The sequence below is a fragment of the Phyllostomus hastatus genome, unplaced genomic scaffold, assembly GCF_019186645.2.
Source record: "Phyllostomus hastatus isolate PE091 unplaced genomic scaffold, TTU_PhHast_1.1 phas_scaffold_78, whole genome shotgun sequence".
Taxonomy (NCBI): domain Eukaryota; kingdom Metazoa; phylum Chordata; class Mammalia; order Chiroptera; family Phyllostomidae; genus Phyllostomus; species Phyllostomus hastatus.
In genome coordinates, this window is record NW_025334041.1 from 83,647,597 (window position 1) to 83,791,775 (window position 144,179).

Genomic DNA, 144,179 nt, shown 5'->3' on the forward strand with positions numbered 1-144,179 from the left:
CTCTAGGAAGCCTTCCCCTCATCCCCCAAGTCCCAATAAGGCCCCTCTGATATAAACTTCCATAGGTCCCTACACTTCCCCCAACATAACCCTTCTCATGCTGTATTTAATTGTCTTCCCTCTCAACAGAGACTGTAAGTTGAATGGGAGCAGAAACCAGATTGTTTTTTCATGAACATTCCTCCCATGTCCAGCAAATTCAATGGTCAGCATTTGATAAACAAATAGATGAATGAATTTTTGCTTTTGCTACTGTAGGTGCTGATTCAGACTTTGAGATCAGACAAGACATCTAGTTCTTCATTTTTTGAAGGTTAGGAAGAGGGGAGCAGCACTGCAGTGGAGAACCACACTCTATCCCTAACCAGGCAGCTGGCTGACCCACAGTGGGCTTGGAGGGAAGGCTGCTGGGTTGGGCCTTTTCAGAGGTGCTTTTCCTCTGATTGCCTTTCCAAGTATTCACAACCAACTTCCCCATCAGTCATGAGTTTTTCCAAGCCTTATAGGAACCAACCCCAGAGAGTAAAGGAAGTTCTCTGTATTTTTTAAAATGCTATCTTCAAAATATTTTCAGAGTTCCTGAGTGAAAGGTCCCAGGACTGAAACTTTGGATGGTGAAGATGCTGTTGGAGTGGGGCTCAGAATAGCTATCTACTGCCACCAACCCAGGTTCGAACAGAAGAAAGAACAGTGGTGTTTGTGCCTGGCATGCATTAATGTGGAATCAGGGCCTCAAAGTCTCCACTTCCGAGTAACCCAGCACCCCCAGGAAGGCTGGAGGATAGCTCAGTAACCTGGGTTGGTGTGATGCATTGGAGTCTTGATATTGTGAGTCTTGGAGTCAGCAAATATTCACTGCCTTCTCCTTTCTTCCTCCCCCTCAGAGCTGTGTGTACTTCCTGACTCACTCATTTTGGACTTGACCATATGGTGTGTGTTAGCTACTGGAATGTGAGCAGACATGTTGTGACCAGAGACTTCAAATATACTTGTGTGGTGCTTCTCTCTTACGCTCCTTTCATTCACAATGAGAAGAATATATCTCAGGTCACCACTGTTTCTTCAGCTTGGTCCCCTGAATACAAGTTGTGGGTATGTTTAGTTTGAGATGGCTATTAGATATCTAAGCAGAGATGTGTGTGCTTTGGGGTCCAGGGGGTTCTGGGCTAGAAATCTGCATTGGAGACATCAGCTATGTGACATTTAAAGCTTTGAGACAGATAGACTTACCATGGTGTGGGTGTGGATGGAACAGAAGTCCACTGAGGGAGTCTTGGTTTCCTTCAATATTTAGAGGTCAGAGAGATGAGAGGGAAACAGCAAAGAATTAGAGATGGAGCAGCCAGAAAAGCAGGCAGACCACCAGGCCAGGGAGGGGTCCTGGGAGCCAAGAGGAGGGAGGGCTTAGAGTTGGAGACAGTGATCAAATGTGTCCAAAGCTGATAAACAGTGAGATAACATGGAGAATTGACCAGTGAGGCTTAGTGACAGGGATGTCATTGATGTCCTTGATAAAAACATATTCTGTGGAGTCATGGGGGCAAAAACACCAACAGAGGGGATTCAGGAGAAAATAATAGCAGAGACATTTGCAAGTGTAGACAATTCTTACAAAAGCTTTGCTCAAAAATGAAGGTGAGATATGGTGGTGTCACCCAAGAAGAGTGTCCTCAAGAGAGGTTTTTTGTTTTTTGCTTGTTTTGCTTTTAAATAACGGGGAAAGAATAACAAGTTTGAGTGCTGACTGGAATGATCCAGGAGAAAGAAGACATTGATGATGCGGGGGTGCCGACAGCTGGTGCATCCACTGTCATAAGGAGAGAGGAGAGTGTGTAGGCTTACATGCAAGAAGGTGTATGGAACAGAAATCCACTGAGGGAGTCTTGGTTTCCTTCAATATTTAGAAGTTAGAGAGATGAGAGGGAAACAGCAAAGAATTAGAGATGGAGCAGCCAGAAAAGCACCCCCAGGAAGGTACAGCGGGTACAGCGGTGTGAGCCTGCAGACATTCTCTTCCAGTTGCAACAACTTTCTCAATGAAACCTGAAGCCAGGTCATCAACAAAGGGTGAGCACTTTGGAAGCGAAGAAGGTATGACAGAGTCATCCAGGAGGGTCCAAGAATGAATGGACTAAGGATGTGTAGCTTACGTGCTAGCCAGCAGTGACTCTTTTACCTATCATCTAATAAAGCTTTAGGCCCACCCTATGAAATAAGCCCTATTATTTGCCTCATTTACAGATGAGGAAATTAAAGCATAGAGTGGTGAAGAAACTTGTCCAAAATCACACAGTAAGAAAGTGGTACAGTCAAGATTTGAACACAGACAGTCTGGCTCTGGGCCCAAATACTTAGTCACTAGGTAGGGAGACTCAGTTAAACATATGAAAGCCTGTCATGGAACTGAACTAAATAGAATAAAGGCTGACTTAACATTTGTGGTGCAACCACCATCCGTTGAGCTCTGTACCAGATGCCTGCACAACTCTGCGCAGTCCTGGTTCTTGTCAACCCCTTTTTACCGCTGAGGACAGTGAAGCCCAGAGAGGTAGGGTTGCTGGTTAAAAGCTGGAGAGCTAGGAAGTGGAAGAACTGAGTTTTGACCCCATATGGTCTGATTCTCAAGCCCACACCCTGTACACAATGCCAAAGAATTATTATAACGTGTGAGAGGGGCTCCCCACATAAAGCGAACTTATCAGCTAAATTCATCAGAACCCTCCCTGCATCAGGCTGAGGTCACATGGAACCTTCATCCCGAACAGGTGGAGAATTTACCATGTGATCCTTAGAGCAGGAAACATTTGAAGAAAGGTAACTTTGGGAGAAAGCTGATTGTCTGACTGACCCTTTTTGGAGGCCTGATCCATTCCGTGAGGAAGAGGGCTTAGAGGTACATGGAAAGAGTCTCAGAATTTTCTTTTTCTGTTAATCAAAGCTATAGCCTTATATTATAAGAGCACTTGTTCTACTTGTGCAAGCATTTCCGAAAAACATTTTCTTAAGAAAGAGTGCTCATAATGTATCATCTACCCTGAACAGCCACCACTTCCTCAAATGCAAGGAAGCAGACAGTTAAAAAAAAAAAAAGCCGAGAGGCAGCCGTTGTTTATCACGACCTCTCCTCAGTGAGGCCTGAGATTCTTTCAAACGGGAGCTTTGCTTCCCATGACGCAGAGCGAAGTGTCAACTGGGATATTTCTGGTTAAACTGAAAGCAAGAGGAGCAGGGTGCACACTTCAGGGGGGACCAGCCCCTAGGGACGGTGGGTGGGGTTTTGTGGGGGTTTGAGTGCGATCCCCGAGTCACAGATGATTGGGGCTTTCATCTGAGAGAAAGGAGGACACACGCTGGCAAATCAATCTCAAAGCCAAGATTGCCTGTGAAGCTATCATACACGGAAACCTCACATACACAAGCCAGAGGAAAAGCTCGAAAAGGCAAGAAGGGCACGAACTGAGGCAGACTCATCACTTCGGCAGCTACTCACCAGAACCAGAAGCAAAATGTCGCTCAAGTTGCCAAGAAACTGGGACTTCAACCTGAAAGGAGAGGCTGGGAAAATAGGTATGGTCGATGTCTCTTTGCTGACTTTGTGGTTCTTCTACTTGAGCACCCACCATTTGCATGCTGGCCTGTAGGGCACATAGTTTACCTAAAAATGGATTTTGGCAAACCTGGGTTTGGGGAAAAATTTGCATTCAAGTTGATAGGTAGGCTCAAAGTTCCCACATGCTGGGAGGGTTTCTGTTTTGTTTGGAGGTGGTGATGGAATGGTTCTCCTTGGAGTGTGGGATCTGAGTTATTTTGGATGTGTTAATGCTACGGTTATTACACACAAAACTGTGAGTTTTTCTCTATCATGGAAGGATCATTTCCCTCCTGTTTGGACACTCGTTTACATTGTGAGTGGGTTTTGATAGGAGCAAAGAGAGTAGTCCTTCCCAGTGCTTGACCTGTGATTAAACTCAAGGTAGCCTGGTTTGTGAGCCCCTTGGGTCTCCAGGTCCTCTCTACAGACTTGGGGCTGAGGTGGGGTTGGTATTTGCAGCAAAAGTAAGCAATGCAGACAAGACAGGAATATGGAGACATTTGAAGGCATAATAAAGACAATTTTAGTTAAAGAGACAGGATGGAAGGGAATTCTTAGAGGATTTGAGAAAAAGTAATGCATTTTAGATAATTATCTTAAGGGATGCCAGCATGTTTTCTGAATTCTCTGGCCTTTAATCCATACCTCTTCTCATTAATGATGTTAGCGACACATTGATTTTAATCTCTTCTATAACTGTTATGGGTTTCTTTATATAGGTTTCTTCTACTATTGAACTGTTCACAGTAATTTAGGGTAGAGCAACTGGGCTAAAAGTGATTCCCTGTGTTTTATACTTCTGCCCATATGGTAAGACAACTTCCCTGATATTAGACAAGTGTAAGGTGTTTCTAATGGCTTGGAAAAGGTTTGCTTCCAACAAGGTTTAGACTTGGGCTTCTATGGTGGTTAACGTGATGGTAGAATAAATGATCCATTGTAAAGTCACATATTGGAATATCAATATGTAGGTGTGAGGAAGGATTTGAAAGAAAATTGAGAGTAGTCAGAGAAACCATTTATCTCAGTAACCATGAAGGATTAGCAGTCCTATCCAAGCTAGGAATCATGGCACGCTGGGGTCGGTTCAGAGAGCAGACAGTGTGAATTTCTTTTACATAAGTAAGAGATTCTTCTTCCAACTACTGTTGACACCAATGTATTTGGCTAATTTACATTCTATTATAGGTCATAAAAATTAGTTTTTAGAAGTAAAACTTCTATGGTTCTGTTCCTTTGAAAGTGTCCTGCTTCTGTTTACATGGCATCATTTACCTCCTCACCATCTGTGTTGGATAGGTCTTACTCACCTTCTGTTTAAACATGGGAAATGTAGGAACATTAATGATTAAATGATTTATTGATTAAAGGGTTAAAAGATTTTTTTCAGGGATATAGGAAATTACCACATTAGTGCTCAAGTCTGCATAGTCACAGATCTGGGATTAGGTTGGGCAGATTTAATGCTTTCTACCAATGATTCTTAAGTCATGGTCCCATGGACAGTCTGTATCACAGTCACCTAAAACGCTTGCTCAACATGCAGACTCCTGGGCACAATTCCGACTTGTGAAAGTGGAATCTCTGGAGGGAATCCCAAGCCTCCGAGGTGTAAGGAGTGCTCGCCCCTCCATCCCACCAGGTGAAGATGTCTCGCTGCAGGGTCTGTGGTCCACGTTGGTGGACTCAGAGTGACCACTCTTCTAGAACAGAGCACGGTGCCCGGTGTTCGTGGGCCCACAATAAGTATTTGGTGACTGATTACCAGCAGATGATATCATTTAATACTATTTAGTAAAAAATAATTACAGCCCTGACCTGTGTGGCTCAGTTGGTTGGATATAGGTGAAAGATTGCTGGTTTGATTCCTGGTCGGGCATGGGTTTGGGTTGTGAGTTTGGTTCTTGTTGGGGTGTGTAAGAGAGGTGACCAATGGATGTTTCTCTCTCACATCCATGTTCCTCTCCCTCCCTTTTTCCCTCCCTTCCCCTCTTTTTTAAAAAATAAATAAATATAATCTTTAAAAAATAATTACATTGTGAAATACAGAGGAGGCCTTGTCATTGTCCTTGCCATTTATAAGTTTGTCATCCAATGAGATTGGACTTTAGTCAGAGTACCTTTTGTGAGCATCACATTGATGAGAATTCAAATTTTAGACTGAGTCCTCCAAGGCAAGAGTGTCCCTGACTCAACCATAAGACATCCAGTCCCCTCTCCAGAACCCTGTGTCCAGATGTGAACTGGCTTCTTATGTCAGAGAAGCTCACCTCTATTAAGACGACGTGTGGAACTGGGAGTCATGTCAGGGAAGCCAGGGACCTATGGTTTTTCCAGCCTGGGCTAGTGAGGAGTAGATAAGGGTTTCTCAACCTGGGTGCTATGGATATCTTGGGCTGTGTAGTTCTTAGTGATGGGGGCTAACTGTGCATCATAGTGTGTTAGCAGCATCATCTGCCTCTACACGCTGGATGATAATACTACCCCTCTACTGCCACCAGTTGTGACAACCAAAAATGTCTCCAGACATTGCCAGCCATCTGGGGAGAGACATTTTCCCTAGCTGAGAACCACTGGAGTAGATGTTCACTAAAAGGGTGTGGCTTTAATGTCACTTGAGACTAGAACCCAAATATTACCTCGTGATTCACTGTCCAGGTTAATTATCAGGAGGCTCTTAGTAAGTGAAAACTTCAGGGGTATGGGTAGTAGCATACAGAATAAGCAGGTTCAGCACATACTTAGGAAAATAGCAAGAAACTGACCCATTACGTGGCCCAGAAAGGGCCCCAGCAGGTTTTTTTTGTGGCGGTCTGAACTTCCAGTTTCCCCTAAATCTTGTGAGTGCCGAACCAGGGCTGACGTGAAAGTGAAAGTTTCTGAGAGTGGTGGAGGGACTCTCCACTGCACTTCCAGCTCGGAGAGCTGGAGAGGGCCCTGCGGGATGGCAGGGCTCCCGGGAGACCACCACCATGGGACTGTGGGGGTAGGGTTGGGGATGGGGAGAAGCTGACCCTGGCCACTTTGCGTGTGGCCTATTGATGCTGGTGGGGCTGGAAGAAAGGGAAATGCAGAGCCAACAGACTTGACTTGAGGTGGCACCAAGAATACAGCCTTCTTCCTTCGATCTTTTATCATCCATTTTAACCCAACAGTTAAAATCGTGACAGCCTTCCACTGCTTTCCCACATTGTTGCTCAAATCTTTGATGCTTTTACATATTTGTCTTTCCAACTCCATTGTGAGGCCTGGAGGGCGGGTTGCAGGACAGAGGAACCTTTCTCACAGTGTCCGGAAATCAGACACCCAGTGCTTTGCATGTAAGCGTTCTATTGAGAGGATATTGACCGTGCAGGGAAAGCCTTCTTCTGCCCTGTGGTTTGGGAGTGTTTAGTTGGAAGATTGCTGGGTGAATTTCAGGACCACCCACATTGTATCTAATCACAGGCTTATCTTTATTTTTCTCAGTTCCCCCAGGCCAGAGTAGGGGAGAACAGGCCCTAGAGAGCATGTGACTCTGAGATACACAATGGAAGTGATTATGGAGAGGTGGTTGTTTCAACTCTTTTCTCTCTGAAGTTTAATATTGAAAAAAATTATTCAGAAACAAAAAAATCATTATTCTAGTCTCTCAAATAGTAAAGTGAGTGATAACAATAGTGGAGGGGTTTTTCCACTATTTTTTTTCATCTGATAAATCATGATTTGTCTGATATAGGGTCTAGTTCTGTCCCTTAGAAAATCAGAGTAAAGGGAATGAAAACATTTGTACCTTTGTAAGACCTTTGTAACTAGACCAATTTATAAAGCCATACAGCTTTATGCAATGTAGTTTATTATTCTTATTTAAAAAGTCATATTTGAAAGTGTGATTTTAGGTAGATAGATGTATCGATAGATACTTACACACAGAGATAGAATTAAGTATATAAAGAAACTACATAAGTCAATAAAAATAATAATAAAATTAACAGATGACATGAATGGACATTTTGCAGCATAGGAATAATGTTGCCGATAAATGTGGAAATATTTTTAATCACAATAGTCAGGAAATGTAAATTAAAAGTTCAATATACTGGTTTTTGCCCACAAATTGGCTAAAATGAAAAAGTCTGACAATACTGGTGTTCCGAATGTGGAGCAAAAGGAACTCTCCAACAACTGAGGATACAACCACTTTGGAAACAACTTGGCCTTGCTTAGTGGCACTGATGCACGAACCTGCGGAGCTGGCACCTCACTCCAGAGCCATGCCCTGGAGAAGCTGCTGTGCATGTGAGACAGAACAGGTGGGTGAAGGTCCACAGCAGTGTGACTATAATAACAGAGGACAGAAAACGACCTAGATGCCCATCAATAATAAAATGGAAAAATAAGTTCTAGTATTTTTATAACATGAAATGCTACATGAGAGCCAAAATTAGTTACTTACACATTCCAGTGCAATTGAATTGCACAAACAATATTGGAGAGAAAAGAGAAGTCACATAAGAGCAGAACAAGATTCAGTTATATTTAGATTAAAAGTTACATATGTGTATGTGAAAACTGTAAAGAAAAATGAGCTGACTAATATAAAATTTCCTTCTGGAGGAGAAAGGAAGCAAAATGCACTTGGGAAGCATCAAGGGTACCTAACCTCAGTAATAGGTACATGAGAATTTATTTCATTATTGCATGTGAAGTGAAATAAGACGTGAACATGTAAAGAAACCCTAAAAAATCTGGAGGGATGTTCAGTGTGTTATCAGTACTTAACTGTGGGTGAAGGATTTATGGGTGAGATATATCTACACACATGCTTATTATAATTTTATAAGTATTTTGCAGGGTTTTTAAAAATAATGAACAGGTATTAACTGTGTTTTTAAAAATACTCAGAGCTAAAACAAATTCCAAAGTGCTTGGCCAGGCATGTTGGCACAGGTCTTAGAGGCAACAGGACCTTTGCTCAGCAGCCAGCTGCAAAGCCCTCGTCTGCCTGCGGAGGTTGAAATAAGCCAGGACCCACACCTGGTCATCTGTAGACTTTCTGGGCTGCTAGACCCAGGATACTGTGTTTTGTTTTGTTTTTTTTTTAAAAGAGTGACATAGCCCCCCCAGTGACCAGGCCAGCCTACTTGAGCATACGTCTAGCTTTATCTGAACACCAAAAGGCTGGTTCTCCAGCTTGGCAATCCCAAGACCACGCACCCCCTGCTGAGCATGCCTGCATTTTGTGTCCAGCTTTGTGAAACTTACAATGAGCTAATTTTGACTGGCCTGCAATCTGGACCAAATGTAGTCTATTTCTGTGGCTCAAGCCTTTGCACTCACTGAGCAGCTCCTGGTCCCTGATGGATAAAGGTCCCCACACATGCAAGCAAGAGTCAGGGACAAGAACATGCCTTCCTCAGACAGTGGACATGGACACAAGGGATTCTCCTCTCAAGGTCCCTTCCTGTCTTTATTCCTTGTTCAAGTAAAAATGTCGGTCCCTATGTTGTCCTTGACTTACCTTTAGGCAAAAATTAAATTCTTTCCAAAAGGCACATGCCTCTTACTGCCCAGCCTGAGAACCTCCTGCCCACTTGAGGAACAGGGACTGATGTTATCCTAAACATTAGGAGAGCGAGGGCCAACTTGAGTAGTGACAGGAAGTCAAAATCCTGGTTTTCGGTCCCTTAGGGATACTTTGTGTTAGGTTGGGAGCCAATCTGCACTTGGATGGACAGCGGTGAGCTGAATGGCTCTTGGTGCATGTGTCTCTGATAATGCGTCTACGGTGAGATGCTGCATGATCCTGGCCAGATGTATGTAGTCATAAGTATCTTCCAGATTTGCTAGTCTGCTGTCTCTCATTTACAGTATATAAAGTATGAGCACAGAGTGTCCAATGGGAGAACTAGAGAGATACCACCTGTCCCCTTTAGTACTGGGTCACGGACCTTTGAGTAATGAATGCCTTCTGTGGGGGTGTGAGATCCTAGTACTAACTGAGGAGAGTAAGTTGGTGATGATGATTCCTTCGCACACAAGACTACTTGAAGGAGAAGAAGCATAAGTCTCATGAAGCAGCATTGTGGTTGGCTAATTGGAGACAAGAGAAGGGAGTGTGTGAAGAGCTGAAGTGAAGCCCCAACTTTGGCCACAGCAACTAAGACCAAAGGGCACTGTGGGGAGCCAAGAAAATACCCTGGGAGATCCATGGGGAGCCCAAGCCATTCAGAGTGATTACGTCTAGGGGATGGTGCATAAATTGTGTAGACTTCCCAGATGGGAGCTGACATATAGAAGTTACAAAGAGAGGAAATAATTTACATTATTTTGTCTTATGCTTTACTCATCATCATTTTTCTCCTTGTGTAAGCTTCTTCACCTCCAACACTTTGAATACTTTTTAAAAAACAAAAATCACCTTACAAAAAAAAGTTATACCCATAGGTCTGGGAGCTAAATGTAAAGGCATTCCTGCTCTCTGTTTCTACAGGGCTTATGGGCTAGTAGGGGCATAGGCAAGGGAAATACTTCTATGACATCTAGACAAGCACTGGGCTGAGCACCGCTGTGGGAGCCACTGCAGGAAGAGCTGCAGCTCTTTTGCATAAGAGCTGGTCCTGCCCCGTTCTTCCATCGCTGCCACATTGTTTTCTTTAAGACATAGACATGTGTGTTCTTCCTTGAGTCTGGGACTTGTCATTTTTCTCACACTGCTTTCCCCATACACAGTCTCTATTCCCTGGAGAAGAAAAAACTTTCTAATTTTGTATAGCTCCTCCTTGTGAAGGTGTTAACACTGAAAGTCCCTATGACCTGGCCTGATCCCCTGCCCACTTGTCTCTTCCCACAGCTGCTTTCCCAGGCACACCCACACTCACACACCAGACCTCAGTCGCATCTTATCTTTTTCAGTTCCCTGTTCTTTCTCTTTGGCCTGGAGCCCTCTCTACTTGGGGCTCCCTTACTACCATTCAATTCCTATCCATGCTTTTAGTCACAAGTGTAGACATCTTGTCCTCTGGGAGTCCCTAAGTCTACAAATCACTGGAAGGAGAGTATAATAATCCTTTCTTAGGCCACTTAAATAAAGGCTCATAGCTCTAGGGACTGTGGGCTTCCTTTGAGGTGAGCTCAGTGAATGCTCCTGAACTTTCATGATATCAGCCAACTCTACCAACAGATGGCTTGGTTTGGAACAAAGAAATTTGTCCTTAATCAGTAATTCCCAACACCAGTGCTCTAGGGCCTCCCTGGAGAGAATAAACCCAAATGCCTGTAAAGAGCAGTATTGACAAAATATTGTCTGAGGGACGAGTTGCCCACTGACTTTTCTTGCTTGGAGTGTGGGTGGCAGGGAGAGGGTGTGTGGCACAGAAAAGAGTGCATGGGCTTGGGACCCTTCTGCTAATTTGCAATGAATCCCAGGACAAGTTGCTTAACTTAATTATTAAATAGGATTAATAATACATATGTTGAAAGGAAGAAAATATTTCATGCCTATAACATATGTTAGGTGTTCAGCAAACGTGTTTCTTTGCTTATAGATAATCTCATTTCCAACCTCAGATCAACAGCCTCTCAGTATGGGTTCACTGAGTTATGCTTTAATGTTACACCTTCATTTTTTATCATTACTGCAAGTAATGATTTCATGACATTTGTTCCTGAGTATGTTGTAAAAATGAGAACAGGGAATGGACAATCCTGGCGACTTTCCTACGTGTGGCTCTATGTGAAAAATTTGTTAAAAATTCAGTGCTCAGAACTGCTGTCTCCTTTGAGGGGCAGCATGCTTCCTCCTTTCTGGTAAGACAGTTGTGCAACTTACTGTGTTCCTCAGTTTGTCTTGGCTGTCAGGAAGCTCAGAGTTGAACTGATGCTCAATCACAACATTATTTTCCTCTGTCTTTGATATAAATTCATGTCTTGATTACAAATATATTTTTTATTTAAGAAAACCCCATTAAATCTTTTCTTTTAAAAAGAGGGTGTAAGTACACACATTATATCAGTATACACAGGAACCCTGTGAATAGATTTCATACTTATTAGTAGCAACTGGACATTACAATTTTTAGTTCCTAAATGAAAACGCAGTTCCACTAGCACACATGTTCTTTCTCTAGAGTTACATGAAATGATGATATCTGTAGTACACTGATGCTGATAATTTCATCCCATTTATTTCATACATTTATTCATAAAACATCTACTTACTCATCTCTCTATAGTAGGCCCATTTCAAGGAGCATTCTCGATATCATACTTCTCATACTGAGAGCATTCCCTCACCCACACCTCCATCTTTAAAAACCAAGTGTTTTTCAACTTTGGTGCCACCACATATTCTCCATAAGTTGTGAGGTGCCCGTCACAGGACTGCTACTGGTGGCAGTGTCACTCACATGACAACTGCTTCACTTCCTTGCTTCCTCCTTGTGCTACCCACACAGATGTGCACACACACGGATCTTCATTCCAGATGGGGCAGGCGATCCTCTACTGCTGGACCTCTGGCCTGTGGCTTCTAAACCATTTGTATGCCTCTTCGTTGGTTTGGGAGTTTCAAAGTGGAAGAAGTGTTAACAGTATAACCATTTTGAGACTGATGTAGAATATTTTTTAAATATTTCAAAAGATGTTTTTAAAGATTTTATTTATTTATTTTTAGAGAGGGAAGGGAGGGAGAGAGAGAAAGAGAGAGAGAAACATCAATGTGTGGTTGCTAGGGGCCATGGTCTGCAACCCAGGCATGTGCCTTGGCTGGGAATCGAACCTGTGATGCTTGGTTTGCAGCCCGTGCTCAGTCCACTGGGCTATGCCAGCCAAAGCTTTAAAAGATTTTAAAACTTAACAAAAAGTAATTTCAGACAAAATCTGAACTAGCTACAATAAAATAAGCCAGCTATATATAGTAAGGTAGATAGAAAGCTAGCTTTGGAGTCAGAGTACTTAAACTTGAATTCTACCATCACTAACTACTGGCTATGTGACCTTCACCTTCAGTTTCTTCATCTGTAAAATGGGCACATAGTGCTGACCCATGTGGTGATTGTGAGGATTAAAAGAGATGGTTTTTATCAAAGTCTTCACATAATGGCACCCTCGGTATGTGCTTCATAAACATTGGTTGCCACTATATCACCACTCTGGGCATTGCCACCATGTAGATATGATATCAACTCCTATTAACCAAGTCATTGCTAAATGCCACCTCCAGCAGTGCTAGGGTTTGGCCTGTCTTAGTCCAGTTTAGTTCTTTCTTTTCTTTAGAGAAATAATCTTTACCACATCTGTGTATCCACCCTCCTGGCCCACAACCACCTGCTGGTCTGCAGTGGGCTGGCCATGTCTTGTTCCTACTGATCTTACCCCCACTGTTTGAATGTGCTGTCCTTAATGCATACAAATTTTATCAATCATGCTTATGTAGCTATATCAGTTTTCTTTTTCTTTCGTATTGCTTTTCTTTCTTCCCTCCCTCCCTCCTTCTCTCCCTCTTTTCTCCTTCCTTCCTTTCTTCCTTGAGTTGTGACTCCCCAGTAAGAATAACGAGGAGCTCTGGTAAGTTTCTTGCAGAAAGCTGCGGTCAAGATGTCGCCGTCTCTATGCTATTGTGGTGAGAACAGTTCCTCAAACTTCCCTTACTCTGGGTAGGAAAACAGTGACTCTGGGTTGTGCTCTGCCCGGAAGACCCTCCCTCATTACTGACTAGCCACTTCCTCCGGAGCTGCTAATGTCTCCCAATGTCACAGGTACCTCTGGCCTCTGGAGTGAAGTTGAGTGTTCGTTTGGGCCTCACTGGGGCCCGTGCTTAATGTCTGTGATCACTTACATGTGGGTTAGAGCAGCAGCTGACTAGCTTTTCTTATTTACTGTCAGAATTTTGCATGTGACCTACTGTTCATTTTCAGATCCTTATTTTTAGATATAATTGTGAGGAAACAGCAGGACCTTCTCGAAATGTTCCTAGGCCTCAGTTTCTGTTGCTGCTACAGCAGGGTTTGTGTGAGTGTATACTCTCTCTCTCATTATCCTTCTGTAGTTTATTCTGTGTCCCTCTTCATTTAGAGCCCAGACACCCACAGCTGGTGGGGGAGAACTCTTAACCATGCACACAACCCAAGTTATGATAATAACAGGTACAGGGTACAGTTGTCACCCCAGGTCCATACTCAGCCTTTGTGCTGTGTTCTAAGACCATCTTGCCCTCTCTTTGTTGGGCACCAATCGCTTTCTGAGCCTTTCCAGTTCTCTGGCTCAGCTGGGGTGACGTGCCATCCCAACCAGTCTCAGATTCAGGGGGTTGCTGAGATATGAGATAGGCAGTATGAAAACCAGGAAAGTCCCTGTCCCCTGTGTTCTATATCTAAAAACAAAACAAAACAAACAAAAAACAGAAAAAAACCCCCAGATATTTTGAAAAAATAATGCCATCATTGCAGTAGGTGCTCTGTACATTTACTGAATTGAATTTCTGGTGGGGTCACACAATGTAATGTACAAAAAAAAAAGCAGTTATGGGAAAACTTTTTAAAACCTTAAATTTTTGTGTTTTTTCAATACTCAAATCAGAATTCCTTTCAAATTCTTCTTTAGCCTACCTGAATCTTGTCAGTTTCCTCCATCTGTGCTTATGACCTTTCTTATTCTCGCTCATACTTTCGTTGGGAGCAGTGGGAGCCATGCCTGTCAGTCACAGGGCGTGCTACTTCTCAGAATCACACAGAAGTCCCTGCCCTGTGGAATCTGTACCTGGCCCCTAGTCTGACATTCTACTTTGTGGACTTTTTTTTGACTCTACTGTTCCTTCCCCATCACCATGGCCACCACCACCTGTCTCCTCCTGGAAGCCTTTCTGAATTGCCCAAGTAGGAGGAATCCCTCTTCCATCTGTGGGATTATACCATTTTGTTTATTTTCCTTCTATTCTGGTGGACATATATTTATCAAACACCTACTGTGTATACACTGGGTACTTCACAAGGCTCAGGATATATGAAGATAAAAAAAGATTAAGTTCTGGACCTCAAGTAGCTCCTAGTCTTCTTGGAGAGACACTCAGAGGGGAGCAGAGCTCTCCCACTAAAGATAATCAGTTCATAAGTGACAGCATTGCAATTATGACATTAAAAAGCTGGCACAGGGTTTGTTCTATAGCTAAAGTTTCCTTGCCTGACCTCAGCTATACATAGCCCCTAAATATCTACAAGGGGCAAGTTTTAAATTGTTTATTCAAGTCTATGCTCTCCAAAACAACCACGTTTCGGGTCCCAGATTGCTATTCTGATTAACAGCCAATAGAGGGCGCTGGCAGACAATGTACAGTAGTTACCATTACTGATCAACTTGGTCTGTTTCCATTGTTTCTCTCTCTAGAAAGCCCTAGATTTAACCAGTCTGGGGCCAAAACAAAGTCATCCTCGTAGCCCATCTTTCTGCGGCTTGAAACCCCCAGCATTATAATAAAAGTGAGTGATGATTTAGTCATCTTTGTGTCTTTACACCTAAAAAGTGAGATTCCAGATAAAAAGCATTCCATGAATGAAGTTGTTCCCCCTTAGGCCCCCAAGTCAACTAAGAAGCCAGACCTAAGTGTGTGTGTGTGTGGTGCAGGGGGCAAGGTGGGGGTATTGTAAAGAACACCATCCTAGAAGTCAGTTAAGCCTGAATTTGGTTTCCAGCTCACTTTAATCATCTCTTTGAATTTGGGCAAGTAGCTTTAGTCCCTCTGTGCCTCAGTTTTCCCATCTGAAAAATAGGGGCAGTAGTTCTGCCCACTTTATAGCATTGTTGTAAGATAAAATGTGTGTACAAGTCACATAGCATAGTGCCTGGTCACAAATTGTTGTTTTACTATTGGCCATATTTCTCCTTTGTTGGCCTTATTTCCAATAATACTTCCTCCAACCAGCTCTGCCACTCATACTCATAAGTAAACCATGTCATCTCTATAATTGTAGCATCACTGAAATCTTGTTTTCTTCCCACACTGTGACCGCCACACCCTACATGCCCAGCTCACCTGCTCCAGCAATTCTTTGATCTCACTGGTTCTGAGTTTTTCACTATCAATCATCCATTATGTATTCTTTAGCGTAGATTCCTACTTCTCTCATTGTAGAACTGCAAAACAAACACCCTTAAATCCTCTGTCTTTCTCTGCCACTGTCATAACCACCTGGAAGAAGCCCTAACCCTGTTTAAACCATTGGTCCACCTTGTTGGTGTCTGTACCTGGGCAGCTGAGTGTGGCTGGGAAAATCAGATCACTGAGCTGCCTGCACTTACTTAAAATTTGTGACCAATCATGTTAGACAGACATTCAACAGAGCCAGATAAGCCTACTACGCCTACCTAGTACATTTATTTTTCCTTTCCCCTCAAACTTATTTTTTCAGCTCTCAAGGCCTTACCACCTACTCCCACCATCACTCTCTTTTATATGTCATAAAGAAAAATATGTTCAACTAAATGACAACCCCCTCATTTTTCAGCCTCCAGATACTTCCATTAACTCACACCTTCACCTCCAATACTACCCTTAGCCCTGGGCAATGAGGGCCACCACCCAGAGGCCTGGATCTTAGAGGGTCAAGCTCTATTCCTCCTCACAGGGTGAGGCATCTGGCCAGGGGGACACGCCCACTTGTAGCCTGTGCCCTGCTTGCCTTCTAGACCACTTGGGACTGTGAAATTCTATACAGGCCAGAGCTGTTTCCAGGGCCCACACACATGTGTGCCTGGGTCCCTCCAATCATTTTTCTGCAGATGGTTGATTATAGAGAGACCCAGAACAGAGCTTGGCTGTCTGGGCTGATGTGTCCATGGATGTGTGTGTGAGATCCCTCACTATGAGACATGGAGCTGGAGGTGGGAAGAGAAAGGGGTACAGGCTGCAGGATGGGGCTTCCATTTCTATTCTTGCTACAGGGTCTCAAATGTTAGTGGTGGACCTGGTTTGTTCCACCTAAGTCAACCTAACTAAACATTGGTGCACACCACCCCACCAAGAAGGTTCTCACCATAGTCACTAATAATCTGTACCTTGGCAAGCCAAGGGCGAATCCTCCATCTTTTCCTCACTCTACTACTCTGCAGCATTTGATGCACTCAGCCATTTACTCCTTGAAATAATTTCTAGGCTTCCTCAATGCCATACTTCCTGGCTTCGCCTTGCCTCACTGGCCACTCTTTCTGAGTCCTCTTTGCAGGAGTCTCCTACTCCACCAGACCTCTTAACTTTGAAGTGTCCTGGGCAAAACTGGCTACATCATTTGTGGGGCCTGGTGCAACATGAAAATATGGAGCTCCTTGTTCCAGATCACTAAGCATTTTGAGATGGGGACAGCAGAGCACTAAGCCAAGCACAGAAATCATCTGGGTGTGGGGCCAGGATGTCTGCACAGGCTGCATGTCTGTGAAGCCAGTTCTGGTCTCAGGGATTGGGTCCCTTGTCCTCTTCTCTTCATCCAACCTTGCTCACTGGGTGATCTTCCTTCACGCGGTTTTAAATTCCATGTGCACTTTCATACACTAACCTCCCTGGTGGCTTCTAGGCTGCTCAGCATCTCTATGAGGACGTCTCATGGATTTCTCTCACCCAGCGTGTCCAACACAAAATTTGAAATGATCTTTCTTCCCAGCCCTCCCTACCCAGTTTACTTGACCTTAATAAAAGGCACTAACATTTGGCAAGTTGCCCAAGCTAAAAGCCTACAGTCATCTTCCATTCCTTTTATTTTCTCTCCCACTCTGCATTGAATCCACCAGAAAAACTATTATATCAATTGCTGATTAATACATTCAATTTCATGATTTCTATTATCTCCGATACTGTAAATCCATCACTTCTTGCCTAGTCTACTACAATTATTTGCTAACTAGTCTTCCTGCCTCCACTCTTGTTCTGTACCATATAATCTCTCTGCCATGGTCAGACTTGATGTCTTCTAAAAATAGAAATCAAATTATGTCATATCTTCTTTAAAACCTTTGTAATACACAGAATGAAATTCAAACCAGTGGTCCCTGCCTGTGGGATCTGACCCCTGCCCCTCTCTTCCAACCCATCCCCCACTCTTCGGTTCCTCTCCCTCTGCCCTTCAGCTTCAGTCAGCCTCTAGTTCCTTAACCACTTGGTGCTCAAGGCTACCTCAAGACCTGTCTGCTGCTCGTTCTGAAATGCTCTCCCACAGCTCCTGCTGTGGCCTTTCCTCCACTCCATTCAGTTTCAGTTCATATATTATCTCTTCAAAGAGGTCTTTCCTGAGCACAGTATCTAGTATAGCCTCCTCTACTCTAATCCCTTTGTCACTTTTTTATTTTATTTTATTTTATTTTATTTATGCTTTTGTACCTGAATTAATATTCATTTGTTTGCATGTCTATGGTTTCCAGCCCCCACTAGCCTTGAAGGCAGTGTTTTGTCTGTTTCCTTCACTTCTAGGTCATCGTACCAAGAAGTATCTGGCATATAGTAGGTGATCAAAAAGGTCTGCTCACTTTCTTCCACCCCAGAGAATTGAAGTAAAGATAAGACAGATGCATGGTTTGTTTGTTTGGTTTTTTTACTGCCTTTATTAGTATTGAGCAATGGTTTGACCCAAAGAGTCAATTCTGACTTTCTTGTGGAGAGGGAAGTAGGGCTTTTGATTTCTGAAACTAATTTGGAACAGTACGTGGGTGACTGAGCATTCTGCTGTTCTGGAGAGAGGTCAGGGACTAAGTTGCAAGGCTTAGATTTCTGGATAAAATCACAAGGGATACTTCTTGCTCCTATAATCAAAGTCTTGATGACAGAGACTCAGGGGTGGTCAAAGAACTTCCACCCTCAGACTGAGGGACTTGTGGGAGCCGTGCTCACTAGCCTTGCTCACTAGCCCTGCTCTCCCTGCAAATTCTTCTCTTTAACATCTTTAGCATCCAGAGAGCTCCTAACTCAGGCACAAGGCAGTGTTACTCAGGAAATACAAACACTGAAGTCCTTTATCAGTGTTGTCATATGGTCATTTAGTATAAATGGGTAGCTGAGATAAGATGTGAAGAGCAGCAAAAGAGGGGAGGAAAGGAAAAAAGATAAAGGGAGTAAGACAGGCACCCAGATGGAGGGGTCTGGAAAAAGGAGGAGGGAAAAGAGGAGAATGTGAGGTGAGCGGAAAAGAGAAGCCTCCATATGGTGTGCAGTTTGGGAGGATACTATTCAAAACCCCACAAGTTGACTCACCAGCCACCCACCAGCAGCCAAACTGAGCTTATCAACCACATGTTCAGAAAGTAATTACAATTTTAGGCAATTATTGATGACAAAACAGGCTAAGATTGTTACTCTGGACTATGTCACATAAATGTCATCCTTTCTTTTCCCTCTTTGGAGAGATTAAAGAGCTAAAACCAAGATTCTTCAGACTCCCTTGCAGCTAGGATTCTAGAAATAGATTACATGCTTCCATTTAAATTCACTCACATGAGATGTGGAAGGTGGAAGAAAGTGCAGGCATCTTCCTGTGACTCCTTCCTGGGTGTTTCTGCTGGCATGCAAGATCAGAACATGCAAGGCTTCCAGGAAGCAGAGCTCCAGTGTTCATACTCCAGCATCTTGGCCACAAGGGGCAGTAGCAGCAGCCACTGTACTGAGGCCTTAACTGTGAAATTTCTCCAGTGGTGGCCTCCAAGGTAGTAACTCCTTGAGGATGTTGGGTCTGTATTTCCCTGGGAGGTGTTCCAGGCACCTAGTGCCTACTCTTTCAGCTTCTCCAAATATTTCATAAGCTTATCATATAGCAAAAATAACCCTTGTAATAATAATCTTAATAAGATCATATCCTTCTAAAGCATGTCCAACTTCCTATACTAAACTCCAGTTGATATATTGGGTTATGTCACCACTGCAAAGTTTGCCCACAACTCTATCATCTTCTCCACTTGGAATTGCACATTCCATAAACTCCTTCACCAAGCACATCTCCAGAGCCTGTGGCGCAATGGACACCCCAGCAGCCAGTTAGTGCCTGGAGACACTTCTGCAGTTCAAATATTCTACAAGAAACTTACCCACCAGGAGGAAAATCTCTACAATAATTCTAGCAAGCACTTTTGTGTTTTCTTCAAATAGACAGAGTCATCAGTTCAGTGGCCTTCCATTTCTAGTTGTTTCTCTCCACACAACACCCCTATTGTCCACTCCTCTCAGCTCCATCAAGTGGCCAAGGCCCCCTTCTCAAAACTGCCTGCATGGATGTGCTGCCTGTATAGCCAGTCACACAGAGCCCCAAGCTCAAAAGTGACTAAGTTTGGTTTAATATTTTGCTGTCACCATCTTGAAAGTCAGTAATTTTTGAATAGTGGGACTCACATTATCATTTTGCAGTGGGCCCTACAACTTATGTAGCTGAACCTTACATTCTTCTACCTTCTATCCCAACGAACTGGGTCATCATTGAGCCAGTCTCTGACCTCAGGACCTCTTTCTACTTCAAGTCCTATTAATTCTATCTCCTACCTGTATCTCAAATCCGCCCACTTGTCTTATCTCCATTTCAGGTCAAGATTACACTGCAAGCCTCCTAACCATGGTCCAGACTCCAGTTTTCACGGACTCCAGTTTTCTTTAACTTATTCTCTGCAAGCTCCCCAGTGCCGCCATGTGTGGATAGTTTCACTGATCGGAACAATCTTTCCAGGACTCAAGGGAGTCATGGGAAGGTGGCATCAGACTTTTGGGTTGAATCTTCCCCACCCCTCCTCTAAATCCCTGGTTCTCCAAGTTGACTGCCCATGGGAATTGCCTAGGGAAGACTGAAAAAGTTCTGCTGCCTCGGCCCCACTGCAGGGGTACTGATTTTAAGTGGCAAGGGGTGTAGTCTAGGTATCCGGATTTTGTTAAGATCCCAAGTGATATGCAGCAGCATCAGAGACCTGCTTCTCTGAGTGCTGCAGCCAAGGCACACGGGCCATGCCCTGACAAGCTGGAGAGGGGACCAGGGAGGTGATCCCTGAAATGTTTGGTGTTGTGTAACTTTATTTTTTTAGTTTCAGTTTTGAAATTTTTTTCTTCTCTAGTAATGAACTTAAAACATTATATTTCAGAGTATAGCTTTCAATAAGGTACAACAGTGCATGAGGTAAAAGGGTGTTTTAGGATGTTACTGAAACGAAAGGTGAAAGTATTTGGCTTATGATGTATGCATGTGCAGGGGGACGGGAGGCTAATAATATTTATTTTATTTTATTTTATTTTATTTTATTATTTTATTAATTGTTGTTCAAGTATAGTTTTCTGTCTTTTACTCCCATCCCTGCCCACCCCCCTAGCCCTCCCCACCTCCCTCCCATTTCCACCCCCTTAGTTTTTGTCCATGTGTCCTTTATACTTGTTCCTGTAAAGCTAATAATATTGTTGGTGCTGTTTGTCAACAGACCCATGGAAAAAAGGAAGTTACATTCTTTCTGTGCCAGAAAGTCCAGCTGACGCTTATTTTACTTGTTCTAAGCATGAATTATCTGTGGAGTATTATTCAAGGACTTGTTTTAGGAATAATATTGCAGACCTCCCAAATTGTACACCACTTCTTTTTTTAAAAAGAATATTTTTCTATTGTATTTTCCCCATTACCATTTAGTCCCCTTATAGCTGGTCCCCCACCACACTGATCACCACACAGCAGGCCACTTCTGACTCTCACTGGTTTTCACCCATACACACTGTCTCATTCCATCCCCAGAGGGACTAGGATGCTCATCTTCATTCAGAGCCCAGAGAAGGTGCAGGTTTTGCTCATGCCCACTCAGTGAGTCAGGGGTACTGGTCTAATCCTCAATGGGGTCTGCCAGGGATTCTGGAAGGGAACGAGATGGGAGTGGGAGTGGGAAGGCGCAGGAGAAACCCAGGTGTGGAAAACAGAGACTCAACATTTAAGGGTAAGAGAGAAGGTGGAGGATGCATGGCATGAATAAATATGGCATTTGGAACATTCTACAGGACAGTAAGGGCCTTATTATTCTCCAATGAGCATAGCTTTCCTCTTTCTTTTATGTCTACTCCTGCTGCTTTTCCTTTCTGTTCCAAATAACTTCAGAGTGTCTTATGATTATACATATTATACCCAACTACCACCTGCATCAGGCCTATATTCAATGTCCTTCTCTTTGTGCCCTGAATCAGCTTCAGTAAGCCCATAATCCATTTTGAAACTGTATGAAAAATTATATGTATTCAGAGGGGTCTGTAATCTTACAAAGGTGAAAATCACTGCTGTATGTGTGCTAGCAGAGAAAACCCCTCAGTAAAGAGCCCTGTAATAATTAACCCAGATGTAAGGGGCAAATGGCTCCCATTCTCTGTCCTGTCCCCACTTTCAAAGGGTTTTTCTGGGTCTTGACTGTAGAGAGATGTGGAGGAAAAGGTAAGGCTGAGTGCGAAAATATCACATGAGATCCCCAGCCCATAGCCTTTTTCTGGCCCAGTCTTCCTGGCTGGGGCCCAAAGCAGTGCTGACAATTTACTGGGAAATTCCTAGAATTGCTTCTTGTTGCTAAACTGCAGGTCCTAACCAGCCACAGGAACGCATCTTGCTCCTGGGTGTGGAACCAGAAGCTGACCATGGCCACCAGGTGGCAGCACATCCGCCAGGGCTGGGATGGTCTGGCGGGCGCAGCCAAACCTCTGGAGCTGACGCTGGCAAGCTGAGTAGGTTCAAGGCTGCCATTTCATTAGCTTCAAAATAACATGACCACGTGTGAATAGTATATGATTGAGTTTTGGATTCTGCTTATTGTGTTGGGGGAGGGTTACACTGTGGTTTGTATGATCTCACTTGGTCCTTGTATCGTAATGGGCAGGCAGAAAAATTACCTTCCACATACCAACAGCTATAAGGGGATAAAACTTGGGACTTCCAGAAAGAAGCAAAACTCATTAACGTTCATTAATCAACCATGCAAATCGTGGAGCATAAGTTATGATTTCGTTTGTTCTGTAGCAGTGCAAAGAATGCAAACTGTTCTTCAAGATAGAAAGGGGAAAAAGACTAAGAATCCCATTTCAAAGAGAGACCTGAGAGGCCAGAGGCCCACCGCCATTTGCCTAATGATAGGCTTCTAGAAAACAGGCGGCATTGGTATCACTTTACAGATGAATGTAATAGGCCTTTTGGGGGCTGTTGCAGCCGCTCTTGCTCTCAGAGGGCTCCCAGTTTCCATGGGTGGCTACAGGCCTGGCCTTTGTAACTTTGCAACTTTGGACAGTGTTGACTGGAGCAGGGTAGACAGCTGGCTCAAGCAGAATCTGTCTTATTTTCTCTGCATCTGAGGTTCACAGAGAATGGGCATTTGGAATTAAGCCCTGCAAATCGTAGGGCCCCTGGACTCTGTTAAGAGCACAACACTGGTGAAATCGGCCTTGATTTTTACTCATCTGAAGCCATGATATTTTTTTCAACATTATCTTAGATTTTTTGGAAATAATGTTATCCTTAAAAATTATACACATATGCACACACATGATCTATGTATGTATGTGTGTGTGTCTATATTTATTTAAAGGTTTATCCACCTCAGCACTATTGCCATTTAGGGCCAGAGAATGCTTTGCCATCGGGGTCTTCCTTGTGCACTGTGGGGTGTTCAGCAGCATCCCTGGACTTCACCTGCCAGATGTCAGCAGCAGGTCTCCCACTTGTGACAACCGAAAATACATTGCCAGCTGTCGCCTGGGGGGCAAAACCATTCCCAGCTGAGAACCACTTATCCATCTATCTGTCTATCTATCTAAAACTAGCTTGATTCAGAATCTGCTTCTTTTTTCTTTTTTTTTTAAGATTTTATTTATTTATTTTTAGAGAGGGAAGGGAGGGAGAAAGAGAGAGAGAGAGAGAAACATCAATGTGCAGTTGCTGGGGGCCGTAGCCTGCAACCCAGGCATGTGCCCTGGCTGGGAATCAAACCTGCGACACTTTGGTTCACAGCCCGCGCTCAATCCACTGAGCTATGCCAGCCAGGGCTAGAATCTGTTTCTTGTAGCCAAAAAATTGTTGAGTAAGGCACTGAGAAAATATGGAGAAATTGTTCGAGCTGCTCAAATATGAACACAGCAAGTTGGCAGCAGAACCAAGAGCGGATACTAGGTCTCCTGAACACTACCCAGTGGGTTTTCTTCTACTTTTCATAAGAGAGTTCCTTTGCAGGGTCTCTAACCCCACTAACTTGGCAACATTGTGCTATCCTTTGTGCTAAGACCTAGTGCACTGGAATTAAGAGATGGTATTTATAGAATGAAACACCCCCACCTATATTCTCTAATTTGTATGGGACATCAAAATGAACAATGTGGGTGAGGAGCACAGCTGGACTTCTCTCACAAGAGCATGGGCTTGTTGCTGGGGATGGCCTTAGCCTCATTTAATATCCATGAAAGGGAAAAACTAGACAAGGAGGCACCAGCCATCAACTCTGGGGTCCTGCTGTCTTACCATCTGGGGAGATTTAGTTTGATGTGTTAATCTTCTCCACATTTCCATGTTTTGTTTTGTTTTTTTGAGGCTACACAGCTTACACAGGTCACTGTGAAATGGTAGACGTCACTTTTTTTTTTTCCATTTAGAACTTGTATTAGCTATGGAAACTTTTGAAGGTCAGAACAAAGTGAGAATGTCACATGATTCTGTGTAAGAAATGTGAACAGATGAAAAAATATTTTGAAATTGACGTCTAAGAAAATGTATTCATTTTTATCTGTAGTTATAGGAGTTTGGCAAATGCATAAAGTCATGTGATCACCACCGCAATCAAGATACAGAGCAGTTCATCACTGTAAGGAATTTCCTCCTACTGTCTCTTTTTATCAGCCTCTCTTCACCAACCGTAACCCTGGGTAATGATTCACCTGCTCTCCATCTCCATGGTTTTGCCTTTTCCAAAATGTCATATAAATGGGACCATACAGTACATAGCCTTTAGAGTCTGATTTCTTTTACTCAGCAGAATGCATTTGGGATTCATTCATGTTATTGCTTGTATACATATTCTGTTCTTCTTATTGCTAAGTAGTATTCCATTGCATGGACATAGCCACTCATCAGTTGAAAGACATTGGAGTGATTCTAGTTTTTGGAGATTATGAATAAGGTTCTATAAATAGGTACCCACAGGTGAGAACATAATGTTTCATTTCTCATGGGTAGTGGGACTGCTGGGTCTTATGTTTAACTTTGTGAGAAACTTCCAAATTGTTTTCCAAAGTAGCTGTACTATTTTGTGTACCCATCAACCATGGATGAAAGTTCCAGCAGTTTCTCATCCTCACCAGTCCTTGATGTTGTTTGTTTTTAAATTTTATTTTAGTTGTTCTAAAATGTTTGCCGTGATATCTCATTGTGGTTTTACTTATTGTTTTCCTGATGACTGATGATGTTTAGCATCTTTTCATTTGTTGAAGCATCTGTTTAAACATTTTGCCTGTCCTTAAAATCAGTCTGTTTTCTTCTTATTGAGTTTTGAGAACTTTTATATATTCTGGATACAATTCTCTTGTCCCATATGTGATTTAAAAATATTTTCTCCCAATCTGTGGCTTGCTTTTCATTCTCTTGTGCCTTTTATAGAGCAAAACCTTTTTATTTTGATGAAGTCCAATATCAGATTTTTCTTTTATTGAGTGTACTTTTGATGTCAAGAGTTGTTTTTGATCATCCCAACCCAGGATAGTCTGTAGATGTCAAATTTGTTTCATAAATGTTATAGGCTCTTTGATGCTGTCATTCAGCTTCTGCCTGCAATGGTTTGCAAACATTTTCGTTCATTTCCCCCTACACACTGCCCATGTGAACACACCCACACACTTCAGCATCACAAACACAGATTTCCTGTGTCACTGTGAACCCTCAGCCCTCCCCTTCCAGGCCTCCTCCCAAAGATCACAAAAGTTGCATTTTCCAAGGTGTTTTTCATTATGTGGGGGAAAGTGCTGGAAGACTGGAATAGTCAGTGCTACTTTTATAGCCGAACACTCTAGAATGTCATTCTGAGTCTTCTTTTGCAAAATTATGCAAGTAGAAAAGGCATTTTGGATGCCTATCTCCTAAAAAATCCGCTCTTATAGCAAAAGTCATGCTATATGTCAGTGGAACTTAATGTTCAAGTAATTAATTAGTTATGTTTTTCTGCTTGTATTTTGAAATACCTTCCCATATATTCACAGAAACATGATTTCAGGGGCTGCTTTTTTAAAAGAAAGAGATGGTTTCAGGGACTCCTCCCACTTTTCTTAGGTCTGATCTGAAGTCAGCTATATCACAGTTAGCACAGTAAAAAATGCTAGGAAAGAGGAGAGAGGGGAAGGGTGGAGTTGAAGGAGGAAAAACACGATTCATTCTGAGCATATGAAGTCAATCCTTTTTCCCATTTTTAAAAATTTCACATTAAAAAACAGGGTCGGGCACATATAATGCCCCCTTTTTTTTACAAAATCTTTTCTTACAAAATCATAAGCATGCAATTCTGTAACATAACAGTATCATACTCAAACACACCATAGGACATTTTAGGTGACATGTTCAAATTAAAATGATAAATTATTACACCCATATTATTGACCTGCCAACCACACTCAAGCAGGCATTGCATTTGCTGGACCCTGTATCACTATTCTTTTCTGTGAATAATTCTTTTCTGCCCCACCACAGTTTCTTTTAATGCATATCCGTTATTTGTTCAATGAATCTCTATCTGGTACATCTCTGAGGTTAATGTTAACAAAACCCAACCCAACACTGCAATTACTTTTCACCTTGAAAAGGTCTCTTATGCTATAGAATGTGTCAGGTCAGAGATACTTGAAACAAGGAGTGAATCCTGTGTGTCACAGCGTCAGTCACAAAATTACCCATTCGTGGTTCCCCTTCTTCCATTTCCTGTTTGTCCGTCTAGCTTCCTGCTTCTTCAGCCTCTGCACCCAAGACTTCCATGTTAAGTTTGTCCTTCAGTGACCATTGGCTGAAAGCAAACACATGGAGAAAAAAGAATGATGCTCTTCTAGTTCTTCCTTGGGCAACAAGAAGTTGGTGTAGAGGCTGTGAGAACTGTCAGGGAGTGGTCAACCACAAAAAAGCATGTTAGGGCCAGGTCAGCGTCTGATCACCAAGAAACTCAGGTCAGACAGAGGCACTCAGGCTGCTCACAGATGCATGCAAACTAAATCCCAACATTTTTGTGAGAACTGTGGATGATAAAAGGGAAACCCCCAAACCATTTTTTTCAGACAGCTGATAAAGTTTGACAGTTTAGGAGAGGTTGCAGGATGTCAGTGGCAATATCATAGGAGAAATTCTGCCTTCTGCAAAGCCTCTCTCAAGCACTGTGAGATACAGCCTGAAGTGAACAGCAACGCTGGTAAACAACAGGATTTGATGACAAAGTATATTCTCAATAATTTCTCACAAGGCAGTAGTTCTAAGCAAGATGCTGACATTTATTTTTTTCAATTTATTTTTCATAAATTTTAGAATGATTTCTTTTGTCAAACCATAGACATTTTTAACAGCATTGCCAAATGTCACAGTGATGGAAATTTTTATGCATTCCACAACCCTTAATTATGTGACATAGAGAAATGTCAGAAATGTTTTTTTGCTTTGTCACCTTTTTTCTTTGTAGCGTTTCACCTTTACATAATTTTTCCTTGCACTATTAAAATACCAAACACTTGGCCTGATTCTTAAAAACTTATGATCCTTCTAATTTTTAGTAGTTGAATCTTCAGCAACATAGAATATTCTCTCAATTCCTTCCTACTAGTTAGGGATAGATATCCCTTACTACCTAAGAAAGTGTTCTTCTATTCTTGATAATGAATTTTCTAATAGAAATCAATATTGAACTTTATCAAATGTAAGTTCACCTGGCTGGCATAGCTCAGTGGATTGAGTGCGGGCTGTGAACCAAAGTGTCGCAGGTTCGATTCCCAGTCAGGGCACATGCCTGGGCTGCAGGCCATGACGCCCAGCAACTGCACATTGATGTTTCTCTCTCTCTTTCTCCCTCCCTTACCTCTCTAAAAATAAATAAATAAAATCTTTAAAAAAATGTATATGTTTTCACAATCTTTTGAAAACATGTACCTGTATCTTTTTAGTTCTTTCAACTATTGATGCAATAAATCACATAGTAGTTTTCTTAATATTAAAACATCCTTGCATTCCTGGAGTATTTTAGACACCTAGGGTACATGAGTGACAAGATGGGGTTAAGTCCCAAATTTTGTGTAGTGTGAGGTCTGTTTAAGGTGGTTTTTATAAATGACTAAAGAATTATTTTTTATTTTTCTCTGCCAACTGTTGAGCTCCTCACTACTTCCATGTGGGTTTCTTTTGTGTGTGTGGCAACTAAACATATATAGTTCTTAATTTTTCTTATTATAGCTTTAGTGGAGTACAATTTATATACCACAAATTATTCTATTGTATGTGTACAATTCAATGATTTTTAGTAAATTCATAACATTGTGTAGCAATCAGTACAATGCAGTTTTAAAACACTGTTATCATCCCAGAAAGTTCCCTTCTGCCCTTTTCCAGCCAACCCCTGCTCTCGCCCTCAGCCCCAGACAACCACTGATCTGTTTTCTGTCTCCAGAGGACTGTATTTCTGGGTATTTTTTACATATGGAGTCCTAATATTCTGTCTTTTGCCTTCAGCTTTCACTGGGCATACACTCTCGAGGTTCATCGTGTTGCAGCCTATGTCAGTGCTTCATTCCTTTTCATTTCTGGTGGTGTCGCATGGCATGGAGATCCAGCATCACACTCACCCATCAGCGATTGATGGAGTCTGGATTGTTTCTGGTTTGACCATTAAGAATAATACTGCTGGGAACATTTGCAAAGAAGTTTTGTGGACGTACATTTCACTTCTCATGAATAGATTCCTAAAAGAGGAATTGCTGGGTGGCATGGTAAGCTTACGTGTAACATTTTAAGAAGCATTCACTTTAGGGAGAGTAGATTTCGCTCTGTTCAGGGAGCTTTTTTTCTTTTTCTTCTTGGGGTAGCCCCAGGTTAATTGGAAAAGTACCCCCTACCCTCACTGTATAGTGGCTTGACTAGGAGCCAGCAAGACAGGACCACCATTCATTTTTCTGGCTGGACCCTCTGTACTTGGGTTAAGCTGACAGTCATGTGCCCTAGCCAGGCCTCTGTTCTGTGAGCACTTCCAGAATTGGCTCTGGGGCTCTCCGTCTGTCTCCCAGCCCCAGCATTGCTGCTCCTTTCTAGGAGTTGGTACAGAATCTTTCTGGAACACCCTTCCCCTCTCTGGGGCAGCTGTTGCCCATATAGACCGAATGTGGGCTGGTCAGCTCTTCTCTCGGGTCAGTCCCACCATCTGACATTGGACAGAAATCCTCCCAACAAATAACATACAGATAACATTTCTCATTTTATTTCATTACCACTGAAGTAATTCTTTGGTCATTTCAATGGAAATTTGGAAATAGAATTGTTACACCATGAGGTCAAACCACATGGAATTCCAGGTGGCTCTTCCTTCCTGTGCACCCTCAGAGCAACCCCCTCACGCCCCTCCGACATTCCCATTGTCCCTTCGCTCTCCCCTAAGTACGGGGTCAGGTTCTTCGGTTTCTGTGAGGTCTTGCCTGACAGCCCCAAGCTATGCTGGTCTTTTCCTTCCCTGAGTAAGTGCTTTCTCTTCGATTTTCTTTCCCAAATAATGAAACTCTCATTTCGGCTGCCTTTCTCTACTTGTATACTCTGCATACATTATGGCAGTAGTAGAAACTTTTAGCTTACAGAAAATAGAAGAAATTGGGAGCTGGGAAGGACCTTAGCAAGCATCTTTTTTAAAAACCTCATTTTCTTTATGTAGAAACTAAGCTCTTACAGGAACAAACTTAAAGGACACATGGACAAAAACTAGGGGGAGGGTGGTAATGGGAGGGAAGTGGGGAGGGATGGGTGGGTGGGCTGGAATGGGAGTAAAAAGGAGAAAATTGTACTTGAACAAAGATTAAAATAAAAAAGAGAAATACATTAAAAAAAGAAACTAAGCTCTGCTCACTCATTCTTATTAATGACAACAATAATAATAAGCAAATCTATACCTATTTTACATTTCATAAAGGACACCTGTATATTGTACCCTGCTGGTGCAATATCCCATCAGACACAGAAGGATGATTTGCCTAAGATGACAGAGGTAGCTCTTGAAATGCAGTATTTCAAAACTTTGGGAATTCACTTTGGTTTAGATTCTGTAAATTCTTTTTAACATTGAGACATATTCCTCTCAGTGTTTTCTTCTTTCTTGATTCACTTTAAGTCTTAAAATGTTTAGATTGGGAGACTCAGCCTTCAGGTCATTGAAGAGAAAACTGGCATAAAGTTTTAACAAATAACTTATTTTTAAAAAAGATGTTGTTTACTTATTTTAGATGGGGGGGTGAGAAAGAGAGGGAGAGAAACATCAATGTGTGGTTGCCTCTCACATGCCCCCCACAAGGGTCCTGACCTGGCCTGCAACCCAGGCATGTGCCCTGACTGGGAATCTAACTGGCAACCCTTTGATTTGCAGACTGGAGCCCAATCCACTGAGCCACACCAGCCAGGGCTACAAATAACTTATTTTTTAAAATATTTTATTTATTTATTTTTAGAGAGGGAAGGGAGGGAGATAGAGAGAGAGAGAGAGAGAGAGAGAAACATCAATGTGCAGTTGCTGGGGGTTATGGCCTGCAACCCAGGAATGTACCCTGGCTGGGAATTGAACCTGGGACACTTTGGTTCCCAGCCCGCGCTCAATCCACTGAGCTATGCCAGCCAGGGCCAAATGACTTATTTTTTAAAATAAAAAAATGATGGCAAAAAGATAGATATAAAAATTAGCCATAACCCCACATCTCTGGAAATAACCAACCTGATGTGAATCTTGCCATTACATTCTTCTGTGCTACACTGCATATGTATTTGCACTTTTCCTATGCTACAATATGTGCATATATGTGAGTTTTTAAAAGCAAAATATAGTCACCCTGTATATGCTATTTTGGAAGAAGCAGTTTTTAACCTTACTACATGAATTCAATGTATTCCCATGACACTGTAAGTCAACAAAGCATCATCTTTAAGGCTATAAAGTATTTCACTTTATGGCTATTGTACTTCATTCAACTGATTCCATGTTATTGGACATTTAGTTTTTCACATTTGTTACACAATAGTACTGAAGTGAATACCTTTGTAAATAAAATATATATATAATTGCATTAACTAAATGACTAGAAGACTTTCTTGGTTAAAAGGGCATGGATGTGCTTGCAGTTTTGATATATAAAGTCTGGTTTAGAGTTGGAGAGATGCATCCAGAAGATGGAGGGTCTGTAATACTTGGGAGCTAAGGTATTACCTCAGAATAAATTGGCCGCACACTTGTTGAACTGTCGATCCTTGAGTAATAGTTGCAACAGCTTTTGCCTTTCTACCTTTCACCCTGTGTTATTACTGGGACTGCTCGGGGCATCTTCTTTAGCCTAACATTAAAATTTACACTCTAACCAGGAACTTATGAGATTATTTGAGTAAAATCACCCAGAGTATGCCTTTTGCCAAGTCTATTTTTCTTAATTAAATGAAAGCATCTGTAGAGGAATATGTTCTGGGTACAGAACTGGAGCCCTGTGTGAGTTGGCAAATTAAGTTCGACGTGAGACATCTAAAATAGGAGGACGGTTACCAAACAAAAGTGGGGTTTGGCTGCCCACTGCCGAACACTGGCATAAGAGAAAGGTCTGTAGGGAAGGAAAAAGGTCTTTATTAAAATGTTGCACAATTTGGGGGAGTCAGTGACTCCCTGGCTCCAGGCCAGTCTCACACAGATCAAACCCAGCACCCTTGAACCCGAAACAGTGTCTAGAAATCCTGCTCTATCCTTATCTGTAGCCTGAAGCTGCTAAGCGGACAGCTCTCTGGCTTCACTCTCCCTCCCTGGAGTCTGTGTGTGGTGGGCCAGTGCTGCCATTGCCACACCACAGCTTCCCACTCCAGGGTCAGGGCTCCTGTCAGACCAGGCGGTTTCTAAGGCCTACTGGTCCATGTACCCTCTGGCACCAGATAGGGTGGGCAAAGGGACGGAGAAGGGCTGAGTCTCTGTCCTCCTTCTGTTTAAATCTCTGGGCCCAAAATTCTGTGTGCTCCAAAAGGGTCCAGGTTCCCTAGCCAATCCTGACTTTTTCCCAGGCTATGCTGGCAGGCCTGCACCTCCTTCTGCTGCCATATTAACCCTTAGGTGCATGTCCCTTTGTGACCTCTGGTTTCCCCTTTGATCAGGAACCGGAAGGGGCTAGGAAGGTTTTCTCTTTATCCATCATGGCCTAGCCTTGCGCAGACTCTGTGCAAGGCTTCCCCCTACCGCATCTGCACCCCTGGCAGGGAATCTGTCCTCAGGTACCTTACTAGCTCGGTTGAGGGGGGCACGGGCAATGTCACCTGTTGGGGGCATTTCCTGCAACCCCTCCCTCACTCCAGGGAAGGCAGCCTCTCCTGAGCTGCCTCAGGGCCTCTCCCTCACTTGGACATTCCTCTGCCCGGCCATCTGGCCAAGTCTCCCTGTATCAATACTACACATAGTTGACTGAAAGATGTTTTATAGGTCAATCAAAAACTGTAGAGTTGAAAGTTCATTTAAGACATTTTATTTCCATTCTTTTATTTTATAGATGAGGAAATGAAGGCTCACAAGGGCCAAGAGAATTCCACAGCTGACTTGTGTCTGAGGCAGCACTTGAACGTGGGTCTTTTGATGCCCAGTCAGATCCGCCTTTCAGTGAACCATACTGCCTGCCTCTCTACCACTGGGCCAGGGGAGCTGTCATTAAGTGTCGACAGCCCATCCTGTTGCAGTGGTAGACTGTGGACTATCGCTTCCTCTAACTTTTGTCATTGCAAATATTGATAGTCCTCCCCTCCCTTCTCTCCAGTGAACCTGTGGTAGGCCTCAGAGGACACAGGCTGCACTCCCATTCACAAGGAATTGCTCTGCAAGGCAAAGCCCCTTTGCCTTCCTGCAGCTGCTGTTTTCAAGGTGGGACTGTCCACTCCTCCTTTTCCTACCCTGAGTAATTACGCACACACATGCACACAATCAACACTACTGACTGTTTGAATAAAAGTTGACTTTACAGGAAATACTACCCATAACTGGAAACATCAGGAGTCCCTCGGTTCTTCCCCTTCATTAACTGATAAAATGACAGTGCAGGGGAAATGGAGGGGCAGGATCTGTCCCGGAGGGAATGTGTACGTGTGTGGTACAGCATCTGCACAGTGTCACTGCTGTGCTCAGAGGAATAGCTAACAGGTCTGGAAATGCAGGCCTGGGAAAACAAGCAAGTTGAAATTCAGGGTGATAGCTTATGTGTGAAAAAAAAACCCTAATAGAATCTATTTTGTGAAGCCTAACAGAATCTTGAAAAAGAGCATTTTTATTCTATACATATTTCAAACCTCAACATGGAGAATAGATAAAATGAACCGTCACATATATCTATAACTGAAATTCAACAGTTGTCAAGGTTTTGTCACATTTGCTTTACCCATTTCTTTTCCCTTCTTTCCTTTTCTTTGCTGGGATATTTTAAAGCAAATCTCAGATACTATGTAATTTTATTGTTCATGATTAAGTATATACCTTTAAAGATATGAACATTTTATTTTTTAAACACCTTGCCTGATCACACTTAACAAAACTAATTAATAATTTATTGGTATCATCTATTCTTTATCTAACTGCCTCGATATTTAATAGAGTCTTTTTATCAGGTTGTAGAATAAGAGAAACTTATTATGACTTGCATGCCAGGCCCATCCCACTGCAAGAATTATTCACAGTTCACACTCTTTGTAGAATTCAAGGTTAAGGATCACTATTTCTGAAAACCAGTGAAGGCCCTAGGAGTGACATCTGCAAGGTGGGTGATAGCCAGTAGCCTCATCAAGACCTAGAACTTGATCATTGGTGCCAGTCTTTGGACATTGCCCTGGCTGGATTGCTGCTGTGAAATACTGAGGCCTCAGAATTCATTTGAAGGGCCTATAAAATACAATATACTTTAAGTATTCTAAAGTGCTATTTATTTAGGAATGTTAGTGACAAAGCAAAACCTCTGGCCTAGAACAAATGACTAGCTTTGACAATGGAAAGGTCAATACTTCTAATGACCTCTTGGTCCAACACACCACATTGCTGTGGAGCATGTCCCACAGTCCTGCGTGATGCCAAGTCCTTCCTTACATGGATGTCTGGGAAGGCAGTTAGCTTGATACACAGTTAAACAGCCACAGTGTCTACCCCAGTTGCCAAATCTCCATTTCACCTTGTGCTGAGGAATGGGCAGCCCTGGGCAGTGTTGAGGAGGAAGCATTCACAATTCTGTACGCTTCTTGTTATTATGTTTGGCTTCCTGTTATGCAAAGATAGGCAGAGGGGGCCCAGTGAAGTGTTGCAACGGAGAAAGACACACACCCACAAGAAGCAACTGTGCTGGAAATGCAAACACACAAGCTCCAAACCAACTGTGCACCCAGAGGGGTGGCCCTGGAAGGCAGCCTAGGTGGAGGGAATTTGCCCGAGTGCAGAAGATCTTGCAAGTCTAAGAAGAAAGAAAAAGCCATTTCTCTCGCTCCCTTCCTTCCTGTCTCCACCCCCACCTCCTTTCTCTCTTTCTCTCTTCTCCCCTTCATATAGCTACCAAGACCACATTTTTACCTCTTCCTGCAAAAGACATAGCTATGTGTGCTAAGTCCCTTTCCAAAGCAGAATTTGCTCTTTTAGGTTGAAATGCTCACTTATAACAATGAAGGCCATTTCTATAAGCTATAGAACATGGGAAAATTAAACCTGCCCAATTCCTGCAAATGGAAGCAAGCAGCCAGGGAACAACATTTAGATATTTCTTTACTGAGGTTATGTAAATTTTTTCACACATGAGAGCTGGTGTGGTTAAATTTCAGGTGCACAGAAGAAGCCTCTTTGCTGTCTTCAGTCATAGCTTGCTGCCTTTTGCAGAGGGAAAGGTTTTTCATATCTGAGTTAAAAATGCAACTTAGAATTAAAAAAATCCAGGAGAGTAATCACTGGATAAATTTATCCTAAAGTCTCAATGCCAGGTTTTGAAAATGGAAAGACATTAAAAGATCCCCATCCTCGTGATCGGTGGGTGATTTTAAATGAAGGGCAGTTGCCTTGGAAAGGGGAAAAAGAGATAAAGAAAGCAAGCCTGGAGGTTCTGAACTTAAAAACCCAATTTTCTCTTATGTGGGCCATCTTCCCACAGTGTGATCACTGGACAGACTGAGCATCTGCTTGTGCATGGCGTGTGGAGGACAGTGCGTGCAGGGGCTGTGTGTGTGCGTGTGTGCAGGGTGTGGGCAAGGGTGTACGAATCCCTGTTTATCAGGTGGGCAGTGATGACGGACCTGCTGTTTCACACGTTCCCCAGCAGCTACCTTCTCAGCTGGGGTGGGGTGCAGGCTGGGCCCACTTAGGGTTAGTTCTGTGTTCCTCCCTCCCACACCTCAGCCACATTGGGCTTTGGTCAGCATCCTTAGGTCTCTTCAAATGAGCTTGGGCAGAGAGCTGGTAAGACATAGCAGGATCACTTAATATGTCCATTTTCCTGTTGGGGTATCAGCACAGCCTGGGCGATGTTGGGCTTGAGGTTTCAGGACCATTGTGTGGTCATTGCTTTTTCAAGGTCTGCTGAGCCTTACTGAGCATACGTTAGATGGAAAAAAAAATAACACAAAGTCGTTTACACATAATATTAAGGCAAAATGGGTGGAAGCTGAGGCAAGTGTCTCACAGGATGGGTTAGGAGTAATGGCTTTGTTCCTTTCCCAGAGGAAGAGAGGTGCCGTTTCTCCTTTGCTTGACTCTTACTAACTCTGTGAATTACTACACATTGATTCTCAATTTAGGTGCCTCTTTCATCAGCAGAATACACACATGCTTCTCTGGGGACTGCATGGCCTGGGTATGGATACTGGGCTTTGAAATCAGATTTCTAGCTGTGTAACTGGGGCAGACCAACTCACTTCTCTGAACTTCAGTTCCTCATCGATAAGATGAGGATGACAATATGGTTCTTCCCATAAAGCATTAGTGTGAACACTGAATGGAACTGGACATATAAAGTGTTAGCATTGTGGCTGACACATGGTAAATGCCCAATAAATATATCATTTTTGATGTGGATTATTATTACATCAGTAATGACATCTATGGGCTACTCCACTCAAGTGGACAGTAGGGAACATATCTAGAAACCCCACATGTAGGTAAATTGGCCAGTGTTTGTTGCACATATAAAATGCCGGATAGTGGTTCACATTTCATTCTAAAATGTTTATCTTATTCACTAGCAAATATTTATTGGTAACTTTAATTGGCCAGGTATTCTCCTAGGAGGTGTGGTTAGAGCGATGAAGAAAATCTGTTAAAACCCCTGCCCTTGAGAACCTACTTCTGATAGTTGAGCCTCCATTCTACATTCTTTTTGTTTTCAGGTTTATTGATTTGAGAGAGGGAGAGAGAGAGAGAAAGAGAGAGAGAGAGAGAGATATTGAAAGAGAGAGATATTGATCAGTTGCCTCCCATATGTGCCCTGTACTTGACCAGGCATTAAACCCCCAACCTAGGTATACACCATGACAGGGAATCAAATCCCCAACCTTTTGGTGTTTGGGGATGATACTGAGTCTCCCTGTCAGGGCCCATTCTACATTCTTCATCAGTGGTACTCTTCCCATTCTGATTGTATCAGAAATAGAGGTCTCAACAAGATGCTTATCTCTCCTGAACACTTTGTGATTCATGACTGATCGCTAATCCCCCCTTTTTTATGCAAGGAGAGTATGTCATGAAATAGGCTGCAATGGAAGCAGCCATTGGGCACATTTTTGTTTGTTAGGGTACACAGTAAATATTCAAAACCCCACAAGTCTCGAGTTCACTAATATATAGGGTTTCCTCTATTTTTAAAACCACACTCTGTGCATAAGAAATGTCTAAAAATTTTTTGATTGATTAATTAAAGGGATAAGAAAGACAAATTTCTTTGTTAAGGAGATCTCATCCTCTGAATCTTTTATTTGGACATTATTTTCTCTACACACACACACACACACACACACACACACACACGTGCCCTCCCCCCGCCCCCCCCCCCCCAGGCATTTGCTTCCTTTCTTCATACTTCCCATTAAACTTTCTGAGACAGACACTGGAGGGTCCTCAGGATACTAAAGTGACCAGTGCATGGTCATTGTCCTCAAGAACCTCTTTATATCTCCAGCGCCTTATAACCTGCAGACATGCAGTAAAAGAACAATGATGTTTATTCCTGAGGCCATGGAGTGAGCCTTCAATTTACCTTTGTAGTCAAATACAGCTTTCTGAGAGAGAAAGCAAAGATCAGAAACTCAAATACTTCTTTAAAAAGGACCTCTTGCTTTTGAATGATGCTTTATATCCCTAAATAGCATCTTGCAGAACACGTAAGGTTGTGTAAGTGTGCACTGTCCAAGGATCTTGGCAGAAAGTCTGAGTAGGGATGAAACCCAGCTGGTGCTTCTCTCATCAAGCTGTTACCCTAGTGTGTGGCTAGTGTGTGGCATCCATCCACTCAAAGACAAAGGGAGCTATTTCTTCACCCCAAAGCATCATCTGTTCCCCAACAGTGTGAAATGCGGGGAGATCTGGCCCTAGATCTTTGTTTGGCACAGGATGATAGCCTCTCTCCTGTCATTTCCCTTCCAGGTAACAGACCCCTGTTCCATCACCAAACTCTTGAGAATAATGGATTTTCTTGATGCATTTTCTTTCTTCCATACTTAGACTTAGTGCAAACCTCTCTTTAAAGTCTGAAAGGAACTAGTAACCTTTTTTTGTCTTGTATCTAAATTCATCTCTATAGCCTCAAGTTAAACATGTTTCCCTCAATGCTAGTGTCTGTGCTCACCCTTTTCTTTGGCTTCTGAGCATCTATTGTGTTCCTTTTCAGATTTGAGGTTTTCATGTCACTCAAAGCTCCTGGCTTTCCCTTGTACTTCTTTTTTCTCCTTTCTTAATCTACAGGCTTTACCTGTTAAAACGAGAACTCTAGGGAATCTGAAGCTGTCAGTCCACTTTCATATTTCATCAAGCCCAGAGCTGGTTGCCCTACCCATTCACACCCACCTTATTCTCTGACTTCCTTCCCTGCTTCCATGTAGAGGTCTCCCAGCTCTATGAGCTACTTGAGCCCAGAGTTGTGTCTGGTTGATCTTATATCCCAGAACCCAACAAGTTTCCTGGTCTGTGACAAGTGCTTAGCCATTGTGTGCCAAATAAGTGGGCAGAGAAGGCTACTTTACCTGAGCCACTCAAACTCAAAATCTCCCCAAAGTCTTTGCCTCCCAGTTCTCCTTGTTCAGGCAGTTGCTGAGGTCTTGTGGTTTACTTCACAGCTGTGTCTCTCATACTCTCCTTTTCCACTGCCACGATCCTAATTCATGCCCTGGATTTGCACCTGGAATATTGTATAATGTTCAGCTAGCCTTCCCCTTTTCCTTTCTCCCTCCCTCTCCCATTTCTCTCCTTCAATATATAATCAAGTACACACTAATACTAATAGTGCTAATAATAATAGCCTCCATTGATAATGACTATGTTTTAAGTAGCAGATATTGGCTGGAGCCTGTCCACTTATCATTATTGATCCTTGCAGATTAGCCACCCCACAAGGTACATATTATTATCACAATTTCACAGAAGAGGAAACGAACCCTCAGAGATAGAACACGACTCACCCAAGGCTGCATATGTAAAAGGCTGTGCCCTATTTCACTTTGCCTGCTGGGGATACAAGAATCAGCAAGTCCAAAGCATCAAAGCAGAGCCCCTGTCTTTTTAGAGGGTAGTGGGGAGGGAAGACAGTAAGAAAAAGGACAAGGCAGGAAGAGAATTGCTTTGATGGACATATGAACCCAGTTAAACAGGAACAGAGCCCAGGGAGTAATTGAGTCTGGCTGAGCTGAGAAAGCTTCTCATGGGAGGTGGGGCCTGAAGTAAATCTTGAGGGATAAACAAGAGCTTTCCAAGAGGTCAAATTAGGGGCAGATGGGCATGAATGGGAGAATATTCCAGCAAAGAGAATAGCTTATTGTAATGGATGATGTGCATGATGGGTATGGAGGAAGTGTAGTGAATGCAGTAGAAAACACAAAGGACTCTGAACCCCGTGGTAGGGAGGTAAGCCTTCATATTTTAGGACAAAGATGGTGGAGGGTCAGTAGAGGCTTTTAGGCCAGAGAGTAACATGATCAGATTTGTGTTTTAGAAGGACCATGTCACAAATGATGTCATCAATGGATCTGAGGTGGGTCTGGTAGGAAGGAGACAGACAGGTCAGAGAACTATTGTAGAAATCCAGGAAAAGGATAGAAGGAAACCCCCCAAAAGCCAGATTATGGTAGTGAGGAAGGCTGGATCAGAAAAAAAGTTTTTGATTTTGATGACTGTAGGAATGGGGAAGCTTTCTGGTTTGGCTGGTTGGCTGGAAGAGGTCACTCACAGCACATCACAGAGACCGGTGGAGGTAAAGCAGGTTTGAGTGTACTGATTGGTGTAACATGGGAACAGTGGGAAGTGAGGAGGGGAAGGTGGTAAGTTCAAGTAGCATCATGATGACCCTGAGATTCCCATGGAGGCTACTACAGACAATTGGATAGATGGGTCTGCAGCTCAGGACAGGGTTCCCAGGTGACAGTATATAAATTCTACTCTCTTTTCAAACAAGGTTCCTAGGCTAATGTACTTCTCATGTCAGCATATTGAGAAAATACCTTTAGTAGTTCCTCCAGCTTTCGATGAACTATTTCTATCTCACCCACAAACTTGGAGCCATCATTAAAATAGAATCTAAACTGAGGCACAGTTGAAAACAGAAAGAAGAACTCTCTCAAAGGTAGACTCTAGAAGATTTTGTGATTGATTATTTTGTGTGTGGGGGTGGTGGTGTTCAAGGTCAGAGTATGGGAAGACAGAAAAAGGAAGTGATAACACTTCCCAAGCTGACCTCTCTGTCTATACTTCCTTAATTTTTTTTGTTTCAACTTGAGGCAAAAAACAGCTAGCTTCTGCAGAAACAGCATTCCTGGGAATGTATACTTCTTCCATTTCTCTTCTTTCCTTCCTGGTGCCCTCACTCACTTGTACACTAAAAATCAGTATATGCAGTACAATTATAGAACTTGTCTGTATTTTATCATGGGCCTCCCTGTTATCTCTTAGATCAAGGTGGAACTTCTCACTCTGCCACCTGAAGCCACTCTTTTCTGGGGCCCTCCAGCTTGATTTCTCTATGTGATGAAATGCTGTCCAATGTTTATGGCCTATTTTGTCCCATGTTTAGTAATGATAACACTCAAATTTTGGCCCATAGAACTTTCTGAGTTGATGGCTATGTTCTTTATCTGTGTTGTCCACCACTTTAGCCATGAGCCACATGGGGCTATGAGTACTTGAAATGTGGCTGCTGTGACTGATTAACCAAATTTAATTCATTTTCCTGTAGATAGTCACTCATGGCAAGTGTCTGTTGTACTGGACAGCCCAATGCTACGGGCTGTTCTTTCTCTTTCTACTAGAGTAAGGGTGGGTTTCTGAATTAACACCCTTCCCCAGAGTGTTCAATATCTGTCTTCCCACTTTGCCTCCTTGGTCTGCCTACAGCCCCCTCTCCAGCCCACAACCTGGTTCAGAAACCCTTCCTGCAGGGCTGGGAGCGTGCACTCAGTGTGCAACCTCTGGATCACAAGTGAAGCTTATCATAGTTATTATTTTCATTATGAGAAATAGTTCCATTAATAGTAACAGATTTCTTTGTTTACTTTATCCGGGAACAAGTCACACCCATAAAGAGAGACTGTTCAAAGGAGCTAATGAGGAAAGTTAGTCAAAACCAAGCCAAACTTAAGGCCCAGCAGGGTTCCTTCCTTGATCTTTCAGTCATCTCATGGTATGCCTGGCTGATGAGCAACGCTGAGGGCTGGGATGAAAGATGGCCCTGAATAGGACAAAAAGTTCCCCTGCTTAGTCACTGGCTCATTGGAGCCCCAGATGTCATATCCCAAGTGTTTGGGCCTAATTTCAGCAGTGTGGAGAGGTTTGTACTGAGCTATCCACATTCTAAATCTTAACACATGACCCAGTGACCACAGGCATACCACCTACACTGGGGATGATGCCAGGCACTCAAGAAATGCTGGGTAGATGTATGGTGAATAGCATCATGTCTGGAATTTAAAAGATGGTTAGTCAAGGCCTTGACAATATGCGGGCAGACAAGGTGGCAACTAAATTCCTCTTGGCCAAATCTAAGAACATTAGATCCTCATGCATACCTTGGCTAGGACATTCTGCAATGCACAGATGCTTCTAGAGGGAGGTTTTGTTTTTATGTGTGTTTGTTTTTTGTCACTGTTGTTTTTTGCCACAACAAAGCATAAAAAATTTCTCAAAGTTAATGATTGAAGAATATCCCAGCAATGAGTTCTTCTGTGCTGTTAGTTCTCTTCAATCTACAGTGTTTTTTTTTGCTCCTGCTCCCCACATCCCACTTCTTCAATGCCGTTAGAGACCTAGAACCTATCTTCTATAGAGGTTCTAATGATTTCTCTGGGTTTTTGGGTGTAGCCCATGAAGCCCAAGTCCTTGTAATCACCAGGTGGCATCTGTCTGTTTTCTTCTTCTCCTGTGCTAGTTCTATATGGTGATGTGATCACCCAGAAGCCAAGTGAAGACTCTGCATTAGGCTGCTGCTAGAAGGGGTCCCTCCCTCCTGAGTCTAATGTTGCTTCAACTTCATGGTTACAGAAGTCACACTGGGCTGGACCACCCAGAGGCTATACTAAGGTGGGAAGAATCCCCCAGCATTTGGCACAACGCCTCACTCTTCCACCTTTTTTTATGTGTGTGTGAATCATTCTTTTCATCTCTCCCTACTATTTTTCCTCTTTCTAGGGCAGATATGAGTCTTTGCAAGTTGTAGTCTTAGACCTAGGGAGACACAGAGCTGTACATCATTTTTTGGATTCCCTCCTCTCCATTGCATTCCTGCCAAAACCCTTCTGTGGTTCCATCAGATCATTTGCACAGTTTAGAGTAAGTGATTAGCCCATGTCTGTTCTATAGGTTACAGATGGAAGATCTGGGAGATACCAGTTAACTAAGGAGCAAGATCTGAGAAAACTTTAATTGGAATTCTAGGACACATAGATGTAAAGCAAACCCTTTGTAATTATGCTGACAAATTGTCATCAAAATGGATTACTTTTTACTACCATTGATATGCACTTTTATGATGATGCCTGTCCAACAGGAGGTTGTTGAATCAAGCATATCTTATCCCTTGTGTACAATGTAGTATGACCTCTGCAGTCCCTGGTGGGAGGAAAGAGGTGACTGCAAGCTAGCACCTGAGAATGAATATATGTGAGGATCAAGGAAACCCAGCTAGGGCAGAGTCCTCATCAGATGGCAGTACAGGATTGAAAGGTGACACATATAAATAGGGTGGTAACTCTGTATATGACTAGAGCTGATGGAAGAATGATTCTGTAATGCCATATAAAATTTTGGTATTTGAAAGTATGTCATGAGCATAAATAAAGGTTGAAAACCACAGGCCTGGAATGAAATAGAAAGAAAAGAATCCAAAACAATGAGGAAAGTTGACAATTCAATGTATTAGGGACAGGGATGAAGGAGGACAGAAAGCTTGATGATGGAAGGGCATTTTGAAATGGAGAGAGAAGTTTAAGGAGCTCCCAAAGCTGATCTCCATCCTGGCAGTAGGAAGTAAAGTCAGCTGTTGATAAAAACAAGTAACACTTGCTGGCTTGGACCAGGGGTTGTGCTAAGTGGTTTATATATGTAAGCTTCTTTAATCTTCACAACAATTCTATAGAGTAGGGACTATTATTGCCCTAGTCTAACCAGTAAGGAAACCGAGACACAGAGAAGTTGCGCAATGGACTCAGGGTAAAAGTGCCAGGGAGGGAAAAACTGGTCTCTAACCAGGTGAGATGCGATGTGGGGAAGTGGAGCTGGCTTAGTTCAGTTGTGAATGTTCTGGGAACTGGCATAAGCTGAATAAACGCATTGGAAGATGGAGACTTCCTCCAGCAGAGAGGAATGTAGACACTGGGGACTAGCAAGTGTGGAGCACCATGAAGGTCGAGGAGACAAGGAGTTCCAGCATGGTTTCAAGGGCACTGTTGAATGTCTGGGAAAGAAGGAAGGTGAGGCTCAGAGGGCGTGTTGAAATGGGACCACAGGCAAGGTGATCCATCACTGTGGAGGAAGGAAAAGGAGAGAGTTGTACTGGATGGGAAGGACTGTGGAGACAAACTGTGGACATCTGCCCCTGATCCAATGACAGGCAGAGTTCTTGTGTAAAAACAAAAGCCAACGACACAGTGCAGTGGGTTGAGGGGTCTGGATTCAAATTTGGAATCTGTGTTCTGCTGGCTGATTCATTTTCCTTTCGGATGCTTATGTGCTGCAGCCACACAGGAGGGACAACCTGACTGAAAAGGGAGCAGGAGAGCAGCTACAGGGAGGCCGTTGGTCTAGCAGAAAGGGCTGTAAACACTCTCGGTGGACAGGGGAAAGAATGGCCCTCACTGACACTCATCAGGAAAATTCAGGAGGTGCCAGCTTCCTGTACGTGGACTGGGTGGACCACTGGCATTTTGTGGGTCAGTCAGGGAAGAACTCTGTTTGACAGGGAGGCCAGAGCGACGCACACCCGCTCCTCCTTGATAAAGAATGCCCGGCAGCTTCCGGTGCCTGTGCAGCTGCATGGGACTCACCCTGAACCCTCAGAGCGAGGCATTATTTTCTCCTCTCTCTTGTCAGATACTGACTCCCACACAGGAAAAAGGAAGCACCTTTTGTCAGATGCTGCGGCCACTTCCTCTTCAGAAGTCTCCAGCCAATGTTTCGTTTTGCAGAATGAGGGGGCCAACCCCAGCTGCTGGACTGCGTGTGCACTGGGCTGCTGGCTCTCACCTCCTTCTAGGTCTCAGTTCGGCCTCATCTGGAGCTGTCGGCTGTGGGTCACCAGGGATTTTCTCTGATACAGATCTGGACTTTTGAGGTGGACCTGGCTGGGACTCCACCCACCTCTCGGCCCCCTTGGGGGTTCCTCTCTCACCTCTCCACCCACTCTTTGCACACTGCCTCATGTCCCTCAGTCAGACTGCCTGTCTATCCCTCTCCACAGCTCGGTCACGGAGTGTGATGACCGGTGAGCCGATGGCGGCCTTCCACCTGTCCTCCACCCCCAACCCACTGGAAAGGCCTATCAAGATGGGCTGGCTGAAGAAGCAGAGGTCCATTGTAAAAAACTGGCAGCAGCGGTACTTCGTGCTGAGGGCACAGCAGCTCTTCTACTACAAGGACGAAGAGGACATGAAGCCACAGGTACCAGTCAGGCTGTCTGTCCCTTTTCCCAGAGCTCTCTGTCCAGGCATGCAGGAGGGGGGTGTGGAGCCCACCTAAATCACTGTAAACTCACTGGGGCCTTCTTACTAGGACTAGACACACATTTATCTGAGAGGAGATTACTCTCTCCTTTTCAGCATTTTGTAGATACATATCCTGAGTGGCAAAGATGGCAGGGTGACCCTCCTCCAGGAAGCCCTGAGATGAACACTGTGGAACTTCCTAAATGCAGCTCTAAGTCAGGGCTCTCAGCATGGTCTTGATGGTAATGCTGAGTACAAGGGCTCAGAGAGAGTAGATTAGGGTTTAGGAAAATTGATTTGGGGACTTTCATTTATTTGTTTGTTCAATCAATATTTATTGGGCATCTATTATGTGCCAGACCCTGTTCTGGGTACTTGAAATAAACCAGTGAGTAACATAGATAAAAATCTGCCATGTCAAACTTAGAAGATGAGGGGAAAGGCAGAGAATAGACATAATAAATAACAAAATTTATCTAGTTTGTTAGAAAATCACTAGTTCTATGAGGAAAAACTAGAATGGGTTAATAGTGGGTCAAGCATTTGGGAGAGTTTATAATTTTAAAAAGGGTGGTCAAGATGATCTTATGAAGAGGGTGACATTTGAAGAGGGAGACTTCTGAGGAGGGGAGACAAGTAGTCAGGCAGATCTTGGGGAAAGAACACTTTAGGCAGAGGGAATAGCCAGAGAGCAAAGGCCCTGAGTTGGAGCATGTCTGTCATGTGTGGGGGAAGAGCAAGGAGGTCAGTGTGTGGTCAGCAGAGCTAAGTACCAAGAGAATCGGAGGTGCTGAGGTCAGAGAGGTGGGGGTGGGGTGGGAGATGAAGGATTGGGACACAGATTGCAAATGACATTGTATGTCATGGTAAGGATTGGAGTGTTTACACTGAGGGTGATGGGCAGAAAGGGGGAATTCTTTGACTTACGTTGTAAAAAAATGGCTCTAGATATAGTGTTCAAACATAGATTCAGGGCCGGAGGGAGGAGGCACAAGGTGAGAGGTTATGATGTTTAGAATCTCAGTGCGAGTTGTGGGCTGGAGGAAAATGATCAGATTCCTGATATACTTTGAAAGTATAGCTAACAGGATTTCCTGATTTACTAAATGGAGCTAGAGATGGCTTTGATCCTAAACCTTGGGCCTAGATCTTTTATTTTTTAATCCTCGCTGAGGATATGTTTATCGATTTTAGAGAGAGAGAGAAAGAGAGAGAGAAACATTGATACGAGAGAGAAACAGAGATCATTTGCCTCTTATATGCTCCCCAGCCTGGGGTTGAACCCATGACCTACCTAGACATGTGCCCTGACCAGGAATTCAATCTACAGTGTTTTGTATAGGAGATGATGCTTCAGTCAACTGAGCCACTCAGCCAGGGCTTGGACTTAGATCTTTTGTCACAGCATCACTGATTCTTTGTGTCCATCATGGTGCAAGAGAGGGAAAGGGGGTGCTATTAACAGTTATCCTGAGACCCCAGGTATAAACTTTATGTCTTGGTGCAATCAGGATAACGGGTCACCCTATCTAGAGCTCATGTCTCTGGAGGTGGAAGAGTGGGCTTGTCCAGAAAGAACCTATTAAGGAAGACAGACCTTCTGGTCCGAGACCTTCTGGACCCGTCCCCCACCCCTCAAAGCCCCAAGAAGGGTGAAGATATTGGGGGTACATGGCAGCGTATGTAAAGAAAGGAGACAGTGATTTTGGTAGAGGAAAGTTCTCTTTAAGGAGAGACTTAAGGATCCCTGAGGCATCAGCAGCACCTGGTTTAACAAGACACTCCACTGAGGGCTGTGAGTGTCCAACACTGCAGAGGCTACAGAAGGGCCACAGACCCCATCACAGACTGGGTTCTTGCTCAGTGTCCTGTGCATTGTGACCAGACTTCCTTCCCTTTATGAACAACCCAGTTCTATCAGAGCTGGGTAATTACAGGCTCAGATGGTGGTGACGGGTACATTGGTAGGTGACGCGGGAAGCCTTCCATCAGCAGAGAGTGAGGGAGATGACGACAATGTGTGGGCCTTCCAGAATCAGCGGAAAGGACAGCTCAGTGGGGTTTACTTCCATGGAGTATAGAAGGTGAAATGTATGTTCTCTACAAGTTCGTGTTGCTTTTGTGGCTTGACTATCATCTGACCATGTAATTATCTAATTTTTCTAGACCCCTCTTTTTTTTTTTTTTTGTAAAGTGAAGCAATCATATCTGGCCTGCATTTGTCACAGCATCAAATGATATAAAGCATGTGTAAGAAAATGCAGTTTTATAAAAGCATAAACTGATGCCAAAGGGTAAAATAATTTATTGAAGGTCCTGGTTTCTCTCCCTTACTTCTGGAGAAGGAAACCCAAAGTCCTCTCAGGATTACATTATCTTGAGCTAATTAGAGAAAGCTGCTTCTAGGGTGGCAAGTATGGTTTATTTTATAGGAAATCTCTTAATATCATGCATCGGCTCAAGAGGTGAAGATCAATAAGTCATATAAGTATGACCACACAACCCCTAAATTGATGTCTGTAAAAAGCTTTGGGTAAAATCCAGTACTCATTTCAGATGTAAAAAGTTTTTAAAAAAGGTTTTTAGAAATAAAATGAATTTCTTAGAAAGAACATTTTACTTTATGTAAATATGTGTATTTTTATTACAAAAGCTATATGTGTGCCAGGCAGGAAATTTGTAAGATGTGGAAAAACACAAAGTAGGAAATAAAAATTATCCCATCAGCAAAAATAATCACCCAAATCCTTACTTTTCCAGTTTCTTCTATGTATATACACTCTAAAACTTGTTTATTCTAAATGTAAAATTACAATAACATTCTTTAATTAAAAATTAATATTCTAAATGCAAAAGTATAATAATATTCTTTAATTAAAATTAACAATATCTTATGAATATTGTTCATTCTAATGAAATATTCTACAATGTAATTCTTAATGGTACTAAAACAATCTGTTGTGTGGACATTTTATAATTCATGGTAATATAAGAACATCATTGGGTTGGTGTTGCTATATTATCATTACACACAAGAATTATAAGGATATCCTTGTAGACTAATATATCTATAATTATTTTATTAAGATAAAGAAAAATCTATTCAAAATATTGTGCTTTTATTGTTATCATTTAACATTGTTTTGGGATCCATAGACACTGCAAATATCGAAAGTGACATGGAAGTAACAGACATGAGCTAAATTCTTAAGAAAAAGTCAAGGCATAATTGCACACTGTGTTTCACACCATTCATGATTCTGGATGAATTAAAGACCTAAATGTAAAAAACAAGTTGATAAAAACCCTAAAAGAAAATGTAGTTATTCTCATAATCTTTGGGAAGCAGGAGTTTCATAAGCATAGCAACAAAAACAGTACAAAGGAAAGCGAATTTAAATTAAAATGTATGTACCTTAAAAACCAACATAATAAAGTGAAAAAGCAAATAACAAATAGGAAAATTATTTGTATACCTATAGTAAGTAAATATTCTTAGTATTCAAAGTATTCTTTCAAGTCTCTCAGAAACAGCTCAATAGAAAAATGAGCAAATGACACAAATGATCAATTTCTCCAAAACTGCAATGCCCAAAAAGCACATAAAAATTTCAATCTCAGTAATAATTGAAAACATACAGTGTAAGCCAATAAGATACCACTGTCCCTTTATCAAATTGGCAAAGATTTTTTAATCAAATTGGCAAAGGTTTTCTAAACATTTTAGTGAGGTAGGAAACAGGACTTTTCATGCACTGCTGGTGGAAATGGAAATTCATACAACATTCCTGGAGGACAATATGCCTTTTAAAAGTGCAAACCCTTTGACCCTCCATTCTAGTTTTAGGAATTTAACCTAAGTGGGTGATTAACATTGATGTAGATAATTAAATTTAGCCTTATAGGTTTTCACCACTGTGTTGTTTATAGTAGTGATATGAAAACAGTGCCCAGTGGAAGAGGCTAAATTATGTAATTATATCAGGGTGCTCTCTCTCTCTCTCTCTCTCTCTCTCTCTCTATACACACACACACACACACACACACACACACACACACACGCATGCACAATAGAATACAATTCAGCCATTGATACCCTAAATTAATACTTGTTGAAATTGGAAGATATCCATAATATTACTGTTTTGGAAAAAAAAGTAGTTTAGAACAAAGGATGAAGTGTATACTAATCCCATTCTTGAGGAAAAAAATCATGAAACTGTATTTATTGAAAAATGCTTGGAAAGAAATCCACAGAAGTGTTAACTGTGGTTATCTCTAGGTGCTAGAGTTACATGTAATTTTTAATTTCTTTCTTTTTTGTTTAGTTTCTAATTTTTCTATAACAAAAATACAAACTTATTGTAAATTTAAAAAGAACACACACACTGATCCCAGAAAACCTCAAAAAAGAAGACACCCTAAAAGTCTAAGGGCAGTCAGACAGATGGAAAGGCCCTAAATGCAATGATGGTGTGTGTGAAAGTTGGTGCAACCTTTCTAGAAAGCAATTTGACCAGATTTCCAAGAGCCGAAAAAAAAAATCATACCCAATCATTCTGGTTTTAAGAACCTATCCAAAAGTAATGATATATGGAGGGCTACTTATAGTGAGAAATAGTGTACCTAAAGTCCCAGCAAGGAGAATGACTACATAAGCTATGGAATGCTAATGATGTACTCCTGTGTATACACGTTTGAGAAACTCTAGGCTTGATGGAAGGCAGTCTGTGCATTTTTTTCTTTGAGTTTTCAGAAAGGTCTGTCTAGCTGTCACAGCTTAATGCTCTGTAACTCTACGACCTAGTTTTATATAACTCATCCCAAAAGTTTCCCTGTCAGGGAAATTGTTTAAAACAGAATCTCAGCAATTTGCCCTCAAGTCTCTGCTACAATGATGGTTTACATAATCCTGGCTGAATTTCCCCATGGTCTTGTCTCCTGCTTTCTGTGAAATTACCCAGGTGTTTGTCTACAGTGGTGTGCTGGGGATACTGTGGTGGCGGAGCTGATTTGGGTGCAGTATTCGCCAATTTCTGTGGTGTAAGTGCTTCGCCATGGTTGACTCAAGCTACTAACATGACGTCACTGAACACAGAGTTGAGAAGAAATGTGCAGTAGCAGCACAATGTTATATGGAATTTGTACAACACAGATTAGATGTAAATAAACACTGGAACAAAAATCATAGATAAAATTAGCAAATAATTAGGAAGTGATGAATTCTTAGTATTATTACCTTTATTTTTAATATAAAATATTTCATTGTAAGTGTATATAATTTAACTTTTAATAATGGCTGTATTTAACATTTGGTTCACAGAGTTTCTGAAAATGTAACAGTTTTAAGCCAACATAAGTGATTTCTGGCATTACCACCAACACACCTCTCTCCCCAGCACCATTGCTGTAGGATTCATGGCCTCCAGTGAAAACCTCACCCTCCTTCCGTCTTTGTACAGAGTCTACTCCAATCAACTTGCTAAGTAGGCAAAAGTGGCCATGGGAAACTTAGGTCCTTCCTTTTTTCAGACAATACTTCTTTCCAATCACTGTCCCCACCCCACTTCCCCCCCCACTAATGCTTTTTACTATTTCCTGCTCTTCCTCTCTCCTATTCAAGGCCGTGGTGCTCAATCTGGGGAAATGTCTTACAATTTGTCATGTCTTGGTATACTTTCGTTGAACTCTGATCATTACTTCTTTCAGCAAGAAAGTGGGACCTGTAAATAAAGTCTTGTAATTCTGGAGTCCCACTGACCAACGTTTAAATTACAGCTTTCCTATTAACTAGCTTTGTGATGTTGGACTGGGTAACTAACCTCTCAGAGCCTTACTTTTTCATCTCTCCAATGAGGAAAATATCAGTCATCACTCATAGAGTTCTGGAGATTAGATGTGATAATATATTCAAAGCATTTAACACAGAGCGTGTCATCTAGTAATCACTTAATAAATAGTATTTATATATTTGATATTGTATTTTTACTATTTTCGGGTGAAATGATTTGGGATATCAAGTAATAATTTAGGAGGCACTTGAGAGAGGCAGGTACCGCTTTTTTCCCCCTCCCTATCAGGCAGTGCTCCCTTCTATCTAAAAATAACAGAGCTTTTTATTTTAGTGTCATAACTCATGCAAAGTAGCCCAGCAGCACAACCTCAGGGTAATTTTTTTCTGAGGTCATTGATATTTAAAGATGGTGAGGACCATGGAAGTGGAGGTTATTTTTAAGTGGTAAAATTAGAGAAGTATAAAAATCATGAAGAATTCCCTTTTGCAGACTATTTTTTTTCCTTTTTCTTCTTCTTCCCCCCCCTCCTCCTCTTCCTCCTCCTTTATGCTTCCTCACTTTTCTTCTCCTCTTCCCTTTCCCCCTTCTCCATTTTTTTCTTCCACTCAGTCTTAAACATTTTTATTTCTAGACACTCAAGAAACATTTATTCTTTCTAGCTCCTGAGCTGATCTGAGAGTTCCTTAAGACTCTCATCTTCATAGCTTCTTTGTTGCCAGTCCTCTTCACCTGCACTTTGTTCTAGAATAGAGACATGCATGTCTACTTAGCTCAGAATCAGATGTGCTACCTCCAATAGCCAGTGAGACATAAATTATGAGTCACTAACTCTAGTACATGTGAACTATGTCTGTTTATGCAGTCACTTAGACTTTCAAAGTGTTGGCTTCCTTGTGTGCAAAGTAGAAGTGGCAAGTCTTGCTGATCTGAGCTGTTGTGGGGTTCTGATGAGATGGGCATGTGACGGTACACTGTAAAGGGTGAGGCGTTGAACACACACACGGTGGAAGTGACTAGTTTTTCTAATAACACATTCATGTGTAAGAGGCTTTGAACACACTTCTGAGATGATTTCCTATCCTGCCACTTACTGGCTCTATGACATTGGGCAAATTATAGAATCTTTCTGATCCTTAGTTTTCTGACTTGTCAGTAGGCATAATGATACCTCACTTAGAGGACTGCTAGAAGGACTGAATGACTAGCATATTCAAGGTGCTTATCAAGGGGGAAGACTCCACACCTTTGAATGGCTAACTGTGGTTCAGTTCTCCAGGGGGTATGTATGGTCCATTCAGTCTCAGCATTGCCTTCTCACAGATCTGGTGTCTGGTTTAGCCAGCATGGCGGATCTGGGAAAAGTGGGAAGAGACAATTATGGGTCATGATGCTTCTTCAGCTCATTCTCCTGTCGGGACCTTGTTCTTTTCTCTCTAGACACCCAGTTTGCTCTCAGATAGCAATCATTTAATTAGACCAAGGTCTGAATAGCAGAAGGGCCCCATTCAAAGCTAGTTTTCCATATTCTTCTCTATCCCTTCCTTATCCTATCTGTCTTTCAACTTACTGTTAGCTAATAGGTGATAAAATTGCTGCTCATCTTAAAGGCCTGACTTTTTATCTTTCAGGGTTGTATGTATCTACCAGGAAGTACAATCAAGGAGATTGCCACAAACCCAGAAGAAGCAGGGAAGTTTGTCTTTGAAATCTTTCCAGGTAAGCAAGGAAAGGTGGGACAGAGGTATATTACATTCCCATTTTCTTTTGGATCCTGGAAGTCAGATATATTCAGTGAGTCTGTCAATAACTTGCCCACCAACCTAATAAGGATGCATAGTAGTTCTGTATATAGTCAGTGAACCTATACTAGTTCATTAACTAGCAAGTGGACTAAGTGGGTGTGCATTCAGTTCAACTCTGGATGCATTTCATGAGTGTGGACTTGGAGCCAGATGTTCCACTATGCAGTGGGACACTGATCAGAAAAGTACATCCTCCCTGCTCACTAAAACAAGTGAAGTCTAGAAGGTGAGTATGATATTAAAATTTATAGTTAAACTACAAATTGAACCATGTGAAATTGCCATTTTGGTAGGTGGAAAGTGTTTCACAGTCAACAGTCTCCTATGGTTCAATGTGACCTAATAACAAATGACAGCTCCGACTTACGGGGCACTTAGCATGTGTCAGGTGCTGTAATTCACGTGTTAGCAGCACAGTGGAGGGTGCTTTTCCCAATCAAGAGTTACTTTACTTTTCTGATCCAGACACCAGCCCACAGTGTCCGCATCATTATGGATGAAATAAGACATTCACATGGACTACCGAGTCCGGGGGAGGAAAAGGGACAGTATGGCTTTTCTCGCAAGGGGAGCAAAAACTGCGGCATCTGCCATGACAGACTTTTATTTCTCTTTCCCCGCCCATTACATGATGGTCCTCATTTACTATGCACAGGTTCACTTTAGGTGGTTACCTTTTACAGAAAGCAAAGGAGTCAATGCTGCTAATCACATCACAGAAGAGTGATATTTGCAAATGAAAAGGCAAAAGTGGTTGAGCCAGTTATATTCATCCTTGGAAGGTTTAGCATGGTTTTTAGGAAGTTATTTTGCAGTAAATGTTTGCCACTGGGGACTGGGCCCACTCCACGAAGGATGGTCTACTACACCTTCCTGGAATGTATGGGGGCAATGGGGAATTTGTCTCAACTTTTATCAAGGGGAGTTTGTTTGTATTTGTGTGACTGTCACACTGAGGCTGTTTATCCCTGTCTCTTGATCATTTGCCAGCCTCAGCCCCTCCAGGAGCCCCAGAACTGCTGTTTCGGCTGCACAGCCAGGCTGCTGCCACCCTGCTGACACAACAGGGGAAGCCACAGGGCCCCTGACACCTCTTCCCTTAACTCCTTCCCTACCCCTCACACAAGGCAGCTGTGTGCATGTGAAACTTGATGGAGAAGGCAGTGTAGTGCAGAGGTGAGACATGCTCAGTCTGGAACCATCCTGCCCAGGTCCAAAACCTGGCCCTGCCACTTACTGTTTGTGTAACTCTGATTGAGTTATCTAGTTTCTCCCTGCCTCTGTTTCTTAATCTGTAAAATGGAGACAATGATGATAATAGTGAGGATTAAATAAAGAAATATATATGAAACACTTGGCACAGTACCTGGTATACCCTTAGTGCCATGTAAGCATTCGTTATTTTGGGAAGAACTAGAGGAAATTATAATGTAGAAGCTAATCCTAAAACTGGCTATGACTATTTATTGAAAACAGAGAAAAATGTGTTTTTTTTTAAGTGCAGCTCTTCCCAGGTAGCTCCTCACAGGCACGCTCTTGTTTTCTTATCTGAAGATCTATCCATCTCTCTTCCTCCTCGGAGGAGGCACTGACTTTTTTAGTCTTTCCTTTCCAGGAAAACTCACCCTTTTCCCAAGGGTGTCTTCTGTTCCTAGCATCGCTTCTCCAGAACAATTCATGAGATGCAGTCATCCATGGTAACACATGTCCCAAAGCCTGAATTTTTGGTGTATAGTAGCCCTACTGAAAGCTCCAGCTGCAAATCCACCATGGTCTTTGCACCAAAGTCCAGTATCCTCACAGATGGCTGTGCTAGGATAAAATGAAGATTTGTTCCCTCATTATCACTCACACTTGCAACCATCTCCTGGGCTGCTGGGGAAATTCTTAGACAAATCACACATGCAATCACACACACATAGAGTCTCATAAGGATGAACAACAATTCTAAAGCAATAGTAAGGTGGGGAACAATTTGCCTAAAGGTGCCATCATTTCCAAGGCTCCTCCCAACCTAAAGTGAGACAACCCTTTAGGTTATGACACAGAGAATTTTCAGTCCCTCTTTTTGTCATCGTCTTGTGCAAGATGATTCTCAGGGGTCATTGCTGGCATAAGAGATGACCTTCCTAATCAGGGCCCTCTGTCTGTGGTCATCAGTGTTAGTTGCATAAAGGTCACAGAGAAGACTTTTCTTGTAGTTATGTTTTTCTTTATTTGGGACAGGCAAAAATTCAGGGCAGGTTCCCCTCTCCCTATTACCTCTAGCAGAAAAACGGTCTGTTCTTCCACCCAAAGGGAGTCACTGGGAATAAGGGGGTTATTTCTTCTGCATATGTTGCTTTTAATTCTCATGCTGCCTTATTAGATGTAATTCATTTATTCAACAAATTTATCGAGCACCTGCTATAAGTCAGGCACTACTGTAGGAACTTGGAATCCAGCAAAGAATAAAGTAGCCTGCATGCAGCCCACATGGGAGAAGACTGACAAAAAAACCCAAATGAATGATTAAATTCTATAGTTTTTATGATGGAATAGCACTATAGACAAAATTTAAACAAAGAGAGAGAAAGTACTGGTCAAGGTGGGGATGGCAGTGGTTGATTTGCCACTTTAAATAGAGCAGGCAGAGTAGGCATCATTGAGAAGGTGACCTTTGAGGAGAGATGGGAAAGAGCTGAAGGAGTAAGCCAAGTACACATCTGGAGGAAGAGCATTCCAGGAAGGGGACCAGTCAGTGCAAAGTTTCAGCCTATTTCACTTGTTCAGGAACATCAAAGAGACCAGTGTGGTTACTGTGGAATAATGGCAGGAAAAAATAGTAGGAGATTGTCAGGGGTGAGTACAGTTTACAGGCACTTGCAGGCAATTGTAAAATGTTTAGTTTTTATTCTACAAGTATGGGAAGCCATTGGGAAGTTTTGAGCAAAGAGGTGATATGACCTGACTTATGTTTTAAAATTTAAAAAAAATTTTTTTAGAATTTTTTAGATTTTATTTATTTATTTTTAGAGAGGGAAGGGAGGGAGAAAGAGAGAGAGAGAGAAACATCAATGTGCGGTTGCTGGGAGCCATGGCCTGCAACCCAGGCATGTGCTCTGACTGGAAATCAAACCTGCAATGCCTGGTTCACAGCCAGAGCTCAATCCACTGAGCTACGCCAGCCAGGGCTGTTTTAAAAATTTTTGAGTTGAGAATAAAAAGAGACAAGGATGGAGCAGAGAGACCAGTAAAGAGGCTATTGCAATTATCCAAGTCAGAGATAGAAACAGTGAAGGAGTGAGAAATAATCATTTTAAGGATACAGTTTGAAGGTAGAGGGGACTTCATTTGCTGATGAATTGGATGTAGGCAAGAGAAGTCAAGGCTGATTGCAAGGTTTTTACTTAACCAATGGGAAGGATGCATTTGCTGAGATTTGTGCATGTAGCAAGTTTTTTTGGGAAGATAAGGGTTTTAGTCTGGGACATATTAAGTAATTACCTTGATATTAATGATAAGGAAAACAATGTCAAGATAATTTAGCTATTGCTGTGAGAGAGGTAAGGGTAAAATGTTAAGGAATTTATAGAATAGGGATCCTCACTTAATTTGGAGTGAGAGGAGAAGATACTAATAAAGGTTCTCTAGAAAAGACAACATTTGAGTGAGGTTTCAAAACTGGATAAGAGTTCTTTAGGCAGGTACAGAAAAGAAGGGAGGCTCCTTTCTGACAAGGAAAACAGCCCAATATGGGACATAGGTTGAATGAAATAAGTCAGAGAAAGTATGTCCCTGAGGGAAGACTTGCTATTCATGGGCTTTGTATTAATGTTAGTCAATTTCTCCAAAAGACAGCCCATCCTACCATTTCAATGTGTTCAAACATTTTTTTTTATAGGGCAACAAAAGATTTCCAAATTCCTTTTGATTCTGGTTTCTTAAAGCCATATTAATATCACTGTGCATCACCTTCTTTAGTCTTTGGGGTGACCCAATTTTGGATTAATCTTGTCGTTGGGTTAGCAGATTTTCTGACCAGAAGGGTGAGTCCATGGAAGCCCTGGCTACTCCAAAACATCTTGAGAGCTGGATGTTTCTCAATGGGGTTGCCATGATCACACTAAAGGTTCTCCCAGGAAACAGGTTAAACTGAAAAGGCATGTTCTTAATAACACAGTAGAGTATAGGTGTGGAGAAGGATGCCACATGAATTTTGGCCAAGGTAAAATTTGAAGCAATATGGGCTAATGGAAACTCTTTTGGAAAAAGGGAGACCAAGAGCCTTGCCCTGAGTTTGGCAGCACTTAACTGGGTACAAATAAGCAGGTACCTTGGCATTTCTGGGCTTCATTTACATTATCTGTAGAGTGGAAATGATACTAGAGCAAAGGGCTATTGTGACTTCTATGGCATGTTTTAGTTCTGACCCAAGAATGTTTTGCTTCCCTTTCTACTTTTGGAAACACCCAGATCTCAGGATGTTCCTGAATAGCCAGGGCTTCCATGGACTGACACTTCTTCTCAGAAGGGCTGATGAACCCATGATAAGGTTGATTCAGAATTAAGTCATCACAAAGGGTAAAAGAAGGTGAGGCTTGGTGACATTAAGATAGGTTCAAGAGACCAGAACCAATAGGAAGTTAAAAGTCTTTTTGTTTTCCTGCAAGAAAATATAGGTTTGACCACAAATGTGGTGCTAAAACAGGCTCTCTTTGAGGGAATTGCCTGACATTGAGAGAAGAATGGGTTGATGTCTATGAAGGCACTCTGAAATGATAATAGTATCTTGTAATTGAAAGGGATTGCTATTATTTTCTTGTCTTTCTTAAGACCCACATATAATGCTGTCCTTCCTCCTCTCCTTCTCTGTCCCAATTTTTCTCTTTTGTCACTTTTTCTCATTCTCTCGGTCTTCTCCCCTACCACATCTACGCCCCCCCCCCCCCGCCGTCATTTTCTCTACCCCATCGTCAATGTGAGGACACCAATTCAGGAAACACTACACATATCTGTTTATAATCTTGTGTTTAAAGTAAAAGTGGTAAAGAAAGTCCTAACAAACTTCATTTGTCCATTAGATATATACTGAGAACTTACCATCTGCCATGTCTTGTGCAGGCAGGAGAACAGTCAATAATCCTGAACAGGAAGCACTGATTTTGTGAGAAAGGCACACATATGTTTATTGTCCCTCCCTCACTGAGCTGCTGTTCCCCTCCCCATCCCCACAACAGAGTTTAAGGCTAGCTCATGAAATATCCATGATTGGCACAAGGAACTGAATTCTTCAAATCCGCATGGGCTGATCTCGTCTCCTCTAATACTGAAACTGCCCCATGCATTTCCTCTTCCTTTTTTCATAGCAAATGGCTTCTGTCCTTTATGGGAGCAGCACTCAGCCCAAGTCGTCCTGATTGCAAACTGTTATGGTGAATGGTTTGTCTATAGAATTAGAGCTTCAGCAAAAAACAGTAAGAGTGACCAGATATTTAGTGCCACTGAGGATAAGTAGATAATGCTTTGGTGTTGCTTGACTGGTTGTTTAGTTGAACCACGGAAGTGATTTAGATTCAGCTTCTCTTTGCTTTGCCCTGCTATAGCTCCTTACCACTCTGAGACCTTCATTATTGTTACTTCTTCCTCCAGCTTCATGGGACCAGAGTCGCACAGGACAGGACTCCTATGTCCTCATGGCCAGCTCCCAGGCGGAGATGGAGGAGTGGGTTAAATTCCTTAGGAGAGTTGCTGGCACACCCTCTGGAGGTAAGGACTCCGGCAGGCTTTTCTGGGCAGGTGTCTGTAACATCTCAGGGATGGGGAGGAAGTAGCTCCAGACATGATCTTTCCTTGAATGATGTTCAAAGAAGACCAGAGGACAACTATGAGGCCATGCTTATTGTCAAGCCTCTAACTTTCCTCTCCAGGTGATCTTAGCTAGTGTCTGAAGTCCACCTGTGATTCCAGGATCTGGGGCAGGGGGGCAATTCTGTGCCCTGTAACCTGTCCATTGGGGCCTATAAGAAAAGTGACTTGGATGAGACAGCCAAGCTCAAGAGTGCCTGCCTTAGTCTTCCTGAACAGTGGCCATCTATTACAGAGTAGCATGGTTTCATTTATTATTTCCCACTTCCTAAACACAACATTTTTATGGTGTTAATCAGGTTAAGATGAATCTTTTATTTACTAAAGTTCTATTATATGCTATCCAGCCTTCATAAGCTTAGATTCAACCTTCCTTATTGCTCTGTATTGTGAAATTGTTGACATTTTCCATTTTCCCCAGGCCAGTGCTTCAGGCTGTCTGTATTGACAAGGGTAGTAGATGTTGTCTAATCATTCACCTGCTCTGAGTCAAAATACTGTCTATGTGCTGTAATCAGCATCTGTGTCTGTGCAGTGCTCAGTTCAGTCTTGCTGCCACAGTGAACTGCTGCACTCTCATAATCTACATGGGCGTTTCTCCCTCCTCTCACCCCAAGGCCCCCACCCTGAGAAGCAAGTCAAGCATAAGTCCTGTGGGCAGGGGAAAGTCCAAGGCAGGGGAAAGAAGAGTCCAGCACTATTTATTTATTCAAGGAACAGGGTTTGGCTCTGATGTGGCATTTCAGATGTTCTTTAAGCCTCTCATTGAACCCAGAATGATAGATCTCAGGAAGAGAAGACATTTGAAGCCAGCAGAGTCCAGTTTGAGGTTCCAGAGCAAGTCAGACATATGTTCTTCCTGCTTGTAAGTCAGGAAACTTCAGTCCTTCAGAAGTAAATGATTTGTCCAAGGGACTCAGCTGTGGAGGAGCAGGGCCAGGGCTCCTGCCTCTGTGGTTGGCTCTCTTCCCCACAGCAGGATGCCACTTGTAAAATGCCCCCTGGGTCTGCTAGATTGGCAGAGCATGCACCCTCAGTCACTGCGAAGGCTCTGAGAATATTGCTGCTGCCTTATTGCAAAGCTTTGTGAAACTTTCTATGGCTTTTTCCACTCAGAACCTCTCCACTGTTCACATCCTTCGCTCCTACCATCCTGGCTGATGTGCCATACTGTCTTGTCTGAATTACAGTCTGTTTTCAACAAAGCAGTCAGAGTGAGCCTGTTAAACCTGTCTGTCATGTCAAGGTCCTTCTCCACTCAGCATTGTCCAATAACTTCTTTTCTATCTTGAGGAAAAGTCAAACCCTTATAATGACTCATAGTGTAAAATCTGCCCCTCCATTATCTTTGACCTTGTTTTCCAGAATCTTCTCCCATGCTCATTCCTCTCCAAATTCACCAGCTTCCTTGCTTTTTTCCAAAGAAGAGAAATGCCTCTGGTTCAGGGTCCCTGCACTTGCTGTTTCCTCTGTCTAAAATTCTCTTTCCCCAGCTAGCTGTATGGTTTGGTCTCTTGCTTCCTTCAGGTCTTTGTTCAGACATCACCTCAATGAGCCTGCCCTTGATCATCTCATTTAATATTGAACCCCTTCCCCGCGCTACTCCAAGCCCTCCCTGTCACCCTTTCCTGCATCGCTTTACTCCTTGGCATTTACCTTCTAACATTTTCACTCATTTGTTTTGTTCACAGTTGGTCACCCCTCACTAGAATGAAAGCTTCAGTTTACTTCACAGGACTTCCCCCTCTGTTTTGGGCAGTGGTGTATCTCAGAATGTAATCAGAGAAAATGCTCAATAAATACTTATGAAATGAATGGGCAAAGGAATGGTCCCCTCTTCCCATAGCAGCACTGTGTCCTTCTCCCCTAGGCTTTCCACTTTGTTAAATGACAACCAGCTTATCTTCATTATTCAGTAAATGAATAGACCCCTTAAAGAATTCAATAAAAACTTTGGATACTCTCCCCAGAAAAATGTTCAGACAAAACAATTTTGAGTTCAACTGCAGGATAATTTCAGATCCCTGCAGTTCATCTATACACCCCAGGTAATGAATCCCAACTTTAAGTTTTAGAAGTCATTCTAGTGATAGTTGTGCCATGCTTCCTGCCCCAGTCTCCTTTCTGGCTCCTTTTCTCCCTTGATGGGAGAGATGACCTACATGGTTTCCAAAACATACCCAACTTCTTCCCCAGGGCTCCTCCTGCCTTGTAGCTGGCCCTGAGCATTCCTCTTACCTTATCTGATTCAGGAACCAATTCCAATGTTGTTGTGTAGATGATTCCTACACGTCTCAGACACCAGCTCTGTGTTCTACAGTTTAACTCAGTTCTGACACTGTTTACTCAGAGATAGCATCAAGCCCGCAGGTTAGGGGCTCAGTGCTACGGGACTGACCTTAATCACATACATGCTTCAGATGCAAGCCCAGATTATCACCTGTGCTTCTGAACTACTGGCTATAGATTGGAGGTTTCAATGACCCCTTCTTTGGATTCGATTAATTTGTTAAAATGCCTTACAGAATTGAAGAAACCAGTTTACGTGCTGGATGAGAGTTATTATGAAAGGATGTAACTCAGAAATAGCCAGATGAAAGACAGGTGTAGGGCAAAGTGTGGAGAAAGGGACATGGAGCCTTTATGCTCTCTCCAGGAGCTTCGCTCTGCTCTGCTCACATCTCCACATGTTTACCACCACAGAAGCTCTCTGAACCCTGTCCTTTGGGGTCCTTATGGAGGTCTCATAACACAGGTACAATTGATTAAATCATTGGCCATTGGCAATTGATTCAACCTCCAGGCCTTCTCTCCTCCCCCAAGTTCTTAGTTAGGAGGGTGGGACTGAAAGTTCCAAACCTCTAATCACATGGTTGTTTCTGCTGGCAACAAGCCCCTCTACTCCATCCTTAGGTAATTCCCAAAAGATAGAGATACCTTTATAACTCTTGATATCAATTCCGCACGTAGAGCAATCAAGAGATACCTTTATAACTCTTGTACAGGAAATTCCAAGAGTTTTAGGAGCCCTGTGCTAGGAAAGGAGTGAAAGACCAAATACATATTTCTTACTATCAATCCCACCTAAGAGAGCAGCATCTTACTCAGAAGTACTGGATGAAGTTCCAGGTTTTCTCAAATTAAGTAGGAGAAAAGGAAGAGAGGAGAGCACATCTCCATTTCTGTTCTCAGGCTCACAGTTGGCCATTTTCTCCAAAACATTCCCTTCTTTTAGTAAGAAGACTCTGCCTTCCCTGGATTCCCACATTGAAACCTGGTCTCTCTCCCATCCACAGGGAGCAGGCAGTTCATGTTGCAAACTGTTACTCAGTCGGGACCAGCTTTGCCCTCTTCCTCTGGAGCCTGGCCATCTGAAATTTGTTCCCAGGCCATTGCTGGGTGCATAAGTACTGCACTAAATTGTGCATAGCTCTGCTCAGGCCAACCAGATTATAAGACCCTGGGGTAGGTCCCATGTGTTAAGCATCTTTGTGTGTTTGCCAACACCAGGCATAGAGTATGTGAATATTGAATTGTTAAATGTCTAGGTTCCTTTACTTCCTCTCATTTTAAGTTCTGTGGCCTTCAGTACATGATTTCACAATCTGTAGCAGAGTTTAGCTTGTGAGAATATGCTGCTGCTGTGATTCACTGCTATTCCATATGTTCTGGTTCTTGCTCTTTAGCTAAACTGGACATTACGAGGGATGATTTTTACTTATTTTTGTTAATTCCTTCATTTTTCTCCCCTCAGATCCCAACAGCAGACAGATATAAATTTATTCATTTACTCAATAAATGTTTCCTGATCATGTGTCATATGCCAAGCACTGTACTAGCATCAGGGGTGCAACAGTGAGAGAGAGAGAGAGGGATAAAGAGAGAGAGGAGAGAGAAAAAGAAAAGAGGAAGTCTGTTTTCTCAAGGAACTCACAGTATAGTAGAAGACAGAGAAGTTAATTTTTAAAAATCTGAAGAAAATCATAATATTACAACTCTGAAGAGTAACACAAAGGAAAAACACATGATAACATGTGGGAGGGGATTGTGTTTATAAAGAAATTCAAGGAAGCCCTGAAGTAGTGAACAGCTTAAATCTGAAGGGCCAATAGGGGCTAACTAGGCAGAGAAATGGGAAGAGGAAGTGTCTCAGTCAGAGAAATAGCATGGGCAAATGTCCTGTGACAAAAATAATAGGCTTTGGACTGAGAGGAAGGTGATAACAGTGGAAATAGCCTTGTTAAAGATGTTAGCCTTCATTCTAAGGTGGTTTAGAAGAGGGGGGAGTGGTGGGGATGGAGAGAAGTAAATAGGTTTGTGAGATATTTCAGAGGTAACATTGTTAGGACATGGGAATAAATATACCACGAACGAGAATGTAGTATCCAAGATGAGTCCTCTATTCCTGTCCTGTGAGTGAGTGGAGGGATGAACACTTGGTTGGAAACATCATACCGCCCAGGGCCTTTCCTGGCAATCCTCCCTGCTCCTGTCTATCAGCCCCCCCACCCCCATCCGTCAACCCCAACACCCATCTCCCACCCTAGTGATGCCAAGAATCCATTTCAAGTCTCTTGGGTCTGTCTGGTAGGGTTGCTGCTCTATTTGCTAAATCATCTCAATGGGAGGAGAAAAATCATCTCGTTTATCCAACAACCCACATCCAAGACCTCTCTCTGAAGGTTTGACTGAACCACCTGCGGCGGTGAAAGCATTTCCAGGGAAGGGTGGGCTGGCTTCATTAATGCTAAGTGAACTCCTGTGTTCCTGCCAGATGCTTTGATATATGGGGCAATGCTGGTAAAGGCTTGTGGGAGGGATTTTTTTTTTAACCCACCTCCTTGGTATCCCTTGAATGGCAGTTGACAATTAGCTGCTAAGTAAAAGGAGGCACTTATTTTTATTGTGGGCCCTGACAGCTTTATGTTCACTCTTTAAAAGCCAAGAGTCATGTGTGTAAAGGTGAGTGGGGAGGGGAAGTGGTGTGGGAAGGAGGAAGGGAGGGCCCGGGGCAGGTGCCTGCAGATCCCAGAGTTTCCGTGCTGGAGTCAGAACCGGAGCAGTATTTACAAGCATGTGCTGGTCTGAAAGAGACAGAGGGTGGTTCTTCCAGCCTGGGGAGGAGGAAAGGCTTGAGGCTGGCCCAGCAGAGGCTGTGATTCCTCGCCTTTGCCTGCCTCATATTCCCAGGATGCCGCAGTGGGAAATGGGCTGTGGCTTTCCCTCTCTGGTACTGCTCTTCGGCTGGAATTTCAGGAAGAAAATCCGCAAGCTTCGAAAGCAAGGTATTTCTTATTCATTTTGTGATTCAATTCTTCCACTAAAAGACATTTTGCCCAGGCTTCCCTTCTTCTCTTTCCTGTCAGGGATAATAAGGCTCCTGGAACTGAGCCCATGGGAAGCAGGTACCAGCTCTTGGCCCGCAGGGCCGATGGGAAGGGGGGAAGCAGGGAGCAGGATGGGGGTGGGGCAGGCTCACCTGGTGACCTGGAATGGGAAGGGACTCTTGTCCTGAACCCAGGAGTGTTTGAATGATGATGAAGGAGGGACTAGTTTAGAAAGGAGGTGACAGCTAATCCTTCCATTTTCACTTCCCCAAACCAACCCAGTGTCCTGGGGCTTTTTATCAAAACTGCGGAGGAGTCTTGAGAAATACGGGCTGGAGGATGGCCTGTGAGCAGAGACTGGGCAGCTCTCCACCTCCATCTCCCTCCCCTTGAAACTTGGCTAATGTCTCTAATTTCTCCTAGATAATTTTATTACACTTACTTTAAACAGAAGGGATTAAATCACTGAATTTAGAACCATGGGGTAAATATGGCCTGGGGCAAATTCCTAATCTGAGTCTCAGTTTTCTCATCTGTAAAATGGAACAGTTATATCTACTTCCTAGGGTTCTTATGAGGAGTAAATGAGAGCACATGTGAAAGTGTCTAGAGCAGTTTGTCGTAGAAGTAGCTTAATTAAATGTATTAAGAATTATTACACGATATATTATAATTAGCTGATCAATTACAATTCGTGTCTGTTAAGACAGAAATGCCTCTCTCAATCTTGACTGGTCCGGCATAATGAGCAGTCCTGAGTGAATGAGTGGCTGGCAGAGGGTAGAAAGAGCTGTGAGCAGTAGTTCAGTGAAAGGGCAGGTACTACCTAGGAGGTCATGGCACAGAACAGGAGGCCTGGGTTGGTCCCTTGGTGTCCTTGGAGAGTGGTCTTTGATCTCCCACCCCCATCTTCTGTCTTCCTCCTTCCCTAGAACATTTCTGAGTCTCATTGGGATGCCTCAGTTCATCTATGTCCGCTTATCTAGTCTATTTCTTGTCCACCCAGGATCAGAGGGTAGCAATCAGGACCCAGAAGTCAGAGGGAGGGAGAACTGGATTGGGTTTCTGGAGTTCCAGGGATGTTTCGTACTCTGAACTCCTCATGTATGATCTGAGATGAAGAATGATGAAGCCTGCCCTAGACAAACAATGAAGCAAACAAACAAACAAGGATGCTCTTTCTCTCATGTGAGAAGGGACCCTGTTGGTCCCGATGTCTGTAGAGCTTGCAGCAGTTACCTCTTGCTGGAGAGAATAGCTTTGGCTGATTTGTAGGCTGGAGACATAAAGTTTGAAGTCTTTATCATATGGATGATATTTAATAAAGCATTGAAGTTACAAAGTATGTGCAGATGAGGAGAGGAAAGCCCAGGACACTCTGACATTTAGAGGACAGGGAGAAAAGGAGGAATCATCAGAAAAGGCTGAGAAGGAGCAGCTAATGAGATAAATGGAGAACTGAGAGAGTGGCAGACCAGAAGCCATGTGAAAGTATGTCTCAGGAAGAAGGAGTGATTTGCAGTGTCACATGTTGCTGATAGAGAAATTAATATGAAGGCAGAGAATGTGACCCCAGGATTAAAAAATGTGAATTAGGCCACTGATCTTGACAAGTGCAAGTATGAAGAAATGCTGATCAGAGTTCATTCAGGAGAGACAAGGCTGAGAACAGGAGGGATGGGAGACAGCAGGTAATAACAGCTCATTGAGAACTGGTCCATCATGTGCCAGGCTCTGTGCCAGGAGATAAAAATAGATGGTGAGCCAGACAGGCTGTCCACCTTTGAGAAGCCCACAGTCCAGTGGAAGAGAGAGATGTTTAAATAAATCATTGTAAAACTCCATGAGAGGTGATAGAATAGAGGTATATACAGGGAGCTCTGCAAGCACAGAGCACAGTGAGTGAGTCCCTGAGGTGAAGACCTCTGAACTCAGCCTGCATTAAGACCAGGTTTCTAGGTGGGGAAAAGAAGGAAGGGCATTTGTTTCAGAGTTTACAAGAGCAAAGATCATTTTTATTTCTTTTTTTTAAAGATTTTATTTATTTATTTTTAGAAAGGGAAGGGAGGGAGAAAGAGAGAGAGAGAGAAACATCAATGTGCTGTTGCTGGGGGTCATGGCCTGCAACCCAGGCATGTACCCTGACTGGGAATCGAACCTGTGACACTTTGGTTCACAGCCCGAGCTCAATCCACTCAGCTATGCCAGCTAGGGCTATTTCTTTTTTAAAAAAATTTTATTTATTTGTTTTTAGAGAGGGAAAGAGATGGAGAAAGAGAGGAGAGGAACATCAATGTGTGGTGGCCTCTTGCACACCCCATACTGTGGACCTGGCCTGCAACCCAGGCATGTGCCCTGACTGGGAATCAAACCGGTGACCCTTTGGTTCACAGGCTGGCACTCAATCCACTGAGCCATACCAGCCAGGACAAGACCATTTTTCATTGTTTCTATCATAATCTCCAGCTACCAAAGAGGCTTGCCCACAGCAGGTGCTCAGTCTATATTTGCTGAATGATTTGTGAATTCAAATGAGAGGAATATGCAAAAAACAGAGTTTGCAAAAGAAACTATTATAGTAATTTTGAAAGTAGCATCAAGGGTAGAGAAGAGAGACAGTTTAAAGTGCATTTTAGGTTGTACTAATCTATCTGGAGGGAAAGAGGGGTGTTGCAGATAATTTGAAAACTCACATGTTTGCTGCTTGGGTTAGTTGAGTGCAAGTACCTTGTGTTAATGGCTTTGTATCCTCAGGAAATGGCTTTGTATGCCTAGGAAAGTGCCTGGTGCTTGATTGCTGGATTGACTGAATGCTGTTCCTTGCAAGGAAGGCTACAGGAGAAGGAGTGATTTGTGAATGTTGGGGGCAGATGAAAGTGAGATTGAAGAGGACGCTGGGAAAACTAATCATTATATATTGGACTAATGGAATAGAGGAGAGAGAGAGAGGAGGGAAGAGAAAGAAATGATAGAGAAAGAGATAATGGACATAGTGAGATCTGGACCAGATATGTGGACTTTAAGTTACTGGTCTGTAGGTGATATTCAGATGTATGGAATTATATGACCTTTCCCAAGGAGAATGTCTAGAGTGGGAGGACAACTGAGCTGGAGTGCCTGGAAATGACACAGAAGGTAGAGGAAGGGGCCCATAAAGGGGACTGCAAAGGAGCCCCCAGGGATGTGGGAATAAAATGAGAGTGGATGGTTTTGTGGTCATGTATGGAGAAGGTCTTGAGGAGGAAGAAAAATCAATACCATCAGAGTCTTCAGTGAAGACCAACAGAGTGTGGAATAAACACAGGTCACATTTGCCTGGTGTTTTTATTGACCAGATTGGCTGGAAAGATACTGGTTGATTAAACCAGATGGGGATGGGTTGAGGGATTGAAAAGTGAATGCTAAGGGAAGAAGTAAAGACTGTGAGGATGGAAGACTCTTTTGAGAAGTAGACAAGTTTTTTGATGAGTATATTGGTGAAGAGAAGCAGGATGAGTATTAGTTGTTTGACATGTGGGATAGGAGATTAGTCTGTAATAAATTAACAAAGACTTAAGCTCATGTGGGCTCTTTTAATTGAAAGAGAAAAAAATTAAAATACAAAAAAGAAGAATTGAAATCCTAGAAGAGGTAAAAATGGATGAGACACACAGTTCAAGGAAACATCACCTTAGATGAAAGCACAGGGTCCTTTTCTTCCTCTGAGAGAGACATGCAGACAGACTGGAGGAAGGATGAGAGAAGCAGAAACTGGAAATGAGGGTGTTCACTCATGATATCCTCAATTTGGGGAGATAAGGGAAAGAGGAAATAGGAGAGGGAATGGTGGTGAGCTCAAGGTAGGTGGTGAAGGTTTGAAGCCAAGATCTTAAAGAGACTGGAAATACAAATCTCCACAATCCATTCTGCTACCTTCCCTCATGACTCTCCATGGCCTGATGAAGGCAAGGAGAGAGTAGTGGAAATTGGCAGAGTGGAGATGATGGAGAGAAAAGGAAATTTGGGAAATGAGTGTATTGGTGAGAGTGACATTGAAATGACTGACTGTGGAGTATGGGAAGAAAGAGAATGAACACAGGACAAGGCAGACTCAGAGGAGGAGATGTGTTAGAGGGCTGACTGTGTAGAGGGGTGTGAAGGGAGCTCGATTCCAGATCACCTGTGAATTGGAGTTTCTGCCTGGGCACCTTAGATGTGCAGCTCACATTTGACAGCTCTGACATCTCCGTGCACACTGTTACATTGTGTTTGGGAAATCTTTCCTGAATGGGGTCCCCTGGGCCCCTTGATCTCAAGTTTCAACTGCTCTGAAACACATGTACCTCTCTATTTGAAGCACTCTTCCCTGGACCCCTCAAAGGGAACTTTACAAGTGCCATGTAGTCTATATTTTAAGTCAGATTACTTCAATTATTTTCCTCCAATTTGGTGAAAATATCTTTCCAGCTCCTTTCATGGACCAATGGGAATCTTATTCTATATTGTATTGACATTCTCTAATTGTTTTTCATCATTTTATGTGGGGTCCTTTTTTTACACAATTTGATGGGATGCTAATCAAACATAACATTTCCTTTCCTGAATAGCCCATTAATAGGCCTGCTGCTAGCACATGGCAGGGCACTAAAAAATGTTAGTGTGAAGCTGAACTTATCTACTGAGGATATCTCTACTAGTGTTTAAGCTAAATAAATGCCAAAATTATTATTAGTCATGGAAAGCATTTGCTTGAAGATGAAGTAATTCATTAAGCAATTTAGCAAAATTTCTTGACTCTCTACCTTTTGCCAGGTTATATGCTAAACACTGGGAATGTAAAGAGATCATCCCATATTTCTAGCATTGGGGAGCTTACAGTCATACAGAGGGCATAGGGACCTACAAATAATTACAGCACAGTGTGGAAAGGGGCTGGGGTATTTGAGAAGGATATGGGTACACAGAGTAGAGAGAGAATCTCTCAGGCTGGGGTCATGGAAGGCTTAGCAGAGGTGACGATATTTGAATCAGACGAAGGAAGACAAATAGAATTCCAGCAGACAGTGAGGGGAGAGATGAACAGACTGGACAGTGAGAAGAGACCATCCAAGGGCATGAAGACTGGGGAGGACTGTGGGCTTTGGGAACACGAGGGTGAGGTGCCTTTGGGGGAGTGGCAGGAAGTAAGGCCAGAAAGGTAGGAGGAGGCCAAGCTGAATGCCAACCTAAAGAATGTTAGCACGAGCTCTCAAACTTCAACCACAAAAATATTTAATCAGTGTCACTGAAACACAAGTAAAATATACAAGAGGCTGGCAGGGCTGGTTGGGAGTAGGCTCAGGGGTGCCCTACCTTTTGGCATCTCTGAGGCCATAGTGGAAGAGGAAGAGTTGCCTTGGGCCACACATTAAATACATTGTGACACATAATCACAAAAGATATTTAATGTTTTAAGTAGATTTCCAATTTTGTGTTGGGCCACATTCATAGCCATCCTGAGTTGCATGTGGCCCGTGGGTTGCAGGTTGGACTCCCCTGGCAGTAGGGAGAACACAGACCCACTTGTTCAGCTGCTCCTAGATCCCATGCCCTCACCTCTCAAGCTCACAATGTGATGAGGAAATGGCTTCAGAGGAACCCCCTAGGACTTTGAAGGGTAATTTGAAAAACACTCCTGTAGCAATTTGGGAAGATGTGGATGACTATTAAGAAGAGCGGGGAGTGTGTTCAAGTAGACTAGAAATTTAGAACGATAAGTAGCAGGAGGGCTTTGAACATATTAGAAGAGAAGAAACACAGTCATTGGTAAGAGAGGAGTCCAGCCTGGCCTGGCTTAGGGCAGCAGATGGGGGTGGAAAGGATATAGGAGATTCAAGACTCATTACAGCTCTTTACAGGTGGAATCCACATTAATCAGAGACTGGGTCTAGGGGACCAACTAGGGAAAGAATCATGGGGAAAACCAAAGGGCTTTGGGAACCCATGTCCTTGGGTTGGAGTGGTGGGTGGCACACAGTCCTAATTATAACAGAGGGAAACTCAGGCAGAACAGAGCTGAAGCCATGACCTGTCTTCTGAACCTCCAGGATACAAAGGGCATTGAGACCTGGAGGGGGAAAAAATGAGGAGCCAATGATTATCCTGACTTGTAAACTAAGCTTGTTAAGCTGCTGGGGTAGGGAAAGGCCAGAGCTGAGTGCTAAGAGGGCTGGGGAGGTGCCGGCCCACACATGCTTTGCTGGAGGCAGTGTAATTTGGAACAATATTTTTGGAAAGCAATTTGCATACCATCGAGTGATAAAAATGTTCAAGCCATGTGACCTAGTAATTCTACATGTGGGACTTTGCCCTAAGGAAATAGTTCAAAAGAATAAAAAGCCTATGTTCATTCATCCAAATGTCAAATAATTAAACAATGAATTAGAAATATTACATTGTACTATGTACATTCCAGGAACTCTGCTAGGGGAATGAATATGTTCTCTGTGTGCCAATGTTAATAGCGGTAAAACATAGTAAACAGCCTAAATTATTAGAAATGCCACAATTGTTTAATATGTTCTGAGACATCCACATGACAGACTGTTCTGCTTTAATGCTATATGATAAGCAGAACATTCAAAATGACCTGGTGGCTGCTCCAGTTAAGAGCACATTCTCTTGCATTTACTGCCTGGGCTTGAATTTTGACTGTGGAATGCCCTGGCACTTGACCTTGGCAAGTTCATCAGTGCCATAAGGTTCAGTGACTTTAACAGTAAGGTGGGTATCACAATACCACTTTATGGGATTGCTGTCAAGATTAAATAAGAAAAGGTGTGCAAAGTGCTAAGTACAATTCCTAGCATACAAGTAACAATTCCTAGCATATTGAGTAAAAGTCAATTATTATTTTATTTTAAATACATAAATATGTGTGTCAATGGAAAAAGAGTGACAGACTTCCCCAATTTCCAGTCCCAAATTTATAGCCCCAGGAAATATTGTGGGTGATTTTTTCCCTCTGTTTTGTTTAGTATAATTTCTGTAAAACCTCTGAGGTCATAGAGAACATGGAAAATCAAGAACTAGGAAAGCACTTTGGCCTGTCACTTCATCCCAGTGAAGTCAGAGTGATGGGCACATCCTGTTTTTCTCTTCCCAGCGGTGTTTGGCCAGCGTTTGGATGAGACCGTAGCCTATGAGCAGAAATTTGGCCCCCACCTGGTGCCCATCCTTGTGGAGAAGTGTGCAGAGTTCATCCGTGAGCATGGCCTGAATGAGGAGGGCATCTTCCGACTTCCTGGGCAGGACAACCTGGTGAAGCAGCTCAGAGATGCTTTTGATGCAGGGGAGAGACCCTCCTTTGACAGGTATGCTATCTCCACCTCGTCCTCTCTTCTGCCTTACTTGGGTAAGAGGACCTCTCTCTTCCAGTTGAGCTGTGGGACTCACACAGACACTTCCAAGGGCCTTTGCTTGCAATAGAAAGGGCCTTTTGTGTTGCTCATTCTTCAGAATTTGGGAGCCTGGAGCACAGTTAGGAGAGCATGGTGATCAATTCCCTGAGAGATAGGAGAGCCTTCTGGGCAGAGTCAGCAGATGTTTAGGATATAGGGGCAGGGAAATGTGAGTAGGGGAGAAAGATGGGCCCTAGCTTCAGGTTGAGTCTTTGGGGCAGATAAGAACTGTGGAGCTAAGCTGGCTGTACAACAGACTTCGAGGCAGAGAATGCACCTTGCCTAGACCCAACCGCTCCAATTGTCTTCCTCAGCTGTCCTGAAGTCACAGAACCAGGACTCGTTAGTTTGGGAAAGCAAAATACTATCCAACTCTGAATTTAGTTCTGAGCCCTCATGGTGGGAGTATATACTAACAGGTTGGCAGCCTGGTGTTCTCTTGAGTCTCTTCAGTGGAGTTGACCAACCCTGTTTGGGGCATATCATATGTAGGGGCACTTTTCCCCCACCCTCCTCATCCATGTAGGGGCACTTCTGCCCCACCCTCCCCATCCATCTCCCCCATGTCCCTCTCACCCCACCTCCTCCAGCCTCCTAGCTGAGGTTTTCTTGCCTGCCATGCTAAGCTGGTACACTGCTACCCTGACATAGCACACACTCTGCCTGTTGTGCAATATTTACCTTAGTTGCCTGCGTGCACTTGTCCTGCTGACAAGAAAGAGTCATTGTTCTTTCCAAATCTGCAGCCCATAAACCAAGATTTAGCAAGACAGGCCTGAACACTATCCAGTTTACAAAGGTCGACATTCCTCACGGGCTTATTTAGGACTGAGGAGCAGGGCTGACCCTGGGGAAAAGCAAATAGCTGGTTGTCATGCCGTGTGAACAGTCTCACTGCTTACCTCTTCCTCACTTCTCACTTCAGTCCCTAACATTGTTCTGTCTTCCTCCAAAGCTTCTCTAAGACCCTTCTGTTTCCATTCTCACAGCCACTGAGTTTGGACCACTATAGGTCTGTCTTTGCTGTCCTTGGCATGTAATAGGTTAATTTAGCAAGGGTGCCCTATTTCAATAGGAAAGCAATGGGTAGAGTTGTTCCTGGAACTATAGCAGGTTATGGGCATAGGAGGTAAGGACCCTTCAGTGGCACCATAAATTGCTTTTAATTATCAGGCACCTGTTCAATTAAGTTCAACACCTTTATATTCAGTTTTCTTCTTATGTTTTTAATTAGTTTTGAGTTGATCAAAAGATGCAGGTGGGTTGTTGCAAAAGCAATATGAAGTCAGCCAGGAGTAACACAGGTGATTTTAGGGGTTTGCCAAATACCTGCCCTAGGCTTGAGCTTATGCATCTGTAAAATCAGCCTGGATGGTAGAGTCAGAGTCTTTGATTCCTCTGAAATACTTGCAACTGGAAGGAGGAAAGTTATCATATACCTCCACTGCCAGAGCTGAGGAGTTCACACATTCTGAAATAGGAAGGGCTCTTCAGGGTCCACCCAGGACTGACACTTGGGTCCACACAACCGTTGTGGGTGCTCATACCCTCTACATTGATCACGTGCGAAGTTTTGCTGTGAGTTCCCCCAAATCACCTCACCTGAACAAAGAAAAACAAGGGAGCTCTAATTTATGATTCTAGTGCAGGTGTGTCTGGCTCTTATTAAAGATGTAAATATGAATTTAATAATCTCTTTGTCCAGTCTCTACTAGGCTGGATACTGCTCAGCTACAAGGCTGATGTACTTCTGATGCCTATTATTTCTTTTTTTTTTAAAGATTTTATTTATTTATTTTAGAGAGGGAAGGGAGGGAGATAGAGAGAGAGAGAGAGAGAGAGAGAGAGAGAGAGAGAGAGAAACATCAATGTGCGGTTGCTGGGGGTTATGGCCTGCAACCCAGAAATGTACCCTGGCTGGGAATTGAACCTGGGACACTTTGGTTCCCAGCCCGCGCTCAATCCACTGAGCTACGCCAGCCAGGGCTTGATGCCTATTATTTCTGTGAGAAACTCACATAGGCCTTCTGCATTGGAGGGTCAGTGCTTCAAGGGAAGGGTAGGTAGAACCATCTGAGGAGCCGTGGCTAATCTCTGCTGGGCCAGGGGTCCAGCTCAGAAGCCACCTGGCTCCTGACTTGCTCTTAGTCCTTGATTTAAAAAATTATTTAAGGATGTTTTGCGGGGTTGGAGGAACAGCAAGCACAGAAAGTATCCTGCTGGAAACTTAGACTATAATAATGACATCTGAGTCAGCCCTGCTCCATTGGGGTACAAACATTAAACCAAAAATTTATAGAAATAACTGCATGATATTCATGTGTTAAGTGCTAAAGATGAAAAATAGATGGTATTATGAGAATTTAGAACAGGGGCTTTTGATATGGTCTGGTAGATTTAGGAAGGTTCCCAAGAAAATGACATTTAAGCTGAGACACCATAAACAAGCATGAGGAGTTAGCCAGGAGAAGTAGCCTTATCTTCCCCTGGTCAAATGAATCGGGCAGCTCTCTGGGTCCTGGTGTTCTCAGAGGATTTATATAGTTAGCTGTGTTCTTTGATTATAACTTTGAAGCACCTATACTGTATTTGTGGCTATGACCCCCTTCTCATGCCGGATATTTTTGCTGACTTAGTTTCTCCTGATTAAACTGTCTAGTAGTTTTTCTCTTTTGTTTTCATTGTTTCTCTTCAAAAGATTCTGTTTTGTTGATGCATCATCTATGCTGTTTTTCTCATTTCAAATTCTTTGTTTTCTACATTCTTTCCACGGGTGTGTTTTGAGTGCTGGGGGCCTGGAGGCAGGAGGCTAGATAGAAGGCTGAGGCTGCTCCTGGCAACAAAGAAACAATCAACAAAAACAACAAACTCCTGAAAACGTGGAGTGGAAGGAGGAGAGGGACTTAGAGGTTTTCGTGTGACATTCAGAGAGTAGAACTGAGGGGATTTGGAAGACTAATTGGATGTGGGGTGAGGTAGCAGCCCCAATCAATCGGAAGACCCTGGATTCTGATTAAGACCTGGGTGGATGGTGGTGCAGGGACATTAGGAGGATGCCACTCCGGCAAGGTGCCAGCTGGTTGTCTTTCTGATGCTTTCTTGGGAACTTCCTGTGTATTTCAACGAGAGAACTTTACCCGGGATATTTTCAGGCAGTGACTCAGCAGGGAAGTCTTTTCCAGAATCCCCACCCCTGGTTTCCTGAGGGCAGCCATGGAGCACAGTCAGGGACCTCGCCAGCTGAGGAGCAGGGTTCCCAGGCAGCAAAGTGGGAGACTTCAAGAAGGCAGCTCCCACCACTGGCTGTCAAAACAAATTTTTAAAATATTTGCACGCAATGCCAAGACAGAGCTATATCGTCAAGCCCTCGTGTCCTTATTTCTGCTTTTTCAAATGCCTCCCTTCTCCTGTCCGATCCTCCCATCCCGTCTCTCACGCAGGAGGAATTTCCACCCAGCAAATTCTCTATTCCTGACCGCTGAGAAAAGGGGACGCTCAAATGATCTGAACCTCTTACCACATCACAGCTTTCAAACACTACCGAGACTGTCTCTTAAGAACACCAGTTTTTCTTGATATGAAATAAATTAATATTTCTTCACTAATGATCGTCAAGTATGTGGTAGACTCAGGCTTATTTTCTGTATGGGAAAAATGCAATAGCTCTATAAACTAGGGGTCAGCAGATGTTTCTTAAAAGGCCAGTTCTGAAATATTTATGTTTCGTGGGCTAGACAGATGGTCTCTGCTACAACTACTCAACTCTGCTCTTAGCTCAGCTTAGCCAAAGACTACAAAATGAATGAGCATAGTTGTGTTCCTGTCGCACTTTATTTTTGGATGCTGAAATTCAAATTTTATATAATTTCTACATGTCATGAAATATTCTTTTTTTGAGTTATTTCTCCAACCATTAAAAAATGTAAAAGCCATTTTTAGCTAGCAGGCTGTACAAATTACAGGCAGTGGGCCAGATTTGGCTCTTGGGTCAAGGTGTGTCGACCCCTGCTGGAAACCAGAGAAGCTATGCCGAAGAGCCGTCACTGCCCCCTAATCAGGCAATCAGATAAATGTTGTCTCAGTTCCTGCAACAGGGTCTCCTCCCCTTACCCTCCAGGCTGATACACATGCTGCCTGTTTCATGTTGTAACTGTTCGTCACTAAACAGATCTTGTCTGGAGAGTCTCCTGTGGCTCCCAGGTCTGCATTAAGTATCTCTTCCTACATTTCCATACAACCCCAGGTCCTGGACTTCCCTTGTCATGGTCTTAACCACACAGTATTGTAATGACTTGGTAAGATTTGAGTTTGCACAGCCCTGTGGTTCAATGATGTGAGGGGTCCTGTGTGTCCCTAGGGTTTGCTGCTGAAATCCCTGTGCCTGACATAGTATCTTGCATCTAGTGGGTTCTTGCAGTGCTTGTTGATTGAATGAATGACTGCATAAATATATGAATGAATCCCAGAACTATTTTAAGGCTCTGAAGGATCAAGTATATTGATGGACCATGAATATAAAGCAGTTATCTCATGAAAAATGAGGTACTAAGTACAGAATGTTAAATTGTGAGGTGCTAAATTACTTGGAGAAAGAAGAAAGCAATGAAGATTAAATGGTTGAAGATTTAGTGAGAAAGTAAACCTTGAACTTTCCTTTAAGGCAGTTGGGTAGAACTGATAAAGGAAAATGTGTTGGGGGTTATTACTCCACAAAGGAATTAGCAAATATGTTTTGGTGGGTACACCTTTATTAGACTCTACTCCTCTGCAAAGCTCCCCTTTGGAACGTAGGGTTCTTGGAACGTGGATCATCAGTGGGGAGGCGAGGAGACTCCTGGAGTTTTGCTTTTAAAGAGTGTTGCTTATTTTCTTCCAGAGATACAGATGTGCACACAGTGGCCTCCCTGTTAAAGCTCTACCTCCGAGACCTCCCAGAGCCGGTGGTTCCCTGGAGCCAGTATGAGGGGTTCCTGCTCTGCGGGCATCTCATGAATACTGATGAGGCAAAGGTTGGTGTCTCATAGAGTTAGGTGTCTCACTTGGAAAGAAGGTGGTGGTTACTGAACACTGTTCTGGTAGGCAAGCAGCAGTGGGTCAGTGGACTCATACATTTTGGTGAGATACTTTGTCCAGCTGGAACTTCCTTGGCAACAAAAGGCAAATGAAACCAATTATAGTGACAGCCTTCACCCAATGGAACAGTCCGATAAAGAATTGGACCATAATAAAATAGTGTCTTGTCACTTTAACATCAGTAAGAGAAAGAGGATGCATTGGAGAAGGGTTTCCAGCAATATGGATTTGTTGAGACCTGCTGGGATGCAAGGTCAGGTTGACCAACCTGGAAAGCAGGTGAAAGGTCAGGATGTGCAGTTCCATAATGACCATGCATGTCAGATGTGGGTGTCCGAAGAACTCATGTGCCAGAGAGAGGAAGGGCAGAGAGCTCTTCTTTCTGTCTTTCAGCGGCAGCTGCCTGCAGGGGCTATAGCACCCTGTTATAACTCCTCATTTTAGTGTGTGTTTTTCAGTAACTTTATTTTAAAAACTATAAATTCACAGACATTGCAAGGTGTCAGCTGGTTGTGTAGAGAGGCTCATCGTTTTTGCACAGTGTTGCTTTTTCATTTCTTTGTTATTATCTCCTCTTCCTGGTGCTACCCTGAGGCAAGGACTATTGAACAACTCATAATCAAAACCGTTTGCTTAATGAATGCTGGAGATGTGACACTCCAGGAACACTGCCCAAGTGCTGCTTCTACACAGACACACCAGTTATGTTCCAGGGTCTCATTGCTGGCAAGGGAGCAGCCTCATTCACTGGTGTTAAAAATCTCTTTTCAGGCTCAGCAGGAGTTGATGAAGCAGCTTTCTATCCTTCCTCGGGAAAACTACAGCCTCCTGAGCTACGTCTGCAGGCAAGTTCCCTGGTATCAGCTACTCAGTTTTCAATCACAGCAGAAAGAAGTCCCTCGGTAGAGAAGGAAAGAGTGTCTCTGTGAACTCAGGGATTCTGGTTCGGATCTTTGTAAGGTCAACTCTATACATAGCTCCAAGGTAGTTTCTTGTGTCCACAAGATAATGTAAATGATCCCCTGAAAATCTGGTCAGCACACAAACATACCTGCTTCCTCCTTAGGCCCTCCCAGTGCTGCCCAGAGTCCTGGGACATGCAGCAGAACCCAGAATCTTTATAATGTTTCTAGAATTATCTCCCATATTCCTGACTCTGAGCCATAAATTAGTGTCCCAGAGACATACACTCCAGGCCACCTTTCAATTCCTCTTTCTGGGGACCTGTTGTGTCACCTCTGTGGCAGCATGCAGCCTGTGGACAGACCCAGATCCGAATGAGGTGGGAGCCTGGATCTCCTTGCCAGATAGAGCTGAAATTTACCTTAATTTAAAATATAATAATTTGTTGTAGTTTCCAAATTATAAAAAGCGTATAAAAATTATATCATGCTTGATTTTGAAATCAGGAAAATGCAACATACTGTAAATAAGAAATAAAAATTACCCACAATCTTCTTACTGAGAAAAAATTATTATTAACATTTGGATGTTTTTCCTTCTGGATGTTTTTCTCTCTATAATAGATTTTTTTACATATATCAATATAAATGTACTGGGACAATGTTTTATACCAAATTGGAATTATATATCTATAATATGCACATATATGCATATATATAAATAGTTGTATACTGCTTTCTTTTTTGGCTCAATGTTTCATTGTGAGCATTCTCCTATGTCATAAAACAGGATTATAAATAACTTCATAATATTCCATAAAGTTTACTCACTTGGACACACCAACCTTTATTTGATAATTTTTCTGTATTTGGAATTTTATTGTGCTTCAGTTTATCTATTTAAAAATAGTTTTTAGAAAAAGTATTTAGAAATTCCCTTGTTGATCTGTTTAGTTTTTTTAAAATTGTGAATCTGAGAATTGCATGCTTCAAATGAATAGAATTATAGGAGAAATTGATGGTTAATTATTGAGCACCTGCTGGGAATTTGAGATGTGTGATACTGTAATTGGAGGACATAAGCAAGGAGGCACTGTGGATTCCCATCTCTGAGATTTTCCTCCCTGGAGACTTGGGTGAAATGAATGCTAAGAGCCTTGGAAATAAGCTTATAAAGGCAGGACAAGGGTAGTCACCCATTTTAGTCCTTTTAGTCTCGTCTTAGTTCCCTGAACTGGATGCTGCTTTCTGCCAGTGTGACTCCCCTCCCCTTTCCCAGCCCAAGTCTACCACCTCAGCTGGACAGGACCCTCCTGGTTTCTATTCTTTCTTGATCTTGAATCTTTTGGGGTGGAGCTAAATTCTCATGGGAAGAGCAGGCTGATCCCATTCCTGAAATCAGGAGGAGTGTTGAGATCCATCTCTGAGATCTCATTGATACCTGGAAGTGCTTCCTTCTGGCAACTTCCTATTTCCTACTCTGGGATCTCCTGGCTATCCACAGGTTCCTACATGAAATCCAACTGAACTGTGCTGTTAACAAGATGAGCGTGGATAACCTGGCTACTGTGATTGGTGTGAATCTCATCAGGTCAAAGGTAGAAGACCCTGCTGTGATTATGAAAGGTATGGCTGATCCTGTGGAAAGGCAGATACAGAGGAACTAACAACAGTTACAACACTAGCTCTTATGTCTGTGTACTGATCTGCAATTTGCTGTGAATTTTGGGCTGATTATCTTGTCTGAATTGTAGAATAGCCCCGTGAAGTCAGGAGGGCAAGAATTGTGTCCATTTTCCAGACCACAGCAGAGGTTAATAAAGATTTCCCTAATGTAGTACAATAGGCTAGCACAACAGTTAGCTAGTGTTTCTTAATCTTTTATTATGTTTAAATATCCCTAGCCAGAAAGAACAAACAAGTTTCATTTTGTAAGCCAGCTCACAAAAAAGGTACTTGAAAAACTGCGCTGAAAAGGCTTCTGAGGCTGTATATTAGATCAGTGAGCAACAGTCCTGCCACAGAGTACTGATGCCAGCCATGGAACTGGGGAGGCAGTATGCCTGGCATGTGTTCGCTATGTGTGCAATAAGACACCGGATGTCATATTGAAGACCACATTAGGAGAGACGGATGTTTTCATTTTCTCTGCTGTTAGATTGCTAATTTCCTGATTAGAGACTGACCCAGTGAAGTGTTGATGGAAAAATCCTCTTTTACTCCAATTCACATCCTTCATTCCCATCCGTTTCACTGCAATTTCCCACCCCAAGCAATTAACAAGTTTTCTCCTACGAGGAGAAAAAGGGGGTCTTTTGGGGCCGTGCGGTTTTAGAGTCACTTTTGGAGACATCCATGGGTAGAAACCTTTGGGGACTGCCTTCTTCCTGCCCCATGGTCCAGCACTTCGAATCTCTTTCTTCTTCTTTCAGGAACTCCTCAAATTCAAAGAGTGATGACCATGATGATCAGAGACCATGAAGTCCTCTTCCCCAAGTCCAAGGATGCACCTCTGTCACCCCCAGCCCCCAAAAATGACCCCAAGAAACCTCCCGTGGCTCGAAGCTCTGTGGGCTGGGATGCCTCTGAAGATGTCCCAATTTCTAGGACAAACAGCTTCAGTAATACGGTAAGGTGTAGAGAGCCCTCTTCCTTCCATCCGACTCTCTCTTTAATCTGGTTATCCTGTGTGAGAGCTGCTCTGGGTGGCAGTTTGGGGAGTTTTAGATGATGCTGTGTCAGTGAGTACAGCTGGTACAGACTCATCTGAATGCATCTTGAAAGCTTGGTGCCTTTAAAGATCTAGTCTCTGTTTGCATTGTGGAGGTGGATTTAGTGACGTGTGTGCCAATCACCAGATGACTGAGCAATGGGACTCTTCACTGAAGCCTTCACTGAAACACTTTAAAGCACAGTCAAGGGAAGTTCAATGGAGAAAAAGATATCTCACCTTGTAAATGTTTTAGTGAGGGTTGTTGAAAATTCTGAGTCAAAGTCCAGAGAGAGCTGGTTTCCTGCTAACCCATGAAACGTGATTTCTTTCTCAGGGCATGTGATGTGTTCGTGTAATATTTCTCATTCCCTGATAAGCTGTCTCAGCAATGTCAGCTCCCTCTATGTAATGAAGGGCTGGGGCTTACGTTCCCAATGTCAGAAAACTCTGCAGACTTTTAAATTTAGATTCTTTGAGGGCAACAAGCCACAAAGGTCAAATATTTTCATATATTTATAGAAACATTTTTTTAAAATAAAGGAACATGTGAACTTTATATAGCAGCCTGATTCTTTATGTGTGATCAAGAAGCGAATTAAAAGTTTTGGCTTGACTAGGTAATGTAAGTTACCTATAGTACTTTTAATCCCAAGGGTGCTTAAGAAAGGATTGAAAAAAAAATAGTAGGTAGTGGTAGTGATGGTGGAAATGTTTTCTAAGTGGTCTTGGCACAATGCATCTTACTAACACTCAAAAATTAAATTAATACTTAGAAATGTTCATACTTCATGCAGTGGAATCATCCTAGAGGTCCTTGAGACTAACCTTTCTTATGCTTACTGGACAGATTTCTGTGTCAGTATGGGCAGCTATGCACAGCACAGTGCTGGCAAATTTAAACAGATCGCCTCTGGAGTCCCAACCATTAACTCTGTAGCACAGAATTTATCATGCACATTTTATGTTTGATGATGTGAGTCTAGGGAGGTTGACCAGCTGGCCCAAGATGGCAACACTAGAATGTCACAGAATGAGATTTAGACGTAGTTCTGGCCTCAAGGCCTTGGTACTTCTGACTTCTGATGAGCTTTTTGAAGCAGTTGATTAGCTAGAAGGGTTAGAAAAAGAACTTCAGCCCTGATTTTCAGATTTTACATTTAGGGTTCATTTTTTCTTCATTCTTTTTCTTTTTAATTTAACTTAAAAATATATAATACGGCCCTGGTTGGTGTGGCTCAGTGTATTGAGTGCCAGCCTGCAAACCAAAGGGCTGCAGGTTTGATTCCCAGTCAGGACACATGCCTGGGTTGCAGGCCAGGTCCCCAGTGTGGGGGCGTGCATGAGGCAACCACACATTGATGTTTCTCTTCCTCTCTTTCTCCCTCCCTTCCTTTCTTGAAAAATAAATAAATAAAATATTTAAAAATATATACATATACATATATGTAATATGTACAAAGAGTCGAGAAGAATAAAAAAGAAGAAAAAGAGCTACATTGAGAAGTGCTGCTCCCTTCTCTATCTCTACTCACTCCATCCTTCCCTGCCTTTATTACTCTCCTGTATATCTTTCCAGTGTTCTTTTATGCAAATATAAGCAGATATGAATGTAAATTGTTATTTACCTCTCTTTTTACACAAAATGTAACAATCTTACATACTCTCCTTCCACACACACACACACACATGCACTCACACACACTTTCCTCTGTATCTTGAATTTTTCCACTTAAGTGTCAATACCAGAGAGCTCTTCATGTCAGTACACAGACAACTACCTCATATGACCTCATGTTTTTAGCTGGTGTATAGTGTTCCATTCTGCATTTGTACCATAATCTACTTAACCAACCCTGTAGATTTCATTCCTTTGTACTACAAATAAGGCTGCAATATATAACCTTGACTGTGCTTCATTTTATATGCAAGCTGATGTATTTCTAGGCTAAATTCCCAGAACTGTGATTGTTGAGTCAGAAGGTAAATAGATTTGTGATGTGTAATTTTGATTAAAATTACCAAATGAAATTTGTGCCATTTTGTAATTCCACTAGCAATGCATGAAAGAACCCATTTCCTTACAGCGTCACCAGCAGGGCTGTGTTGTCAAATTTGGAGGCAGGGGGGTTGGAGGGGGAGTATCCTTTTGATAGATGAGAACTGATATTTCAGTAATTTTAATTTGAGTTTCTCCTATTGTTAAAGAGTCCAAACATCTTTTCTTATGTGTTTATGTGTAAGGGCCTGCTGCATTTTCCTCTTTGAACTGCCTTATCTCATCCTTTTCCCATTGGCTATTGGTCTTTTTCTTTTCAATTGGTTATTGGTCTTTTTCTTCTAAATTTTTATGAACTTTATCTATTAGGTCAATTAGCTTGTTGTCAGGGATATGCATTGAAAATATGTTTTCCAGTTTATCATTTTTACTTGATTTAGCATGTAGTGATTTATTTGTTTTAATTTTGTTCATTTTAGTTTTGGGGGTCATGCCTTGTAGGTTGAATTTATCAGGCTTTTCCTTTATGGCTTCTGGATTTTGAGTCATAGTTAGAAAGGCTTCCCTATTCTACAGTTGTAAAAGAATCCTGGCTTATGACTCTTTTACCACAAACATACAATGCTTTAGTTAGTTCTTCACCTCTAGAATATGAGTTTCTTCAACTATAATGTTCTTTAAAAAAATGCCAGTCAGATAATCAATTCATGTGACAAATGAAGAGAATGTCTTCTAATCAGAACTTCATAGGTGTGCAGCCTGGAGATACTTTCCTTTAAGTCTCTAATTCTTTTCTGGGGAACATGACATGTGTGGGAAAAACCCATGTGACATTCGTGGTCATTTTTTTCTAGACCAGTGACTCGGAAGCAACCAGCCCCACTGGACAGCAGCCGAGTGATGTGTGTCTAGAAGACAGTAGCAAAACTCCCAGGGAAAAACCAGGAGACTGGAAGCTGCAATCACGAAAAAGGACTCAGACACTCCCTAATCGGAAATGTTTCTTGACAGCATCTTTTCAAAGTGCCAACAGCAGCAAGATGGAGATCTTTAAAAATGAGTTCTGGTCACCTTCTTCAGAGGTGAAGGCAGGGGACGGGCATAGGAGAACGATGTCTCAAGGTGTGCCCAATCTTTCTGACTCTCAGAGGACTTCCACCTATGATAACATCCCTACTCTGCCAGGGTCCCCTGGGAATGAAGCAGGTGCACTCTCCTCTGGTGCCTCTGACTCCAAGAGAGATACTCTTTCCAACCCAAACTCTGAAACCAGGCCTGGGACAAAGAACTCTGGAGAAGAGGAACTTAAATCTTTGCAAAAGATGGTCCAGGAGCTGCAAAAGGAAATAGAAACACAGAAACAAATGTATGAAGAACAGATTAAAAAGTAAGTCACATACAGTGGGGAGCCACTTACCTTCCATCTTTAGAATGGAGAATAAAGGATTATTCTCGTCTGCCAAAGAATGACATTATAAACCCTCAGTTTAGAGAATACAGTAATCTATAGCAGTAAAAGGAATGATGTGATGACTAAATTAGTGAAAACTCTATGCTTTAAGTTAAATTCATGAAAAATTATGTAGCTTCAGTAGCTTAATCAACTATTTCCAAATGGTGATTCTTTAAGGATCAACATACCTTAACAAATTAAGAGGAACTTAAAGTTTTTTTCATATTAGTGTGATTTATCCATTTTCAACAATGTTTATTGAGTACCTGTTGTGTGTGCTAGGTATCATCCCAGCTTTTGGGGAATAACACTGAACAAAACAGACAAAAGTCCCTGTGTTAATGGAGCTTTCCTTCCGGTGGGAACAGAAGGACAATACAAATAAGTGATGAGAATATGTGCTATACCGGATGGTGGAAAATGCCATGGAGAGAAATAAAGCAGGCCAGGAGTTTGGGGGATTCAAGAAAGGGGTTCCAGTGTTAAATAGGGTGGTCTTAAGAAGGCCCTCTGGCCTTCTTAAAGCAAAGGCCTGAAGAAGAAGAAGGAACAAGTCAGGTCTACATGTAGAGAAGAGCAGGCCAGGCAGAGAGAAGCAAATGTTCAGAGGCTGGGGGAAGGGAGTAGGTCTGGTGTGTTCATGCACCCCAGAGCAGGGGTGGGCTAGAACATGAGGAAGTAACTGAGAGCAAAAAGGGCAGAGAAGTACAGGAGACCAGGGTACAAGTCAATCATCTGTAGAACTACAAGACTTGTGTGATACCTTGGCATTGACTAGAACAGTCCTGGAGAGACTCCCACTGTACTCTAAAATGAGTGTCACTGACAGGGTAGGGAAAGAACTGGCTCTCATGGAGGCAGCCACTCCTTCTGAATGGAAGAGTCTTCTGAGCCCACTCTCAGGGACCTCCCACTCTTGGTGGAGGGAGAAGTAACAGTCTGCAGTGTCTGAGTTTCATGCTTCAGGCACACCTTTTCATGTAACCCCCACAGCAATTGTTTGAAATAGACAATATCCTCATTTTACAGAAGAAATGGAGGCTCAGGAAGGACAAAAAGATTCCCAAAGGTTGCACACCTTATCATTGGTGGGGCTGAGATTTGAACCTGGGTTGATCAGCTCCCAGGTCCACTCAGATCTTACCTCTCCATTGAAATTACTGGTCAAGATCTAGCATAGTGTTTCATTTGAGATGTCCTCCAAAACAAGAGGTAGGTGGAGAATTTGGATAAGAAAACTAGATTTGTAATGGGAGGACCAGAGGGAATGAGACTAATTTAGTTTTATGAGGCAATAGGCAGTGGTAGACAAGGCTCTGGAGAGGGGCCATTACATGCAGATTGGGGTAAGGCCTTGGAGATAAGAGTCAGGCCTGGGCTTAGATGGGAGCTCCAATCTCCATGTAAAGTGGTCAGGCTGTTGGGAGAGCAGAGAGGCACTACCTCTCAGACTGAAATTTCCAGTTACACAATCTTCCCACAGGTCTGAAATGTCCTCTTTTGACTTAGAAAATGGCATATGTACTCTCACTCCTAAGAGTTAATTCAGCACAGCCTGGTGGGGGGCACATGGGACTAGACTAAGGTTTTGGCCAGCAACAGTGAAAATCCTCTGAATTCAGGAATCCAATAGCTTCTTCACCTGGAGCAGGATTCAGAAGTGAGGGTGGGACTACCAGGACTGCTGCTCTCAAAGGGAAGTTCCCTGGACTTCTCCAAATCTTTATCCCTAGGAGGCCTTAATAAGAGAAGACACTGGTCTGTACTCACCATTGAAGCAGAATAAGAAGGCACTCAAGGGTAATAAAAGTGTTGGGAATCTGGAATATGAGTGGGGCTTTAGTAGTCAATCAACTTTTTTTAATTGTTTTTCAATTATAGTTGTCCCAATTTTTCCTCTATTGTTCTCCCCTGCCTCACCCATGCCCCCCCACCGCCCACTCCCTCAGTCAGTCCCCACCCTGTTGTCCACCTCCATGGGTCCTTTATACATGTTCCTTCCTTGACTAGACCCTTCTCCTTCTTTCCCCTGTTACCCCTCTCCCCCCTCCTCTCAGTCTGTTCCTTGTTTCCATGACTCTGGTTCTATTTTGCTTGTTTGTTTGTTTTTGTTCATTAGGTTCCACTTTCAGTTGAGATCACATGGTATTTGTCTTTTGCTGCCTGGGCAGGAGTGATGCAAGGTGCTTGGGGTGGGGGCGTTGAAATATACGTAATTAGACATGGTCCCTTCTTTCAAAGACTATTATCTAGTAGAAGATACAAAGTGTAAAATGACATGAAAAGCAACAATACAAGAGATGTCACAAGATGGTGTTAAATGACAAAACAGGGTCTCAGAAATGCTCTGGGAATTCAGGTTTCCTAGGGAGTCCTCCCATCAGGTTGGGACATAAATAATTGGTACAGGTTAGCTAGGGGTCTTATGATGTGGAAAGGGAAATAGAAGAGGTTGTGAGTAAGAGTGAAGGCGGAGTCAAGAGGTAATGCCCAATTCTTCCATTCCTTTCTTTCCTTCCTTGTAGCCTTGAGAAGGAGAACTATGACGTCTGGGCTAAGGTGGTGAGGCTCAACGAAGAACTGGAGAAGGAGAAGAAGAAGTCTGCAGCCTTGGAAATCAGCCTCCGCAATGTGGAGCGCTCCCGGGAGGATGTTGAGAGGAGGAACAAAACCTTGGACGAAGAGGTCAAGGAATTTGTGAAATCAATGGAGCCCAAGATGGATGCGTGAGGGGCCAGGAGTATGGAGGAGGCAGCCCACAGGCCTGACACTGCTCCCTTTCTCCTTGCTACCTGAGGTCTGGGAAGCAAAAGTACTCCCTAAGAGGAGAGAACATCTGGGAACATCTGGGGGAAAGATATCACATTTCCCAGTAAATAAGTCAGTGGAATTTGTGGGAAGATAAGGGTGAGCAGGGACATATGTGGACATCTATGACTGCCTATGGCTGTATTCAAAAGGATTGCATTATTCCACTGTGGTCTCAGGCTGAGTGAAATGGAACCTTCCATGGCTGGATGGCTAGTGCAAAGGAGACATTTGAGGCAGGCCTCATTCCAGGACCTAGGGAACAGGCTTCCCCCAAACAAGGGTGGACTGAGGCCTGGTTCTTTGTTTTTGGTGTGGAGGAATTCGCTTAGTCAGATGGCCTCAGGGCATCTCTGAGACACTGGGGCTGCAAATGACCTTCCGGGTTTGAGTGCTCACCAAGGTTTTGAGGGGCTGCCCCCACTGAAGCCAGAGCCCTGTTCTGCCGCTCCCACAGTGATGCACAATCTCCAGGGGTTGGAAACTCAAAATTACCATTAGCCTAAGAGAAAATGAAGAGTAAATTGTATTTATGAAAGCAAAATCAATGACAAAATTATATTGAAATAAACAAATGAAAAAAGCAGGGCTGCTGATTCCTGCACCTTTGTGAGTTGGTGAAAGCCTCCTGCCCCCTCACCTGGGGCAGATGCACCCCTCTCCAGGCATACAGCTTGGTGAGCAGGACACAGACTGGATTCCAGTACTATCTTGCCTTTCAGTGGCCACAGTTGTATTGTTAGACCCACTCTGATGTGACTTCCTTAGAGGCTGGTTGGGGGTTTAGACAATTACAATCATCATCATAATATTTTTTTCTGTTTCACCAAAATACAGGTGATTTCACCCTTTAAAGGGACATGAGTAACTAGGCTTTTCTAGACAGCAGACTTTTCCTTCCACAGTAAGCCAGCAGGCAGAGGCCCCTGGTGAGGCCCCGGGCGTTGACAGGTGAGATGATGGAGACTTTAATGGTTTTCTAGTTAAGTGGTCTCCAATCTTTTTTGACCACATACCCCTTTAGTAGAAAATATTTGTGCATGTACCCCTAATATAGGAATATATATTTATTTATAAATTACATGCATGTCCTATTACTGTATTGCTATATCATATATATTATAAAATATACACAGAACAGAAATTGGGTAATCAGATAAAAGCAAATATAAGTAGATGGTCTCAAATATGCTCTCTGCTCTAGAGACCTCTGGCCCGATTTTCCAGCAGGTATTGCCCAAATGAGTTTGGCTATGTCATCCCATTGCTCCATTAAATTTACTTGAATTCTTGAAGCCATGTGGCTTAGTCAGTGGCTTGAAATCTGTGGTTACCACAGTGAAAGTTCAGCCTTCCCCAGTGTCTGCATCTACTCCATTTTTCCTTTACTCTCTTTGTTTTCTCATTTTTTTTCTCTTCCTCTGTTTGTGTTCTTCACTCTGGTTAGTTTCCCCTTGCCTGTGGCCATGACCTATGACTTACAGAGTGAAAGGTACATGTGGGGGTCGGTGGGAGCATCAGTGTCAGTGTTTCTCAGTCCCACTACTCAGGCCCTGCTCCACCCACCCCAGCCCCTGAGGACTGACTGACAGAGGGCGAGACAACACCTGCGGCATTCTCTCAGGGGGCCTGCTTGCAGAAGATTGGGAAGCTGGGGGATGATTTGGAACATCATTAAATAAAGCAATCAAATATTTGATTTCCTGGGGTTTACTTTTTTAAAATTACAGAGCAACAAACACAGAGACACATATTAAATACCTAATTTACACTGATGAGTGTGTGCAGCTCTGTCAGGCATCCGTTCCCTCCCATGTGATCCCATGAGTTCCTCGCACTGCTTATTTGGGTGCTAAAACCTTGAATAAGAAGTAGCTGGCATCACAGTTCCAAAGGAAACAAACACTTGTTTGAAGACACAAACAGGAAGCCTAGTGCCTCATGTTTGGAGGTTCATGTTATAGGACCTCGCTGGGTCTTGGAGTGAGAGCTCAGGCTGAGTGGAAAGGCCACGTTTGAATCCCAGGTCCCTCCTGGTCTCACAATGCCTCTGGTCCTATGTCTTCCATCAGTACAATGAGATAGCAGAGCTGTTCTTGCAGCATCAGAAGCTGGAGTGTCACTTCTTCTTCATGATCAACAGAGAACCCTGCTTGCTTATGTTGCTTCTACTTGCTCCTGGGCCACTTCTCATAAAAGGGGACCATAAGAAAGGGTTTTTCTAGGACTCTGAGGCCCAAGTTCCTCATGAGTTCAAGGAAGGGCCAGGAAAGAAGATCTGGGGTCTGGTGTTACTGTCTTCAGTGCCCCAAAAAGGTACATATGAGACACATGAAAAGGTGGCCTCATGTGGACTAAGGTGCCAGTTTCTGGAAAGCTGAACCAGAGACTGACATATGTCATTGGTTTTATGTCATTGGCCCCTGGAGCTCCCACCTTTACTTTCAAAGCCCTTCCACAAGCAATATCTACTAACTCTGCCTTTTTCCAGTGGCCTTCCCCCCTTCACCACAGCCCCTCTTCTACTTGCATGGAGACTGAGAGCCTAAAATGGTCTGCATTATGCACTTTAAAACCCCGTGCCCTCTTCCTGCTGAAATTCCTCATTGCCCTCACAACCTCAAGCTTGGCACATAAGCACTTTTCTCTTGCATTTTGAGGCAGATCTGACAGTTTTCTAGTAAGTTTGTGCACCAGAGAGAATGCTTTGCATTAGGGGATTGGCTGGGATGAGTCCTGTCTTGGTCTATTCAGGTTGCTATGACAACATACTCCAGACTGGGTGGTATTTATTTGTCAACGTTCTGGAGCCTGGAAGTCTAAAATCAAGGTCAGGTGAGGGTTCTCTTCCAAGTTGCAGACTGCTCCTTACATCTTTACATGGTGAAGGAGCTAGGGATCTCTGTGGGGTCTCTTTTATAAGTCACTGCACAAGGGCTCCCCTGCTGTGATTTATGCACTGCTCAATGATCCCACTTCTTAATACCATCATCTTTGGGGGTTGGGAATTCTACATTTGAGTTTGAGGGGTGGGAACAAACACTCAGACATAACAATTCCCTCTCAATGGCGTTTGGTCTGAGTCTGAGGCCCAGAGATCCAGTGTGGCATCACCAGTACAGCGCCTCAGCTGGAGATGTGAGCAATAAATGGTTTTGTTGTTGTTGTTTTGACCAATTCCTTAAGCCCTCGCTCAGAGGCCCACCCCTCAGTAAAGCATGTAGCAGGACACTCAGAGGCAGCCCAAGGCTGCCTAGCGAGAGGACAAGCAAGGAGAATCAGGGCACAGCAGCCATTGGCTCAAGACAGGAGGATGTTCGTGCACTGTCGTCATGTAAACTTCCACATTCCACCACTTCCTCTGTAGATACCATCAGTGGTCAGGCCATGTGCTTGCTGGGGAGACGAGAGATCACTCTGAGCCTGCCCCTGTGATTCAAATGATCTGCCTTTACAAGAATCTCACAAAAGCCTTCATCCTGCCTGAGAAGACTGGATGGAGGGAAGTTCAAGGATGGAGCTCCAGCTGCCTCTCACTCCAGGGGCCCAGGCTGGCATTCAGCCAGCCTCAGAGAGAGCTGCTGAGTGACTTCAGACAAGGAATGCACAGAGAATACCAATGCAATGTGCAATGTCAACATCTCTTTTCTCTGATACTTGAAAACTATCTTAGGATCACAGAATAACAGCTCTGGAAGACACCCTTGAATTTATCCAATCTAACCTATTCGTTTAATGGCTAGGGACACTGAGGCCCAGAGACCTAAGCTGAATAGCCAGTGCTCACACAGCAATCAGGAAGGGAATTAAGTTTGGATGATTTTTGGATGATTTTTAATCCACTATTCAGTGATTCTTGGGATTCTTGGCCTTTGTCCATGTGTCCTTTTCCCCAGGTCACGAGTGGAAACTCACTGAACATCAGTTGCTGAGTGCTTCCAGAATGTAGAACTGGGCTCACCCCTTGGTCACAATCAAGGCCCACCTTATATGATGTCATTTTCACCTACTTTATATTACTGATTTACATTACTGATTACTAGTTTTTAGTCTTGGCTGCACAATGGAATTACTTTCAGGAGCTTTAAAAAAATTCTGATGCTCAGATCCCACCTCATATCAATCGAATAAGAATCTTGGAGGGGGTGAGTGGAGCCTAAGAATTTGTTTGCTTAAAAAACCTTTCCTGTTAGTTTTAATACACAGGTAGTCTTATTAAATATGGTGTTAAAACTGCTAAGTTTGGCTCAAGTAGTGACTAATGATGATATTAAAATCTACCTGTTCCCTTCTCACACATCCCACCAACACAGAGAAACTCCTGTTCACCCCTCTTGCTGGCTTATCATGTATTCACTCATTTAGGATAAGAGATGCCTGAGAGGTACAAAATGGATTTGTGTTATATACCCATTTTGCAAATGGGGAAAACTGAGCCCAACAAGCAATGTTACCTAAACATCTCAGTATAACAGTAACTTAGTCATGAACAAGTCCATGGAATTTGAGAGCCACTGGAGTGGCTCACAAAGACCAGGAAATCCCTTTGCTCACTAACTGACCATTTATTACAAAAGAATGTAACTCAGGAAGTCCAGGGGGAAGAGATGTACAGGGAGGTACAAGAAATGGGAAAAGGGATGTGGGGCTTCTGTGCTCTCTCGCATCTCCACCTGTTCACCAATCTGAAACTCTCTGAATCCCAACTTTTGGGATTTTTATGGAGCCTTCATTCCATAGGCATGACTGATTACATCACTGGCTGTTGGTTATTGAATTCAATCCCCAGCTCCTCCCCCCCTCCCCGGTAAACAAGGCCAAGGGTATGGACCACTGAGTTGGCCCATGGGATTTCTACCTATTTTCTTTTCCTGGCATTCCCATTTAAATTGTTATTTTTATTTTTCACCTAGTGTATAGTTTTATTCGTACAATTTAAATGCATATGTGAAATTAAAAGTCATAATTGTTTTAATAGTAATAATCACTAATACTTCTTGGGTGCTGAATATTGGCTGCCAGACTGTTCCAAGAGCTTTATTTGTATTGACTGAGTTAATCCTGACAACCCCAGGGCTTGAGAGCAGTGTCCCTGTTTTACAGCAAGGCAACTTGCCCTGCTTTTGCTCCTGACTTTGACTCATACTCTGCAAACTGTCTCACATCCAGAAGAAAACTTCCTCCTGACAGCTTCTGGGGGTAGAGATGGACTTGGGACATGTCGATGAATGCTAACACTTGGTGCAATCTCCAGTGATTGGGTGAATTGCTCATCTGACAAATTGGCTTTTGGCAAATTAATCTACTTCCACATATTAACAGCCAAGCGTGGCTGACTGGAAACAGATTTACTGGAAACCGTAGTGAAGTGAGAAGGGAGGCAAGAGCATAAGCGAAGTTCGCACCTGACAGGAAAAGAGTTACACAGAAAGTACAATGCAAGGCTGAGGCCTCTTCCTGGACCACTGAGTCTGAGCTGAGTCTGAATGGGGTGGTGCAGTGGTTAGAACCCCTGTAGAGAGGATGAGAAGGCAGGGACAGCTCACCATTTGGAGCTCTGCTGGAGTGGACTGGGGGTGGTGAGAGCCCCCTGCCTCTGGGCTGCCCTGTGCAGTTGTCCAGCTGAGGGGGCGAGCACAGATCCAAGTCCACAGCCTGCCCTCCAAGCCTTGCACCCTGACACCTCCCCCAGGGGAAGAGGCCTTTTCTTCCACACAGAGACGAAGTGCCTGCTATGCTGCGCCAGCCCCAGCGAGCACAGTTTTCAGTCACACCAAGGAGCCACGCAGGCTGCTGGAGGGCTCTCCAGCAGGTGGTCTTGGGGATAGGTGGAGGCAGAAATGGCAGCTGAGCACTCTGAGAATGGGAACGTTCAGACATGCTGCCCTTGTAGCACGGACCTTGGTAAAAGCTCAGAGATAGAGTGGGTAAGAGGGTTCTTAGATCACAGGAGATTTTCCAAGGAGTCTACCTTAAAGTAGGTCTTTATTAGTAAGTGAAGCTATTACTATTATTATTAACTATCATTATTACTTCTGGCAGATGAGAAACTCGTTTTGTCGGTAAGGAAATCACTATCAAAAGTTTAGTGACGGAGAAGGCCAGTTGGCTGCAAATTTAGAAGCACAGACTCCCCATTCTAAAATTACCTCCTTTCTGCGGTCTCGGTGCCGGGTGGCCCTGGTTAAGTTTAAAGTGGGGTATTACCTTGGGGCAGGTGTAGCAAGTTTGTAATTATTTAGTTTTTTTCCAGGCATACTATACATCTAATAGCTTCATCAGGAGACTATGCCTCATAAACCTTTTTCTACCGACAGAATGAGCTCAAATACCTTCTCTCAGTGTTGTGGGCACATATAGAATGGCCAGGCCAGAACCCCTTTTGTAGTGCCTGCCCCTCCCACCCTTTCTGTGTGCGCACTCCTCCAGGTGCTGCCAAGTCAGCTGGACACGTTCCTCTGCCCAGCGTGGCAGCCTTTCCTTGGGGCCCAGGGCAGTGGCCAGGACAATGCTGCCTCAGGAACCTGCATTCAGCTGCTTTAAGGGAGTCTCCTTGGCACACAGTGTCAGGCCATTCACTTCACAGGCACCGGAGGAGCTCCTCATAGTCATCCGTGGGCCGTCATTTTCTTCACCTGTAAACTGGGGTAACAGTGAGAAGTATCCCCTCGCCCTACTGCACAAGGATGATGCGTGGAACCACACAAATGTGAGCTATTAGCCTGAGGATTAGGGTGTCCTGTACTTCCAGATGCAATGAAGACTTCTCCTTAAAACAGGCCCTGTGATCCAATACCCTGTTGGCATACACCATGCACTACAGAGCTTCCCTCTCCTGCTGGGGAACACTCCAAACCCCCAACAAATGCCGGAAACCAAGGGTTGAACCAAACCCCATATGTACTATGTATTCTTCTATACATAAGTACCTATGATATAGTTTAATTTATAAATTAGGCATAGTATGAGATTAATGACAATAAAGTAGAATAATTATAATAGTACACTATCACATAAGTTATATAAATGTGGTCTCTTTCTTTCTTTCTCAGAATACCTTGCTGTACTGTGCTGACCCTTGCTGTGGTGATGTGAGATGATAAAATGCCTATCGCCACATGTCATCTATGTGGTGAGATGAAGTAAGGTGAGTGACGTGGGCTTTGTGATGTAGCGTTAGGCCACCATCAACCTTCTGACATACATCAGAGGAGGATCATCTGCTTTGGTTGACCCTGGATTACAGAGCCCTGACAGTGTCCATGGTTGGATGTCAGGAGCACATGGTGTTGATGGTTGGGGAAATTTAAGACTGCAGTTGACCGTGGGTAACTGAAACCATGAACTGTGAGACCGTGGGTAAGGGGCAACTGCTGTCTCTCCCAGAAGAGATTCTTCCCGGCTCTTCTGAGTGCATGGGCTGGAGGATGAGGATCCTTGCCCGCTGTGAGGGCATCTGGGCCTCCTGGTGTAGCCTGAGAAAATGGGCTGTTATTGTACATAAAGTCACTGTGGGGAGGTTTAAGTCCTTGACCCAATGTGTAAGATGTGCTTACATAGGGACCTGACTCCTCTGATTTGTATTCTGGGAACCATGTTCCCAGCAGAGCACTTGGAGTGGAGGAAATGCCTGGAAGAGATCAGAAGCCAGACTTGAGCCTTGAGCTGGAAGCCTCATGTGCTAGGACAGAGAGATGAAGTGACCCTAATGTACCTGCCCTTCCATGCCCCTTAGAAGGCAATCTTGCTACTTAGAAAAATAACAACAACAAAAAAACATTTTCCCCAAAACATTCTTTAATAGCTGTTTGACAGCCATTGTTTCAGAACAGCCCAAGGTGGTGATATTTAATACTATTTTCCATTTCCCTGAAGACTCCAGAGTGAGAATTACCTGAATTTGAATCCCAGTCCTACTCTATTAAATAACATTATTTTAAATTCTGTATCACCATTAAAATGATCAGAACTCCCCCCTTCCCCCAACCCAGATTTATTGTATTAGTTTTCTAGGGCTGCTGGAGCAATGGAAATTTATTTTCTCACATTTCTGGAGGCTAGAAGTCTAAGATAAGGCACCAACAGGAGTGGTTTCTTCTGAGGCCCATCTGCTTGACCACTGTCTCTCTGTGTCCTCGGGTGGTCTTTCCTCTGTGTTCCTCTGTGTCCTAATCTCCCATTCTTATAAGGGCACCAGTCAGATTGGATTGGAGCCCATCCTCATGCCTCATTTTACCTTAACCACCATAAGGGCTCTGTCTCCAAATACAGTCACATTCTGAGGTACTGGTGGTTAGGGCTTCAACATAGGAATTTTGGAGGCATAACATCAGATGCCTAAAATTTTGAATAACATCAGAAGTCTAAAATTTTGCTGTCTCATAGAGGTGTAAAAAGGGCAGTGGATGGGGGGATCAGAAAACCTGACTTTTACATGTAATATATAGCATTTTAATTAGATTACTTATTAAACTATCATTTGAACATATTTTATTAGTTAGATGTGATGAAACAGCATTTAACTTGACCGAAGAACCCTGAATGCCCAAGTCTACACTCACCTAGCTATTATGGTGGTGGATTTGTGGGAAAATGCCAGACAGTGGCACATTCCTTATTACTATAAATATTTTGCTCCAAACTACATTTTAATCCCTCAGTGACCTATGCTGAACCTCATGGTAGTACAGGGGCTCTTTGCACATGGGCTGATGTGCACTTGTGCCCTTTATGCTGGGCACCCCCAGTCTCCCCACGCCGACACTGAGAAAAGGCAGGCAGGGAGCAGCAGCATCAAGCAAAGGAACGGGGAGAGCACAGTGATTTTCTTAATCACTGTGTAGAGCTTTTCTAAGCCACTCATTCCAGACTCCACAGCAGCCCTATCTCCCAGCTGCTAGAAGGCAGAGATAACCTGATTGCATGTGTGCATGTATGTAAAATTCACATCTCTTGATTCTGAACATCCCTTAGGAAGAGAAAGAAGTAATGGGTAGAGGGAGGTGGTGGTAGGAATGAAGTGACTTTACATTCCCTCCTAGTAACTGAGTCTTTGGAGGTCAACAATGACGAGACATTCATAATGGCCTGGAGGCATCATTGTTCCCTATCAGTCCATAGAGAATGGCCAATGTTTGTAGAAATGTCCCCATAAAGGTGAATATGGTGATTTTGAATGCTTCCTGTAGACCCTAGTCCTGGCTGTTAAACCCAGTGAGAATAGGGAAGAAACAAATGGGAAGGACGAGAAATGGTGGTGGTGTACTCTTGCCACTAGTGGGAGCTCTAGGTTCATGCCTCCCCATCAACCCCAGGATGGGCTAGAACACAGGGTGAGGGTATTTTGAGGGCAGGGTTGGGGGTGGGGGGGGCCGGAGGGAGGCCTGGGATTAGGGCAGTGATTTTCAAACCATGAGCCGCAAGAATTTTTAAAACACGCAATACTTGACTATATTTAGTCAGGGGTACTGAACTCTTTCCCCTTAGATTGTCAAATAAAAAAACGACAGCCGACACAATGATAGCACTCTGGTGCAAATGCCCTGTCTTGGACCATAAACATACAGGTCATATAAGAATTGCATCTCATTGGTCATGTTAAATAAGAAGTTTGCATCTGCTTGGTTAATTCTTGGTACCAGAAATCCTTATATACAAGTATAGGTACCTGATTTTTTAAAGTTACTTTGGAGCAAAAAGGTAGGTGATTACTATTATTATTTTTTTTTGTAAATCAATCAAAACTATACCTATTTTTGGTGTGCCATAGAATTTTAGTAATTAGTTTCTGTGTGCCATGAGATGAACAGTGTTGAAAATGGCAGGACTAAGGAATGAGAGGCTGAGGTCAAAACTCGCCACCACAGTGTCATCTTCTGCGAGTCTCACTAGTCTACACAGCAAGGGGCAAGAGGGGCCTGGGGCCTTGCCCCACCTCTTCAATTCTTTACACGTTGTGAGTTTCTAAAAACTGGGATCTACAGAGGAGGGTGAAGGCTCAGAGCATAGAGGCCCAGGAGACTGGACAGCCTGCTTCCAGGCTGCATGCATCAGCTTGCTGGGGACCGGAACAAAAGGCATACATTCTGAAAGCCCCAGACATGCACTCTGACCCAACTGCTGGAATTTGTAGCAAAAGCCTTATTAAAGTAATGTGGTCTTCCTTTGAGAGCTCCCCTGAGGATCGCCACTGAGAACCAGGGGTAAGAAGATGATGCTGAGTTAGGTATGGGCATGTTTGACCCCATCGCATTTGACTAACATTGTCCGTTTTAATTCCTCAATTTTGGATATACTGGTTTTCTTCTCTGCCCAAGTCATTGTTTTAGGAAGGATGGTGCTGAGTACAATGGAAGGTTTGTGGATGCCAAAGGAAACACCTGTGGAGAGCAAATGTGGATAGAGTGCTCCCTCTGGCCTGAGAACAGGGTCCCTTTGGCAACATGCTGGTTTCACTTCATTGCAGTTATCATAGTTTATAACAGCGCATGTTTGGGTAAGATGGTTCGATTAACGTTGGTCTCATCCACTAACCTGTAAGACTCACGGGCACAGACTGCGTTCACCCACTAGACCCCGTGTGTAGCAGAGTTCCTGGCACACAGTAATTGACTATTATGGTGGTTCCCAAACAGTGCTGAGGTGCCCTACTCTGCAAGCCATAGGGAACTCACAAGGGTACCACAATATCTTACATTTTTCAAGAGAAACACAGCAATTCTCGACATCTATGGGATCCAAAGCAGACAACCAGCTTCAGGGAGTTCACAGCTTCAATATTTGATCAACTGCATTCCTTTCAGTGACATCGGATCTATTGGGCTGGGCTTTTGGTTGTCGCTCTGATAAGATGTGTTGCACAAAAATCAACGTGGAGCGGGAAATAAGAGTGACAGTGTCCAAGCTGATTCCAGGCTTTGAGAAATCGTGCAGTGCCCAACAAAAACACATATCCCATTAGCAATTGAATTATGAATAATTTTAGTAAAGTACATACTTTATTGTGCACAAAATTAGAAAGGGAAGCTGCTCTGACTCTAACACTCTCCTTCTATGTTGCTTAAAAATGAAATAAAAACTAGTATTGTATTTATTTTCATGTATATGTATTTTTTACAAATAGCTACTAAATTGTTAACACATAAATGCTTATTAAATTGTTTAGACTTAACTATTTAGTAAATGGTGCCACTGGGTATTCCTTTTGGCCCAAGAATACCACAAGCCACTTACTGACAAATTAAGACCACTGTGAACTGAGAAGGTTTGGAAACCTCCGGCTTAATTAAAATTTGTTGACTGAGGAGCTCAGAATCTCAGTTATGTGCCTAATCACTTTGCCTATAAAGTAATTCAAAATGAGCAAAAAATACCCTTGGAGAAAAAGCATCGCTGAGTTTCTGTTTTCCCTCACAGACATTACAGTTCTGTCACCAAGCTCTTTTTGAGCAACTTACTGTTTATTGAATACTTAACCACTAGCCAGGCCCTAAAACTTCATTTATTAACATTTTAACGGATTCTTGCTGAATCCTTCCAACAATCTTTTGAGGTAGATTGTTCCACAAAAGAAAACAGCCCAAAAGGATAAGTGGTGGTGGCCGCAGTCAAAAGCAGAGGGGCTTTACACTATCACCCATTCTCTTCAAAATCACCGTAATGATAAAGAGGGTGATAAATTTTGATAAGCTGTCATCATTTGTTATAATTTCAGCTAATTATACTTTGATTACTATTGCTCAAATTTAAGCTTTAACCACAGGCCAGACATTGTGCAAACCATTTACGTGGATTATTCTATTTAATTTGATAATAAAGTCTTAAGAAGTATGTATTATAAGTATGGCTCCATTTCACTAACTAAATACATAAGCAAACAAATAAATAAAGGAAGTGGGGCAAGATCACATCACTCGCCCAGCATCCCCACCATTGTTGCTGGCGGAACCAGTTTCATATTCAGACTGTGTGCCACGCTGACAATGCCGACAAAATACAAGGAGCTGTTGGGGAAAATCTGGTTACTACACAGAAAAGTTACTTACAGGCAAGTAATAGTTACTGATGTAAAAAGCAAGGGGTAGAGAAGCAGGCTCGTTAAATTTCATTGTGTTTTAAGCAAAATGTAACCAAAGACACTGAAATAGAGGACAGGCTGATGGTGACCGGAGGGGAGAGAAGAGGGAATTTAAGGGGACAGTGGGAAGGGTTCACAGGAACAAACTTAAAGGACACATGGTCATAGACTAAGGGGAGGGTGGTAATGGGAGGGAAGGGGGGAGGGTGAGAGGGGGAACTGGATTGGGAGTAAAAAGGAGAAAACTGTATATGAACAATGATTAATAAAAAAAATAAAAAATTATTTTTAAATAGTGACAAAAAAAATAAAATAAAATTTGTTTCCTAAAAAAAAAAAAGAAAAAAAGAAAAAAATTTCATTGTGTTTTTGTGTAGCTCTGTGTGCTGTGGTCGTGAAACAGCAGGCAGTTTCAAGAAATGTGGTAGCAGAGGAAGCTTCTCTCCCTAAGAGTCAGTGGCTCTTTTTAGAGGAGTCGTGCAGCCATCTGGGAGCACATGGGCCTCTCAGAGACAGGGCACTCCATCTAATTAGACTTAATTGCTTTGGGGGTGTGACTCATGTTGGGGTGATGGGGTGAGAGCAGTGGGCAGGGCATCCTCAGGGTACTTCCTCATCCCACCTATTTTACAACCACCTGTGTAGTATGCTCAAGGACAGGCATGCCAAGAAAAACAATATAAAAAATAAAAGATTTTTTTCTTCTCTATTTCATGGTGACAACCAATATTACCTTTTGCTAGAGGAATTATTGAGGAAACGATATTCTCTGAATTCATCATTTCCACCTGAACAAGTGGGTTGGGGACATTAACTGATAGGGACTGGAATGCTGAGCTGGTGCTCACATCACAAGTAACTCAACACTGGCTATAGGGGGTCCCTCATGTCCAGCCCCTGCTCTGTTAAAATGTAGAATGGAATGTTTGGGCATTCCTCAATACCTCAAAGGTATGTCCAATAGTTTCAAAAGAAGGGGTTTTAAGGAGAGCATGCTTTGGCTCAGAGCTGAAGATTCAGGACTCCCAGAGAAGTATGTAGTGCTTGTCACTATGAGACACTATCCCACTGAAATAATTTTTTGCATGGTTTCTACCTAAACATTTTGTGTCTGTGTCTCACACAACAAAATATACTCATAATTAGCTTTTGGAAAGAGAGGCAATAAGGCAGCCCTGGGTTCAATTTTTAGGCATTTTTGACTACCATGTGCCAGGTGTGTTATTACTTTTTTCTACCTAATATTTTGGAGCACCCAGCAAATGCCAGCCTCTGTGAGAGAAGCAAGAAAGCAAGGTATGGTCCTTATACAGGGTCCTTCTAGAGGGAGAGAGAGACAAATATAAGAAAGCAAATAAATAAAAGAACTGCAGGTTGTGATTAATGGGACCCTGAATAGAGGGTCAGGTAGTTGACTATGAATGGGGGTCATCTGGTGGCGATGTGTTGGGCCATCTTCCAGTGTCCCCTCACTTGCCAGCCTCAGCCTTTTGGCTTGTCTCACACTGGTCACCTCAGGTTTCCAAAATGGCCACTCAGCTACAGGCCACTTGATCACATTCAAAGTCAAGGAGCAGAAGACAAACACCTTTCTCTTTTTGAGTAATACCTTTCCTTTTGTCTGGATGAAGAATCATCCCCAGAAGACATCCTGAACTTCCCATTACTCAGAATAGTCACATGATGACCTGTTGCTATAAAGGCAGCTAGGGAAGTGTGTGTCTGACAAAACGTGTCAGAACACCTTGGTTTGCTCAGACCTAAGGTGAGCCATGCCATGCGCATGAACAAAATTGTGGTTCTCTTAGCAAAGAAGCAGGAGTAAGCAAGGGATCTGTTTTCATCTGCTACTTCATGACATTGCCACAAGAATTAAATAAGTTGATACTCTTGGAACACTGCCTGGCACTTAGTAAGAGCTTAGTAAATGTTAGCTATTATTTTTTTATTTTTCTCTTACTTTTGATCCCATCTCATCACCCCTGGATAGTCAGTTTTGTGGCCTATAGACTATGAGAGGATGGGGGGTCTGCATCCATCTCCTGGCTGTACGGGTGTCCCCCAAGCAGCCCCAGAGGAGGAGTAAAGAAAGCAATAGTAATATAAATTCAGGCTAAGAGCTTTGCCTTGTGGACGAGCTTAAAGGACAGGAGACAAAGTGACATGAGGATATAAGCCAGAGAGTGGATGGACTGACTGATGGACAGTGGATCCATGACACTTAGATAGGAGAATGAAACTTGGAGAAGCTGATAAATAAGGATGAAATGGAGGGGTGGGGGGCAAGGGATCTGGGGTCTTTTCAAGTCCTAGAACAGGTATAGTCAATGATAGTGCAGAACAGAGAGACAGAAGAGTGGACACGTGGCTGATTGTCTACAGGGGGCAGACCATGCAGCATCCCTTACAAAATGAGGACCCCCTCTAAAAAAATGAGGACCCAATAAACTTTTCCTGTCTTCCTGTGACATGCATCACAGTTTTACCTTATTTGGCATGTGTTTCTATAAAATTGTGTTTCTATAACATTATTTACAAGTTTACATTTTTCTATTAAGATTTATAAATTCCCATGTATTTCTATTGTATTTTCACGGATGTGTTCCATGTCCCAGTGCATCACCATTAGCACAAAGACTGACAGTGCTGCAACAGCTGCCCCCTCCTGGGTCATAGTTAGGGATGAGTCTGTAACTGGGGCTGGGCCAAGTCTGGTCCCTTGACCTGTGTGTCTCCTACTGAGGCCACCCCAACCTCTGTGATGCTGACCCAAAGGTTATAGGCAAAGCAGTCACTTAAGGAAAAAGAGGATGCATTCAATAGGGGTCTCTACCCTGGGGTCCTGAATAGAGAGACAGGTACCTGACTATGAATGGGAGTCATATGGTGGTTGATGTGTGAGGCCATTTTCCAGTTTCTCACTATGGGTCTTCAATCTTGACCTTTCTCATTTCTAACTGCTGGACATATCCACTGTAGCAGTGAGCACCTCACACTCAGTATTTTCTAACTGGACCTATTTGATTTTTTCTTTCAGACATCCTCCTTTCTTTCACCATTCTTAGTGTCACCATTCAACCAGGCATCCAAGCTCCAAAACACTGAATCATCTGGAATTCTCAACAAGCTGCTTTCTGTTCTCATCACATCCAAACTCAGGTCATTCTGTTTCTGAATATACCTCTTGAATTCATCCTCTTCCCTTATGAAGCACTTACACTGCCTCCAACCAGGTCTTTTATCCACTTCCTTATTTGACTCCCTACCTCTCATTGCTCTCGACTAGGAAATAGAGAAACCTTGGGAACCAGTAACCCTCGTGGGAAGAGATGGACAAATATCTTGAGTCACCGTGAGTGGCCATGGGATCTGAAGGGTCAGTGAGCTGCAGCTGTTTCAGCTTCTCAAAGTAGAACAGCAGGAGGCAATGTCTAATCTCTGATGGAAGCTGCTGAAATTCTGGTAGGCATTGTTTCTGGGTTAGAGCGGAATAGGCCAGGCACCTCCAATCCCTACTATTGAGTCCCTACCATGCATCAGGTTCTGGTCAAGGTGTTAAAGATCTCAGGCAATGAGGGAGATCAGCATCAGTCATGCTTCATGAGGGAAGCTTACAGTCTATCTGGAAGACAAACATTAATTAAATGTATTGAATGTTTCAAAGGAGAAGGGCAGGGCCCAGTGGAGCACAACTGGAGGATTCAGTCTAGTCTAAGGGGTTGGAAAATCCTTCCTCGTGAACATGATAAGAAATCATGCAGGTAGGTGAAGGGGAGAAATTGTGTCCCAGAGAGATGACTAAATGAGGCAATTTCCTTATTCACTGATTTTAAACTACATTAGATGTTGGTAATATACAGAAAGATTTTCAAATGAGGCACATGGCCACAATATAGCTGCCTCTTTGAGACCTGGTTTTAGCTTCAATATAGTTTTCTCAAACATTTCCACTGACATCCCTCAGGCCAATGAAAGTTAAATTTTTTTATGAAATATATTTTATTTTTAACATTTATTTATTCATTCATCCAGCAAATATTTATTGATAACCTATGGTGCCAGACACTTTTCTGAGAGCTGGGGAACATTTGATACATGTGATGTAAACAGCAGTACATGTGATACAAAAATTGTTTGAAGTATTGGCCTCAGGGTAAAACTGAAGCTCTCAGAAGTTGTCTCAGGCTGAATCTTGTCACTTTTCTGTACCTTGTGCACATAGCTACACAACTTCAAGGAAGCACATGGACCTCAATTTCATCAACCCTGGAATAAGTAGAAAGTCATTCTTGCTATGAAAGAAATTTCTGATATAGGAAGTTCATTTTAGCCTCTATGGCTTCAGCTTCAATGTCAAAAATAAGAGGATTGAATTGGATGAATTTGAAGCCATTGTCAGCTTTACAAATGTGTAAATTTATATACTTACAGGATTGGAAAAGACCTTAAAATCATCTTGCCAATTTCCCATCAAGTACTTAAATTGGTCATTGGTAGAAGCTTGAGGAAAGAGTGGCTAAGTTTCTAGGCCACTTAAGAACAGAAATAAGAAACACAGATGCAGAAGGTCCACTTGAGAGTGTTTAATTCAGAGACACACAAACATACAGAAGCTTTACCAGGAGGTTGCCTTCTCCTCATCTCTGCAACGATGATGGAACATACACACTTGCCAGAATTTTCCTCTCCGAATTCCATGAGTCAGCTGGAAGCCAAGTTGCAAATAGGTGCACAAGTAACACTAGCAGTAGGTAACTTTGTTTTCTTATCTCCCCACAACCTTCGTTTCTCTGGTGATACGGAAGTGAACATTCTCTGGGACCTAAAGAGAGGTTCTCCAAAGAGCAGAATGCACAAATCTTTATCAGTTTCTTTCTTTCTGGAGCAGAAGAAAGAGATACAAACTTTGTGTGAACTGCCAAACATAGAAGGGGAAACACTGCTCCAAGATTCACCTACAAACCTTTTCGGATGCTTACTATGGAAAAGTCCCTGCAATAGTTGTCTCTTTTTCAAATTCTGGAATTTTCTTCTCAGCATTCATGCAATTTTGGCTTATATCTGCGGGACTTTCATTGCCAACAAAGATAGTTTCAGATCAGCCTCATTTATTTTTATTTTTTAAATTATATTTTATTGGTTGTGCTATTACAGTTGTCCTGATTTGTGCCCTTTTGCCCCCCTCCACCCAACACCCCACACTCTCTCAGGCAGTTCCCCCCACTGTTGTTCAGTTCCTTGGCTACTCCATTTTACTGATTCTTAACATCCCCTGTCTATTTTCTACCTAACATTTATGCTACTTATTCCTTGTACCTTTGCCCCCATTCTCCCTGCTCCCCCTCCCCGCTGACAACCCTCCATGTGATCTCCATTTCTGTGATTCTGTTCTTGTTCTAGTTGTTTGCTTAGTGGTTTTTTTTTTTTAAGTTTTGGTTGTTGATAGTTGTGAGTTTGTTGTCATTTTACTGTTCTTATTTTTGCCCTTCTTCTTTGTCTTAGATAAATCCTTCTAACATTTGATATAATAAGCGCTTGGTGATCAGGAACTCCTTTAACTTGACCTTATCTGAGAAGCACTTTATCTGCCCTTCCATTCTAAATGATAGCTTTGCTGGATAGAATAATCTTGGATGTAGGTCCTCATCTTTCATGACTTCCAATAATCCATTCCAGCCCCTTCTTGCCTGCAAGGTTTCTTTTGAGAAAGCAGCTGATAGTTTTATTGGAACTCCTTTGTAGGTAACTATCTCCTTTTCTCTTGCTGCTTTTAAGATTCTGTCCTTATCTTTAATCTTGAATAATGTAATTCTGATGTGTCCTGGTGTGTGCTTTGGGACTCTGAGGTTCCTGGACTTCCTGGAAGTCTATTTCCTTTGCCAGATTGGGGAAATTCTCCTTCATTATTTGTTGAAATAAGTTTTCAATTCCTTGCTGTTTCTCTTCTCCTTCTGGCACCACTATGATTCAGATATTGGAATGTTTAAAGTTGTCCTGAAGGTTCCTAAGCCTCTCCTCATTTTTTTGAATTCTTGTTTCTTCATTCTGTTCTGGTTGAATGTTTATCTCTTCCTTCTGGTCCAAATCGTTGATTTGAGTCCCAGTTTTCTTCCCATCACTATTGGATCCCTGGGCATTTTCCTTTATTTCACTTTTCATAGACTTCACTTTTTCCTCTCTTTTGCAACCATACTCAACCGCTTCTGTGAGCATACTGATTACCAGTGTTTTGAACTGTGCATCTGATAGGTTGGCTATCTCTTCATCACTTAGTTGTATTTTTTCTTTTTTTAGCTTTGATCTGTTCTTTCATTTGGGCCATTTTTTCCCCTCAGGGCACCTATTGCATAATAAGGGGTGGGACCTTAGGTATTTGCCAGGGTGAGGCAAACCACGTTGCTGTATTGTGGTGCTGTATGTGGGGTAAGGGTCCAAGAGGGTATAATGCCACTTGCTCAGCTCACTTCCACTGGATTTCAGTCATTTCCCCTGCTACCCATAAGCAAATGGTTTCCTTCTAGTGCTGATTCCCAGGTGGGTAGTTTTGTGTACATTCTAGGACCCTGTGGACTCTCCAAGGAGCTCTCCTGTGAGGCTGGGAGTTTCTCCTGTTGCCTCAACCCCCATAGGTTTTTTTAGTCACAGGTTTTAGGCTTTATTTCTCCACACTGGAACTCTGGGTTGTGTGGTCTGCCTCGTTCTCCAGTTGTTCCTCCCAGTTTATCTGCACACAAATGTGGGACCACCTACTCTGCCAGCCCTCACCTCACCCTGTCCGCCAGCCCCTGCCTTGTCCATCCTGGTCCTCCAGCTGCTGCCTTGCCATGAGTCCTCTCCACCTGGCTGCCCATCTCTGCCCCTCCTACCAATCTGGATGAATGTTTCTTCTTTAACTCTTTGGTTGTCAGACTCTATACAGTTCGATTTTCTGTCAGTTCTGGTTGTTTTTTGTTTTTAAATTTGTTATTGTCCTTCCTTTGGTTGTGCAAGGAGGCACAGTGTAACTACCTAGGCCTCCATCTTGACCAGAAGTCCTATGTTAAATTATTTTAATAGAAGTGGCTTCAAAATGGAAAGAAAGCCTAAAGTTCATTTAATCCACTAAGTCTGGACTGAAGGTGCTATCATCCTCCACAGGGTTCCATTGAGGGTCTGGTGTGTCACAGGGTGGGTTATGACACTACTCATATTTAGTGGAAGAGCCAGGAATGTTCAATATCTTATAGCATGAGGGACAGTCCCTCACAACTTTTTCTGCCTTGAATGCCAATGGTGCCCGCTGATAGACACTGACTTGTGTTCCAAACTTCCATTTTATACTTGAGAAACTGAGCCATAGAAAGGTGAGGAAACTTTCTTAAGTTCACTGAACTAGTTAGTAGCATAGTCTGAGGCAGAATCCAGATGTATAGATTTCTAGGAAAGGGCTCTTTTTGCTACACCAGAGGGTCCATAGAGGCCAGAGCCATTTTCATAATAATACTAAGGCATTATTTATTTTTATCACTCTCATTCTGTCACAGAGTGTACAACAGGGTTTTCCAGGGGCTACATGATATGTGATGATGCTGTGTAATGCAAGCTTTAGAAGACCTGTGAACAGATATTTTTTACATAACAAATGCATGATGTTATAGAATCACTCTTGGGTAAAAGATCCCTTAAAAGTACAAGAAGATAAATGAATTTTAGTGTAAGTACAAAGAGTTCATTGATTTGATCTAAGATTTTCCCTTGCTTTAAGAAACTGTCATTCAGTGAGTTTTAGTGTAATATTAGAGTACAATATCTATAATTATATGAACAAGCTATTAAAATATGTCTCCCTTTTTCAACCACAAATTCAAAGGTCACATTTTCTTCATCTGCTTCAACCAAACCAACATGTGGCAATAGATTGAATACAGAAGCAGAGAGGAGAGTCCAGTTGCTCTCTATTAAGCCAGATGATCGAAGAAATTTGCAAAATTGTAAAGTAATGCTAATCTTCTCATGACATGACTTTTGTTTCAGGAAATATATTTATTATTCACAAGAATCTGTTATTTATATTAATGCACAGTGAGTTTAATTTTTACATAAAATGATATACATTTTGTAATTTTTCAGTTTAAATTTCTAATATAATATAGTAAATATAAACAGATATTATAACCCATATTACCACAAGCTTTTGGGGATCCTTCATAATTTTTAAGGTTGCCAAGTTATCCTGAGAATAAAACATTTGAGAACTGCTGCCTGACATCATACTTTTTGGCTAAATCTGATTGTCTTGTGTAAGACCATGGACTCTGTTTTAAAAATTATTCTTTAGATGCTTCCAATGCAAAAGCTAGCTTTAGAGCCAGTGACATAGAGTGCCTCTTTGTTAAAGAAAGTCTTATTCTAATGTTGAACTGTAGGAACAATGCCAGGATCCAGGGCCATTGGGGACTTTAAGGATGCTGCTGGCTCTTCATCACCAGGGAGCAGAGGCAGACTCCCCTGAACTGGAAGGTGAGGAAGTACTTTGCCTAACTCTTGATCCATCTTGACCAAAAGAAGCAGCTGGGAATCAAACAGAGGGAATGACCCTCAAGAAGAATGGTTTTCCAATTCTGAACAATGGCCACAACTATAGGCATGGAATGGAAAGTCCTAGTCCTAGTCAGGAGGAATGTGGTTCTCCCAATGTTCCAACTAACCTCAAGGCCAGAAAAGGCAAAGAAGTAGCTTATGGATCAAATTTGGCTCACAGATATACATTATTTGTACGTTCCAGAATGTAGACACTTTCTGGAATCAGATGGAAAAAATAAAAAAAAATTTAAATTCCAGATTTTTAGTTTATCTTGAACATTGGAAGATCTGGTACACAGGGGCCTAAACTCTACTGTGGCAACAACCGTCTGGAGCTGCACAGTTGCTGTTGCCAACAGTCAGGGCCTGAGCCCTCAACTGGTCCCCAGCTGCCAGGCCACCTTACTTGTTTATGTTTGTCTGGCCTCTCGGTGGGGGGTTGCCACCCTCATCTAGACTACTCACAGAGAATGGTCTAAGAAGACAGACAAGGACTAGGGCCACACCAGTGGACGAGACGGCCTTATGGACTCAGAGTGGCATGCCAGAGTCTGCAATCCAGCATCGGGACTTTAGGTTGGTCTAATTGGCCTGAGCACAAGGGCTAGAGACCAACAGTTTGATCCTTCTGTTATTGACTTTTAATTATTGTGCTAGTAATAGCACTAATTTTAGCTTTAAAGGGCTCAAGTTAGCTTTAGGTGATTGGTTAACTACATCTTATTGGTGAATACCAGAGTTCAACGTAACAAGTATTCCCTGTGTAGTGTCTTTTTTGTTGTTGTTGTTAAAGAAATATAAAACACTCCATGAACTTGTGCATCATCCTGTGCAAGGGCCAGGCTAATCTTCTCTGTATTGTTCCAATTTTAGTATATGTGCTACGGAAGTATCTTTTGGACATCACTTGTGCGATCATAAAAAGATCAGTTATAATAAATTCCCTAATACCCTTCACATGGAAATCTCTTGATGTGTTACTGAATTTTTGTATTCAGTCTTTTCTTGTCAAGACAGTTAAGAAAAACCACTTCAAGTGTCAGCTGTGGATCTGAAAGCTTCTAGCAAAGATAAGCAGTTGTCATAGCAAAAATAACAAACCTATAGGTGATGGATCATGGGACTTGGTTACTGTACTTGCCTTGTGAATCCACACTGCCTTCAGCCTTTGCTTAACTCAACAAGTAGCTTTTCAACACCATGACCTGCGTTGTCTCAAAAGTACTTTGCTGCTGACTTTGCAGCTCTTCAAGCCAATGGCATTCAATCATATGAGTTAGACCCATAGATATTAAGTAAAATTTCTCAGTAGTATTTATTTGTTAAAAATTGGCTTTTGTTAAAATACATTCATTAATGCTTAGAAAATGAAAAGTATAGTTTGGTAGGATCTGGAATTTTTTGTTTATTTTCTGACCATTAAAACAAACAAATATTGAGGCACATCTTATAACTTTACTAAAAACATCTTGGTTGCATGAGTTTGAATCCTGATACAAGTTGTGATATCTAGGTCTTGTGATTAATTTTCTCATTGACTGATTAGATAACTTTAGTTAGGTTACTTAATTTTTCTCTGACTTCTTTTTCCAAAGAAGAATTCTAAATAGTGCCTTAAAATCTAATAAACAAAAAGAACTAAAAGAAGCTTATAGCTCTAGCTTAAACATATTGCTTAGCCATTTTGAGTTTTTGAAACTTATCATGATTTAACTTAATTTAAGAAAAAATATTTTCCTATTAAGGAAACATTTTCCATGCCTACAAATATTCTTGAAGACTTGATTTTGGTGACTCTTAAGTCATTTTAACTGTATCCTCATGCACTTAGACTAGCTCTTATTGCTGAATTAAGGGGAGGAGGAAGAATGCCTGCTCTTCACTTCCAGGGTGAGAGTTGCTTCAAATTGTATCCCTCAGAGAGCTTGATAGGTGTTTTCTATTTTTTCATGGAGTGGTGTCAAGAACTCAAGTCTGATCTCCACCCAGGAAATCCAAGTTTAAGAAACAAGCTGGTGACTCAGTCTGGTGGAAGAGTGAAGAAGAAACGCTACCGCTGAGCAGGGATGAGCACATCTCTCTGGGTGAGGCAAGGCAAGGAACACTTGTGTGTTTCTCCTTGACCTAGTATGGGCTTTGCACGGAAGACATCTCTTAGTGCAAAGCCCATACCAGGCTTAGAGATTTCTTAGACACATACTATCTTTGGCAGTTTTAGATGATGTCTAAAAATTCATCAGCACATCTCTCCTTCAGAAGATGGAGTCTAATTCCTATCCTGTTGATTATGGGTTGGCATTAGTGACTCACTCCTATCAAATAGAATGTGGCAGAGGTGATGCTGCATGTCTTTCAAGGCTAGATAATAAGAGACAATACAGCTTTTGCTTCACTATTGCTCTTGGGACACATGCTCTGGCAACCTTTTGCCATCACATAAAAAAATCCAGTTACCTTAGCCATGTGGAGACACAACATGGAGAGAAGAAGAAGGAGACAGAGCCAGAGAGTAAGAGAGAATGAGAGAGAGAGAGAGAGAGAGAGACTCAAGGAGCCACTGGTCAGGTGTCACATGTGTGAATGAGAAAGGCTTCAAGATGATGAAGCCCCAGCCACCTTTTTGCAACTATTGTTGCAAACCCTGTTTGGGTTCAGTGTGTCACACAATGAGAGGTAATGGGGACTCCATCCAAGAAGACTGCTTAAAGGCATGAAGGGCTATTACTACAAAAGAACCTGGGGCTGGACCCTGGATCCCTTGGCATTACAGAAGGAATAAGCAACTGGCTCTCAGGTCACAGGAACTACAGATTGAGAGGCAATTGCAAAATTGGAGGGTTTTGAAGAACTTAAAAAAGTGAAGCTTGAAACTGTTTCCAGGCCCAGTGAAACTTTGGCTTATGATGGCCCTAGCCAGGGAAAACTTTCCTGTTCCCTCTATTAAGCCAGGCCAAACAGTGCTGACAAAACATTTTAATAATTTTGAGATGGAGAAGCCATTTCTAAGCATGATGCACAAAAACCAGGAAGCCACTAAGGAAAAGACTGACAAATTTGACTAAATACAAATGTAAAACTCTTAAACATCAAAATGCATTAGTTTTGAAAAGTTAAAAAGGTAAGGAACAAACAGGAATACTATTGATAGAATATAACAAAGCATTAATTGTAAATAATATAAAATTTCAACAAATCAGTTCAAAGAATATAAGTAATATAAACAATAAGTTAAAGACAGGAAAAGTCTATTGATGGAATAAAGAGAATTAGAAATGTTTGAAAATATAGTCAAACTCACCAATCATTACAGATATAAATTAAAAAATTTTTAATTAAATGTGTTGTACTTAGGACCTGTATTAGTTTCCTAGGGTTGCTGTAACAAAGTACCACAAACTGCATGGCTTGAAGAACAGAAATGTATTGTCCCACAGTTCTGGAGGCCGGAGTCTGAGATCAAGGTGTCAGCAGGGTTGGTTCCTTCTGAAGGCTGGGAGGAAGAACCTGTTCCGTGTCTCTCCCCTGGCTTCCGGTGGTTTGCTGGCAATTTTTGGAGTTCCTTGGTTTAAAGATGCATCACCCTGATTTCTGCCTTCATCTTCACATAGTGTTCTCACTGTGTTCATGTCTGTGTCCAAATTTGTCCCTTTTATAATGGTGTCCATCTTATTGGGTTAGAGCCCACCCTAATGACCTCATTGTAACCTGATTTCCTCTTTTAAGACCTTATTTCCAAATAAGGTCACATTCTGAGGTACTGGGGGTTGGGACTTCAACATATCTTTTTTAGGGGACACAAGTCAACCATATCAGCCTTCACTAAGAAAAACAATAATATTGAATATTGAAACCTGTATAAATCCAACACTCTTGTATCAGGTGATAGAGCATAATTAGGTAAACATTTTGGAGTGTAACTTGCTAATATCTCAGAATGATATATGCCAAATGTGAACATCTTTCCTTCCATAATTTCACTTTTATGAATATAACAAAATCTAAAATAGGCAAAGTCAATATGAACAAGAGAGATTTTTGAGGGTAAGATGTCCAGGGAAATGCGAGGATGATGTGTTAGGTGTTGCTACTATTTTAGTACTAGCAGGTATTGTGGCCAAGTGGATTTCAACTTCGCCTCTCAGAGTGGTCCTTTAACAGTGAACCCTGGTATGCTTGCTTTATGACCCTCTGAATAGCTCACTTGGGAATGGAAGGCATAAATATCTCATTTTTCTCTGACTCTTTCCACTCATGCAACCTTCTGAGCAATATTTGACCAAGGTTGCCAGATGTAGCAAATAAAAACACAGGGCACCCAATTAAATTTGAATTTCAGATAAACAACAAATTTTTTAATTTCAGTATAAGTACTTCTCATGTAATATTTGAGATTTACTTATACTAAACAAATTATTCAGCAAGCAGAATATAACCAGAGACATTGAAATTAAGAACAAACTGACTACAACCAGAGGGGGGGTAGGAAGGGATAACGGGGGTGGGGTGCTGGGGGGAAGCGTTGTCAGGAACATGTAGAAAGGACACATTTAGAAAGCCAAAGGGGGATAGGATAAAGGGGGGCAAGTGGGGATGGTTGGAGTCGGGCAGGGGGTGGTGAGGAGAAAATGGAGACAATTGTACTTGAACAACAATTAAAAAATGTAAGAAAAAAGTATGCGTTGTTTGTCTTAAATTCAAATTTAACTGGACATCCTGTATTTTACCTGGCAACCTGATTGACACCTGACCCCAAACTACACAAAGCAGGTGGGCTTGGCTCTTTGGGAGGTAGGATGCTATGGTGTGATTTCAGTGTATGTGCCTCATTCAGCCATATTCTTTCTCAACTGTGTTTTGCAGGAACTTTTTTTTAGAAAAGTAAAAACAACAACAAAGAACAAAACGTGACAGTTGCAGCAAAAGATGTAACAGGGGCTGGTCTCATGTAAATATTATGTTCATTAAAGCAGAAGGGTCTGGAGCATAAACAAAATAACTGCCAGGGGCTGGTTTTTGTTCTGGTCGGGCTTCTTAATATAGTAGCTCCGTTCCCATCCTGTTAGCACTCTTTTCTTATCAAACATTGAACTGGGGTATAAGGAAGTTTAAATTACCCATGATTGGAGATCCGTTTTCTAAACACTTGAAACAGATGGTTCGTTGCCTGAAAAGCTTGCTTCTTTTCAGGGAATGCAGCATTGAGCTTGGTTATTTCAGGAAAATGTTTTGCTGGAGCTCATGTATTGACCTCAGGTGTGCCACACTGCTCAACAGTTTCCTCTGATGCCTGTTTCATTCGTTTCTTCAGTTAAGTTTGCCTGCTCTGCAGAGGCCTTATTTTTAATGCTGCCTGCTTGCTGCTTAGACGGTGGTGTCAGGCAAAAGCCCAGTTACTCCTCCCACACAATTTCTCCTAGCTTCAGAAAAAGAGCAATAATCATGCAGAAGAGTTTTAAAAGTGAATGTCACTTAACAGTATATAATGGATAGAGCTGGGCACCACCAGCTGAGCAGCAGTGAACTTAACAAAAAGATAATGTCCTTTCTGCCCATTTTTGAGGGGATCTGGGATTCAAACTGGGATCACAGGCTGCATTAGGTGGTCATGTCTCTGTGGTTGTTTTAAATCTATTACAGTTCCTCAATCTTTCTTTGCCTTTCATCAACATTTTTAAAGAGCACAGTCTGGTTATTTTACAGAATGTTCTTCAAATGGGTTTATTTGATATTTCCTCATGATTGGTCAAGTCACGTCATACATTTTAGGTAGAAATGGTAATAAGGGGTAGAACTGGGTTTTCTAACACCACTCCTATATTGTGCAAGAATGTTGGCCGGTGTCCTATGAGCGAAAATTTTCTGCGGAAGCTGGATTTCACAGTGCTGCTTTGCGCCTTCCACCAAAGAGCCTCACTTTGAACTGAGCAGCCTCAATTTTTGATAAGATTCTTAGAACCACATTTAAGAGTAAAAATGGACTGGGGTGTCCATGTGTTTTGGGGCTTTCTTCTCAGGACAAGATGAGCACTTTGGATCTGTGCTAATGGTCTAGGGAAGGTTAAGAGAGGGCAGGAACTGGTTCTTGTAAACTGACAGTTTGGGAGAGTGAGTTGGAGATAATCACATAATCCATTTATAACCACCCAAGTTAACAAGCTCTCACCTTCTCCAAATAGGCCCCCTCTTTACAAATAGTCACTTCTGTGCAAAAGTAGGCTCTCAGCCATACGACTGGAGTCACATGCAGCCAGTCTTGTGGAATTATTTTCTTGCAACACTACAAAGATCAATTCATATCAGGAGCAATGTTAGAAACCATAGCATATTATTATTATTTTTTAAGATTTTATTTATTTATTTTTAGAGAAAGGGGAAGGGAGGGAGAAAGAGGAGAGAAACATCAGTGTGTGGTTGCCTCTCAGGTGGCCTCCACTGGGGACCTGACCTACAACCCAGACATGTGCCCTGGCTGGGAATCAAACCAGCAACCCTTTGGTTCACAGTCTGGCACTCAATCCACCGAGCCACACCAGCCAAAGCCCATAACTTATTATTAAATGTACAATCTCATCTTTGAAAATAATTTTTTCTCCCCCCAAATAACTTGCAGCCATGTCTGCCCCACGCAATCATTGCTCTATTAGTAGACAAGACACTCCTAGAACAAAGGTGGCTGGTTCTGAGCTGCCAAACTCTGGTCAGACCACTTGGGAAGAACAGGTCCAGGCACCACACTGTGAGAGACATCCATAAATGGAATTATTTACAGAAAAGAATGAATAGTTTGCTAAAGAATTCGACATTAAGACTAAGAATGGCTTTTGGGCTTTTTTTGTCCAGCCCTGGCCTAGGCCTCAACATGGGTTCTCAGCTTTCTTTCCTCCAGGACTAGAATGCTTGTCTCGCCCCTATCAGTTGTTCTGATAGTGAGGGACAAGGGCTTTGCTCCCTGCTGACACACGTGCCAGATACGCCTGTCAGCCAGAACTTCAGAAGATTCCCCCTAAAAGAGGTGCAGGATGATTATCCGATGGAAGGAATTGTATCCCCCTGAGACTCTAGGTCCTTCAATACCCATGTTCTGCCATAAGAATTAACTTTCTTCCAGAACAAGAAGCAGGGTCTGTCTGTCCACCAGGCCTACTACATACTCAGGACAGGGGATGTGGGCAGGTCTACACCCATTGCAGGCTTCCACATGTTTTTCCATCTGGCTAAGGGAACTCACTGCGTCTGGCCTGTGATCAGACACACACTATCGCAGGAAATGGGGGTCAGTGCATCCAGAAGGGCAGGAGAGCTATTTGCAAACTGTGGGGCCTTCATGAAGATGGATTAGGTAGAGTTATGAAATGGGAGTTTATGAGGGACACCAGGTGAGACTTTAGTTTTCTGTAAGGGATAACTCTCTAACAACTTTCTGCTTACCTTTGTCTCCCCCGCAGTGACTTATATGCATAAAGAGCTGAACTATTTGCTAAACTGAGGACAATTAGTCCTCTGAAAATGAAATAGGTGCCCTTAAGAAGGCAGCACACCCCCTTCTCTTACATTTGCAGACAAGATGAGAAGTGTTTTTGCTGGGCTGCTGAAGGGAGTAGAGCATGCCAGATAACATTTAAAAGTCCCTTCTAAGCCTGAGATTCTATGAGGTTCAGTAATCAAATTTCAGTGAAATTTAACCTGGATATTTTCCCCAAAAGTAATTGCTCTTTAGTCTGCCTCATTCTAAACTCAGAGAAGAAATATTTCTCAGTAATTGACAAAGAGGAGACTATATCATTTGCCACTTATATCTCTGGAATTCATGGGCTTTACAGACAGAAAGCTGTGTGAAGTGGGAGAGTCATGTAACAACAGAATCTCCCTCTCTGGTGAGGCCACTCAGAAGCTAAAACCTACTTATTGTTTCTTCAGGCCATCTTCTACTAACATAGCAATAAATTTGATTCCATCTGGACATACTGTGAACTGGAAATGGAAAAAAAAGTGAGGAAGGAAAGCAAATCAGACTTCATCTCAAGGAAAAACAAGTTTCAAATAATTATCAAAATAATTTTTCCACTTTATTTAACAAGATAACTCTGAATGTACACATTTAATTTATGAACACAGTGTAAAATATTTCTTTCTATCTTCCCTTTCGTCTAGTAATTTCTACATGCATTTGGACATAGATAACAAACAGGGTTTGAACATAAGGAGATGAACGTGCCTCAGCTGACTCGGTGTGACTGTGCTGTCAGCTGATTTCCCGCACTTGTGGAAGCTGGTTAGTTGGGCACGACCCTGTCTGCATCCTCGTTGTGTTCAGACACTCACAAAACAGGAGCTCACATGCAACAGGCACATGCTGATCACAACAAACAGTCATTCCTTGATGAAGTTAGAACCTTATGGATACATTTCCAGACCCAGAAACACCCTTGTATGTGCTTATTGTACAGCCTTAGGTACTTTCCTTCCCTCTAAAGTGTGAAATCAAATGTGCTTGTTGGGGGCAAGAAAATGCAGAGTCACAGTAGTGTTCCTTTTTCACCAGATGGCAAAGGGCCACGTGTGACCCATGGTGATTCTTTGAAAAGATCAACAATTCTTAAATTGGGCAATGTCCCTTCTGGGCTACAGACAAATTATACATTGTTTTGCTACAACACTGCTGAGCCTTATGGGGTGTTGATGAGTTCAGTAAGAAGTAATATGTAAAATTCCTTTCTACGAAAATATCTTATACTTGAAGAACATAGATTCTAAATAATACCAAACCAGTTGCTAATAGTTCTGGGAAAAGTATTTACCATTAATTTTCTAGGCCAAAAACTATACACAGGCAACGAATTAGGCACTTTGAGGCTGACTCTTTTGAGAATCACTATATGAACATTTTTTACATTTATAGAGTAGTTGGCCCAATTACAAAGGGATTTATCCAACCAAGTCCTTGAATCAGTGGGCCAAGACAAGCAGTGGATATAGTCGGGGATGGGGCATGGGAAGGGCAGCACCTAGTTTGGGAATGAAAAGTGCTGATTAATGCTGAGCGGAAATCATAGTCCCTGACAGCCTGACAACATTTGTCTGATGGAAAAATGACATTGTCAGCTCATGGACTGATGAGAGTTTATCAGATAAATATTTTCTGGAACGCCTATACTTCAGCTCAAACTACCATTCAGTTAGAACTGTACTATTTACACATCAGTAAATATGCCAGGGGCTCAGAGCATGCCTACAGGACACAAATATACAAGAGGATGGCAGGCTTATTGCAAGACTCCCTAAAATAATGGGAAATTATGATGCAAAAAGAATAAAAATATGCACCAGATATTGTAAAGGAGACATACTCTGGGGGAAGGCACTACTTGAAAAGCACAGAAGACTATTTTATTCAAGAGCGAATTACAAACATAAAAATAAAACATTTGGTATTCTACACTATAGTACAAAAATAAATATATCCATCAATAAATAGCAGGACACCTAGAAAGTTTTACATGACTGCTGGGGTTGTTGCTGCCCACGTTTCCCTCTTCCAGTTCTCCTCAAGAGCTGTTTGGGATTATCAACTTAAGTGATGATGATGTGGCCATTAACCTGTAAAAAAGGACTGGCACGGGATGTAGCCAAGGTCTATGATCAGAGAAGACATTAGTGCGCTCTACTTTCCTAAGGTTCTGATAATTTTATGGCTTTGTATTAACACAGCGACGTTTGAGACATGCAGGCATGCCGCAAGAGGCCCGATGAGAGCGGGGAGGACTCTTCTGGTTACGGTTTATGTTCTTTCATTCTCTGATGAGAAGAAAGCAAAATATAAACAAAAGCCACTAGCACATTTGAATAACCAATATGTGGCTTTCTGCACCTTCTTTCCATAGGGAAGAAGAAAATCAGGAAAATGCATGTTTACATCTGGGCTGTGGGAAAAGAAGCATCTGGGATGTGCAGCCTGATTGCAGACAACCTAGATTTTCCCATTCCTTTCACAGAAGAGTGATTAAAACTGCTCACAAGATTTCTCCAGGAACCTGGCAAATCGGCAGAGGGCATGAGCAGGGTGCTGATAGCAATGGGGTGCCAGAGCCAGGAAGCATGGCTCCTGGGAGCAATCGTGAAGTTTAGGAATTTTTACAAGCTGGTTGACATCACTTTGGTACCTTGAAATAGGCCAGGGTGGGAGATTTACAAATCAGGGCATATTCATCCCAGGACTTCTGGCTGTAAAGCATTACTAGCTGCTGTACATATTTTAGACGAAATATTGCCTGACTCTTATCAAACTAGAACTATATGCTCAACTGAGGTTTTACTGTATGTCTATTACAGTGTCCTTTAGAAAAGATAAGAAGTACTGTAGAGTATATAAGTATACAGTGTGTACCGTGGATGTACAGGATGCACCACATCCCACTGAGGGCTCTAAGTGTTGCTATCCAAAGCCAGTTACACACACACACACACACACACACACACCACACATGCACACACACCATTGTATATGGAGGCTATTCCATAAATGAATGTTTCTGAATTGCATGACCATCTCAAATGTCACTCACTGTACACTCCCTGATGGTCAGAATACCACTTTTTCAGGGCAGTGAATTCCCCAGGACCTTCTCTATGTTTGCTCTCAGAATCTATGCATCCAGATGTACAGAGCCGAGATCCAAATTGGGCAAAATGTCTTTCAAAATACTTTCCCTTGCCTCTGGTTTCTAGTGTGATATGAGTTTATAACCCCAAGAGTTTTGTGAATGGGAGGCTGATGGTTTCCAAGGGTTAAAAATCTGCCAGACTTCTCAAGGAAGCATTCAATAGGGTGAGGGGGGACAATGTACTAGAAATCACATTCCAGATTCTAGTGTGAACCATCTGTATCTCCTGCCTGGAGGTGTCAGAACAGTTTGAGAACTACACTTCTATGGTTCTTCCTGCACAGAGACCATGATCCCTTATAAGAGGTGGGGACAGGCTAAGACCACAGCCAGAGTCTCAGTGTCCTTTCTGCTGGCCAACTGCTGGCCGGCCCAGCGGACCATTCCTGTCAATACTTCCCAGTCCCTTAGTCCTTCCCAGTTCCAAAATGGGAAGACTGCAGAATGGGAAGGCTGTAGAATTTCTACCATGGGGCAAACCTGATTTCAAAATTCAGGCTTAGCTTTCTAGGCATTTGCTTGTGTGTATTTTTGAATTCATTACTTATGTGGATCTATTTGGACTTTCATTTTCTTTTTTTATACTTAAGAATGCTTCACAAATAAACCATTTCATAAAGGGTATTATTAAAAGCAAATCAAATTAAATGTCATGAGGAAATTAGAGCTCTAACTTCATTCACCTTGAAAGAAATGCTTTCAGGTGTCCCTCCAGGTCACAGCAGAAGCAATGAAGGCCCATGAAGTCAAGAGACATAGGAATGGAAGAAGGACATGGGGCTCTGGGGCAAAGAAGAAAGAGGGAAGGAAAAAAGTGGACAGAACAAATGCAGAGTTCAGAGGTAAAGGAGAAATATTAAGGATGGAAGAAAAATATTAAGAAGTGAAGAGTTCAACAGACAGAGCCCTTCTGATTTTTCTCCTCTTGTTCTTTGAAAATTTTATTTCATCCAAAAGATTTAATTCTCCAATTAGAACTGCTTATATTTCATAGGTACATCCTAGGATACCACCTAGATTCTCTTCCCCTATGTGCCCCCTCCCACCTTCCCTACTCCCTGCAGCAATAGAGGCCAACAATGGCTTTGCTTTCCTCTTATCTCAGAAACAGATGTCACCCTCAAGCCCCACTGTTTTCCTTTATTGATCAGGCACTGCCCTCCAGAGCATACTGATACCCCCATGGGTTTACTCCTTGCAATTGTACCTTAAGGCCATTACCTCTTGAACCCATTTGGTTTCTGCATCAAATAACCCCTCTCCTCAAACATACAACATCCTTTACCAGGTCCTGATGCTCTGAACGATAGCAGAAACTCAACTGATAAAAGCTGACCTATATTCTCATTAGTATTTAGAAAATGTAATAGTTCCTAGGATGGTTAAATTCCTGATGCAAATTATCTTCACATAAGTCCCACTCAGAGAAGAGGTGACTGATAACGTACCATTGGCTCTTGATATATACACATTTGATTGACTTGTGCATGTGTGTGAGTCTAATGTACCTCTATAGAACCAAAAGAGTTTTATAAGTTTATCTATGTACACATATACATACACAAATATCTACCTTCTGACACTATATTTCTGCTTAGGGGTTCCTGTTTTCAAATTGACTTAGAAGACAAATAGTATGGGCTTGCCACTTGCCATTAGAGGTGACATTGTCAGGAAATGGCAAGTCCAGAGCAAAACAGATTGGAAGAAATGAGACTGTGTAACATAATAAGTATTCCTACAACAGATTCACCCGTCCATTTCCCTACGGCAGTAAGCCTCTATGATCTGTACACCCTTATTAAATAATCTTATTAAATAGGGACACAAAATATACACATATACAGTTATTAAATAATCAACAAACTCCTTTTCTATCTGCAGCCACACTCAGCAACAGCCATGCCTTCATATTTAAACTTGTAGGTGACAACACCTTTGTCTAAATAGAGGATGGAGATGGGCTCTAGCTTGGTGGGCACACAGCAGGCTTTGGAAGCCTTCTGGGAATTCTTGAGGTGGACCAAGGCCTGGATAATTGCATGTTTTGTGGGTGTGAGATGCTCTGCCAGGGGGTAGTTGCAAACACCACGGCATTCATAGGCTTCATATCCAGGTGGAGCGATGATCCAAGAGTCCCAGCCAATCTCCTTGAAGTCGATGTAGAGTGGGGTTCTCTTGCAGTAATTTCCTTTGGCATTCCTTCTGATGCGGGCAGTGGAGTCATAGATGATGTTTGACCTCATCTGCAGCAAAGCCTCTTCTCCAGGTCCACTGGAATAACCATCAAGGCCCAGATTGTCCAGCTCCAGAAGTTGCTCATGGGTGATCATTTCACTCAGTTCCTCTTTCTGTTCCTTCTCACTGCTTTGGTCATCAGAAAACACAACGAGCAAAGGGACATGCTTATTCTGGGCACTGGTGTCTATTTCCATTTGTCCCCTGCCGGTGCCCTCGATTTCGTCATGTCTGCTCTCAATGTGGACTTCCAGCTGGTGGGTGGATGAGCCTGACTGTTGCCAACGCCGGATGGCACTGGTGACATCAAACGTCTCCCACTCACTGTTGGTTCCATAGATCATCTCTGACACCAAGATCAGCATGTTTCTCTCACCCTCATTGTCCTCTTTGCCCTCAAGTACTTCAAAAATGGTAATTTTCCGGTCCACTCCATCATATATCATGCGATCTCTTTGCACCAATGTGTACAACCTGAGTTCAGCCATGATGACTTCTTCATGGTGAGGGATGGACACATTGAAGAGGAGAGGGTATTTTCTGAGCCCATTAAAATTGGCTGGTTGGGAAAACAGATCTAAAAAAAGAGAGATTTGCAGTATGTTACAGAAAAAAACGGACTATTCGTGTCATGAAAGAGCCTGTCCATGAAGGACATTTTATACGGAGAAAATGAGGGGATATAAAAGAAAATAAACACAATGTTAGCATTCTTTGACAGCGACTACCGAGTCAATGGTAGAATGCTAAGTTGAGTTAAGGTGCTAAGACTAATGAGGAAAATGGCAGCTTAATGAATGGTGGAAAATCCACCCAGGCTTGCCCGTATAGCTTGTCAGCCACAGAATTATAGAACTGGGAAGACTGTGGAGATTGTGTGGGCAAGTCCCCAATTTTTCTAACCAGTAAAGAGCTAGCAAATGAAACATGTGGTGGTGGTTGAAGCTTTTTGGGGATGAGGACCTCATTATTTGTCACATTTGCATTTGTAAGAGGCAGATATGTCCACATAGTTAGCTGGGCACTGGTCTTCCCGAAGAGCTCCATCTAGACCAGAGGATGGTAAACTATACCCTATGGGCCACCAGTTTTGGAAATAAAGTTTTGTTGGAACACAGCCTCACCCCTCTATTTCTGTATTATCTGTGATGACTTGTACTACGATGGTATAAACAGTCATAAGAGAGAAACAGGGCTCATAAAACCTAGAATAGGTACTATGTATCTGGCCCTTTACCAAAAAAGTTTACTGACCTCTTCCTGACGCCCCCATAAACCAAGGGGGTCACAGCAGTTGATTTTGGGTATGCAGTCTGTGAGAAATAGGGGAAATAAACCTTGGGGATAGATTAGTTGCCTTAGTCTTATCCCCTTAGCACCTGGCATAGGGTTTGGAAAGTCAAATCACTCAAGAATATTTACTGAAATAAATTTTTAAAGGTCCTTTAGTCTTAGAAGCATATCTCCAAATATTATCAAGTTGACTCTCTAAGAATTTTATGGGAGCCCAAAATTTCCATACTCTTTCCCCAGGTAATACATTTCTAAAAGGAATCCCTGAGCGACCTTGTCATCAATCAAAGGGTTCCAGGAGACCAACAAGGCCAAGGACCACCAATGAAGGGTTCTCTATCATCTCTGACAGCATTTTCCCAACTATATACCCAGTTTGTGAATTTAATATTTTATTCAACATGATCTGATTATTTTATACTTTCTACCTCTTTTAGACTTGTCCTAAGCAATAGTATTAATATAATGATGGGTTTGAGGTGATATGGGGATATTTTGCTAATTTACAATAATAAAAGTGTACAATAACTTCACATAACTTATACCTTCCTCTGGATATGGCTTAAAGTCATCATACACACTGCCGGCGGGAAGTGCTGGGCAATGGCATGAATTTAAGCTTTCTAGCGCGGCTCTCAGAAGCAGCTGTAACCAGGTCTAGACCCCTTGATCCAGTCATTACTTTCATGTATCCTCTCCAGTGCAGGACACATTGCATGTGATCCACTGACCTTTCTTAAAAGATGAAATAAATTATAAACCCTTCTGTTTAAAGCAGACCGATATCTTCATCACATGCCACAACAACACTTTACTGTGTATTGCATTGTGGATAGGCTCTTCTGACTCCTGGAATGCCCCATCCATCCCCTCATCTGCAGCTATCCAGTTGTGGCTCCCCTTGGTGAGACCATCCCTTCCTCTCCTCCTATCCAGATGTTCACGCCCCTCTGAACCACTTGAGTGCTCACTATCTTGCCTTGGACCTTTGCCATTTACATCTTTGTATTTCAGTTATCTTTTTATGAATGGATCTTCCCAACTAGACTGTCATCATGCTGGTGGGTACCACATGTTAAACTGCTTTCTATACCTTCAGCCTGCCACAATGCCTTAGAGGCAGCTCTTTAAATGTATTAATTAATTGATGATTATGGGCATCAGATTGAACTGATTCATAACATATGTCCTTATTACATCAAGTAGATTGGGAGTTGCCCCCCCCTTATAAGATTGGAGGAGATGACTCCCTTGGACAGGGAACATGTGAAGACCAAACATAGGGAAGTAGACTGGTTGCTTGACCCATGAGAAAAGTGCAAAACAAAGGCTCACTATAGTGAGAGGGAAGGATTACAAAGAAGCACTAGAGAACTTTTGGTGGTGATGAATATGTATGTTCACTACCTTGATGGTAATGATGGTTTCAGTGGTTGTTTACATATGTTAAAACCTATTAAATTGCCCTGATCAGTGTGGCTCAGTTGGTTGGAGCATCATCCCATAGCCTAAAGGTTGCAGGTTCAACCCCTGGTCAGGGCACATACCTAGGTTGTGGGTTCGATCCCTGATCTGGGTGCATATGATCCCCAGCCCAGGTGCATTCAATGCCCTGTCTGGACACATATGGGAGGCAACCAATAAATTCTTCTCTTTTGCATAGATGTTTCTCTCTCTCCCTTGTTCTCTAAAAGAGCAATGAAAAAATGTCCTCGGGTGAAGATAAAAAATAGAAAAACCTATCAAATTATATACACTGTAAACATGTGCAGTTTATTGTATGTCAATTATATTTCAATAAAGCTGTTTTTAAAAAAGTTCCTTGTGCATTTGCAAACATAGTAATAGGTGGAGGAATTGTGTTTCTGAGCAAATTTCATGTTCCAGGTGTTCTGCAAGCATGGTTTTATTTAGCTCTTATGTCCCTACAATGCAGGTATTGCTACTCTGTTCCTTTTACACAGAAGAAATGGAACCTCAATGTAGAGAAGTGACTTCCCCCAGATGACAAGGTTAGTTCAGAGCAGTGACAGGAATACACGTAGTGCTTTTTCCACCTTGGAGGTGGCAATTGTTTTCTTCTGATTAGTTAGGTTTGGAGGGATTGGGGGATTTGTTTTGTCTTGTTTTGTTTTTTTGGACTTTATCTCCTAGGAAGCTGCACTGAGCAGACCCAAAGAGTCACCAGAGACAATAGCAGCTGGCAGGATGAGCCCAGTGCAGAATTCATGTCGTGGGGGCTGGGCATCTCCTCCTGCAGACTGGCGGAGGTGCAGGCACCTGCGTTGTCCAAGGAGAGATGTCCCCACCCTTGCTGATCTCCAGTAATGAGAAAGAAGCTCTGCAGACTGCACTTCCTGACCTGCATCATCCAAATCCTCTGCGTGAGAAGTGAGAACTGAAAAACTCCGATTTTCCCAGAGAATGTGAGCATTTTTCTTCTCATACCCCGAGCCAGGCACTTAGGGCTCAGGGCTCAGAAGCATTAGGAAGGGAAGTTTCCCACAAAAGGAGACTGTTCATTTCAATTCAGACTCACCTCCAAAGGAATCTGCAATTTCATCATGCCATTTCCATAATGTTATTAAATGTTGCTAAGTAATATACCCAATATGTTACTAAATATTAGAAATTTTGGTCTGTCAACTAAATTTTTAGGGCAAATAGTATCTCCAAGGACTAAGCAATACCTACTCAACATTTTTTGTAATGCCTAGAATTTAAGGAGTTAGTCAAGAATAACTCATATTTAGCCCTGATTGCTGTGGCTCAGTGTATTGAATGTCGGCCTGAGAACCAAAGGGTCGCAGGTGTGATTCCCTGTCAGGGCACATGCCTGAGTTGCAGGCCAGGTCCCCAGTAGGGAGCGTGTGAGAGGCAACCACACATTGATGTTTCTCTCCCTCTCTTTCTCCCTCCCTTTCCCTCTCTAAAAATAAGTAAAATCTTAAAAAAAAACAAAAAGTAACTCATATTTTTCAGCACTTCATAGCAAATGGAATGTTTCTTATTCAGAATCTCTTTTGAATTGCTCGATTACATTATATAGCTATATTATCCCCAATTTACAGATGAGAAAACTGAGTTTCAAAAAATTTAAACTCGTTGTTCACAGCTATGGAGTCAACCTCCTCTCAAAATTCAAAATTCTGAGCTATTTCTTTGATACCACCTTTCTCTTTTTAAGAAGGTCTGGCCAACATCGATCTTTGCATTTTTGTACCAGGTACAGCAATGCTTTTTTGTACTTGGTTAATGACTATAAAAGCATAATTAGTAAATACTAACAAATATTAATATTAGTTTCTACAGTTTTTGACCATAGGTATCAGGGTGTTTTGGGTTTTGGTTTTTGCCTATGAACACCATAATGAATAAACAATTAACTTTCTAGTTCATTAGATTTAGTTACTGAATAAAGATCTGGGAGGAGAAAACACTTTCCTGATAACATTTGCCTGATATTTAAAGATTGTGCATCACTCTCCATAAAGATGTAGCTATGAGCTGCATCATTAACTGGGCCATGCGCACTTCCTGAACTATAAACGTTGCTTGAAGGATATACTTGTCACATCAAATGCAACACAACCCTAGGAAGGCTTTCTAATATAAGTTTCCATCCTGTTTGAACAACTTCTCAATAAGGTCACAAAAGGGAAACTCATCCAAAGTTTGAGCGAAACACAAATCACAACTTTCTGTTTTTTTCTTTTTTCATAATTTTCATTCTAAGTAGAAGTTGACAAATTTTGTAATCAGAAGCCAAATAGAAACCAAGGTCTATCTGAAAAATTAACAATAAAGGTGGAGTAATAAGCCAACATTAACTTTTTATATTACTTGCTGTCAAAATTAAAAATTTTTAAAGCCCCAATTATAATGTGGAAATAGTAGACACTTTATAACCTCGAATTAAAAGATATTCTTTAGTGCCTTTTAAAACGCTTCGGAAAATAAGCATTAACATGGGATAGGCTGTAATGTGCATTGTTTTGTGTTATCTATGCATACACTCCTTTTATCTATTTTATTCCCAGGCCTCACAAATTTACTTATCACTTCTTGGAAAAAGAATCCAAGCCAAATTTCATCAATAAAATGTCAACTTACCTTCATTTTTGAAACTCCTAATGATGTTGGCAGATGGCATGGAGGTGCGGTCTGTCGCAAACTTGTTGTAGAGTTCCAGCATGTACTCTGGAGGGTCAACCTTGGCCGAATCCTGTGTAGGGATGTCAGACAGGTTCAATGTCTTGAGAAACTCATTCTTCATGCTCTGCAGCAGTGTGTCAAAGTCAACACCGTCTTGCTCTGAGAAGACATCGTCGAAGAGGGGCATATCTTCCTCCAGAGGCGACTGCTCCAGGCTCATGATGGGGCTGCCAGAAGCAGAGTGAGCCACCAGGCAGAGGACAGAGCACAGCTGCAGGGCCAGAGGACCCATGGCTCTGCTCGAGCCCCCAGGCCAACCCAGGAGGGTCTAGCTCTCCTGGGCTCTAAGTGGCAGTTTTATCTTGCGGAGCCGAGCGTGAATGTCTCCTGTCACTGGAGACAAGTTTGGAAATTCTTCCTCTCTCTCCCTCCCCCTACCATTCTTCCTCTTCCCCCAAAGTCAGGTTGCAGTAATTGGATAACAAAATCCCCTATAGGGGCCTAGCCTTTCTTATCTCTCTAGTGTAAACTTGCGCACCAGATTTTGTTTCTATCTTGCAATCCTTTCTTCTTTTAATGAGCATTTTGTAAACATTTTCACATTCTGACACTGGCTGAGAGATAGGACAATTTTCTCATTGCAAAGGCTCTGCTTCTCTTCCTTTTGATTCACTTCCTTTTGGCAGGAATGCCTAAATTCTGCTTTTACGCAGTTCAGTTTCACACATGCAAGTAATAAATGTTAAGAATGAGCACAGTACACAACAATAGCAATCTGTATTAATTCAAGTAATGGGGCTTTCATCCTCACATAAACATTTTTAAGAAAGACTAAATATCCAAAATCTCCAGGTTAACTTATAGGTATAAGCGAATTTATATAAATTTTTAGAATCTTATGTTTTTAGCAATAGGAAAATACAAACTTCATTATCAATAGCCTTTTTCTTTTCTTTCTTTCTTTTTTTTTTTTTGCACAGATTTGACCTGGCTAAAATGGCTTTTGAAAAATAAAGACAGTACTTTACTATAAAAGCAACCAAAACTTATTAGATGCTCTCCTACAAACGGGCATTGTGCTGAGTGCTTTCATGTATCACCTAATGTGTTCCCTGTAACAACCTTATCATCCGCATGTATGTATGGGTCACTATGGGTCAATAGCTTGCTGGAGGTCACAAAGCTACAAAGTGGTAGAACCAGGAATTGAACCCAGGCAGTCTGACTCTAATTTAAAAAATGAAACAGACTTTTGAACCAGTGTTCCCCTGAACCGGGGCATGAGCAGTGATATATTGAAAGGCTAACCAAACTCTGGCCCAGCTCTTCTCAGAAAGTCCATGGTCAGCAGACAGGCAACAATTTGCAAGTCCTTCACCCTTGCAATGAGTTATTAACATGACCCAAATCCCTGGCAAATCTGTCTTCATGGCTCAATCAAACTGATCATTAAGTGGCTCCAGTAAAAAGCTTGGTGAGTAACATTATTAGGCAAATGAAAAATGACAAATGCCATGGTCTGAAAAATGTTGTATGTCTGGGCTAGAAAAGACGAATCAAGTTCATCTCACTTTCCAACCCCAATTAGTGGTGGTAGCAGCATGGCCCAGTCAGGATGGTCCTGTGGACAACTTTGAGGGTGGGGGTGGGGGTTGCCACAGAGGCAGAGGGCCTGGTGGTGTCTCCTTGCCCTGCTCAGTGCACTCCCTGTGTGATCACTCTGGAGCCCCGGCACTGTTCAGAGAGCTGCGTCTGGACGTTGGACACACGAGGATACTCTTAATTTCTGAGTTAAATTTTCCTGCATTTACCCCAATAGTTAGCTGTAATATCTTCACTTTTTTTCCCTCTAGGCTCCCAAATTTAATGGTCATCTTTTGATTCTTTCTTCTCCTAAAATGTAGTATTTTGCAGCAATTTTTTGAATTACCATAGAAAAAACCAGAATTTCGAAGAGAAAATCTCTCCTCAAAACTGTCCATTCCTTTAGTAGTTGTTAATTTTGCTTCACTGCTCCATTTCAGTTGAGACTTCTGCTCTTACACTGAAAAGACAACTATATACTGAAAACAGATTATACCCTGAACAGGTCCAGCAGTGAGTGAGTCCCGGGGCCGGACCACATCCTGCGGATGGTGCATTTTAACATGAGTTTTCTGACAGCATGCCAGAAGAACTCCTATATCATGTCCTGCATCAAAACAAGCCCCGTTTATCTTCACACACACAGATGTCAATGCACACTCCAAATCTCTGAATGGCAGGCATGTACGTGTAACTGCCCAGGACAGCAAAGTAAGTGGCGGTACTTATAACCTGGTGCACTGGGTCAGGAGGGGAGATAGGCATCCCACCCTGCAGAGTTCTGGTTCTTTACATTCTCAGGGGTAAGACATAAACTGAGATATCACTGGCTGCCTTGTACTTGGTGCCAGCGTAACTATGGGGTTAAATATTTGAACCAGTTTCCGAATGAGAAATGTTTAGGTTTGAGGTTGATTGAAAGATAAAGTAGGAAAATGTCTATAACTACGTCTCAATGCCTATGACTTCCTGAACTGTAAGGTCCTTAAGCCCCTCACCTCTGTTGGGGAGGACAAGGAAGGAGATTGAGTTTCATGCATGGAGGAAGGGGACATGAGCTTCTTCCCTCTTCTAGGCCTGGGATAGCTTATAATTTATAGCTGCATAATCTCATTACCCCTATGATTTTCTGTAGAAGCCATCTCTGATGACTCTTATCTGACTCTAAAAGGTCCAAATATCTCCACGTGCCTTCCACCTATTCCTGTGCAGTGATCTCCTTAGTCTGGATCCCACTATTTTCCAGTCCCACTGCAAAATGTTCCAGAGGTTCTGCTTTGTGAAGTTCTGGGCCAAATTTCAAGGTTAGTTTCAACAACTGTTCAGATCCAAGGCTGAGTTTCACTGGCCTCTCAAGGGGATCTGTGGTCCAGACAAGGTGAGACCCCTTGGACAGTGGCCTCGGGAATTGTGCCATTTCCTGTGAGTCAGGTGCGGACCATGGAAAATGTAATCAGTAAAGTCCTCCTGACTGACAAGAGGTCAGTGAGGTTAGGAGGTTTCTGGACATGACTCTAGGTTTTTGGGACCCCCTCCACCTTGGACCCCACTTCAGAGGCATTGCACTACTCTTGCTGCCTACTCAGAAGTTGTCATGACTCTGGGGTGCACCAGCTACCTAACAGGCCCCAGCCAGTCAGAACAGACCCTAGCTGTAGTGCCAGACCAGGAGCCCAGAGGCCCCAAACTCAACTGTGAAGATTTGGATTCAGAGGAGATGGAATTCTGAGAGAAGTACTCAGCAGCAGCTAGTAGCTGACCTGCATGACATTGTTTTGATATGTTAGCACGGCTCAGTACTGCTGTACTATGTACTGCCGGTGACTCCAAGGTCGGCCTAAAACTGCTGAGCCGCAGCGCTGCGAGCGACATGCACTGGCATTTACAAATTCAATACGAGGACAGAGAGCGTGCGCTGGTCACCCCGTGACTGCTACCGGATTCTGCTCTCTGGCTGTTCCCTCATTCCTCACTGCTCCCAGCCCTAGGAATCCACTGCGGGGCAGCTTTGCCCTGAGGACGGGTAGGGAGCACCGCTCTCCTCTGATACCATCTGCCCCAGCACCTCCTTCTAGGATTAGAATTTGCCTTGGCAGCGGCATTTCTCATCAACTCCGTCTTCCAGAGCCCACATTTTCACGGGGGGGAAATGTTTACTTGCCGCGCTACTGACCCCTCAGCCTTTATGTTGCTCCCTCCCCGAGGCTTTTCAGTCTGCCGAGGGGTTCCCACCCACCAACACACAGAGGCCATCTCCTCAGCTCCACTCAGCTGCTCTAGTGACGAGATTTAAATGGTCTCTAAACTCACTCCTTCGGTAACCTTTCACATGATTTCTTCATTGTCTAATAAGGCCTATAATGTGAATTATCATCAATAATTAGGTGAGCAATAAAAATTATGGGGTCTTTGAAGGGTATTTTGTTCAACAAGATTTCTTGTGTGCACCTACTCTGCGTCAGGTACTCTCCAAACACAAAACCTGAAGAAAACAGACCAGACCCCTGACCTTGTGGAGTTTACTTTCTAGCTGGAGACAGAAAGACAACAAAACCAATATACAAATAAATTGATGTGCCTGTTAGGTGGTGATAAGTACAGTAGGAAAAAACCCCAAATAAACCAAAGTTGTATTTATAAGAGGATAGGAAGTGCCAAAGGAAGGGGTTGCTATTTCACTATCAAGGCCAGAGAAGGCCTGGCAGGTGGAAGCTAGGGAGGACCCTGGGGCCCATGCTGGAAGGGCATTGCAAGCAGAGGGAACAGCCTGTGCAAAGGCTCTGAAGTAACAGCATACTTGGGAGGCTTATGCACCAGCCAGGTCAGGATAGTTATGGAAAATCAAGAAAAGAGGAGAGTTCCAGGAAATGAGGTCCAAGATTAAGTGCAGTCTGGACCAATTAGGAGGTGATGGACCTTTTCTAAGTCTTACTATACAAATACACAACTTTGCTGCTTGTTTTTTTTCACTGAACATTCCATCCTAAGGGTTTTTCATGTTGCCACATAATCTTCACAACCAGCAATTATAGTAATTGCCTAATTCCATCCGATGGCTGTCCCATAACCTTGTAAGAGAATTTTTAAAGTAGTAAAGAAAAACTAACAATTCTGTTGAAACGTAAAGATATTGGATGTTTAGATTTGAAATGCAAGTGCCAACATACTATAAAATTGAGAACACAATACATATATTTGTTTACTTAAAATGTGGGTTGGAGAAAGAAAAAAGCAGAGTGATCAAATAACATTTATTCTCTGTAAAATAATAGTAGTCTCAAGAATAAATGGAAACTAATAGTCCGTACGTACCACACAGCATGTGGTCCCCTGCCTCTACCCCCACCTCCTAACAGTCTCTTGTCAACAAGGCAGTCAGATCCTGATATGACATTAGCTCATCACACCTTCCCTCTCCTGGAGGAGAAGACAAAGTCTTGCAAAAGTCCTAGGATCCCTCCATTACCTCTCTGATATCACGGACACTTGTTAACTCCACTCCAGCCCCACGGTCCCCTTCCTATTTTTTTTAAAAAATATTTTATTTATTTATTTTTAGAGAGAGGGGAAGGAATGGAGAAAGGGAGAGAAACATCAATGTGTGGTTGCTTCTCACCCACCCTCAACTAGGGACCTAGCCCACAATCTAGGCTTGTGCCCTGACTGGGAATCGAACCTGCAACCGTTTTTTTTTTTTTCACAGGCTGGCGCTCAAGTCACTAAGCCACACCAGCCAGGGCCCCTTCCTATTTCTTAAACACCCGCCCTTGGGCCTTTGCTTCAACTGTTTTCTCTGCCAGAAATAACCTTCCCCTGATAATTCACACAGTCACTCTCAACCTCTTCAAGTCTTTGCTCAGAATTACCCTCCTCAATGGAACCTGCCCTGCCCACTCTCTTCAAAGGGCAGTCCATCAGGCAACTCTGAACCTGCCTGCTCTGCTCTAGCATTCACTCGTCACCTCCCAACATAAGACACGATTTATTACTACAGCATTCTCCTTGCTTTCTGTGTGTCTCTCTCTGCCAGCACCCTTCCTCCCTAACTAGAATACGTGTTCCCCAACGACAAGGATCTTAGCTTTGTTCCTTGATGTATCCCAAATGCCTGGAGCTGGCACTGTAGTAGTTCATAAACATCCAGTGAAGGAACACATGGTAGCAAACAATTAAATGTTTTCATCCTCAGATTACTTATAGTAACATCATAAAAGCATAAATTCCATTTAAAATAAACATCCATTATTATAGTTTGCATGCATTTCTTCTGAGACCCACTATATAGCTAGATTGGTTTATATACCACCATACACACTATTTATCTAAATATTTGCAAAGAATTAATTTACCATTCTTCTAAAATTTTATTATGCAATGTGTCATATACACAAAATGTTTATATAAAGTATAATCATTTGAAGAGAATAATAAAACAAACACAACCATGTACCTACCACCCAGTTTAAACAGTAGAAAAGACCAATACCTGTAAAACCTCCAATGTAACCCTTCCCAAATCATCTCCTTCTCCCCAATTATCTACTAGACAATTTTCTGCTAATCAATCTGTTACATTTTTATGATTTTACTACATAAAAACACATCCCTAATGGTATATACTTCAGTTTTGTCTATTACTATGCATAAATGAAATTGTGCTATATGTTTTCGTTCTTTTTCACACTCAACAGAATGTTTTTGAAGCACACATGTTGATGCACGTATCTGTAGTTCATGGATTTTCACTGTTTTAAAAATAGATAAAAATATATTTGTGCATTACACCCTTGATAGACACTGGGATTGTTTCTTCTTCCCCATTGTATAGCATATGTTATGAGTAACCTTATAGCCAACTTGTTTTCCCAGATGAGTTTCCCCATTCTTTTCTTCCCAGCAGGAGTTCTCATTGTTTCACATCCTTGCCAACACCTGTGTCAGTTGACTTGGGGACTCTGAGTGAGGCTGGGAGACTCTTTCTCCTGCGGCTCTCCCCATTCATTCCTGCAGTCTACAGCACAGCATGAGAAAGTCTTCTGGACAAAAGAATAAATAAGGGCTAAACTTGTAAAAACAATTTTGAACCTTTATCTAGGTCACTTAAAGGCCCTTGGGAGCAGTCCTGGAAGCAGGGTTCCTTTCATCCTAAGAACTAGTATCTCATGTGCTATCTCCAACTCTAGAAGATAACAAGATGAATTATTATCCTATCCCTCTTTGCTCAAAAAGGAGGGGGCAAGGAGACAGTCCACATTTAGAAAAATCATGTAAATTAATATTATCTGTAAAATTCCAAAGTAACAAAATAATATTATTATTATTTGCTTTAGAAAAAGCTTCACCAAGAGTTCCTTAGGCTAATGAGTTCTCGAGTTATGTTTTAAATGGAGTTTGTTACACAGAACCTCCTTTTAGAAACGCATTTGCTCACAGACTGAGGCAAGCTTCTCAGGTTGTGAGAGATGACATTATTTGTATCTTAACTAACATTTTCATAGTTCTTCACATCTAGCAAAAAAATTCTTGGCATGTGTTTCTTAGGTAGTAAATGCTAAAAATGACAATGCCCACTGATTTAGGATATCCTCGGAGTGGAATGGACTGTCCATCAACCTGCTCTTAGAATCATTAGAGGTGTTTGACAGCTGTGCTAAGCAACCATGCAGAGTGCAAAGACACAGATGTAAACCCAGCCAGGGCATTCTGCCACCACACTGAGATAAGTCAAGCCCTTTAACACCAGAGGCTGCTAAGGGTTTATTCCACACTCTCAGCAAGATAAGCTGCCATTCACGCCTCACAAGACACTCAGATCTGGAAAGCAGCTCAGAGGAAAAACTAAGAGCCATGAATAAGTACAGTTTTTTTCAGTGAATGAAATTAGTAGTTTTCAAGTTGTTTTGACTCTATTTACATGAGGAGCCATGAAGAGCACGTATCCTGGGCTTTCTGAAAAGGATCATATGGAAAAGGAATAACCCCAGCCCTCAGTTTATGAGGAGTCATGCCACAAAGTGAAAGGTCACCTGTTTGATTCCAGTCAGGGCACGTTCCTGGGTTGTAGGCAGGTCCCTGTTTGGGGCATGTCGAAGAGGCAACCAATCAATGTTTCTCTTCATATCTTTCTGCACCTCCTTTTCTTCCCCACTCTCTAAAAATAAATTAATAAAATCTTTAAAAAGGGAAAATGAATAGCCCCGTGGTCTTACACTGAGTCCTTCGCAGTGTCGTCACCTTGCATGCGTTATCTGAGCCTCTCTATGTAAGGTGGCATTTTGCTCCCTCATTTTACAGAAGAAATTGAGGTTCAAAAAGTTAAATGAATTGCACCAAGGTCACGTGTTGGAGAAACTTGGATTCATACTCACCCTCTTGCCACTGTTCCTTCCAATTTGTCTAAGCAGCCTTTGTTAGGTTACTCATTAGTCCATAAAGTTGGACTTTGAGAAGGTCGATAGGGCATGACAGAAAACTTTGACTGCTTGATTATACACATCCCTGCACTGGTTGTTAATGTTGTTCCCTGAAAGCTGAATGAATCCTCTAATATTTTTAAATTTCCTAAGACAGTTCCAATTTCAAATGTTTCTCCAGAAGGATGGGCAAAACATGAATCTCTTTTCTTTTTTTTTTGTTTAAAAAAATATGGCCACCTGTCTGTAGATTTCATTATACATACACTTTAAAGGAACAACACACATTCCCTCTTTAAATCTTTACCAACAGGACCTTCTTTAGAGCTGCAAGGTCAAGACAAGCCACCCCCATGATATTATTGAACTTGGAAAGTGACTATGACAAGATGATGAATAACTGGAAGAAAAATAAACATGGTTTTATTAAAAAAGGATTTATTTCAACCATATCAGTCTGTGAATGTCAGTGTCACGGTCTGAGAATGTATAACCATACAGAATGTTACAGAAGTAACCCCTTGCTCCCCAGTTTCATGACCCACTGAGGCATATCCAATTGCTTAGAATTGTTGACCCTCAAAGTTGGAAGGACACTGGCAGTCAACAAGGTCGACCTCCGACAGTCTGCAGGAAGAGAGAAGGAAAGAGAAAGAAATAACTGAGACTGGCTTTATCAGTGGGCAGCCACTTTTCTGACTACTTTCACTTGACAAGTTCAGAAGGTTGCATGCCAGAAGGGCTTCTTGGAGTAGGTCTTCCATATCAGAGCGATAGCCTCAGTGTGTTATGACAGAACTGTTGGTGAACATCATACATTTCTCTGTGGAATCAGAGTTTATGTGTAACCCATCTTCAATAAATGTCATGCATAGAACAAAGAGGAATCCTGAAGCCATGGATAATCTTTGGTTTTAGGTAATGTGGAAAGGGCAGATCTATTTATAGAATCAATCTTCTGGCTTCTAAACAGAAAGGGGTGGGAAATTCTGCCTTAACAGTTCAACCCCCAAAGAAGTTCAGTTACCCCCAAAGAAAATATTTTTTTTCTTTCTTCTCTTCAGTGGAAAAAGTTCAGGTGACAGAGTCAAGTTTCAATCTAATCATGATGTCATGAGATAGCAATTCGGCTTAAGCAATCTTTACAAAGTAATGTGAACATATAATTGAAAAATGACAAAGTGAATTTTAGATAAACACCTTCAGTTAAGCTTGTTCTGATGCAATTCACATGGTGTGGAAGTCCAGGAGACCAAAGCCATTTATATGGTCCTTCACATGCTCACCAGAATTATTATTAGTGAATTATCTATCAAGATTTTGTGTTTAGGATTCAATGCTTAATTACCTCTATGGATTTTGGGGAGTTGGGATTAATAATAGAACTTAAAAGGAATTTTAGTTGAGGCTAACATTAGAATTCTTTAAATAGCCAAACAGCCAAATGGAGTTTGGATAGCTGAATAATAGGAAAATATTAAGACTTGCTTTAAGGAGATTTCTGCAGTCCCGATTTTGCCACCCTGGCCACACAGCAATCATTAGCTTAGCTAAGATGATATACCCAAGGGAACTCTGTAATAAAGCCAAATGACAAAATGTGTGATCAAAAGAATTCCAAAATATTCATCCCCAAGCTGTTTTTCCAGGCACAGGAATGGTCATACTCTGTTGCATGGTTGACATACTTGTGAATTGTGTCAGCTTCCCCAAGATAAGGTTAGAATGCCTGTCTTCTTGAATACCATGGACAGTTTGAGAGTGGAGACTCTATTTTATTCATTTATCCCTGAAACCCAGTATGAAACTTGACATGATACATGCTCAATGAATCAATAAACGAAAGAGCACATTTGTGATGAAGTTGTAACATATTTATCTGCCTTGGGTTTTATATAGTACTGTACAGAGAATTAAGCATGAAAATGTTCAAAGACCTCTATAGTTAAATTAAGGACCCTAACCTTCATAAATCCCAAGGTTCCTCAAAAGTGTTGGTGCATTCTAGTTCCTAAGTGCTCTCACATCTCTTACATCCTGCCACCTTCCTCCACCTTCTGTCCCACATCACAGCCACCTCCTCTCCGTCCTTGGAGGTCTCTTTGAAAACATTGACATCCCACTGACTATTTGTCTGTAGATTAATGATTTTGGGAATATCGGCCAGGGTTTAACTCATGAGAACCCTGGTCTTCCCAGTGGCTGATGAGACAAGAAGGGTCTGGGCATCATTAAATTAGGAAGGCATGTCCTTACCAACCCACCCTTTGGATGAAGGTAATTGGGTTCCTTCTTTTTTTACTGTTTTCTCTAGGGTTGTTTTTTCTTCTCAGCTAGGTTGAAGTGTGGTCCTCAAAGAAAAAAACAGGAAGACTGCTGCTGCTCTTGGGTTTTAAACTTTGAATTTGCTTATGGCCAGAGAAAAAGTGTTCCTCTGTCTGGTCCACCCCAGCTCATCAGGAGACTACATTATATTTGGGATAAAGTCCTCATAGAAATAAAGTTATTCTGCCTGGAGCATCCCCTGCTACACAAGTTTGCCCTCTGGAACTTGTGCTGGTGATATCAGGGAGCTCTTTGAGGAATCAGGAATCTTGAGCCCCAGCCAGAGGCAACTTATCACGACTAATAATTCATCATTCACCACCACCACTAGAACAAATGTTTGTTAAGCACCTACACTGTGTCATGCACAGTGGCACTACGCTGGAAAAGAAAGGCACTGCTCTGGCAACACTAACAGACATGACAATGACAATAAAAAGCTACCATTTATTCAGGCCTTACTCTGTGCCAGGTATCAAATTCCATGACTTCTAATTGTTACCTCATCTAATTCTCTGCCAAACCCCATGACCTAGGTGCTGTCATCATCCCCATTCTATAGAAGCAGATGTGAGACCAAGAGCCAGGAAGAAGATCCAAGACTGACAATTCCAGAGGCCAGTCTTTCACTTCAACACTATTCCACATTCCCAAGAGGCGTTGATTTGATGGAGTAAGGGGATGGCAGAGAGACCACAGCTGGGAGAAGGAAGATAAGGCACAGAAAAGGGAACACTCTTGTCTGTAACAAACAGAGGGAGGAAAATATGGGTGGAAATACAGCCATGTGTGAGGAGGTAGGAGAAGTTGAGGAACTCCATACCTAATAGCCTGGGAAGTAAGAGAAGAAATCATCTGATGAGTAAAATGAGTGCAAGAATGAGGTAGAAGTAATAATAATGATGATGGTAATAATAACAGCAAATAATTGAGTTCCCTCTGTGTTTGACAGTGCAGTACTTTGTTTACATGAGTGATCTCTTAATTCTCGCAATGCCATGAAGAGGGCATTATTTTGCACTCCAGGAAACTGAGGCTCAAAGAAGTGAAATAATATGCCCATTACCATGTACTAAGTAGGAGAACTAAAATTTTAATCCAGGATTTCTGACTTCAGAGCCCAAGCACCTGAGGAAAAAGTGAGAAGACTGCTGAGGAACATGTAAAAAAATGATGTTTAACCTACTTTCATTTAAAATATAAAAAATTAGAAAATCAGTGGTCTTAAAGGTGGTTTGTGGGGGAAAATTTTAGCTTAGCACACTTGAACTGAAAACGGACCAGCAAAATCAACATGTGAAGGAGGTAGCTGATATACTAAAACTGAAGTCAGTAGAGGAATTATGTATAGTGTTTAATAGTACCAATATGTCATATAGGTATTATAGGTTCTGAAATTTTGATTTCATGAGCAATACAACTCAACCCATATATAAATCCCAGCACCTATAAATGTCACTAAAACATATCATTTTCCCTCCATAAAGTTCAGTAAAAGAACAAATTTTATGCAACCAATAAAGAATCTTAACCAGAGGACTAGAGCCATTTCCAGAATTATTAAAGTCAACAAGTCAAGTCTACTTTCAATTTTAGCAATATTGAAGTGACTCTGTAAACTTCAGTAGTAAAGTTGACTGGGTCCGCAGAACCCCTGGGATGATGACAAATACTGAGGGCAGCCCTGAGACAGTACACACACCAAACATTCTGGTAAAGAAAATGGGTAAATGGTCGGCAGCACCAGAAGCAGTCATGTTACAGCAAGACGAGGTCCTCGGTGGAAATGGTCAGTGAGTTCAACAGTGAGAAGAGGAGGAAGAAGCTGCAAAGGAGGCTGCCAAGGACCAGAGGGAGAGGGCCTTGGAGAAATAGGGGTATTTCCAGGGAGAAGATCAAGATTAGCTTCTGCTTTAGTTCCTTTGCTACTTTGCTATTCTTGTCTTGGTACAGAGCCAATGAGAGGTTAATTTCTCCATAGAAAAGAGGTTCCTCTTTTCGTTGCTAATTTTCTGCTATTAAAGGTATCAGGTTCCAGTGTTGCTCACTCAAGTATTTTACTAAATTAATGAATGTCCCAAATAACTTGGTAGAAGTCTATAATGCAATCTTCACCTTTTTTTTTACTAATATCACCAACATTTCTCAGACTTTTCCCCTCTGTTCCTTCCTGTGACCCACAATCAATTCTCCCATCACACTCGGCTGAGCTCACACACTATCATGTTCTGTGCACACCTGTTTCCATGCTCCTCAGAAGGAAACCTGCAGGGACTTCAGCCACAGGGCTTTCAACAAGTAGCCAACCCTCTTGGGTTCTCCTTTACAGCATCTTCAATGTTCATTATCCTGCAGCAAAGTAGTATTCCCACTTTAGCTGTGAATTAAATCTGTCGATAAATTTCTATTCTTTTTATTCTTAGAATTTTTTAAAGTTGGATAATTTATTTTCACTTCCATAGCTTGAAAATATAACTCAAAATGTATTGCCCAGAATCAGACACAGTCTAGCCAAGGGTTTGCTGCTGTGCAGAGTGTGACTTGTGGTCAGAGAACTTTGGTACTTGCTTTGGTTAGGCAGTTTTCTTTACCCTTCAAAGTTTTACTTTTACCATCTACAAATAAAGGATAATGGTGCTTGATAGTAAGGCTTTGTTCTAATAACTGTCACCACATAATAAGGCTTTGTTCTAACAATTGTTACCATGAATATATAGCTCCAGACATTGAAACTATTTATACTCCCTTTTAGGTAAACTCTTCACTTGAATCTTCAACATCAGTGACATCTCATGAGCCATTTTTTGAGTCATTTAGCATGATTCCTAGATCTGATCATCTTCACTTCCATTCACTAGAAAACTGTCCCCAAACACAAATATGAATTTGGAAAGCATTAACTGTTAGGTTTGTTTTTTATTGTTCTGAGGTGTATATTTGTGACCTATCCAAGGCAACCATTTATTTTATTGCCTTTTAAAACTGATCCTTAAAACACTTTTTTTATTGTCTTATGACATTCAGTGGTTGCTACTAGGAAGCATACTTTTAGGAAAAATTACAAAGTATGGGTTAAATTTATTTGCTTCTTTTTTAAACTTAGTCAGTTCAAACAGACAGACCTCAGTAAATATTCAGCTAAGGTTGTTAGGTTGATGTTTTCCCCAAGCAGTACTTTATTAGTCGAAAGAAAGTCACTGAGATAGTAACTGTAGGACGAGACTTTGTAAGGCATCAAATATAAGGTGACCTCTCCTCTGAGGGAGAACTTTGGGGGAAATTGTTGCCCATACAACAGGGGGTCTCTCAGGAGCTCTGTGCTTTGACTCTGGGAGAGCATTTTTCCATTTGTCTACTGACAGCCCAGCCTCCTGACCTTGCTTGGGGAGAGGGCTGCCTATGGGCAACCCTGGGAAGGCTGGAAAACTGCATGTAGTCAAGATGGAGATCTGTTATTGGGATGAGTGATCAGTCTGCAACTTAGTGCCTGTATATTCGAGACATTGCTTTACAAGGCCCTACACAAGGCCTTTCATCAATATATGACCATGGTTCTCTCCCTGGCTACTTTTCTGGCAGTGATAAGATTGCACAGAGTATCTGTTTGAAATGTTATACATTCATTCATCATCAGAATTTCAGTAGCTTTTTCAGGGCAGTTGACATTTAGACCTCTGAATGGCAATTATTTCAGAATGGACCATGTATGGGGAAAAGTGTGGATAATGACAGCCATTCCTGAGAAGGCAGAAAGGAGGATCTCAGATTGGAAACTAATTTTAGTTATGCTGCACATGCTCACCCCAGTCACACTCCTCTATATCTCTCCTCTCACTGAATGGTTTGCTCATGTGGCAGGCAGTGCCTGATAGCATTTATGGCCATCTTCATGATGCTCTTCCCAGAATGCTTTGGAAGAATTTAGCATTGCCCTTGGGTACCGATGGCTTATGAGAACTACTTTTATCATTCCATGGCTGAAAAAACATCGATAGTTGTCCAGGATTCTGAAATAGTTGGGTAAGCAGTTGCTAGCACACAGTTTCCAAATAGAACTTACAGAGTGGTGGGTTACAATGATGGAATTTTGGGAAAGTGGATTCATCACAAGATGGAGTCAAGTGGCTCACACATTGGTGTTTTATCAGTTGTTGATTGTTGTTAGTAAACTCAGAGGTATCCTACCAGACAGATTACTTCTGCCCAAAGACTGTTTGAATCACAGATGGAGAAGCATTCTGCTGGAATGTATTAGTCAGGACAGAACACATTCATAGTCCGTATAACTCTTCTACTGATGTTTTCTATCACTACTAATTTTCATGAGTCTTTATCTTATCCTTAACTAGTTTGTAGGTAGACAGTGGGAGTGTTTGAGACCCTGTTGGAAAGAGAAGAGCTTAAAGTGAAAATGAGATTTTTGTTCAACAGGTTGAAGATTCTTGGTAGTGACCAGATTTCTGACTAAAGGAGAAGTGAGTGAAGCCTTTATTTCTCAGAACCTCTGGAGACAAAATCAGATGGAGATGGGACTCAGTGGGGCACTGTTACAGCTGGGGGGGGGAGTTGTTTGTTCTGTACCCTTCAGAATATAAAAAAAAGATATGGAAATGATTTCATACTTCAGCTTTTTTTTATTAGCATTAATCATTCCCTTCTCTGCCTTCTAATGTATTAAGCAAACACTATATGCTAGACCCATGGCTAAGAACATCCCCATAGTTATTACTTTCTCTTCAATTCCTTTAACAATGTTTAAGAGCACAGTCTTTTTTGTTATGCAGACCTTTTTGTGTACCAGACAATAAGACTACTTATTGACCACATAAACTTGAGCTGATAACTGAATCTTTCTGATGCTTGTTTTCTCATCTATAAAATGTAGATCAAGTAACTACCTTCATCATGGTGGTGGTGTGAGACTAAAATGAGCTAGTGCCTATGAAAGTCCAATACATGTGAATTTTAAGCATTCAGGGCAGTTATTTAGTGCAATTTTTTCTTTTTCTATTAGATGGAGCCATTTGAAATTGCCATTTTTGTATATTAAAAATGGTAGAATGTTAGTAACTTCATAGAGTTTAACTTAATGTATGCCGTGTTTTCTAGGGCTTATGTTGGTTGCCAGCAGAGTTAAGGAGACTGACCTCCTTCACAGTGTAAATAAGGAGAGAAGCATGGTGTGCAAAGACTGGAGGTGCAGAGATACAAATTGTAAGTTTATTTAAGTCAGAATTATACCTCCTTGTATAATTGAGTACTTAACTAGGGGCTCTCCATGTGAGAGATGATTAATAAATATTAGAGGAATGAATTCATATATACATATTCATATATAAGAATATAGGAAATAGGAAACTACTTTTAAAAAAAATCACCCTATTTCTCTTGATTATAAAATTTCATTTCTGATACTAAGACCAAATTGACACAATCATTTAAAAAAACATGAATAGCAAATATCTATGACTTGACCTGGCTGAGTTTGGGAACTAGATCTATCACATAGAAACCACTTCACTTCAAACCAGTGATTCTTGAAAAATAAAACTATGCAAAGCCTAGCATGGAAATGGGTATTAAAGTGTGAGAGTTTCAATCATGTCTCTGCTCCTCTCCAAACAATAAGAGAGATCCCAGATGAAAGAAGCCAGAAATTACAAAGCTCTCCCTCCGGGATGAGAGCACCATGAGAAGTCAAAGGAAGCTTGAGATCTCACCCCAAGTGCAAAGCTACATTACCACTGGGTCTAAACCATCTATAGTAATAGATGCAACTTTGGTGTCTAGTTTTGGTCCAGGGGATACACTTAAGTGATGGTTTTTTTGATGCATAATCATTGAATGTTCTCTTAGGTGAGTTCCACTGAAATGCAAATTTAATACATATAAATGTAAATTTAAAACATAAATCGGGGGTGTTTGCAAAGCTATAGAGACAACAGTTGATTAGTAGTTGCAAGGGGATGGGATGGAGGGACTCAGGGGTAATGGCTAAGGAATAAAAGGGTTTTTTTGTGGTGTTAAAAAAGTTCTAAAATTGACTATAGTGATGATTGCACAATTCTGTAAATGCACTAAAAGCCACTGAGCTGCACACTTTAAAGGGGTGAGTTATGTGATATGTGAATTACATAGATGCCATTTAAGTTTTCATAAAGAGCAAAATAAAAAAGGAAAAAGAAACCTTTAATCCTGCTATGAAGATATATAGCCTCTATACATATTTTGGTGTGTCAGTGTTCTGGACTTTTCCCCATGATATGAGAGCTATAATCTACCTTTCTAAACTTAACAGTACAACTTAAGTATCTTTTTATGCCAATGTACATTTTTATAAATATATATTTATATAATATTTATTAAATGGCTAGGTAAAACTCCATTTGTATAAAGCTACATTTGTTTAGCCAATTTCTTATTAAATATTTAGATTGTTCCTTTAAAAAAACTATTTAAATACTTCTTTGTACCAAAAGAAAGATTAACAGGGGAACCTTTGATAAGCAGACCGAATGAACTCATAATTCGGTCAGTGGTACAGCCAGAAGGGTTGACTTCTTCTCTCATTAAAATGAAGGCATGTGTTGTATAAACGTGTCTCTATAATGCATAAGCAATCACTGTGTGCCAGGCACTGTCTTTATACTAGGGATTCTACAAATGACACTAATTATCTGTCCTTAGTTTAGCCCTGAATTACTACTTAATAGGAAATAGTTCTATTTCTTTTTAGGTAATAATTCACAATAATAGCATATCATATACCAGACAGTTGTTCATTTTCTGAAGCATATTATACTATCACAACCTAAACCATAGAATCCAAGAATGTTAGTGCCTGCAGATCGTCTGCTGAAGCCCTCCGTCACTGTATTGTAGGTGTGAAAACTTTGGCCTATAGATGTTTAATGACTTTTCCCAGGTAACTTAGTCACTAAAAGCACTGGGATTTGAACCCAGTTCTCTGTGAGTCCAGAGCATTTCCATCATTTCACATTAGCATCCCACAGTGAATCCTTCCTCTACCTCCCTGCAGGTGCTCAGCTCTAAAAGTCTCTGCCCTGTCCACTGGTGCCCTGAGAGTAGAAGTTTGATCTGAAACAAAATTATTTTTTTCTGCACTGCTAATTATAGTTAGGGATTAGAAGAATGCTATCTACTAATACAATTAACACTAAGAAGTGTAGGTTTAACTCCTCCAGGGAATGTGTGTATGTTTTAAAAGAAAAGTTACTAATAATATTAATGCCTTTTGCTTGTTTGGGCTTTTAGAGGTTCAGGGGTACACCTTCCTTTCTCTGGGAAAAAAGCAGCAGGTGGCAATGCTATGTCTGGGGTGGAGGTAGGGAGGGCGGAGGGGGGGCCCCAGATCTTGTTCACTTAATCCCCAGCTCTTTCCACCAACAGATAATCCAAATGAAGGAGGAGTGGGATACCTGTAGGGGGTTAAACAGTGCAGGCTTGACCTCCTTTCTCCAGGAATTCCTGTCACTCACCTGGCTCTTTATTTTTGAAACTTTGCTTCCTCCATCGCCACTCTAAACTGAAAAATCTGGGGTCCTTAGATGGCAAACTCAGAAGCTAGACCATTTCCTCATTTCCAGAGGGAGGGTGTTGCTTACAGAGTTCATGAAGGAGCACAAGAGGCACTAACTTTTAAATTCATTTAAAACTGTTTTAGGAGAGGCCAGATCGCAAGATCAAAGAGAAACAGCTATGAAATATTAAAAGGATAGATTTTCTATTTCTTTAAAAATTGAGGCCCAGGGAAGCAAAACCTCCTAACCCTCTCTGCATTCTTCCCCACGTCCCAGTCCCCACTTGCTGGCCACTTCACACCCTTTTCATCAGGACCTCTTCGACCGGACACGTCCCAGGCTCTGCTTCTCCTTCCAGCCTTTCAGCAGCAAGTGTGGGACACGCATTCCTTTTAGAGGCTGCAGCGGCTGCTGCCTCATCCGACAAGCCGCGGCACAGTGCAGGCGCACACCACAGTGCACTGAGTGGTGCAGCGGGTTATCACAGTTCAAATTCCTGCAGCAGTCACTTCCTCTCCTTATCGGGGAATCGGGGCTTTTTATGAGTGCTGGGTGGGGTGGATGTCAGTTCCTGCAGGGCACCAGCTGTCCTAATAAGCATGATTTCTGGGCAGCGCAATCTGGAAGTGAGCTCTTAGCGGGGCTAACAGACGATGCTTCTAAAGAGGAGGACTTAGCTAGCCTGGGCGATTCAGTCATGCACTCACCCACCCACAGGGGCTGGGCACAGTAGAAGTGATGAGTCAGGCCTGGTGCTTGCCCCCAAGAAGGGTGAGAGACGACAGACAGTATAAATGTACAGAGACCTGTGGGGACACTGCTACCTGATTGTGAGAAGACTTAGGGAGAGTATCAGGGTTTACTAACAGGACTGACACTCAGGGGCATAAGAATCTGTCTCGAGACCCTTGGTGAATGGGTTATTGAGCCAAGACTGGAACCCAAAGCTGCCTCCTGGCTCAGCACACTCGCCCCCAGCCTCCAACCCATTCCACCCCCAGGTTGAAGGACAAACCACAAGGAGATTTTCACAGGGTCTTTATGTACAAATTGTTGTTGTTTTTTTGTTTTGTTTTGTTTTGTTTTGTCATTTCTGGGTTAGGTCATCACAGCTTGTTGAACCTGTCTTTGAACAAAGATTATCTACTTGGGAACACCTTTTGGTATAAAATTTTCAGGATATTATTTCCAGGTTTAGTCCCTCCAAATCTAAGCCAGTTTAAATACTCACTGTTAAGAATAGTCAAATAACACAGTGCTGTGGTGGGAGGGCTTTCCTCTCCTTTCTCTTGCAAAAAATAAATCACACCCTTTTCATTTTTTCCCTTCCCTTCATGAACAGTTTAATAGCAATTTCTTCCTAAATTCATTAGGTGGGGACAACAAACTAGCCATCCATGCTGGGGAGATGGGGCAAGAGTGGGAAGCGTGGCAGCCTAGAGCAGGAAGGAGGGGTCTGAGTGAGGAGAAGGGTGTCCATGGGGGCGAGGTGCGCTGGTGCCTGCCGGCCATTGGCCACTTGCAGGATGATTGATTACATAAGTGAATATATTAAAGATCATGGAAGCCAGGCTTCTCATGGTCAGAGAAGGGAGTTTTAAATATGGGAAGTGAGGAACTATTGATAAAATGAACCCTGTGGGGCTAAGTTTAAATCGTAAGTATCAGTGTGAACTATAGTTTTTTATAGATATATACAAATACAAATGATAAGTTAAAGATATGAAAGATACATTGATAAATGATCAATATGTAGATATAAAATGTGACACATACATCTATATCTGTGTCTCAGTCCACTTCTAAATACGTCTGAATGCATGTGCGAATATACATACACACATATACTCCTTAGCTCTGACCACCGAGGAGACCTGGGAGCACATCTGGAGACCAGATCCTGATTTTGAACACCACTCTCCAGTAAGAGGAGCCATTGCCCCTTGAAGAAATGGCTGATTCCAGGATCAGAGCGGGGAAATGACTAAGCAGCCTGGCACACCTGTTCTGATCAATAAGACACTAAGGAGGCACTCAAGGAATGCAGGG

General features: G+C 42.3%; 2 protein-coding genes and 1 non-coding gene across 7 annotated transcripts; 1 reads left to right on the plus strand and 2 right to left on the minus strand.

The window, feature by feature from the left end:
• The first annotated feature begins 3,120 nt into the window (after window positions 1–3,120).
• Window positions 3,121–85,868, plus strand: ARHGAP25 (Rho GTPase activating protein 25). Of its 5 annotated transcripts, none has more exons than XM_045828406.1 (11): window positions 3,121–3,567; window positions 43,905–44,104; window positions 51,572–51,659; window positions 57,377–57,493; window positions 70,043–70,250; window positions 75,214–75,346; window positions 76,182–76,255; window positions 77,817–77,938; window positions 78,745–78,941; window positions 81,876–82,408; window positions 85,000–85,868. In XM_045828406.1, the coding sequence occupies exons 1-11, from the start codon at window positions 3,507–3,509 to the stop codon at window positions 85,202–85,204; spliced, it is 1,938 nt and encodes a 645-aa protein (XP_045684362.1). In that variant the 5' UTR covers window positions 3,121–3,506; the 3' UTR covers window positions 85,205–85,868. The 5 variants fall into 5 exon arrangements, with proteins under 5 accessions (XP_045684362.1, XP_045684364.1, XP_045684361.1 ...); XM_045828408.1 differs by lacking the exon at window positions 3,121–3,567 and adding an exon at window positions 3,763–3,845; XM_045828405.1 differs by lacking the exon at window positions 3,121–3,567 and adding an exon at window positions 42,900–42,918.
• A 20,843-nt stretch (window positions 85,869–106,711) lies between these two features.
• Window positions 106,712–106,813, minus strand: LOC123812232. Its single transcript, XR_006784520.1, has one exon. It is a non-coding gene; the product is annotated as a U6 spliceosomal RNA (small nuclear RNA).
• Window positions 106,814–117,114: 10,301 nt separating this feature from the next.
• On the minus strand, window positions 117,115–124,593 carry BMP10 (bone morphogenetic protein 10). The gene is made up of 2 exons (XM_045828449.1): window positions 124,226–124,593; window positions 117,115–119,396 (listed from the first exon to the last, which is right to left on the minus strand). Exons 1-2 carry the CDS (start codon window positions 124,557–124,559, stop codon window positions 118,456–118,458), a joined length of 1,275 nt encoding a protein of 424 aa, XP_045684405.1. The 5' UTR covers window positions 124,560–124,593; the 3' UTR covers window positions 117,115–118,455.
• Between the last annotated feature and the right edge of the window lie 19,586 nt (window positions 124,594–144,179).

What these genes read in the sequence shown, in the direction of transcription:
- ARHGAP25 (XM_045828406.1), top strand. Translation starts at nt 3,507, where the DNA reads ATGTCGCTCAAGTTGCCAAGAAACTGGGACTTCAACCTGAAAGGAGAG. An exon ending in AAGAGGACATGAAGCCACAG is followed by an intron (nt 44,105 to 51,571) that starts GTACCAGTCAGG and finishes TTTATCTTTCAG; the next exon opens with GGTTGTATGTATCTACCAGG. An exon ending in TATGAAGAACAGATTAAAAA is followed by an intron (nt 82,409 to 84,999) that starts GTAAGTCACATA and finishes CCTTCCTTGTAG; the next exon opens with CCTTGAGAAGGAGAACTATG.
- BMP10 (XM_045828449.1), bottom strand. Translation starts at nt 124,559, where the DNA reads ATGGGTCCTCTGGCCCTGCAGCTGTGCTCTGTCCTCTGCCTGGTGGCT. An exon ending in TAGGAGTTTCAAAAATGAAG is followed by an intron (nt 119,397 to 124,225) that starts GTAAGTTGACAT and finishes CTCTTTTTTTAG; the next exon opens with ATCTGTTTTCCCAACCAGCC.